Source organism: Denticeps clupeoides, chromosome 1, assembly GCF_900700375.1.
Source record: "Denticeps clupeoides chromosome 1, fDenClu1.1, whole genome shotgun sequence".
Lineage (NCBI taxonomy): Eukaryota > Metazoa > Chordata > Actinopteri > Clupeiformes > Denticipitidae > Denticeps > Denticeps clupeoides.
In genome coordinates this window covers 27805875-27932251 of record NC_041707.1, presented here as the reverse complement: position 1 = coordinate 27932251, position 126377 = coordinate 27805875, and the positions used below count along the sequence as shown (strand labels likewise).

Here is a 126377-nt window from a genome sequence, read left to right as displayed (position 1 = left end):
AAGATAACTACAGTAGGATAATAACTCAAAACCACGTGTGTTCAGTTTGGACCCATCCTAATATATGTCTTTTTTTTTTATTTAAAAAAATACCTCTCAGAGAAATTCACATTCTCAACTTTACCCTGGAGACATCCTTGAGTTTCCTAGGAATAAGTACTTTTCACATTTTGGAATTTATTATGGAGAGAGAGATGGTGTTGCTTACATGGCTCATTTGACTCCAAGGGGTAAGTATTAAATGCAATTGCTGCAATTTAAAATTTGTGTAAAACAGAAATAAAAATATTTTGTTATTTTTACCTTTTGTCATCAGACTCAGATGATCAGTTCCTAATTTTTGGTCGAGCACTGAACTCTGGAGTGAAGTTGGACCCACTAAATGTTGTGGGAAAGAAGTTCAAAGTTTGTAATTATCTTGATGGCCAGCACCCCCCACGAGACTTCTACACATATATTAAACCTGAGATTGATGAAGTAGTAGGTAAAAAAATTACATTTGACATCCTGTTCCACAACAGTGAGCATCAAGCAACTCAATTCCGCTATGGAGTGAAAAGGTCTAAGCAAGTGAGTGGAAGCTTATTGCCTTACAATTTACAATGTTTCAAAATGTATTACTTATATAATATGTATTTATTACTCTTGTGTCTGAGATGTTCAAAGCCTAATGGGTAAAACATGTGTAAAACATTTCAGATTGAAACAGTCTATGAAAAAATTGTTCCTACCTGGAGAAAACCCTTTGAGAAGAAGATTCTCTAGTCAGAAGACTACTAAAGCTCCTGTTTCTATAGAACCATTTATGATCTGTATTTTACTGAAATTTATAATATAGTTATGTAACACAATTCTTAAACAATGGATTTTTAAATACCCATTTTTTTCCCTACGTGTACTTTTATACATTTGCTATTTCTGTGTTTTCATGATAAATAAAGAACTTTTCTGAGAAAAAAAGTTATATAGGTTCACATGAATGAGGATATTAAATAAGTAAAATAAATCAAAATGAACAGTAAAGAAGAACAAAGAAGACGCCAAATGTACCCTCCATGCAATGTTCTCTTGGCATCAATTTCTAATCAGAAATGTTAAACAGCATCACACAAACCCCAGTGAAATAGAATCTAAAGCAATTATAAAATGCAGCAAAAACAAATATAGCATTCAGAGGGTTCCTCGTGTGAACGAGGCCTAACTGTGCTATGAGACTGAATGTCCTTAAGTGATGAGAGCACAGAGGAGTTGTTAAAAAATTGGTGCAACATTGATAGCAGTGGGTCCTGTATTCGATACATTCACAGATGTTCACAGTATTTTGTCTTACTCATTAAACAAAGTCTTTTTACAGCTGCTCTTCTGATTTAAGGCACCAAATGGAACTACATGTGAAAGTTGTAGATAATAGAATTAGGTTTACAGTTGGAGTTAGACTTATTTTGCAATGTTGCATTCCCTCAAAAGCTCAGCAAGTGGAAGAGCTGCTGTATTATTTAGCAACTAGAAGTGCACAGTAGTGCACTGAAAAGTAGTCCTGTTTTGTGAAAATACCGTGATAGGCAAGTATGAGTATTATTTTTTTTTTTTGCTTGAGTCACTACACTGATAAACACACAGATACAACTGAAACATTGTAAACAAACAATAATAAAAATTTGCTTACATCAAAAACAATTTCTTCACTAGTGTCAGAGAAAGAGTCTCTAAAAGTCTTTTCAGTAGAGTCTAAAAGTTTGTACTAGTTTTCATGAGAGTATTTTGGGGGGGCACATTCGCAGATATGATGTTAGAGATGTTGTTAATCCAGAGGTGGCAGAAGCACATGGTGTGGTTGTGGGGAGTCTTTACCATGGCTTGGGGGTAAGGGAAGGGGGCTGGTCTTGGGTAAAAATGGACGCAAGGAACAATAAAAATCCAGTGGTAAAGGAAAGACAGACATCAAAGAATTGTACTGATCATGTTTATTTGACTCCATTAATTATTAATAACAGCAATGTTTTTAAACCAAATTTGATGTAGACTAATTCGATCGGTATCAGTTTGTGGACATCAATGGTGATTCATCTTCACATAGTAAAGTACAGTTTGGTGTTCCACAAGGTTTTGTCCTAGGTCCATTACTATTTTCCTTATACATGTTACCTTTAGGTGATGTCATTCGCAAACACAGTATTATCTTTTATTGCTACGCTGATGACACACACTTGTATCTATCAGCAATGCCAGATGAGAGGCAGCAGCTGAACAGAATAGAGAATTGTCTGAAGGACATTAGACAGTGGATGCTCACCAACTTTCTTCTGTTAAACCCTGATAAGACGGAAGCTCTCGTAATTGGGTCTCAAGCAGCCAGGCAAGTATTGAAGTAAAGGATCTAGGTGTCATCATTGATGCAGGTCTCTCATTCGATTTGCATGAAGATAATGGTCACTAGGATAGCATTCTTTCACCTTCGAAATATTGCAAAAATAAGAAATATAATTTCAATGCACGATGCAGAAAAGTTGGTCCTTTATTACATCAAGGTTAGATTACTGCAACGCACTACTGGATGCTCTAGTACGTCCATTAGTAAACTCCAACTAGTACAGAATGCTGCAGCCAGAGTTCTAACTAGAACTAGGACATTTTACCACATCACCCCAGTCTTACAATCACTGCACTGGTTACCAATCAAATTTAGGACTGACTACAAAATTCTACTTTTGACCTATAAAGCTCTAAATGGTCTCACCCCGCAGTACCTGAGTGAACTCTTGTAAAGTGAAGTGATTGTCACATGAGATACACAGCAGCACAGCACACGGTGCACATAGTGAAATTTGTCCTCTGCATTTAACCCATCACCCTGAGTAAGCAGTTGGCAGCCATGACAGGCGCCCGGGAAGCAGTGCGTTGGGACGGTGCTTTGCTCAGTGGCACCTCAGTGACACCTTGGCGAATCGTGATTCGAACCGGCAACCTTCTGATTACAGGGCCGCTTCCTTAACTGCTAGGCCACCACTGCCCCAATCTTAGTTATTTACAACCCGCCACGCCCCCTTCGATCAACGGGTGCGGGGTCACTACTGGTACCCAAAGTACAGCTGGATGTAAAAATGAGCATAAATGTATTTTTTTTGTTCTGTCACACAAGACATTGAAGAAACAAAGGGTTAATTTCAGGAAAAATGAAAACAACTTCCTGTTTGTGCAAAACATTGTGGTTGGTGAGTTGATGACGTTATTTCCATGAATGCCCGCTACCTTCTATAGGCCACTCTCCTTCTTGTCATTTGCATTTAAAGCTACTCACACTGAAACATTATGATCTCATTATGTCACTGGCTAAAAGTTGCTGTAATTCTGGAACCAAGGCTGAATTTCAGAAAGAGAGACTTTAGATATAGTATTAGGGGACCAGTGAGACCTTTATAAAACCATGTGAGGACCTTTAATCTGACACTGAGCAAACACACAAGAGGTTATCATTTCAGGGGAAGACGTGAGTCCAAGGTTTGACCAGTCAGCCAGGTTATTACATAGGTGACCCCCCATTAACATGCCCTGGTGCAAAGCACCACAACCCTCTGGAGTGCCCTCTGATCAGCTGTCTGACAACTTCCACAATAGCAGTCTTGTTGCTCCCTTCTGAAAAAAAGATGAATGCTGAATAGATCCTCAATCAGCATGGTATTCCCTGTGGATTGTCATACAGCGGTTGAGGTCAATGTCGGGAGGAAGATTGGGGATCATCGGTGAGCTTGAAAATAATGTTGTGACCGTAAGGTTACTTTATGCTCCCACTTTGTCCACCCTAGACACAGGCAACATGCAAAGTACAATTTAAAAAGTACACTTTATTTGTTGTTTAAGTCAGACAAAATGCATAATAGCCCGGAGCTATTTCACATCACTAGTACTGTAGAGTTGAGGCCAGCCTCCCCGATACACACAGCAAATCAGAGCACATGTACAAAAAACACAATTAATCAAAATAGGAGATCACACCAAACACGTTACAAACCACAGGAAAGGACCACAAATTCACATTCTAAGAGGGTTGGGTGGGTGATAAAATCAGTATAGTAACGAACCAGGCTGGTTATCTTAACCCCCATACACACAACATTCCTAAATAGTCAATAAACATACATATATGAAAATATCTTTTCAATAAGAAAACGATCAACGAGTATAAAAACTAGTCAAGTAGGGTGGTAGTAGCCTAGCGGGTAACACACTCGCCTATGAACCAGAAGACCCGGGTTCAAATCCCACTTACTACCATTGTGTCCCTGAGCAAGACACTTAACCCTAAGTTGCTCCAGGGTGACTGTCCCTGTAACTGATTGTAAGTCGCTCTGGATAAGGGCGTCTGGTAAATGCTGTAAATGTATGTAAATGTGTGCCTGGGTGTTTAACTGAATTACTTTAGTCAACCCAAACCCGCGAACCAAATGGTCCCACAAATTTTCAAACCAGAATTGTGCACATGTCGGTCTCCAAGCGTTCCATTCCGCAGCTGCACCGAATCGCGCAGTCCAGAATCCCGCAAACACGCCCAAGTCGCCCTCCGGAATGTTCGGCAACATTTCCGCCCAGTTCCCAGGCCGTATGAATGGAACATAACAGAAGAGTAGGCGCCGTTCGACTGTCCAAACTTCCGGTTCCAGTCTCTCGTCACGTTCTCTCCGTGCCCCCTCACGGCTTAAGGTGGGCCCTATTTATAAGAGATACCAACCTACCCACAACCAATATCCAGTCTCCACCAATTAGTCCCTCAGAGTCATTGAAAATCAGGCTGATGCAACACACCAGTCCCTGGTAGGAACATAGCCGGTTATTATTAGTGTTCATTTAGTCCCGGACCCATTAATGAGCACAAGTCAGTAAAACCACAAACACATCACAGCCATTAACACCGTACTACAAGCCGCTGTACTTGACAATAACATCAACAATCAGTTTAAGTTTCCATTCGTATGGGCCGGGAAGGAAACTGGGTGGAGCTTACAGCCACGCACTCAAGAGGGCAACTTTAGCCTGTTCGTGGGGTCCTGGACTGTGCGACGAAGCTCATCCACTGGGTTGGGATGCTGGGAGACCGAAGTGTACATAACTCAGGCTTGACAATGTGGGTAGCAATTTTGTTTGTGGGTTGGGGTTAGATGTTTTTTGTACTGTTTTTACGATCATTTTTATTATTAAGATATTTATTTATAAATGCCTTACTGTTTATGCAGGACTGCTGTGTGTGTCCTTGGGGTTAAGATAACAAGCCTGTTTGATCAATTATGCTGAATGATGTGATTTTGTGGTGTTTTATTCTGGGCTTTGTGAAGTGTGTTTTGTGTGAATTGTGGATTTGTACATTTATTCTGAACTTTGTCACTATTTGTGTTTGTATTAGGGAGGGTGGTGTCAAATCAAAAAAAAAAAAAAAAAAAAAGTGAAGTGATTGTCACATGTGATACACAGCAGCACAGCACACGGTGCACACAGTGAAATTTGTCCTCTGCATTTATCCCATCACCCTGAGTGAGCAGTGGGCAGCCATGACAGGGGAGCAGTGTGTGGGGATGGTGCTTTGCTCAGTGGCACCTCAGTGACACCTTGGCGGATCGGGATTCGAACCAGCAACCTTCTGTTTACAGGGCCGCTTCCTTAACCGCTAGGCCACCACTGCCAATCAGTAGTCCTGGTGAGGTGTAACAGGTCCAGGCAGTGTTTTATTCTGATGTGCACTTAATATAAATTTTTACTGGTTTGACCTAATTGTGAAAAAATTAATTGTTATTTTACTTCTTTGTGCTTTGCGTGTTGATTGTGTATGCAAGTGCTATGGACAATGTTAACAAGTTCGGATATGAAAGATTGAATTATTATGGGTTTATGATGGTTTATGATTATTGTTTAAATAAATTTTAGTTTGAAATCCAATGTATACATTATTTGTGATTTATAGTTAATTTTGAATGTAAGGATTTATGGGTAAACTAATTTTCGCGAGAAAAGACATGAGATCCCTCACATGGACTGCAGGTGGGCAGATGTCTTCCACGAGGCTATGCTAAAATAAAGGGTTAAGTTAGAGTGAAGCTGCAAGGACTTATCTCTTTTCAGGACAAGCGGCCACCAAGGTACTTGTAAAGAAATGTTCTGTTTATGTTTGTGTCGAAAATCTGTATTGCTAACGTGTTATACTGTTTACTTAAATACAGTTCTCACGGCACAAGTTACAAGAACGTCACGCAATAAAGGCCGATTCAAGAGCCGACCTGTATCTGTGTTGTCTTGAAGAGAGCTACAGTGTATGATGTGGACCAAGTTTGAGAATGAAGTAACCTCAGTCATGATAATTACATGTTTAAATTCAGTCATGATAAATACATTATTATTTTTTTTTACAGTGGACAGTTTATGTTGCACTTACACCCATTATGATGAGGTACTTCGAGAGGTTGGTTATGATACATATAAAGACCCTGCTGCACTTCAGTTCAGCTTTCAACAACATCATTCCTCAGCATCTGATAGAGAAGCTGAGCCTGCTGGTCTGAACATCTCCCTCTGCAACTGGATTTTCTCCCTCTGCAACTGGACTCCTGACTGAGTCCTCAGACTGTCCAGGGGACAGCATTTCCAGCCACAACACTCAGCACTGGAGCTCGTCATGGCTGTGCTGTTCAACCTGTTGAAGTATGTCTGTGCAGCAATGCACAGCTCCAACCACCAGTGTTACTTTTAAAATGTATTCCATTACAGATGTATTTTGTAACATATTCCGTTAAGTTACTCAATGTGATTAACTTATTCTGAATACTTTGGATTACTTAATATATTGCCATGCTTTTAACAACTACATGAATGTAGCAATCACAGATAATAAAAAAGCCCTGTTTTTCCCTAACCATTTCTTTATTTATAAAGCTGAAAAGAGGAAGAAAAACATAAAATATGCCATTGAAAAGTATTTACTGTTATGGTCACCCGAGGTTAAACCGGGTGATGGCATGTCACCTTACACACACTTGGTCCATGTGCATTGTAAGAATATAAAGATCATAGTGTAATAGTGAATTAAATCATATTTATCTACAATTTTAGGGGTAGCATGGATTTTTGGCCGCTGAAACAGAGCGCAAACTTGACAGACTGCACATGTGCAGATCCGCTAGGTAGCACAACTCGATAGGCAGCATGTTTCAACAGAACACCTGTGTTATACGTTGTCCACGCAGCGTGGAATTACCAAAATTAGAGAGGAGAAAGAGAGAGAGGATAGCCTTACATATGAAACAGGAAAAGACCGCAGTGTAATCCATTAATTAAAAAAAGTAACTGTATTCTGATTATCACTCATTTAAACTCTAGCTGTAACTAAATACAGTTACTCATATTTTGTATTCTAAATACGTAATGTTGGTACATGTATTTTGTTACTCCCCAACACTGCCAACCACATAATCACGATCGCCGATGACATGACTGTGGTGGGTCTCATCAGGAAGAACGAGCCTATAGAAACGACTGATGGACTGGTGTAAGGTCAACAATCTGTTTCTGAATGTGGACAAAACAAAGGAGATGATTGTTGACTTCAGAAGAGAACACAGGGACCACTCAAAAACAGTTCCTTTGTGTTCATCTGGTTTAAATGTTATGGTCTTATGATCTGGTTTGAACTTTGCTCTTAATGGTACACTGTAAAAAATGTCCGTAGATCTTACAGTAAAAAACTGTAAAACCATGACAGTAAAAGTCTGTAAATTGTTAAACAGTTTATTATGTTTTTTTTAACGTGATGTCACTGTAATTAAAATAATCAAGGAAAACAGTAATATTTACATTTTTTCTCAGAAAAAAATACATTGCCATACTGTAAAGCACGCTTGCATTGTTTTTTTAACGGGAAATTTCCATCACGTTAATAACAGTCAAACACTCCGATTTTTACATTTATGTCTTGAAAAGAATACGGTTGTTAACTGCAGAATGGTTAAACAATTTTTGCATTTATTTCACATACAACTCAAATGACTCAAAAAATCTCAAATGTACATACATTTGTGCTGAACATGAAGACAATATCAAACATTTAAGAGCCAGTACTTTAATTTTTACATGTATTTCATGTAAAGAATACAGTTTGTCAAAATGTAAAACAGCCTACTTTTGTGTCGATAGCGGACATATACTGTAATAGTGTTCACCAAAATGTACTATTCACGTTGTTTTGGTGTATAAGAGGCATTCACACAGTCAGCTGGAAGATGTCCACTCTACCAGCTAAGCCATAACCACTCTACGGGCAGTTGGACTTGTAATTACGTTGTTTCAGGCCCTAAACTTCTATTTTGTATCAGTGTCAATTAATGGCAGCTTTATCAGCTTCAATCGTGTTAGGTTCACTACTTATCAAAGCAGCTTCAACCTAACAAGAAAGAAGTCCAATTGCCATAACCCAACTTCCAGATAAATCCACTTGGATGAGAATATTCACCGATATGTGTGAAGAGTTTGTGCTGTTTGTGCCACACAGTTGGGCAAATTGCGGTACACAGAACTTGACGCTAAAAAGTAAACAAGGGAGAATCAGTAGCGGTTGTCTTTCCTGTTTGTATGTCTTTGATTACCATAAGGAGATAAATTCAGTTTTTAGATGGACAAACAGAACACAATTATTTCAAAACCGAGTTTTTTCCCCTGCAGTCTGGCTACGCGCCTAAATTCAAACAGGCCAATCAGGGCACTGCATCTGGCTCCGCTAACGTCTGAAATGCTCCAGACAAACTTTGCTTTGGACTACAGAAGCACGCCAGCAGTTTTTTGGTTTCAAGGAGTGGCATTGGACTCAACCACAGCCCGTCTTCATTTACCGTGGTAAGAAAAAAAAAAAAAAGTTTAACTGGGTTTATTCTGTTTATCAAGAGTGTTGTGTTACACACAGTGAAGGTCACAAACGACAATGCTGCCTTTGCTTTAGCTAATAGCATTAAGATTATCCACATTATACTTGGAAAACAGCCTGGTAATGTAAATAATGCATGGTTAGACATGATTTGGAGACGGTTTTATTAATGGTAATCTTTTAGTTAGTGTACTGCCTTTTAATGCTTCGGATAAAGGCTGAATGGATTTCCTCGTTTGACTTCAGGCTCAAACTTTAAGCTAGCTAACCTTGCAGCTTGTTTTGACAATTGCCATAATTTTGGTGTGTTTAAATTTTGAAGATGTATTTTTGTAATATATGTGGATTGTCTGTTCAATCTGTTAAAGCATATGTTTTGCATTGCAAACTGCATCGTAATGAAGCCCGTTGTATTTTTAAATGTGTTGAACCAAGTTGTAAGCAGGTGTTTTCTGGATATCCAGCTTTAAAGTCTCATTTCTATCGCCACCACAGTGGTACCACAACTGTTTCTCAGGATATGACCTAAATGGCATTAAAAAGCACCGTTTCTCTTTGTGAACGCCAGTGTGACGGAACTAAAGCTTTGGTTGCTCACTTAAAGGAACACATAGAAGAGGGACGAACTGTGGTTTGCCCAGTGAGAGGATGCAAAAGTGTGTTCTCTGTAAAATCTTCATTTACCTCCCATATGTCTAGAAAACACAGACATTGTTTGGAAAATGTGATTTGTGCATCAGTCAAAGATACTGAGTCAGATCCCACTACAAGTGGCATCATACAGACGGCTGACAGTGTCTCAGATGCTGACGACACTGTTGTGGATGGGTCTAATTTCACTGACCTGTATCTCAGAAATGTATGTATGTTTTACATTAAACTACAGGGACAGCATCTTCTTCCAGGATCTACCATTCAAACCATTGTTGAAGAAGTGCAGAATATACATGAATTGGGACAAACATATACTTTGAATAGACTAGGCTCACTTTTAAAAGATGTGTCCGTTTCAGATGAAGACATTGTAAAAATCTCTGACACTGTAAAACAATCTGACTTGTTCTCAGCTTGTCACACAGGGGTGATGAGAACAGCTTACTCAAGAACCCAGTGTTTTAAAGATGTGTTCAAATATGTTGAGCCCAAAAAGGTGTTTTTGGGCAGCGACGAGAACAGGACAGAGAGATTTGTCTATTATGTTCCTGTGCTAAATACTTTGAAAAGTATGCTGGAATCTTGTTTTTGGCAAGGTCTCATGTCAGTAAATCCTAACCATATTTCCAAAACAGATGTTCTCAGTGACTGTTGTGATGGTAAGGTGTTTATGTCAAACACAAGTTGTCTTAAGTTGGTTCTATACCAGGATGCATTTGAAGTCGTGAACCCACTTGGTTCTGCTAAAAAGAAGCACAAGGTTTTGCCCGATCAAATCCTGATCATATGCAACTGGTTTTCCTGTGTAGAGAGAAGGATTTCAAGGAATTTGGCCATAACAAAGTTTTTTCAGAACTCCTGGCTGATTTGAGGGTACTAGAGGAGAAGGGGATAACAATAGTAGACAAATCTGTTGTAAAGGGAGCTCTCTACTGCATTGCCGGAGACAACCTGGGCTCTCATTGTATTGGTGGTTTTACAGAAAATTTCAGTTCATCTGAGTACTTATGCAGATACTGTCTGTTAACTCGAACTGAATTTCAGGGTGCTGATCCAGCCATCTGTGGACCTCAGCGGACCCCAGAAACATACAGATCTGCCACTGAACAGCTTGAGACAGAAAACGTGTCAGAAGTACAAGGGATAAAGTTCAGGTCTGTATTTAATTCTTTACGAAACTTTGATGTTTGCATGCCCGGCATGCCCCCATGTCTTGGTCATGACATCTTCGAAGGTGTCCTCTCCCACGATGTTGCTCTTTACCTCAAGTACTTTATCAAGACTAATAAATGGTTCACCTACACAAATTTAAACAGGCGCATCAAGCAGTTTAAATACAAAGGAACAGGTGCTTCCTCTAAGCCTTGTGAGGTCAGTCCAAAAACATTGAAACTTAGTGGTCAAGCTGTTCAAAATTGGAACTTCTTGAGACTTTTACCTCTCATAATTGGAGACAAAGTGCAGAACCCCCAAGATAATGTGTGGCAGTTAACTTTGCAGCTTAAGGACATTGTAGACCTAATTTGTGCTCAGCAAATTTCCAAGGCTCAGGTTACTTATCTGGATGCTCTAATCCAAGAATATTTAGAAAGGTTGTCAACGGCTGCATCACAACCTTCACCTCTGCAATTTGTCTTATGTTTGGCAGTTACTACTGCTTCAACATACACTACCCAGTGGAACTGCGATCAACACTGGAGTTCCTCCAAAGGTAAATTTCTTTTTATCATATTTACAAAACATAGCCTTTTATATGCTGCCTCAGTTTGTTATATTCTTCTCTTCTCTTTTTTTCATCAAGATGTTTCTTTTCCATAAATCCTGAGAGAGGCACAAAGGTTGAGTGCAAGAAGAAAAAACTGTGGTCAGTCAACCCCAGAGTTCTCACTCTCATCTCAGACATTGCAGACCATGAGTGGACCTAGACATACCCACAATGTTTGGCTATGATGTGAAAAGGTATGCTGTGTTTTACATACACTGCAGATGTTTTGTTGTTAAAATTCAGAGTTAAATTTCTGTAAGTCAGTGTAACAGTGACAAGTTTTACTAGATAAAATGTCTGGTATTATTTGTACATGTTCAGCTTTATTGCACGGTTTTGTTCATGAAAGAAATAGATAATACCTAGTTCCGGTTTTACCTATTGATTGTTCCGGTTTCCCTATGGATTTAGAGGTATTGTTTCTTGAGTTTTATTATGTAAGACTTCAAACTTTTGCTCCTCTTTAGTGCTTGTTGTATTTAAATGATGTGAATGATACGCTGTATTTATATTGCTTATATTTTGAAGCTAGAATAAACCAAAAATTCAGTTTTAAAGTTCTCAAAACAAGTTTATTTTGTTGTCTGAGGCAGTTTTGAAGAAATACATATTCAGCTTTAATGCACTTGTTAAGCTTGTTTGAGGAATTTCTTAGATTCAGATTTCTTTTCAGTTATAGAGGAAGTGTTTCTCTTTCTCCCCTTTAGGGGTGATTGCATTTGGATAATGTGGAAAAGCAGCACAAAACACACTTAAATTTCTCTAAGTGATTGTAAAGTGGTTTTGGCAAATAATTTGGTACTTACTGCCCTGGATTTGTACAAATTTGAAGAAAACTTCATAGAATTTCTTTGGTGATTCTTTTCTCCTTGAGTTTTTGTAAAATGTATTAAGTAAAAATTGTAATATTTGATGTTTACAACCTCACAAATATTAAATAAAGCACTTTGTTATAAAAGACTAAGCTGGATATTTTTATGGCATTTGAAAATGTCAGTTAATGCTTTGTGTGTTAAGATTGAAGAATAGAATGAATGACTAAAAACACTAGTCTGGGAAAGGTTCTGTATCACCTGATAACAGCACCAAAAATGTTAAGTTGGCTGAATATTTTATGTATATTTAAAAAGGCTTTAATGCCTGGAATTAAGTTCATAATAAATACTATTAATTGAACAGTAAAAGGCCATCATATTTCATGGTGTAAACCCTTTTTTCCATTTTAATTTGATATTATAATTGGGTAAAACAGTGTCTCTGTAAACAATAAAAAAAAAACTTTTATTGTAACAGTAAAGTATTAAATTTAACAACTTTTAACTGTAAAATCAGCAATACTAACATCCTTTTACTGTTACCAGTAGAAAATGTTTTACCTTATTATTTACAGGGAGGTTTTGCCATATTTAATTTAGCTATTAAAAGTTAAAACTGCAAAACATTTATTTTTGCAGTAACTTCTGGGAAATTTAACAGAATAAATTTTAGAATGTATTTTTTCAGAATGTATTTTAGAATTTAGACCGTCAATTGTGCAGTAATAAAATGTCATGTTTTGTGGCATCAACTTTCTTTTATACAGGATTTTCATGTTCATATTATGGCAAAGTAATGCTTTTTTTAAAAGTTACAACTTTTATTTTTACAGTATAATATTGATTAAAACACTATTTTAAACAGTAAAATTAACAGTAACGGTACTTTTCTACCGTAAAATAAGAAAATATTTCACTGTCATTTTACGGTGAAATTCTGGCAACCACAGCTGCCAGTTTTTTACCGTAAAAACAAAATTTTTTTTTTTACAGTGTACAGTCAGACTGGGAGACTGAGCCGAGATTTTGCCCTGTGTGCTGGCAGAAGGAATTTGGGAAAACCTTGAGCCGAGGTGATGTGAATTATCAGCACAGCCCGGCAAGAGACTGGAGGCCCCTGACATACACACACGCACACACACCCTGCTGTGTAAAATAATGCTCTCTGTTATAATGTAAAGTCATATTATGCCTTGTACAGAGCAAGGTGACCTGATGCTGAATATAATAAATGTGTTTGCAGGAGATTAGGCAGGCATGTTTGTCAATGGAACATTTCTGATTAATTTCTGAAAATGTTTTTTTTAAACTTGATTGTCCACACTCCCTGAGCTGTACAAAAAAACAGTTGGCTACCCAGAGTCCCACTGATCTATCCATGCGCGCTTGTGAGACTTATTATTTAAAACCTTTTTTTTTTCCTCTGCACCATTTGGCTGTGATTGTCCTTCTGTTAAGAAAATAATTTTTACATTTTATTTGCCGTGGACCCCGGCGGACCCCGTATGTGGAGGCAACAGACTGCTGATTGGCCATCCTGCACAACTCAAACATTGCACGAGGACCAGAGGACCTTTGCTGGGATCAAAGAATCTAAATTGAAGGAAAACAGCCAGTGAGTGTTTCCTTTCAGATTGATTTGTCTGGGCAACATGGAAGGGCCGAGTGATAATGCAGACTTGAACACCTGTACAATTAAATAGGGTCTGGAATCCTTCTCCCAAAAGGAGGAAGGTCAGTTGTTTTAGCACTTTTTCCAGCCCAATGGGGATTGGATGACCTTTAAACACAATCATGTCAAGAGTCAACCCAGGTGGTACCAACAGGGTACAACCATGGTGCTGTGTAGGAGATCTGTGCTGGACTGATATGGTCTGACGTACTGAGTTACTGATTGGGTCCTTACAGTTCAACTTTATTGGTTTGGAAGTGCACAGGGCAGAGATCATAATAATACCAGAAAAAAGGGCATTTTCTACAGTCCTGGGTAACGTGTGACGGCGTGAAAAATGTCGTTGAGGGCATGTTCAGTATGCCGATTTTACGGTGTTGGCACACAGACGGCATTTTTTACGTGGTTTACCACTATTGTGCACTGAACCACAATATAGTGAAAAAAAATTGGCCCAAAGAAATTCGAACATAGGGATCCTAAGCCAGAGACAAGCAATGGAACCACAGACTAAAATATATCGACTAAAGTATACAAAGATATTTCTCTTGTTCGACTTTGAACACACTACCTGCACCAGAGTTTTTTTGTATTCTGCCTGTTTTAGGACACATTATTTTCTGTATATTCTTATGACTTTTATACAGTGGTGGAGGAAGTACTGAAGCTTAGTACTTAAGTAAAAGCACAAGTAACCTGCCAAATATGTACTCAAGTAAATGTGCTACATCAACAATCTGTCTTAAGTAAAAGTCCTAAGTACTTACTTTTAAATTTACTTTAAAGTATTTTTTTTAAGTAAAAGTACACACACAATGGTTTGTCTCAACATCTGGGGTGTGCCATTTTGTAACAGCATAGTACATATACTGACTTATGCCTGTACTGATGTCATTGCTTGTACTAATTACAAGCAGTTATACAGTATATGTGTATTGAAAGGTTTGGTGTGCTTATTGTGCGTGCACTCTGCAATACTGTGTGTACCTTAGAATTATGTGGATGACAAGTTATCTACTAGGTATTACCCACTAATATACCATTAAGATAAACCAATCAGGACATGATATATCTTTAAATCATTTATGTACTTGCAAAACTAAAGTTAAAGTGTAGTGATTGTCACATGTGATACACAGCAGCACAGCACACGGTGCACACAGTGAAATTTGTCCTCTGCTTTTAACCCATCACCCTGAGTGAGCAGTGGGCAGCCATGACAGGCACCCAGGGAGCAGTGTGTGGGGACGGTGCTTTGCTCAGTGGCACCTCAGTGGCACCTTGGCAGATCGGGATTCGAACCGGCAACCTTCTGATTACGGGGGCGCTTCTTTAACCACTAGGCCACCACTGCCCCCTATTCAACACTTCTGTTAAGAGCAGTAAAAGGGAAACACAACAGTAACCAAACACCAGTGCTAACAAAGTAACTAGCACAATCAAGTATATTATTAGGCCTATTTACTGTGTTAAACTATGTATATAAACCTTATAATTACAAGAGATTGCATTTAAGTGAATACAAAACCAAATTGGAGGGGGTCCTGAAATATGTGAGAAACCCAGGAAATACAGGAGTGTTGGTCTATTGTGATCACATCTCTAGTCAGAGATGACTACTGATTGTGAAACAGGCGGAAAGCACCACTTCCAGCCAAGCTGGACCAGTGTTGTGCATGAACGCATTCAATGAACGGCGTTCATTGAACGCGTTCCTATTTTTCGTGAACGCTGAACTGAACGAATCAGTTTACAAATTATGAACGTGAACATGAGTGACGTTCACTCTGGTGAGACTGAACGCCGCTCACATTTTAAAGCTTGCTGATTACAGGCTAGCATGGCTGGTGCTTCGAGTCCGAAAAAAACTAAATTAAAGAACAAACGTGAACTAGTTCATTTTTTGAGCTGTGAACTTGGTTCAAAGTTTAAAAAAATTAACTATGAACATGAACTAGTTCTTTTTCAATGTGAACTGGCACAACACTGAGCTGGACATTATGCTATCAAAGACAATAAGTTATCTTCTCTGAGCTAATAAACCAGTTTTATCCTAACACCGTGTTAAAAAAATAATGAAGCTACACTGGTGTGATTTTTTTTACTATTTCTGTGTCAACATACAGAAATCGCTAGATAATAGTATCATAACATGTCATAACATACCCAAAAGCATAGCTTACCGCTATATGTTTTTTTTTCAAATTTGAAGGGGAGTTTTTAAATGCCAACAATTCGTTATGTTGAGGCAGGCATGGGATGCAAAGAAATCGCAAGGCTCTGGGTCCATGTTGAATGTCTCGTCTTCTTGAAATCAAGCTGGTCTACCAGCTCGTGCTGCTAACTGACGCGCGCTCTACCATCATTGGAGCTAATAAAGCCTGATTGGTAGGAAATGGCAAACAACGGCAGAACACAATAGGCTAACTATTTTTCATAAAAGATTTTGAGGAAATTGTGTTCATAAAATGAGGGTTGCTTCCACCTTGTCTGCGCCAATATGTCTCCTCACATAATTATATGAATATTAACTACATATACATTTCTGTAAAGAAGTATTTGGGATTTCTTTTTATGTTTTTGGTTTGTTTAATTTGTAAATATACTGCAGTTACAGGATTTTTTATAGATGGATCATAAATAAATATGTTTTGCACTTATCCTTTTCAGATGAAAAACTTCCTGGAACTATTTGAAGTCACAGTCACGTGACTATCTAGTATTTTGGGCTTCCGTTGGGCTCTTCTGCGTTCACATTACATTTGCACCGTTCGCAAGCTATGCTGAAGCTGTCAGACTGAACAGGTTAGTGAAAAGCCAGTTAAACTTAAATAATCTGCTTGTTTTTAGAAATATCAACAAGTGCTGCTTTTCTCTGTTTCCAGTAACACAGCATGTCAGAATGCAAGCTGAATGCAACATCCATTAAAATGGTTAGAAAAATGTGTTTAGTGTCCCCCAAACAAACACAAAAACTAAATAACTATTTACATTTTCACTTGTTTGTAATGTAGAATTTATTTAGTTTACTTTTCCTGTAGTTATTTAATGGTTCCTAGTATGAGATATGGCAACATTTCTTGAACAGTTCATATGTCTAATGTGTGATCAGGATGTGGTTTGTCTGCTGTGACACTGTGTTCTAAAGGAAGTTGCACACACACAAAAAAAAGGGAAATTAAGCTTCAGCATCTGTTAAGTATTGGTCTTTCACTAACTGATTCAAACCGTTGTCACAATGACTATTTAAATTATTACAATATAGTTATGTTGTAGCCAACATTTACATAATATTTATGTACAATTTTGGTAATTGTTTGTATTTTTGGATAACATATATAAAGGGGATATTGGAATCAGGATTGGAGTAAAAAATGATTAATTATATACAGTGATCATGATTGGTACAGCTTGATTGGACCTGGTTTCAGTAGAAAAGACTTCTGACATTGCACCATGGCCCAGTCCTAATTTGAATAACAACTCAAATTTGTCACATCACATAAAACCAATAGACAAGTACAGTGCATATGAATGAAATTCTTGGGTGCGCAGCAGAATAATAAAGACAATACACATTTGTATATAAATAAATAAACTTTATGGGTGCATGTAGAAACTTACTGACCAACTGACCTTTATATAAAAAAAAGCAAACCAAAACAGAAACAAACAAAAAAACACTCACATGCAGCCTCAACATAACCTAGGGAGAAATTGGACTAATGTCCCAGACCTTTAAAGCATTGTGATCAGGAGGTATGATGCAAGTAATGGGTGTGTCCTGAAATGAGGTGCTAAGTCCATTAGTGCATGTGCTTTGGTGCAGGTGTGGGTGAGGGTGTGGGTGTTCGAGTGCTGCAGCAGCAGTATGCTGCTGGGTATTACAGCTGGCTATCTGTGTAAACAAGCAATTGTACCTAGTAATGTGGCTGGTGAGGGTATTTCTGTTAACAATAATTCCCAGACACTTTGTGTTAATGTATGTTACATATCTCTCTTAGAATTAATTGTATAAACAAATGCTTACTTTTTACATTATTTCATGCTTATCCTGCAAATTAAATGATTTGCTTAGAAATCTATCATCTTGCTGCCACCTGAGACATTTTTTTTTTTCTTTTTTAAGGCTGAATCTGAATGAATTGACCAGCAATCCTCATTATGGAGATGATGAGGGACAAGCTGAAAGTTGGAAGCCCAGCCAAGATCCTTAAAGTGTGTTTTATTAGCAACAGTTCTAACCCGGGGAAGAATTTCAAACTGGTCAAATCTGACAGCAGCTGGACTGTCAGGGTGAGTGGCAATTTCTATTCATACTTCATAACAAATACCCATGAGGTTATAATTTAATGAAGTCAAAGTTATTGCTAGACCTACAGTTGTTTTATGAGGTGCATTGCCAAAATGAAATTTGCCAAATCCTGAACCGCCAAGGTGCCACTGAGAAAGGTACTGTCCCCACACACTGCTTCTTATTTCATGGCTGCTTACTGCTCACTAAGGGTGATTGGTTAAATGCAGAGGACACATTTGCTGCAGTCTTTTACAATGATAGTCAAATCACTTCACTTTAATCCTTTATGTACAGATGAAATACTGAATTATTCTGAAGAACACTATAAAACTACACCTTCATATTATCCCTATAGCATTTAGCAATTCTGTATGTAAACATATAAATAAATAAACATGGGTTACTGACAGGACAAGGTCGGAATTTTGTTCATGATGATAGACTGTGCAGCTTTTCAAGAACACCAAGACTACAATTCAAATAAGATGCAACTAGAAGGCTGAAAAAGCAATCAATTAAGCTGTTAGCCAGCTAAAGATCCAGAATAATTTTGGGGGGTCAAATCAAGCTCAGGTGGCTACTAGCTCCAATTAATCTTTTCCAAAGACACAATAAAACAAGAAAAAACAACTGGTGACATTTGATGGGAATGTGGTCATCCAGTCAAATGGGGGGTTGTGCATAATAAAAATCCTGCTCCACCAATTACGTGTTTACGTTCCCCCATTCAGTTCTCAACTTCAGACAGCTACCGATTGCATATAGCAAAAATAAAGAACCTGTTAATTTAACATAGGTAAATAGTATGTAACATAGAGAAAAGATAAACCTGCAAAAGTAAATAATATACAGAAATTAATACTATTTAAGTGGTGATGAGTTCACACCACTGGCCCTCGTGCACATGATACATCACCCATTATGCAAATAATTTAAAAAATGTATATATTTTAATGCATTTTAGCTAATGGATATTAATTGGAAATTTGTTCAGATTTTATTCCCACACATGTTGACCAGATTTGGGGTATGTAGGTTAAATTGTATTCAGGATACAAAAAACACTGCTTTAAAGGTTATACCAGCTTATACTCATCTTTTGAAATGTCATGGTCAGGAAACTGTTCAACATATAAAAAATTCATTTGTATGAGAATATTAAGATATCCATATTATCTCACTTTCTGTCTGGCTTCTGTCACTTTCTATTGGGTGTGAGTGTATCATAAGTTTGTCTTAATGAGATGCATATGCATATTAGATTTGGTTGCGATAGGTGAAAGTGTGTGTGCACCAGAAAAGGTAATGTGTTAGGTGCATTGTGGCTTCCTTCAGGCCAAAGCATGGGTATTCCATTATAAACTCCTCCCTCTTACAAAAGATTGTCCCTGTAGCAGATCTTTCTGACTGTGCAGGAAATAGTGGATCTTCATGTTCTCTTAACTGCACTCAAAGGGAACACCTATAATGAAACATTAAAATATGAATGGTGAGGTTAGTTTTGTTATACAAATAAGCATACGGTATTGACTAAATAAAAAACTTATCTTTGGATTTACCAAATGCATTTATTTGACTTTGGCCTTAACACTGCTCTCGTTGACAAAAAATAGTTCAACCAGTGGTTCCTGCTTTTTAAATTTATGATTGAGCACCTCTGCATCACTGATGTCTTTGCCCAAATGCACAAGCCTATCGGCTGGAGGTAGTCCAGCTGTCACCAGTCTACAAAGCCACTGGTCAGTTCTCTGTACTCCTTTTTTCAGTCCCTGACAAAAGTCTTGTCGCTTGTGTACAAATTGACCTCAAGTATTTCTAATCAAGATTTTTTTTTAAAGAAATGGCTCATTTTATTCCCAACAGCTTTTGTAATGTTTCAGCGCAAAATGAAACTGTCAAAAAGTATTCTATTATTCAAAGATTGGTAAAGCCCATTGAGCCAATTTTAGCAAAGACATAAGTGTTGGCGCCTTGTCATATGAGCTTCACCTGTGACTAATAATGGATCAATTAGGTCTCTGGTGTGTATAAAAAGAACCCCAGTACACTATACATTCACATCAACTGCAACTAGACCTCTGCAAACAAAAAAAAAGATTCACCCTGAGACTAAAGTGTTGATTATTATTAAGAGGCAGAAGACCAGATCCACTGCTGATGTGGCAGGCACCTTCAAGGTGTCTCAGCGTCAAGTACAGATGATAAAAAAAAAAAAGATTTGAAGAGACTGGAGACGTTTTTGACAAGCCCAGGTCAGGCAGACCCCGCAAGACAACTGGATACATTGTCTTGGATACATTATTGGTTCAAGTTGGTTAGACAAAAACTGCAAATAGCAGTTATGTTAAAATAGTGTCTTGGAACTTTAATGGTTGTGGTAACCCTATGAAAAGGAAAATTTAGCTTTTGTATTTTAAATACTGGCAGGATACATACAAGAAACAAACCTAAGGGATGTTGAGGCACAACATGAGGAGACTGGTTATGGCATAATTCTATTTTCCAGTAAAATGAACGGGAAAAAAAAGACAAAAAAAAAACGTAACTTGTCGTTGATAAAGGAAACCAAGAATTGTAATGGCAGAATGATGTCTTAATAAATAATATTTATGCCCCCAATAGAGAAGATCCTTCCATTTTCTATTAAATTAATAGCATAGTGGGGAATGCGCAAAAGCAAATTGTTCTAGCCGGAGATTTTAACCAGGTATTAGATGGCATACTTGATAAAAGCAGACACACTGGTGTCTGTTAATGTTAATACTCAAGGATAGATCATTCATATGATTTTGAAAGACAAAGGTTTTATTGACTAGTTGCAATTGAGGGAAAGATGAATGTGGCAAAGTACAGTGATATCCAGGACAAAAACTTTCTCCAGAGTGCTTAGGATCTCAAACTGGGCCGTTTACCTTCCAACAAGATAATGATCCTAAGCACACAGCTAAAATAACGAAGGAGTGGCTTCACAATAACTCTGTGACTGTTCTTGAATGGCCCAGCCAGAGCCCTTTCTTAAACCCAAATTAGCATCTCTGGAGCATCGTAAAAATGGATGTCCATCAACATTTACCATCTAACCTGCCAGAACTGGAAAGGATCTGCACGCAGGAACGGCAGAGGATCCCCAAATCCAGGTGTGAAAAACTTGTTGCATCTTTCCCAAAAAGACTCATAGCTGCATTAGATCAAAAGTGTGCTTCTACTAAATACTGAGCAAACAGTCTGAATACTTGTGGAACATGTGGTATTTCAGTTTTCCTTTGTTAATAAATCTGCAAAGATGTCAACAATTGAGTTTTTCTGTCAATATGGGGTGCTGTGTGTACATTTATGAGAAATACACACCATACCCACTGTAAGTCAGACCATGCATCTGTCGAACTCTGTGTACATATACATTCAGACTGATCTAGGAAAGGAAGATTGAGAATGATTGAATGCTTATTTATTAATAGACAAAGATAATTCTTTGAGATTAATATTGGCAGTGTAGATAATCTGGGAATGGCTTGGGAGGCATCAAAAGGGTAATCATCAAATATGTAATCATTGCACAATCTTCAAAAAATAAAAAAGATAATTAAAAGATGACTAGAGGCTAAATTAAACACGGAAATAGAACTGGCTAAACATTATTCTTATTCCTTATTTAACAATAATGAACATTTTAATATGGAATCTGCTCCATTTAGACTTAAAAAACATTTTATGAGTCAGGAAGGTGGGGGAACTTTTGGCCAGGCAGTTAAAAGAACAAAGCTCTGCCCAAAGCTCTGTATTAAGAACGGAAAGCTAATTGGAAACATCCTGCAATTAATTACACTTTAAAAAATTTGAATGGTCAGCCACACATGATAGCACAATTCAATTTTAAATTGATCCCAAATCAATTAGGCATTAAGTCCATTAAGTACAAACCAGATTCCAAAAAAGTTGGGACACTATACAAATCGTGAATAAAAACTGAATGCAATGACGTGGAGGTGCCAACTTCTAATATTTTATTCAGAATAGAACATAGAACATTATTTCTTTCTACTGGACACCCAAGCGAGGTTTTCAACATATATATATATTATTTTTATTTTTTTTGCCCCAGCACAGAAATTAATGTGAGTGTATATAATATTTAATTCTTAAAAAAAAAAAAACATTATATAAATTAAACGTTTGAAGGCACAGAACAAAAGTTTAAACAGAGAAAATGTATAATTTTAAGGGAAAAATATGTTTATTCAGAATTTCATGGTGTCAACAAATCCCCCAAAAGTCGGGACAAGACCATTTTCACCACTGTGTGGCATCTCCCCTTCTTCTTACAACACTCAACAGACGTCTGGGGACCGAGGAGATCAGTTTCTCAAGTTTAGAAATATGAATGCTCTCCCATTCTTGTCTAATACAGGCCTCTAACTGTTCAATCGTCTTGGGCCTTCTTTGTCGCACTGTTGGTGATTGATGCAGAATGTGGTCTGGCATTATCTTGTTGAAAAATGCAGGGTCTTCCCTGAAAGAGATGATGTCTGGATGGGAGATATGTTGTTCTAGAACCTGAATATATTTTTCTGCATTGATGGTGCCTTTCCAGACATGTAAGCTGCCCATGCCACACGCACTCATGCAACCCCATACCATCAGAGATGCAGGCTTCTGAACTTTGATAACAACTTGTTTGATAACAACTTGGGTCCGGATGACATGGCGTCCCAGATTTCCAAAAAGAACTTCGAATCGTGACTCGTCTGACCACAGAACAGTCTTCCATTTTAAATGATCCCTGGCCCAGTGAAAACGCCTGAGCTTGTGGATCAACCAAAACACCTTTCTGATATTGCTCCACTATCTTTCTGCGCAACATTGTGGTAATTGGTGATCCTCTACCCATCATGGCTTCTGAGAGACACTGCCACTCTGAGAAGCTCTTTTAATACCCAATCATGTTGGCAATTGACCTAATTAGTGTTAATTGGTCTTTCAGCTCTTCGTTATGCTCAAATTTACTTTTTCCAGCCTCTTATTACTACTTGTCCCAACTTTTTGGGGATTTGTTGACACCATGAAATTTTTAATGAACATATTTTTCCTTTTTTTTTCTCTCGGATTAAACGTTTGATCTGTCATCTACGTTGTATTACAAATAAAATCTTGCCATTTGCCATCTCTACATCATTGCATTCAGTTTTTATTCACAATTTGTTTAGTGTCCAAACTTTTTTGGAATCCGGTTTGTATGTGAAATGACAGCACTTAATTTTGATCCACTTCTTCACAAACCTGGGAAACTGGGAGAAGTTTAATCTATCTCTCTGGGGTAAGATAAATGTTGTCAAAATGGCGGTGACCTGTCAGGATTGACTGCAGCTGGGCTCATCACCGGTTGCCAATCCTGACCATGTATAAAAGCCAGTGATTTCCACCCCTTCGGGAGGGACGACATTTTTGTGGACTTGGTGCACGAACTTGAGTTTCTGTGCTTTTTCTTAGTTCTGGCCTGTGGGCTCGGACACCCGTTCTGGTTGAGCACTTTCTCCCCAATAAGCCATGGTACGCAGCGCCACGTGATGACGTCACCCCCGGGAAAATCTACGAAATCCAGAAGCGATAACGTCGGCGGGTGAGTGGCCGGAGCGAAGACATTGACATCGACAGCGCAGAGGATGCGACTTCCACAATCTTCACCATGTTGAGCCTGGAACTCTGCGCACTGCTGGCAAGGCTCCCCGTGGACTGGGATGACACGGACGACGACGACGAAAGCACTGGAGACGTGAGTTGGGCTCTTCCCCATTGCGCCAGTCCGCGATCATCGCAAGGTCCATGGGGACCCACGTCACTTCCAGGGGGGTGAGAAGCGACAACGGCAGCGTCCCTCCAGCAAGGGTACTGTCCAGAGTACTGCCCATGGGAGTTGATCGCACCCTGGGTCCAGAATGCCAGCAGGGTGGACTCTCGGAGTCAACCGTGGAAGGACGCGGATGATGTAAGGGACAATGATGTGGATTTTCGTTGGGTGGTCGGGGCCGGGATGGCTCCACCCAGCACCCGCGTCCGAGAATGTCGCGACATCCGTGAAGACCCACGTGACTTCCGAGGGTACGAGGTTGACACTGACTTCGACAAGGATGATGCCGATTGGGTGGTCGGTGCCGGGATGGCTCCGCCCAAGGTCGCAAGGTCCGATCGTCGCAAGGTCCGTGGACCCACGTCACTCCCAGAGGTGCAACAACAGCGAGGAGGAAGACAGCGATGCAGGGGTAAGCTGGTGGAACAAGGCGACAGGTGGTCGCCAGCCAGCAACTGCACTGCCGGAACTGCCTCGCAGGGAAGACGCTTTCCCAGCTCCAGTCGCCGACCCGCCTTCCATCTGCCTGACGTTCCCCAGCAGAATGGCAGCGCAGCACCAGCGCCCCTGCCTGCCGGAGAAGACGTCCACCCCCCTCCACGCCACACACCCACCACCATCTCCAGCGACGTGCCCAACCCTGTGTGGGACAGCCCAATGGTCCCGGGACCCTTCAGTGGGGCAGCAGACACGGATGAGATCACCACCATCAGCATGGGGTTGGGGCGCAGCCCTCTGGCAACAGGGAGAGACAGACAGAAGGAGTTTTCGGGACTTCCTGCAGAGACTGAGGGCGGAATTTGATTGGCCAGACCCTGAGCCAGGGATCGAACTCTGCCCCTCGACCACATCCAGCAACATGCATCCTGACGGTGCATAAAAGCCAGAGATTTCCACCCCTTCGGGAGGGACGACATTTTTGTGGACTTGCACGAACTTGAGTTTCTGTGCTGGATTTTGAGTTCTGGCAATCGCCACACGCCTGCGGGCTCGCTTGAGTTCTCCCGTTTATTTCCCGCTTTTGGCCACCGTGCCATTGTTTATTTGTATTTTTTTATTGTTTATTAATAAAATCCATTCCCAGCATGTCCTGCTTCTGCGCTTCTCTCCCCCGACAGCAAGCGGGCGTGACATGACCTCACAAATTAACTATGTATCTATGATGGACCAACCACCCAACTGACCAGTGGACTTCTCATGTTTGCTGGGCTGCCAGGAAAGAAAACAAAGGGCCCAACATGTTCCTCTGATAACCTGATTGTTTCCATCCGTTTGAAATTCTGTGTCCCATCCAATTCCATGTTCCATTCTTGTTTTTTTTGTTTTGTTTTAGTGTGGTGTGAGTGAGGGCCCAACCCTCAGATAGATTTATTAAGCCCTCCTATTTGTTGACAGAAACTAGATTTTTCTTTCAGACTTTTCATTACTTTTAATTGCATCAAGCTATACATTTAATGTAGTTGTTTATGTAAGGGGCACCATCTACACACATATAGTTTTTACACTACACCGTGCCTCTTCTAAGATCAGGGCTCAAAGGAGGAGTAGAAAAGGTTAGTTTAAACAGAACATTTATTAAACATGAATTAAGAACTCAGAACTCGACCCACCCACAAAACCAAAAGAGTCAAAATGTCCATCAATTCCAAAAAGAAAAGAAAATCAATGTGGTCCACTAAAAAAACAAAAGAAAATTGTAGAACAAAAACTCAAAAGCATCTACCCGGGTAGTATGATTTTTCCCAAAAAATTGTATGCCGTGTTTTCCCGTGCTTATCTGTATCCTGGACGAAGAACGAAGTCCTGGAATGATCTACGTTGCCGACGAGAACTTTCTCTTGCACACGTTCACTTCCACGGCAGTTTTCTACTGCGACCGCCGTCCTCTTCTACAGCGCGGCCTCTCCACTCAAAATGGTCTCAGTCAAAAAATACACAACACGAAACAAATACTGTATTCGGTTTCACTTTACTTTACTTTAAATAAAATAAAAGACTGTTATTTCTTCTTTTCGCTTTCTTTTTCTACAGTTTCTATATCCAGCGTGCTAACACGCTGCCGATCTCGTTCACCTTCTCTCGTTCTCTCCCTCGTCTGTTCTTTCTTCGGCCGCGTCACACTGCCCTGCAGGGCGGGCATCTCAACAAACATGACATTAGGTTTCGATTCCAACAACAAATAGTTAGGATAAAACCAACCTTTTCTCCATGTATACTTTAAGTGGGTTACATTTATTTTCTGTTATAAGGCATATCAAATTCTACTGTTATTCCATGTCAAATCATCATACCTCATCAGACCTCATTGTTACAGGCTGACCAAATATCCATGATCTAGTGTACTTTGTAAAAATTCCTTTAGGCAATCATTCAGTCCATTCTGGAGAGTGAACGGCTGGGCCCCAACATTCTCTATCCAGAATGCTATGGGCTCCTGCTCAAGCACCTGAAATCAGAGGAAGTTCACTGGCTGCACCCAGATCTGACAGTGGAAGAGGTGGAGCAGAGGTATGAAAATCTGCACATGGAGGCCGAGTGGAGGTGAGCCAAAATATTTTGATTAACAAACAAAAGATAAAGATGTTACAATGTGAAAAGAAGGGACCCAAGTGTGGAGAGCAATCTGGGCAATGCTTATACAAACTACTAATCTACATTGTCTACATGCCATGAGGCTTGACAACAAGAAAATGATGCATTTACATTTACATTTACAGCATTTATCAGATGCCCTTATCCAGAGCAACTTACAATCAGTAGTTACAGAGACAGTCTCCCTGGAGCAATTTAGGGTTAAGTGTCTTGCTCAGGGACACAATGGTAGTAAGTGGGATTCAAACCCGGGTCTTCTGGTTCATAGGCAAGTGTGTTTATGGGTTGTGCTTATGGGTTGTAGTGATTAAGCAGTGCAGGTGAGGTGCATTAATTCAGGGTTGTGGTTTGTAATCAATGTGATTCTAAACAAGTGAACGGGTGAGGGTGCTGAGAGATCAAACAAAAATCCCTTTAACGAAACAGTAATTACAGTACACTCATCCACTCACTTTTCATAACTCGCATAGTCCTAGTCAGGCCAGCGGCTGCCAGAGCCCATCGGTGGACACTGGGTTCAGGGCAGGGACATTGCCAGGAAGGGTGCCAGCTCTGTTACACTGTAATGTAAAAACCTTCCTTAAAGGCTCTACTCTTTGTCTGGCATGTCCAAGAGGAAGAGTTGAACATATGCCTGGCATGTCCAAAAGGAGCAAAGGCACGCAATAGAAAGCACAGGACCCTGTGGAACCAGCTTTAGAATCTTCCTCCTCTGCCAGCTGGGAGTGAAGTGCTTGCTAGTTGGCTTGGAACAAGGCCCGCAGCACCAATAGTTCAGTGGCACCTTGCCGCGGAATGGGCAACTGCAGTTAAACGCCACCACTTCTTCTGCGCATTGACCGCCAGCTGCTGGATCATCCAAGAACTGTGACTTCAACTCTCGTCGTTCACTGGACTCACCGTCCTCCACCATCACCACCTCGACCCACTGCCACTCGTCCAAGCAACCTACGGGAAGCAAACAAACAGGGAACCAACCTGGGAACCAACAGAGAAAAAACATCGAGGGAACAAACCAACAGCTTGGACTATACCTGCGGTGCTTTGCTTCAAACAGTCAGCGCATCTTGACAGGTTAAAGGGGGTGGAGCTGGCCCATAACCTGCAGGTCCCTTCTGCCGTGTGATTCCATCCACGTGACCGGGAGCAACACAGAGATGTGGTAACGTGACTCTCATAAATTGGCAAGATGGCCATAGCCAGCTGCTCAGTCATTGAATGGCATTTGTCAACTCAACTCTTGTTCACCTCAGTCAAAGTAAGACTTATCCTGTTTTGTCTCCTCACCTACGAACTTTGCCCTCTCGTCCTGTCCTTTCCCCAATCCTGCCCTAACTCAAACGTCAACATTCATGGGGTGTTGTGCCTCACGCCGACACACGTTTGCAGGTTAAACTGGAACAAACTTACCTGCCTCCTTGCGTCCTATCGCACTGGGGTTCCTCATTTCTTCCAACAAGCGCTCACTTTCTGGTCCCTTTTGGTACCAAATTGGTACCAAACTCTCTACAAATTGAGAGTGAGTGTCCTTGCTTGCATTAAGGTGGACGTAGCTTTAACTGGAGACACATCTGATTGGTGAGCATGATTGTCGTGATTATCTGGCATGGCACCTGTTGTCTCTCATGCCCGGTACGCTGTCGCGAAGAGGTCAGAACTTCATCTTCTGCATGACCACTCAGACGAACCAATATAAACTATGTCTGAACTCACTTTTCCCATGAACACTGGAGTGATGCCGTCTGCCCACGCTCTGTCCATTTGTCTGCACCCCTGCACTTTTTTCAATGCTATAACCACCACAGTCTTCTTCTCCCCACTGCTCCATTGCTGCAGCTGCCTCTCTTCTCCCTGCATCCATAACACCCAAGGGGGGTCACCAACACTCCATTCTCTCGCTCACTGACTATTTCCAGCCAACCCAGCATGTGTGTGAATACATCTTCAAGCAGCAACTCTCACATTTACTGATGGATCAGAGTTTGGGTTGAAAAAATAATTAGTCATTGCGATTTATAAAATCCCATTTATTCAATTTGTAATCATTTAGTCCTACTTTAGAACAATGGATAAAGACAGCAAGCGCTATTGCTACATTCAATCCTACTTGAGCTGCCCCTACACTACAACCATGTTCACCGCTGGCACCCCCATTCCCATGGAGTAAATTGCCAACACAAACATAAATTATATTTTTGTGCTCTGTGAAGGCTTTCGCCTTGCAAGGCAGCATCATTATGTTGCAAAGATGTACCAGAAGAATCACAGTTATTAGACGACTTAACATTTCCAAAAGAGTCATGGTCATAGTATAACGTTTTATTGTTTTTGAATTGCCAAATGGCCAATCTCAGAATTACTCTGAACTGAATGCCACTCTGTGTCTGCTTCCATGTCAATTACATGTTAGTACCCTATCCGTACCACTTGCTCAATCAGTTCCACAATGTTAGAGGCCTAAACCTAACCCTACCCTTACACCCTAACTGGAATCAATGAGGCAAGTGGTATGGATTTGGCAATGACAGGCATACTTTAACTGCTTTACTACATTATTTATGCTAAACTTTAAACAGGAAGATGATATACACTAATCAAAAAAATAAAGGGGAAACAAAAATAAGACATCCTTGATCTGAATTAATAAAATATTCTTGTTAAATTAATTGTTTACATAAATTTGGTGTGATTTTGTTGTCTCACATTCAACTATCAATGGCAATCAAATTTATCAACCCATGGAGATCTGGATTTGTAGTAACACTCAAATCTAAAGTGTAAAAACACACTACAGGCTGATCCAACTTTGATGCATTGGCCTTTTAAATTAGGCTAGTGCTGTGTGTGAATTCACGTCTTTTCTGACCTCCCTGCAATGCCTGAACATGTTCCTGATAAGGTGGCGGATGGTCTCCTGAGGGATCACGTCCCAGAAAGGCAATACAGCATCTGCCAACTCCTGGACAGTCTGTGGTGCAATGTGGTGTCTGATGGAGCGAGACATAATGTTCCCAGATGCGCTCAATTGGATTCAGGTCTGGAAGGGTCAGTCCAGAGCATCAATGCCTTTGTCTTGCGGGAACTGCTAACATACTCCAGCCACATGAGGTCTAGCAGTCCATTTTGCATTAGGAGGAACCCAGGGCCTACCGCACCAGCATATCGTCTCACAAGGGGTCTGAGGATCTCATGTTGGTACCTAATGGCAGTCAGGCTACCTCTGGTGAGCACATGGAGGGCTGTGCACCCCCCCCCCCCCCCAAAGAAATACCACCCCACACTATTACTGACCCCCTGCCAAACCAGTCATGCTGGAGGATGTTGCAGGAAGCAAAACATTCTCCACGGCGTCTTCAGACTCTATCACACATGCTAACTGTGAACCTTTCATCTGTGAAGAGCACAGGGAGCCAGTGACAAATCTTGGCATTCTCTGGCAAATGACAAACATGCTGCACATGCATCAGCCAGAAAGCATAGGACCTGAAAAGAGGTTTATGGTCTGCTGACACACATACACGCACACACACTCTACCTCTACTAGGTTTAGAATATATTATTTGTATTTTAAGTGTTATTCTTGGACTGGCAAATGATATTAATCTGTAATTTAGATTGATATATGCAGTTTTCTTCAATTGTTCAAGTACTTTTCAGTTTACCTTCAGTTTACCAAAGCATACTGGGGATGCCTGGGTCTTGATATATGCCAAACTCTATGAGTTTTGTGCATGTTTGGGCCACCAATAATAATAGGAATCCTTATGAAAACAATAGGACTTTGCAGGGTGCTCGGACCCTAATAATATTTTCACCTTTGGTGTTCAGGTGTTCATAGGTGCTTAGGCCCTAATTTATGTTATTTGTAATTCTGCATAATACTGGTCATATGAATAATCTCAAAAAATCTCTTCTGCACCCCTAGTATGGTGTAGGGTAAGTACCTCTATAGATCTTCCTTAAGCTTTTTGTGACACAGGTGGGGTGGGCTTTATGTTAAATTGAAATTGTAACCTGTAACAGGTAACTATTTGATTTGTATCCTTTTCACTGTTATGCCCTTTTTCCTCTTATAGGGTTTCGTTAAGAGTTTGAAATCTAAAATGCTATTAACCCTGAATTACTCAATGTGGTGTCTCCTGATCACTCAGTTCACAAGGCGGTAGGATGCAGATGCAAAGATTTTTTTGAAAGAAATGAAAATGGGGACATCTCCCCAAAAGGCAGACAGCTAAAACAGTTTGTGCTTGTACAGCTTGTATATAAACAATACACTGATGAAGGAGGAGAAAATTTGAGTACTGCATTTGTGTTAGGGGTGGTTGCAATGAGTGCCATGTCTGTGGCAATGGTGGTAATGAGTAGATTTGATACCATTGTCAACACAAGCTTGGGTGTTTCGGTTGTGGTGTCAGATGCTTCGCCAGTGGCAGGGACTGCCAATCAGGGAGCTCTGATCTGAAGGTAAAGTCCTAGTCTTCCAAAACTATATAAAGGGGAGGACTGCAGATGAGACAACTAATATAATGAATGGAGCAAAAAAGGAAAGATGTCCAAATAGCAGCCACCAGGGCAGGCATGTGACATTTACTTATATGATCTACTAATTGAGTTTTTTGATAGTACTCTGATACTGTGTTTTCATTAACAGGTATGACCTTAGGATCCGGTACATCCCTCACAACTTCATAGAGAAGTTTAAAGAGGACAAAACTACACTGCTCTACTTTTATCAGCAGGTACATGTGAATTAATAATGTACAGAGTGACTTGCAAAATGCTTCAATAACTGGTGTTAGGAAATTATTAAACTAACATTAATAATCTATTTCTAATATATCTAATATATTCTACTCTATAAATTGATCTATTCATTTAATTATTTCTTTCCTTTTAATCCTATATTTAATTATTGCTCTTTTTTGTCTATTGTTATTACATTCAACAGAAAAATATCCACCAATCTCTCCCTCATTATTGAAATTATTGAAGACATTTACATTTTTTGGAGAGAAAAGGGGGGAAAAAAACAACAGCAACCTTGTCATAGATTTCCATGTTTCATTCTTTTAACAATGTAAAGTAAAATTGCTATAAAATTTCAAAGAGAATCCTCTTATACTATACTGATTTTTCCTTTTTCAAACAGTGAATCATATCTCTAATCCAGTGGACCAAAAGATGTTTCCATTTTAATAGCACCAGTCTTGCTATAAGAATATAAATGCTATTGTATTCCGCAAGTAAAGATTGAGGGAAAGATCTTGAAGCCCAAAAATTGCAGTAACACTAGAGGCAACCAATGGAGTTGGCAGTTGCCTGCCAAAAATTAAGTGAGGGACATAACCAAGACATATATCCATGAGTGTTGCTGGTGTTTGTTTTGCATCAATCACAGTCTATATTCACAGTTATATTCAATGTAAATTGAACTAATTTAGCTTTAGACCAGTGTAAATAATGTAATACCTTAAATCAAATGAGAATGAATCCTTTTTAAGGCCCTACTCCACATTTAATCAGACAGCAATATATCTAGTCCATCCACAAATATGTAGTTAGAGTAAGATGTGCTTCATTATGGCACAAAGAAGGTTACTAATTGCAGTGAAATGCTATAACCATAGCATTCACATTTAAACCTCTCAGTTGAGTAGATAATTACTCAAATGAAATAAAACATAAAGAGTTGAGTGCTGTACTGACATACAACATAAGGAACACATCTGCCCAATCCGACTGGGCTATTACAAAAAAAGTATTGGGGTATTTATAGCTGCAGATATGAGGCCATATTCCATTGTGTACAACAAGAGATCTAAACATATGAATGTGCTTCAGCCACGCTATGATATCTCGTTGCACACCACATTCAAGCATGTATGGGTAGGAAAAGTCTACATTTATGGCTGAATTGTCCCAGGCATCTTCTGCTGCCCTAACTACAGATAGGTGGAACTCCAGGCAATGGAAAGCTACGTAACCGTGACCACTCATTACATCACAAGCCCTGCATTCTGCACTAACGAAGCCCTGTAGAAAAATTTCAGAGACATAGTCACCTTGTCTGATGATTATGTTAGAGTGGCAGAGGAGGTCCTCCAGCTGCTCAAACCGCTCAAAACGGTTACAAGTCTGCTGAGCCCTGAAACTGCATCATCTCTGTCCAGGATCCTGCCTCTGAAAACAAAGATCCATGACCCCAATCGAGGAAGACAGCACAATCACAAGAGATGTCATGACTGCCATTAGAGAGGACCCAAGGACGAGATTTTATTGTCTATTAAATATTTAAAAGAATAATTGTTTTAATCAATAAAGTAACTTGCCTTGCAAGGTCAAGATGCAGCACCAACAGGAGCAGACACATCTCTCTCCCTAAAAGAAGTCTGCAATGGTGGAGCTTTTAGGCGAGACCTTTGCACAGAAAGACATTGGCAGCAAGTCTCTTGCTGAAACCATCAACAAGACCCTATCGCCTCTACTTCAGTGCCTAGTGAGGGGGTGTTCTCAACAGCAGTGCACATAGTTACAGCCAAGCGGTCTACACTCTCCCCAGAAAATGTAGACATACTCATCTTTTGGGTTAAAAAAAAAAAGAAGTTGTAAACTCACGTTTGCTTTGCTTTCTTTCTTCTTTTTTTTGTTGATGATGTGGACAAGCTCATTTTTACTTCATTGTCCATGTTCAAAGTAAGAAGCAATGATACAAACATTTTAGTCTCTTTTTTTCAACGAAAACTTATGACTTAAAACTTATGTACTTTAATTTTAGTCAATGAAAAAATTATTTTTGTGTCTTTTTCAGTCAGTATAGTACAAGTACTTAATAGAAGATACACTATTATGGAAGTGGGGACCTAGCAGGCAAGGAAGTACCAGGGCAGTGGAACCGCCAAGGTGCCACTGAGAAGGTGCCACATTCTCAACACACTGTGTGCACTGGGTCCTGTGCTGTGGAGTCACATGTGACAACTAATCTTTTTTTTTTTTAGAACAGACAAGAACGACATTTCTTTTAGTCATATTTATTTTATAATTAAAACAAGGTTATGTCATACATATATTATTGTTGCCTTATAGACTCAAGAATGCTATACATCGATTCCATTGTTTGTCTTGTCTTCTGTCCTGTTTTGAAATATCCAACATATCCACTTACAAGCATCCTACATGATGTTGTCCTGTTTGTCCTGTTCATTGTACAGAAAAGTTTTACTTTTCTTTTATAGAGATCTGTACAGTATAGTCTTAGTCTTTGTTATAGTCTTTGTTAGTATTGTTTAGTTTAGAGTGTATATAAATATATATATTTAGAGTGTATATAAATAAATATTCTTTTATGATTGCACTATGGGGGAGGGGGGGGGGTCTGTGTGAAACATTATTTTCAATACACTGAATCTTCTATGTTGCAGAGTTGAGTGGAGCATATAGACACAAAGTAAATCTTATTCACTTTCCTCCTTAGCAGCTCAAAAAGAGGAAAGTTAATGCTGTGATGTACAGTACAGGCCAAAAGTTTGGACACACCTTCTCATTCAATGTGTGTTTATTTTCATAACCAATTACATTGGTAGATTCTCTTTGAAGGCATCAAAACTGTGAATGAACATATGAGGAGTTAACAAAAAAAGGTGAAATAACTGAAACGCCAACACACACTTTTCTCTCCTTTCTTCTCCTACTTGTTAATTTCTTTTGTCTGGTTGTCTGTGTGGATCCCTGTATCACTATTATGCAACCCCAAATCAGAAAAAGTTGGGACATGGTGGAAAATGTGAATAAAAAAATAAAGCAGTTATTGACAAATTTCCCCTAACTTTTATTTCATTGCAGACAGTATGAACACACGAGATTTCAGTTTTTTTTTGGTCAACATCATTTAGTTTGTAAATTAACATCCATTCTTGCCATTCCAAAAAAAGTTGGGATGGGGGCAGGTCAGGGGTAGTAATGAGGTATAATAACTAAATAATGATGTGATTTGAAACTGGTGATGTTAACAGGTGATTGCAATCATGATTCGTTACCAAATCAACAACAACAACAACAACATTTATTTCTTATATAGCCCAAAATCACATACAGTATGTCTCAATGGGCTTTGACAGGCCCTACAGTTGACACCCCCCACACTTGACCCTTCTGCACACAAGGAAAAACTCCAAAAAAAAAACTCTAGGAGAGAGAAGAAAAAAAGAAAGGAAGAAATCTTGGGATGGAGTGATACAGAGAGGGACCCCCTTCCAGGGTAGAGTGAGCCTGCATATGGTGTCAGTGCAGGGTTGGGGGCTCCTCCTGAGGGGAGGGTATTGAGCTGGGTCCTCCGGTAGCCGGTGAGGAGGGGTGGAGCGCCATAGAGCCCCCGGGTAGGCATGAGGACCCAGCTGGGACAGGCAGGACGAGGGCCTGCTTGTCCCAACGGACGCAGAAGGGGCTAGCCGGATGGTCTGGCAATGCCCCCCCCTTGGCACCAGGGCCATGCAGCGAGAGGGGCCGCCAAGCGGGACCACGCCAGGGAGCCAGCCAGAGGGACCGGGTCCTCCAAGGGGAGGATACAGCAGGGCAGGAGCCCTGTGGTTGCCACCGTCCGCCCCGCCACCTCCACTGATGGTACTGCTGGGGCTCCGAGGACGTATCCCTTGGAGGGGGGGCTCTGTCAGGATTGACGGCAGCTGTGCTCAACACCGGTGGCCAATCCTGAGGGCGCATAAATGCCGGATATTTCCGCCCCTTCCAGGTCTCCGGCATTTTCATGGACGTTAGTGCACGTATCGAATGTGTATTTTCAGTTCTGGCAATCGCCACACGCCTATGGGTTGGTTTTAGTTTTTCTTTATTGTAGTTAAATTGTTTTCGGCCACCGCGCCGCTGTTCATTTGTGTTTATTGTTTGTGTAGTAATAAAAACCCCTTCCCAGCATGTCAGACCTCTGCGCTTCCTTCTCCTGTAAGTCTGTAGTCGTGACAATTACAGAGATGTCACTGTAAGCATTACTTACCCTTGTTTTGCACTATTTGTTTATATCTTGCACAATGTCTTTTTCTAAGCAGTGAGAATTGTTTACACTCTCTCTGTATCTCTCTGTATAATTGTATATGGTGAAATGACAATAAAGTTCACTTTGACAAGTAGAAAAAAGATGAACAGAGGTGTATGTTGTGGTTGTGTTAATGGTTGTGTTAAAAAGTTATTCTAGATGGACCTGGAGAAGGTGACAGTTGTGCTTGTTTACTTTTCATCTATATTTTTATATATCTGAATTCTTCCAGGGGAAACATTTAAAAATTAATTTCTGCTGTCAAATTACAGGTTCGTGCAGACTATATGCAGAACAGTGCTTCCAAAGTTAGTGATGGAATGGCATTGCAACTTGGGTGTCTAGAAATGAGGTAGTCGAACAACTAACTGTTACTCTTAAAGATGTTTTCATTTGACTCTAGGCACATTCATGACTTACAGAGTTTGTGTTTTTACACAACCTTTAAACTTGCAGGAGATTTTACAAAGATGTGAATAGCAATGGGCTTGAGAAGAAATCAAATCTGGAACTGTTAGAGTAAGTATTTGAAAATGAAAAAACATTTTACCATTTGTGTATATTAATATGAGATGCTGTAGGGTGTAATAAGCATATTCTTCAACAGGAAAGATGTGGGTCTGCACTTATTTTTTCCCCAAGAACTTATTGACTCTATGAAGGTAGGTATAGAGAGTTTTAAAATGTACTCATAATCAGTTTATCATTGTTATTATTTGTGCTCTTCACAAATATTATACCACTGTCAATTCTAAAATTAGTATTAGGAGTGCTGTGAATTCATTTTGACAGTTACCCATTTCTATTGATGACAGCCTAAAAATCTCAGAAAGTTGATCCAGCAAACATTCCAGCAGTATGCCACACTGAAAGAACAGGAGTGCATTTTGAAGTTCTTTGAGACCTATGCTATCTTTGCCAGTTGTGATGAAGAGGTCTTCTCCTGTGAGCTAGTGGTAAGACGGGCACTTAATTTTTAGAATGTTTGGTTTTGTAAACCATGTTTGTACAAAATGATATTTTAATACTAATACAATATTGTTTACAGGTAAAAATGGTATTTTTTACTGCAGCACAGTCCTGCTACTATACATTCATGTGATGTTTCCAAATCTTTGTTTCTCAATTTTTTTCTTCTGTGTACATAGCAAGGATGGTGTCTTTCTGTGGACCTTGTTATCAGCTCCAAAGGCATTTGTCAGCGTATTGACAATAAAACATTGGTAAGAGCAGAATATAGACAAATGCTACAAAATCTTACACTTGCTCTTCACATTCAGCACGTGAAAATGTTGTATCTTTAAATTCAAACGATTGTTTTTACGGCAACTTTTATTGGACTTCATTTTTTTGTAAATGACAGGACTGTCGTGAAATGAGGACTAAGGACCCAAGTGCATGCAGAGTCATAAATCAGTTGAAAGTCCAATTTTTAATATATAGTGTATCCAGAAAGTATTCACAGAGTTTTTCTTACATTTGCTGTTACAGCCTTATTCCAAAATGGATTAAATGAAATTTTCCTTCAGAATTATACACACACAACACCCCATAATGACAATCGCTCAATTTAGGTGGCTGGCCAGCTCTAGGAAGAGCCCTGGTAGTTTTTAACTTTTTTTACTTACGGACTATGCTCATTGGGACCCTCAGCAAAAATGCAAAGCAGCAAAATGTTCTGTATCCTTCCCCAGATTTGCCAAATTTGCCAAATAAACATTTTTTTAAATGTTTACTTGCAGTTTTTGCAAATTTATGAAAAACATTTAAAAATGAGTACATATACTCAAGTATTGACAGTCTTTGCCATGAAGCTCAAAATTGAGCTCAGGTGAATTCTGTTCCTCCTGAACATCCTGTAAATGATGTTTCTGTAGCTTACTTGGAGTCCGTTTTGTGGAAAAAACAGTTGGTTGGACATGATTTGGAAAGGCACACACCTGTCTATATAAGGTCCCACAGTTGACAGTTCATGCCACAGAGCAAACCAAGCATGAAGGAATTTTCTGATTGCCACAAGGCAGAAATCTGGGGAAGGATACAGAACATTTTTGCTGCTTTGAGGGTCCCAATGAGCATCATACGTAAGTAAAAAAAAAGTTAAAAACTACCAGGGCTCTTCCTAGAGCTGGCCAGCAACCTAAATTGAGCGATATGGGGAGAAGGGCCTTAGTCAGGGAGATGACCACATTTTTCTGCTGCAGAAACTGGGAGAATAGTCAGGACTGTACCAATGTACAGAGACACAAGTATATGTACAGAAAACCTCAAGTAAACATTTCTTTTATGTTGTCATTACGGAGTGTTGTGTGTAGAATTTTGAGAAAAATAAGGCTGTAACATAACAAACTGAAAAGGTGATACTTTCCAAATTTTAGCTATTCATTTGGGCCTGTCAGTATGACAGACCATTTACTATTGTGCTGGGAACACGTTTTTGGCTCCGTGAGGCTAACCGCTGAAGCTAGAGACCCGAGAATTGAGTCTTACGATCTGACATATGGGACGAGTCGGTGCCACCAACGGGGGTTTGGAAAACCCGGAAAACTGGGAAAAAGGCAAAAAAGGACATGTCTTACATTCAAGGCTGCCACACAAAGGCCGTGAAACACACAGAAACTCTGCACAAGATGACATATTGTTTGTTTTGGTAAGTAGTATGACCCGCCCACAAATCAGGTTCAAAGTGTAAAAAGTACCATTTACTATTGTGCAGAGGAAGAAGTTTTCAGCTCTCTGTGACCAGCCGTAAAAGCTAGAGACACGGGAGTCGAGGCGAGGCCAAATCCGATATATTGGATGTGTTGCTACCCCCAACAGGGGTCAAGAAAACCTGCAAAATAAGGAAAAAAGCAAAAAAGGCCATACAGTACATTTGTGGCTGGCACACTAAGACCTTGAAACGCACAAAAAAAAACGGAAAGGTCAGGCCAAAGGTCGGATTTACGGTCTGTGCGCAATTCCCAAAAAAAGCGTTTTTCGGAACACGTTTATTATCCTAGTCCAAAATTGGACTTTTTTTGGACTTTGTGTCCAGATGGTTTACCTTACGGATCACGCACAATTTTGGAAAAACAAAAAAGTGTCAATGGGCGAAAAAAAAAGTTTATTTAAATGTTTTTTTTAATTCAGACTTTTTTTGCCACTTAATGCGGGTCATACCGAAGAAAGCACACCGGCGTGCTATATATCAAAAATTAGTACTTTATTGTGTGAGGTGTGCTATTACTTTTATAAGCGATCGGGCTGGGCGTGGCCAAGCTATTAATGCTCAAACAGGGTCATTTGCCCATTAGAATGTATTGAATGCTAATTTTAGCATTGGTAGCATTTGTAAAATGGGGCCCCTTTTAAGTGGTACTGCTACTGTGTCATTGCCAGCAAAGGGGGCCCTACAAGGGGTACTGATACAGCAGCAGCGCCAGCACTGTAATTCAATGGAATCTTAAACCAGCTGCTTCATTAGGATGCCTCTCAATCACATTATTAAGACCACCTGGTCCGCTTAATTAGGGAGGCCCTGTCCTTCAGCCACTTTATTAGGGATACACTGTCCTACGGCCACTTTATTAGGGACGCCCTGTCCTTCGGCCATTTCATAAGGGACGCCCTGGCCTTCGGCCACTTTATTAGAGACACCCTGTCCTTTAGCCATTTTTTTAAGGGACGCCCTGTCCTTCGGCCGTTTTTTAAGGGACGCGGGATCCTTCGGCCATTTTTTAAGGGACGCCGGGTCCTTCGGCTCTTTTTTAAGGGACGCCGGGTCCTTCGGCCACTTTATTAGGGACGCCCTGTCCTTCGGCCACTTTATTAGGGACGCCCTGTCCTTCGGCCACTTTATTCGGGACTCCCGGTCCTTCGGCAACTTCATTTGGGACGCCCGGTCCTTCGGCAACTTCATTAGGGATGCCGGGTCCTTCGGCCAATTTATTAGGGACGCCCTGTCCTTTGGCCACTTCATTAAGGACGCCCTGTCTTTCAGCCACTTCATTAGGGACGCCCTGTCCTTCGGCCACATCATTAGGGATGCCCGGTCCTTCGGCCACTTCAATCAGGATGCACTTTCCTTTGGCCACTTCATTAGGGACGCCCTGTCCTTCGGACACTTTATTAGGGATGCCCAGTCCTTTGGCCATTTCATAAGGGACGCCCTGTCCTTCAGCCACTTTATTAGGGATGCCCTGTCCTTTAGCCACTTTATCAGGGACGCCCTGTCCTACAGCCACTTTATTAGGGACGACCTGTCCTACAGCCACTTTATTAGGGACGCCCGGTCCTTCGACAGCTTTAGTAGGGACGCCCGGTCCTTTGGTCACTTTAGTAGGGACGCCCTGTCCTTTGGTAACTTTATTAGGGACGCACTGTCCTTCAGGAACTTTATTAGGGATGTCCGGTCTTTCTGCAAGTTTCATACAGACGCCCTGTCCTTCGGCCACTTTAATAGGGACGCCCTGTCCTTTGGCCACTAACATGCTACGCCTTGAGCTAAAATAATTTTTTCGACATTGTCCAAACGTCACCAAATTTAACAAGACACATCTTGGCCACACCCTGTTAGCACTTTTGATTTAGCATGCTAGCATTAGCATGCTAACATACTAATTTTTTAACATGCTCCACACAAAACCAAATTTAATGTGACTCACCTTGGCCACGCCCTGTTAGCATTTTTTATGTTAGCATGCTAGCATTAACATGCTAACATGCTATCTTTTCAACATGTTTTTTTTTTTTTTAAATATATAATTTCAGGTTTATTCATCGTTATATGGTTTAAAGATTATCTAATTAAAAACTGTCAACTGTACTGTAATAGGTTCATACAATATACACTACCAGTATAAAGTTTGGATTTTGCCTTGTTTGCATTGTTTGTGTATTTATTTATTTTTAAACTTTGTTTATTAGAATTAGAGCATAGGCAATAGCAATATTCTCAAAAGGTTACAAAAGAAAACAGCTCAAACTCTCAAACCTAGACAACCAAACAGAAGAAAAAGGATAATAATAATAAAAAATATATATATATATATATATTGATACATACATACATACACATTCAGATATTACACCCAAAAAAAAAAGAGGGAAGAAAAATGAGAAACACAAAACAAACCAAAGGAAACAAAAAAGCAGCCTACAATCCACCCCCACCATCAACCTATACAAAAATAAATAAATAAGTAAATAAATTTAAAACCACCTCTGCAGAGCTCCACCGAGACGCAGACTGTATCACCCAGGACCAGAAGGGAAATTCTTATTCTTAACCAGATCAAGGAAAGGACCCCATATCTTTTTAAATGTCTTAAGGGAACCCCTAAGTGAAAGTCTTATCCTTTCCAGTTTAACAAAATAAAGAATAACTCGTATCCAGTGAATTTGGCTCGGAGGTTTCGAGGATTTCCAGTTTGTTGTAATTAGTCTTCTTGCCAGTAAGGTAGAGAAGGCCAGCATGTCCCTTTGATGAACAGATAATGAAGAAGGTGAGGGGAAAACCCCAAACAATGCCCCAAGTGGGTTGGGCTCTATTCTTTTCCCCACAAATTCTGACAACATGTCAAATATTTCAGTCCAGTACTGGTGTAAAGAAGGGCAAAGCCAGAACATATGAATAATATTGGCAGGGGACTGCTGACATCGGTCACACAAAGGACTGAAGCCCTCATAGATTTGTGATAACCGCAGCTTAGTGTAATATGAACGGTGTAAGATTTTAAACTGTATGAGGCCAAGTCTAGCGCAAATAGATGATCCATGAACTCGCAGCAAAACCTCCCCCCAAATCTCATCAGGAATTTCCTGTCCCAAATCCTCTTCCCAAAGTGTCTTCAGAGGGGTTAGTGAATTAGTACATATATAAAAAATCTGATTATAAGTATGAGAAACCGAACCTTTCAGAGATGGAGTTGGTTTAAGAAGGTCATCTAAAACAGAATCTGGGGGTAGATTGGGAAATGTGGGAAAGGTATGATGAGCAAAGCTATGCACCTGCAAGTATCTAAAGAAATGATGCTGAGGAAGAGAATATTTATGAAGCAGTTGTGAGAAAGAGGCAAAGACATTGTCTATGTATAGGTCTTTAAAACAGTGAATTCCCTTTTTTTGACCACATAGAGAACAGATCATCAACCAGAGATGGAGGGAACTGGTGATTTGCCGCCAGCGGGGCATAGGTGTAAGAAGTTTGTAACCCAAAGTACCGTTTAAACTGCACCCAAATTCTGAGAGTAGTCCTAACAATCCTATTTTTAGAATAAGGCAAAGTGGAAGACAGAATAGCAGAGTGCACTAAAGCTCTCAGAGATGTAGGTTTGACCGAATTTGCTTCTATTGCCAACCAATTGATTTGAGCATCTGATGGTTCGGACTGAAGCCAGTATTTGAGGATCCTAATATTAGATGCCCAGTAATAAAACCTAAAATGTGGTAAGGCTAACCCACCCAGTTTTCTTGGTCTTTGTAAGTATTGTTTGCGTAGTCTTGGAACTTTCTTGTTCCAGATAAACTCATAGATCACAGAGTCAACTTTCTGAAAAAATGACTGAGGCAGAAATATTGGTATGCATTGAAATAGGTAAGAAAAACGTGGTAAAATATTCATTTTCACCGTATTAACACGTGCAGTCAGGGACAGATTGAGAATGGACCACCGTTCACAATCCTCTCGAACCTTAGACAGCAAGGAAACAAAATTAGCCTTTAAAAGATCTTCAAATTTAGATGTGACACAGACACCAAGATATGTAAAATTATGATGGGCAATTTTGAAGGGTAAGCTATAAAGAGGGTCATTCCTAGCAGCAGTACTAATGGGAAATAATTCACTTTTATTCAAATTTAATTTATAACCAGAAATCTCAGAGAATGATTGAAGAGTAGTAAGAGCAGCAGGGACTGGTAAATTAGAGATATATAACAAAAGGTCATCTGCATAAAGGGACACTCTCACCTTCCGCCCATTCCTAACAATTCCAGTAATCTGAGTGTTAGACCTAAGTGCACTTGAAAGAGGTTCAACTGCAAGCGCAAATAATAAAGGGCTTAAGGGGCAACCCTGTCTAGTCGAACGATAGAGGGGGAAATATTCAGATTGAGTATTATTTGTTCTAACAGATGATTGTGGTGAGGAGTAAAGTATCTTAATCCATGAAATGAAGTTTGTTTTAAAGCCAAACCTTCCCAGTGTATAAAAAAGATAGGGCCATTCCACTCTATCAAAAGCCTTTTCAGCATCAAGTGATATGAGGACCTCCTGAGCTGAGGGATCCGGAGTGTTATAAATTGTATTAAACAGACATCTAAGGTTAGAGAAAGAGTAAATCCTGTTTGGTCTGCAGAGATGATGCTTGGAAGGGTAGATTCCAGTCTTACAGCCAACAATTTTGATAAAAGTTTAAAATCTGCATTCAACAAGCTGATTGGGCGGTAGGATGAGCTGCACATAGGATCTTTGCCCTTTTTTAAAAGCAGTGAGATGGTGGCTCGTGAAAGGGTTTGAGGAAGGCAGCCAGAGTCAAACGATTCATTATACATGTCTAGCAATAATGGAGCCAGTTTATACCAGAACTTTGTATAGAATTCACAAGGAAATCCGTCAGGTCCGGGACATTTTCCACTTTGCTGAGACATCAGTGCCGATCTAAGTTCTGCAATGGTGATTGGCTTCTCTAAATCCTCATCAATGGATGTGTCTATTGAGGGAATATGCAGTTTGTCAAAAAAATTATCAAACTCAGCAGAAGAAGATGTAAGATCAGAGGAGTAAAGAGACACATAGAATTCCTTAAAGGCTTTGTTAATTTCCAGGGGATCAGAGGACCCTCGTACCTGCACACAATAATCAGGGCCGATCCATCTGGGTACGTGTGGGCCCTGTCTCCACACGTCTCCTCTGACACGTCTTGTGTCACCCCCTGCACCGCGCAGGGAGATTGTCCCAGAACCTCCGGCGACTGTTCCAGGCACCCCAGGCTGGTGCCTTCTGGGACTATGCAGCCCCTCTCGCTGCCCAGCCCTGGTGCCAAGGGGGGGGCATTGCCAGACCATCCGGCTAGCCCCTTCTGCGTCCGTTGGGACAAGCAGGCCCTCTTCCTGCCTGTCCCAGCTGGGTCCTCATGCCTATCCGGGGGCTCTATGGCGCTCCACCCCTCTGGAGGCGGACACAGACCCATGCCTGGCCCACCCTCCTCACTGGCTACCGGAGGAGTCCCCAACCCGAACTGCACCCCCCCAAAAAATTCTTTGGGGGAGCACCCCCCCCGGCTGGACTTAGGGGTACCTTGGGGCTTGTCCACCTCGCCTTGGACCAGCACATTCGGGTCAGGAACCTCCTCCCTGGGGTTCGGCTCCGCGGCTGGGTCGCCATCTGGTGGACACAAAGAGGGGAAGTGGGGGCGACATACAGACACATATGCCACGCACACACACACACAGACAGAGACAGACAGAAGAGAGGGTCGTCTGGCTCCCTCTCTGGGCTCTCCGGGACCTCCTCAGGGGGCACAGCCAGGATCTCGGGAGGTGCGACCTTTTCGTCGCCCGCCAGTGCTTGGTCTTCTTGCCACGGATCCTGACTGGTACTGGATGTGGTGGAGGGGCAGAATTCGATCCCTGACTCAGGCTCTGGCCGATCAAACTCCGCCCTCAGTCTCTGCTGGAAGTCCCGAAAACTCCTGTCGGTCTCTCCCTGCTGCCAGAGGGCTGTGCTCCAGCCCCATGCTGATCCAGTCAGACACGTGAGGATGGTGGTGATCTCATCCGTGTCTGCTGCCCCACTGAAGGGTCCTGGGACCATTTGGCTGTCCCACACGGGGCTGGGCACGTCGCTGGAGATGGTGGTGGGCGTGTGGCGTGGGGGGTGGTGGACATCTTCTCCAGCATGCGGAGGCGCTGGTGATGCGCTGCCGTTCAGCTGGGGAACGCCGAGCAGAGGGAAGGCGGGTCGGCGACTGGAGCTGGGAGGGCATCTTCCCTGTGAGGCAGTTCCGGCAGTGCAGTTGCTGGCTGGCGACCTCCTGTCGCGCTGTTCCACCAGCCTACCCCCGCATCGCTGTCCTCCTCCTCACTGTTGTCGCACCTCTGGGACTGACGTGGGTTTCCACGGACCTCGCAACGATCATGGACGGGCACGATGGGCGGAGCCATCCCCCAGCGTCATCCTCGTGTTTTGTCCGTGTCGACCTCATACCCTCGGAAGTCACGTGGATCTTCACGGATGTCGCGACAATCTCGGACGCGCGCGCTGGGTGGAGCCATCCCGGCCCCGACTGCCCAACGAAAATCCACGTCATCGTCGCTTTCGTCATCCGTGTCCTCCCACCTGTGACTCCGAGGGTCGTCCACCCTGCGGACATCCTGGACCCAGGGTGCGATCAACTCCCAGGGACAGTACTCTGGCCATTCGGGCTGGAGCCTGCCCACCTCCTCGCTGGAGGGACGCCGCCGTTGTCGCTTCTCACCCCCCTGGAAGTGACGTGGGTCCCCACGGACCTTGTGACAATCGCAGACTGGCGCGATGGGCGGAGCCCAACTCTCGTCTCCCGTGCTCTCGTCGTCGTCCGTGTCGTCCCAGTCCACGGGGAGCCTTGCCAGCAGAGCGCAGAGTTCTTGGCTTGACATGGCGAAGATCGTGGGGGTCGCATCTTCTGCGCTCGCTGCCCACGTCACTTCCTCGCTGCTGCCGACGCCAATGTCCTCGCTCCGCCCACTCACTCGCCGACGTTGTCGCTTCCGGGTTTCGCGGATTTTCCCGGTGGTGACGCCATCACGCGGCGCCGCGTACCACGGCTTCTCGGGGACAAAACGCTCCACCAGAACGGGCGGCGCGTCTCTCCCCTGGCGTCCACGTTCGCCGCGCCGGGCTGCGTCCTTCTCGGCGTTTCTTCTCCTCTGTTTTTTACCTCTGCGCTTTTGGGTAGGTCTCCGGCATTCTGTCACGACTACGGACTTACGGGGGAAGGAAGCGCAGAGGTTTGACATACTGGGAAGGGGGTTTTATTATAACAAATAATAAAGAAATTACAAACACTGTTATCAACTGAAGTTCACGAAAATGCCGGAGACCCAGAAGGGGCGGAAACTTCCGGCATTTATGGGGCGTCAGGATTTGAGTCAGGTGTGGAGCCCAGCTGCAGGCAATCCTGACACTTTCCCTGAGAATGAAGAGTGGTAGGTTTGATTGATCCAGCCCATCTTAAGTCTGACATGGTCTGAGGGTTTGAGATGTGTTTCTTGTAAAAATATTACATGGGCACCTGCGTGATGAAGATAATGAAAGATCTTACTACGTTTTATAGGATTGTTGAGCCCCCTACAGTTGAGACTAGCATGTTGTTCCCACCTGGGATCGATACAGAATTAGCCCTGGTCATAAATTAGAGTAAAAGAGGAATGTTGTCTCAAAGTAGAACTCTGCAATAAAGTGGGAAGTGAAGTAAGCTGAATGAAAAATAAAATTAAGAAAGCATAATAAAACAAAAAGGAAAAATAAATAACTGAAATAAAAACCAAGACCCCACCCCACCCAACCTAGCAGAAGCCTCTCCCAAAACTGGAGGCGCGCCACCCACCCCATAACACACCATCTTCTTGGCACGTCCGTGGATGGTGCAAGTAACCTACTGCCCATCACTACAAGACGTTCCTAATGAAGAGTGACAAATTGGAAATCCAATAGCCGTGCACAAAAAAAAATAAATTAAGTTAACCCTTAGTAACAAATTGCACTAACCCTCAGTAGGAAAAACAGGATTAGTAAGTGAAACATAAACCTACAACTTGAAAACACCGGCAATATGAATTCGCATTCACAATACCTAAAGGAAGGCACAGTATATCTTAAAAAAGAAGAGAATAAAATAACTACACGCACACAATCTAAATTTCGATATTTCTAAAGGTAGCACCAAGAAAGAAAGATCGACATCATAGCTCTATTAGAGTACATAATCAGATCTTCTTAAAAGAATATAAAGCTCACCTTGTGAGAAAGTTTTAGAACAACACCGGGAACATGAATTCCGCGATGTTACCAGCAACAATGGCACGTTAGCTAATTAGCTAGCTAGAGGGAATCTGGAGCCACCACCTTTTTCACTTTCTTCTCAATAAAGTCCAGCGCCAAAGCGGGATCCTCGAACCTGTGGGTCTGACCGTTGGCCAGTGTAATGCGCAGTGTTCGGGCAGCAGTGGAGCTCCTTCTTCACGTTAGCGAATGTCGCTCTTTTCTTCGCCACCGCCGCTGTGAAGTCCGGGAAAATAGAAATCTTCTTACCCATGTGGAGAAGAGGAGACATTTCTCCGGCTCTTCATAGAATCTGGTTCCGAACCTGGAACAGGTTAACTCTAATAATAAGTGGACGCGGAGGTTCGCCATCTTTGGACCTGGGACGTAAGGTACGGTGAGCACAATCCAGCACAGGTTTCTCATCAAGACCGAGTAGGTCCTGCAGGAACTGCGCCACAAACTCAGTTGGTCGTGGGCCCTCCAGACCCTCGGGAAGTCCCACCAAGCGAATATTATTTAATCTGGAGCGACTTTCCAGGGCTTCACATTTCCTGGACAGGTAATCTACCTGTGCTGTTAGCGTGCTAACGCTAGCCTGCAGCTCGGTTAGCTTACCATCGTGATCGTTCGCCGAACGTTCGAGATTCGCGATTGTCTCTCCTTGTGCAGCTAACCTGCCATCAAAAACTTCCAGAGCCACCGTTATCTCCCTACGGACAGTTTCCGAAATAATAGAATCAAATTTGTCAAGGATGTCGGTTCGCATCTCGTCCATCATTCGTCTCATACCCAGCAATAATCTTTCGTTAGCGTCCGACTGTGAAGTAGCTTCCAGCTCAGGAGAAGACCGATGTTTACTGCGGCCTGCCTTAGATTGCTCGGTTTTTCCACGGTTAGCCATTGTGCCATACACTAAAAATTAAAATAATAGGCGAGCAGCTTTGGCACTAAAGTTTGGTACGAAAAAGAGGGTAAATCAAGTGCACTTAAAAAGTAAAAATTATATAAAATGTCACCCTTCTGAGGAGCCACTGGAAAACACATCTACATCCCCCTGTCTCCGCAGCGCCCCCCCTTCAACATGTTTTTAAACGTCAACAAATTTCACATCACGGCCTGCTCTATCGGATACTTTAATAACACTGCCTGATTTCACTGCTGAGACCAGCTCAGGAGGTTATGCCTACGCTCCTACAAAAACGCTCAGACAGGCCCATCAAAAATTCCTCTGGAATTTTGGTTTCTAGTATTTATTTTATTGTTGTTAATAAAATACAAACAAATCAGTAAAAAGTATACTTTTATGAAACTGATTTTATGTGGATTCCCTTTCTACAGATCACTTGTGATACAAAGTAAACAAAATTCACCTAATACACAGGAATGAAGTCACAAATGTAGTGCAATCCACAAATAAAAAAGAAAACAATTTACACAGAGCATATTTAACATGTAATATATATAAATATTAGATTTAAAACATATTTATGTATAGAGATATATTTGAGAGTTACAGCATGTATATGTGGATTGTCTTCATTGAGTTACAAATATTGAAGTCCAATAAAAACTTTAATATGTGTCTAAATGCACACCTTCCTGTAAAGAAGTGGCAATTAATCTCTACATGACATTATTATGAATGATGAATTCTGGGATTCAGAAAATATACAAAAATACAAAAGGCTAACACTTCAAAATGTGCCAGTATTCTTCTAGAAAGTCCAGGAAACAGTAATACAAATGTTTTGTTTATCATTACCCAAGACTAATTACCCAATTTTTTGGAATGAATCATAATCAGGTTTATTCACGTCATGCTCTCACTCTCCGCCTTGTTCTCTATTTCTTTTGTGCCTGGACTGTGTTTTAAACATTACCATGTCCTGTCTAACCCTGATTAGCTGTAACTGTGTTCATCTGTGTTTTGAGTGTATTTAGGTCTGCCTTTCCTTACTGGTCCTTCTCTGTCCACTGTCAAGCTTACAAGTCTACACTGCTTTTGGTTTTCTTTTTCTTTTATCATGTCATTATGTTGGAATGAAAAATCTAAATACCTTCCTCTTCTGTCTCCAGACTGTTTGTCTTACAACTTTTGAAAAGGTTCACAGAGTGGAGTGCTCTCAGCAAAACAATGGGAAGGGACTGCTTCACATCAACATAGAAGGTGTCAAGCAGGTGAATATCAGCGATATACAAATTACGGGCAACATTGGGCTTTAAAGATAATTGTTTTATTTAGAGACATTACACAATCCTTCCCATAAACTATATAAAGTGGTGTGAAAAGTTGTTTTACCCCTTTTTTGTTAGTCACATTTAAATGTTTCAGATAATCATTAAATATCATGTATAAAATATTAGTCAAATACAACACAGGTAAACAAAATGAGGTTAAGTGAAGGATTTTATTATTAAGGGAGAAGAAAATTCCAAACCTACATGGCCACATGTGACAAAGTGATTGCCACCTAAACCTAATAAGTGTTTAACTGTTTTCAATAGCTTGCAATGAGACTCTGAAGGAGCTTTGGCCTGCTCAGCTTTGCAGAATTGTTTTAGTTCAGCCACATTGGAGGGTTTTTGAGCATGAGCTGCCTTTTTAAGGTCAAGCCACAGAATCTCAGTAGAATCTCTCCAGCCAATCAGAAGTGGACTTGCTGGTTGAAGAACCCAAGTCACAAACACGTACTGATGGCCAGACGTTCTCCTTCAGGATTTTTTAGTAGACAGTAGAATTCTTGGTTCCATTTATCACAGCAAGTCTTCCAGGTCCTGACACAGCAAAACAGCCCAAGACAATCACACTACCATGACACTGGTATGTTGTTCTTTTTCTGAAATGCAGTGTTTCTTTTATGCCAGATGAAATGGGACACACACCTTCCAAAGTTCAACTTTCATCTTGTCAGTCCATAACTTTCATCTTGTCAGTATTTTCCCAAAACATCAAGATGTTTTCTGCCAAAATTGAGACAAACCTTATTTTTGCTCAGCAGTGATTTTCGTTTTGGCATTCTGCCATGTAGGTCATTTTTGCCCAGTCTCTTTCTCTTTCGTCATTTGTGAATAATGGTTCGCCGGAGTCACAAAGCTTTAGAAATGGCTTTATAACCTTTTCCAGACCAATAGATCTCAATTTCAGAATGTTTGTATCTCGGCATGATATATAGCTTTTGAGGATCTCTTGGTCGACATCAGGCAAGTTGTCATGACCACATGCTGACGAAGGAAGGAAGTGCAGAGACGGGACATCTGGGCAAATGGGATTTATTAAAAAACACAAAGAAAATGGCACAAGGGGCAAAACAAAGGCGGCAAAGCAAACCCGCAGGCGTGTGGCGATTGGCAGGAACATAAACACACAGGTAACACAAATGTCCACATTAATGCAGCAGCCCTGTCTGTATGCTGCATTCTGGTTTTATGGAGTCCCGATCCATTAAGCCCAATTGGTGCTACCTGGAATGGTTCAGTACTCCATATGTCCTTGAACCACCGCTGACCATACCACAGGGCTGAGCAGTCAGGCGACGTGCATCCCCTGCCACTGCACGCCCCTGCCACTGCACGTGTGGGGGCTTCACCAGACCCCTCACGGCTCAGCCCTTTTTGCGTCCATTGTAACAAGCAGACCCTCATCCTGCTAGTCCCGGCTGGATTCTCATGCCACCCAGGGGACTCTGTGGCCCTCTGGAGGCAGACCCAGGCTAGCGCCTGGCCTGCCCTGCTCACCTGCTACTGGAGGATCCAACCCTGTCGCTTCCCTGCTCACCCCCACTTCAGGAGGAGCCTCCAACTCACAGTAACCCCCCTCCAAAAGAACTATGGGCCACGCCACCATGCCCTGCCCTTGTATCTGTGGGTTAGGGACCTCCTCCTCGAGGTTCAGAAAAACTGAAAAAAAAAAAGGTTCTGTTGGTGGTTGTGGGGCAGGTTCCGACCACTAGCTCGGGTTCCGGCTGGTCAAACTCCGCCCTGCACAGCTCACGCACACGCCCACACAGGACTCACGCACAATCAGGAACTGCACGGTGGGTGGCGCACACCCTGAGCCATTCATCCAGTCAGCCTCATCTTCATTGACGTCTTCCGCTCTGCTGACCTCATCCTCCTGGCTGTCCCTTCAACCACTCACCCACAGCAAACCACTCTTCGGGGTGTCACCGCAGGGTCAGTCACACACCACAGCACAAGCCCCGCCCACGGATGGCATCTGGTCACGGGAGTCGTATCCTCGTCCCGCCGTGGAACGCCCTGACCCACGGGCAGTCCTCTAGTGCTCCTCGCTGGTACCCACACAAACTGCTACTGGAGGTGCACATTTCCGTCGTCTTTTTCTGCGCATCTGGTTTGGGCTGCTGCATTCTGTCACGACCATGGGCTGACAGGGGAACGCAGAGACGGGACATCTGGGCAAAGGGGATTTATTAAAAGACACAAAGAAAATGGCACAAGGGCCAAAACAAAGGCAACAACACAAGACATACCCGCAGGTGTGTGGCGATTGCTAGGAACATAAACACACAGGTAACGTAAATGTCCTCATTAATGCGCTAGGGTGGTAGTAGCCTAGTAAGTAAAACACTCGCCTATGAACCAGAAGACCCAGGTTCAAATCAAACTTGCTACCATTGTGTCCCTGAGCAAGACACTTAACCCCAAATTTCTCCAGGGGGACTTTCCCTGTAACTACTGATTGTAAGTTGCTCTGGATAAGGGCGTCTGATAAATGCTATAAATGTAAAATGTAATGGAAATGCAGCAGCCCTATCTGCATGCTGCATTCCGGTTTTATGGAGTCCCGATCAGTTAAGCTCAATTGGTGCCACCTGGGATTGATCAGATCTCCATAATCAGGTGCATGGGCACCAGCTGTGATAGCCCCATGGTCCTGGGGCACCACAAAAGTGTCATTTAATTGATTTCTTCATTGAGAACATGTGTAGTAGTAATCAGGCCTGGGCGTGGCTAGAGATATTGAACTCTGTGATGAACCGCTGTTAAGTTTTAATGGGGGGAGTCAATCACTGTCACAAAGGCCCATTTAGGTTTGTATTTTTTCTTTTTTAATAATAAAATCCTTCACTTAAAACACATTGTTGTACTTGAGAAAGTAAGTATGTATGTAGTATTCGTAAGGTACCAAGCATAAGTGAAAATTAAATTGTAATACACTGCACAGCACACAATGCACGCAACGAAATGACATTATGTTTTTATAGTTCCTGTTCTAACTTTGTGGTATTTCAATTGTAGCCTTTGACTGTAAACACAGCCACACTTGCTATGGCAGAAAACATGATGGACCTAATAGATGGATACTATCGACTAGAGAGTGGATCTAAAAATTCTGTCATTGTGAGGGAACAAAGAGGTACTCTATAGCATTTTTTTCATGCCATGTATTTGAAATAATTATTATTGGTCAACAACTATAGGTATGTAAAAGCATTGTACAACTGATAAAATCATCTTTAAAAGCATATACACTGCCTTGTCTCAACATATTGTAAAATATGCTTTAATATAATGGCTTCTTTTAGCATTGATTACAGCATGCTTTGACTGTGCCATTGTTGGGATAAATGTATCCACCCGTGAAATCGCATAGTCATTTGGTAAATTTGGATAGTCAACTGACTTTCTTTGCTGAAGTTGTTGAATCCTACTGTTTCAGCAAGGATTGTTATTCTTTTCATTCTCGCAAACATTAAAATTATTCATTTTTTTGCCCAACATAACATTTCATGCAAAGCATATATGCAAATATGAATTTGACAGCAACAACAGGTGGCACAGCACACAGTGCATACAACAAAACATGTCCTCTGCATTTAACCCATTACCCTTAGTGAGCAGAGGGCAACAGAGGGCAGCCAGGCAGCAGTGTGAGGGTACAGTCTCTTGCTCAAGGGCACCTCAGTGGCACCTTGATGGTTCAGGACTTCAATCCCTACATCCAAAGTTTCAATTATTTAGCTTTCTCAAACCCAAGGTTTCTTTACATACGAGAAAAAATTAGAATGAGAAAAAAGGAATAATAACTTTCACACAGAAGGCAAAAAATGATTAAACAGAAAAGTTCTGAGATGAAAATTGATAGAGAAATAGGAGCAATCGCAGAGAAATAGATTTCCACTGCTGTGGGGCCATAACACTGAACACTGTGGGGCTATAACACTGGGCCATAACGCTGAGTAAGAGAGAAAGGGGCAAGGTTATGTAGGACTTTGAAAATAAGAAGTAGAATCCTGAATTTAATCCTGGATGGGACTGGTAACCAGTCAATATGTGAAAGAATAGGGGTAACATGAGTAGAGTTTTGAATATTCTGTAGTTTCTGTATGAATTTTGCAGGCAGGCCAATGAAGAGACAATTACAGTAATCTATTCAAAACATTATGAAACTATAAACAAGGGCATCATTAAATGACAGAAATGGATGGAGACAGGCAATGTTGTGGACAGAATTACATTTTGCCGAGTAACGTGATGTGTAAACAAGTTAAGTAAGGAATCTAACAGAACACCTACATTCCTGACAACAGAAAGAGGATTGAGAAGTGTACCATCCACAGTAATATAGAAATTAGTCAACCAGCAACACTAGTTTTATTTGCATTAATTCTGAGAATGTTATGCTTCATCCATATTGACCGTTTAACCATTAACATTTTGACCAATTATTACTCTCAATTAAATGGTTTAAATCTATATTTAGTAGTAGTAGTATAAAGTTCGTCTGTCTGTAGTATCTGTAGTATAAACGATTGTCTCAAAGCACAAATCTGGAGAAGGTTACAGAAAAAATTGTTTTTTTGAAGGTCCCAATTAATGGCTGTGTGTTCAGTTTTTTGAGGGTTCAGTAAATTTACACTGTTATTCAAGCTATACAGTATCATTGAGTATCATTGTAACATTTGTATCATTGAGTCATATTTTTCACATTTATGAGATACTGTATGCTACACCTCTGCAGTAATTTCAGAAGTGATTTCTTTATAACATATAGGCCTAGACTCTGTAGCATCTGAGATTCTCAATTTATTTAGAAAAAAATCCAAACCTACATGGCCTTTTGTGACAAGAGATTACCCCTTAAACCTAATAACTGGTAAGGCCACCCTTATTAGCAACAACTAAAACCATTTGTTTGCGCTAACTCTCAATGAGGCTTTTACAGTGCTGTGGAGGAACTTTGGCCTACTCGTATTTACAGAATTGTTAGAGTTCAGCCACATTAGATGTGTTTCGAGGATGAACTACCTTTTTAAGGTCATGCCAAGAATTTCAGTAGGATTCAGTTCAGTACTCACTTTTTTGTTAATATTTTATTTGTAATAATTGTATTATTTATTATTTATATATTTATATATAGTTAATATTTTATCTTTTCTTGGGACCACATTGAAAATATGACCCAGTGATACAAGGTAAAGTACTGTATAGCTTGTATAACAGTGTAAATTTGCTGAACCCTCAAAAAACTAAACACACCGCCATTACTTTATTTATTTTTCCATTAATGTCCAAAATCCCTGGCAACAAAATAAATAATCCCTGTAAAGGAAATTTGTAGCATGACTACACCACCTGAGGGAACATTAATAAATAAAAATAACAAACAAGAAAATAACCCAGAGCCAAGCAAAAGTAATACAATAAGAAAACAAATATTGCCTATTAGTACACTCCTGCTACCTGCAGAACGATGCAAATACAAATACCACAAAAAAGGCTATGTTAGCTGAAAAACCCTGGCTGTCACGACTACGGACTTACGGGGGAAGGAAGCGCAGAGGTCTGACATTCTGGGAAGGGGGTTTTATTATATGATAAACAATAAACACAAATAAACAAACGCGGCTTGGTGGCCGAAAACAATTTAACTTAAATGAAGAACAAAAACTAACCCGCAGGCATGTGGCGATTGTCAGAACTGAAAATACACATTCACATAGTGCACTAACGCCCACGAAAATGCCGTCCCTTCTGAAGGTGCGGAAAAGTCCGGCCTTTATGCGCCGTCAGGATTGGCCACCGGTGATAAGCACAGCTGCAGTCAATCCTGACAGAGCCCCCCCTCCAAGGGCTACTTCCTCGGAGCCCCAGCAGTACCATCAGCGGAGGCGGCGGGGCGGATGGCGGCAACCACAGGGCTTTGGAGGACCCGGTCCCTCGGGCTGGCTCCCCGGTGTGGTCAGGCGTGGCGGCCCCGGACCCTCGGCCTGGCTCTCCGGCGTGGTCCCGCTTGCCGGCCCCGGACCCTCGGCCTGGCTCCCTGGCGTGGTCCCGCATGGCTGCCCCGGACCCTCGTACCTGCACACAATAATTAGGGCCGATCCATCTGGGTACGTGTGGGCCCTGCCTTCACACGTCCCCTCTGACACGTCTTGTGTCACCCCCTGCACCGCGCAGAGAGATTGTCCCGGAGCCTCCGGTGACTGGTCCAGGCACCCCAGGCTGATGCCTTCTCAGCACGTGCAGCGCCTCTCACTGCACGCCCCTGGTGCCAAGGAGGGGGCATTGCCAGACCATCCGGCTAGCTCCTTCTGCGTCCGTTGGGAAAAGCAGGCCCTCTTCCTGCCTGTCCCAGCTGGGTCCTCATGCCTACCAGGGGGCTCTATGGCGCTCCACCCATCTGGAGGCGGACACAGGCCCATGCCTGGCCTGCCCTCCTCACTGGCTACCGGAGGACCCAGCTCCATCGCTTCCCCACCTACCCTCCCCTCAGGAGGAGCCCCCAACCCGAACTGCACCCCCCCAAAAAATTATTTGAGGGAGCACCCCCCCCGGCTGGACTTAGGGGTACCTTGGGGCTTGTCCACCTCGTCTTGGACCAGTGCAGTCAGGTTAGGAACTCCCTCCCCGGGGTTCGGCTCCGCTGCCTGGTCGCCATCTGGTGGACACAAAGAGGGGAAGTGGGGGTGACATACGGACACATATGCCACGCACACACACACAGACAGAGACAAAGAGAAGAGAGGGTCGTCTGGCTCCCTCTCTGGGCTCTCCGGGACCTCCTCAGGGGGCACAGCCAGGATCTCAGGAGGCGCGACCTTCTCGTCGCCCGCCAGTGCTGAGTCTTCTTGCCCCGGATCCTGACTGGCGCTGGATGTGGTGGAGGGGTAGAGTTCAATCCCTGGCGCAGGCTCTGGCCGATCAAACTCCGCCCTCAGTCTCGGCAGGAAGTCCCGAAAACTCCTTCTGTCTGTCTCTCCCTGCTGTGCCCCAGCCCCATGCTGACCCAGACAGACACGCGAGGATGGTGGTGATCTCATCCGTGTCTGCTGCCCCACTGAAGGGTCCCGGGGCCATTGGGCTGTCCCACACGGGGCTGGGCACGTTGCTGGAGATGGTGGTTGGTGTGTGGCGTGGAGGGGGGTGGACGTTTTCTCCAGCAGGCGGGGGCGCTGGTGCTGCGCTGCCATTCTGCTGGGGAACATCCGGGCAGAGGGAAGGCGGGTTGGCGACCGGAGCTGGGAAGGCGTTCTCCCCGCAAGGCAGTCCCGGCAGCGAACTTGCTGGCTGGCAACCTCCCGTCGCCCTCTTCCACCAGCTGTCCCCACACTGCTGGGAGGGACGTGGGTCTCCACGGACCTTGTGATGATCTGGGATGGGCACACTGTCTTCATCACTCTCGTCATCGTCCGTGTCTCCCTCGTCTTCCTCGTACCCCCGGAAGTCACGTGGGTCATCACGCATGTCGCGACGATCTTGGGCGCTCGCAATGGGCGGAGCCATCCCGGCATCGACCGCCCAAAGAAAATCAACGTCATCGCCGCTTTCGTCATCCGTGTCCTCCCACCGGTGACTCCGAGGGTCGTCCACTTTACTTTAATATGAACATCCATTCACCTGCTTATTTGGAAAAAAATAACCTACTCAGGGCAGATCCATACACAGAGCCATTTTGTATAGATTTGTCATGAACTATAGACAACTGCATTATATACAGGTGTCACTACAGAAACTGTGTCTTTCTTGTGTGGTAGCTGTAATGCACCAACAGCCTGCTTACGTAACTTTGGAAAAAGATATATAGACAATGAACTAACTATACAATATATACAGTACAGGCAGAAATTTTGGACATGCCTTCTCATTCAATGTGTTCAACAGATATAATCTTTGCAAGCGCACAAAACGGGACCCAAAAGATGTGAATGTCTCTTCCTACACATAAGTTGCGGTAAACGATTGGTCGGCAAACATGTACTTACAGGCTATGGTGATTCGCTACTTGTAAATTATGTAGGTGATTGGTAAAAAAAACTTTTGTCTGGCCAAATCGCAACTTGGTCATGGGTTGTGCACATGATGTACATGAAGTTCGGCATCACTGGTGATGTTGGCTTTACTTCTTCTACTTCCTATGTGTTCATTTGGATGCCCCTCACACCCTGGACACAGACTTTTTGACATGCTGTTCTCTGGCAGATGATCTAGAAGCTGACCAGTTTCTCTCCTCTCATTTCTTTCTAAAATCTTTGAGCGCTGTGTCTACAATCAGCTATCACTTCATCTGTCACAGAACAACCACAGAACAACCTCCTGGATCCTAACCAGTCTGGCTTCAGAACAGCTCATTCTACTGAGACTGTCCTTCTGGCTGTTTCTGAGAAGATATATGCGGCCAGATTGGCATAATCTGTACTTATTCTCCTTGACCTCTCTGCATTATTTGACACAGTTAACCACAAGACTTTTGTATATCCTGAAGAGGCTTGGAATTCAGGGTTCAGCATGGTAGATGTTTGTTTCCTACCTTGATGAGCAATCTTACCAAGTGACTTAGAAAGGATCAACCTCTACCTCATGCAGACTCTGCACTGGTGTCCCTCAAGGCTCAGTACTCGGTCCTCTCCTTTTCTCCCTCTACACATGATCACTTGATGAGGTCATTGCCTCACATGGATTATTCTGCTATGCCGACGACACACAACTCATTTTCTCTTTTCCTCCCTCAGATCTACATGCTGCTTTCAAAATCTCAGCATGTCTAAATGACATCTCATCTTGGATGGCAGCCCATCACCTTAAACTCAATCCCACCAAAACTGAATAATATTAATTCCAGCAGATTCTTCACCGCATCAGGATCTTGCGATTTACCTGGACAACTCACAGCTCTCTCCTTCTACAACAGCCCGTAAACCTTGGAGTAACAATAGACAACCAACTCTCCTTCTCAACTCACATCAGCAATCTTTCCCACTCCTGTAGATTTCAGACAAATCCATCAATATCAGACAAATCCATCCTTATCTGTCAACACAAGCCACCCAGATACTGGTTCAGTCCTTCGTAATCTCACAACTGGAGTACTGTAACTCCCTTCTGGCTGGTCTACCTCTATGTACAATCCGACCTCTACAACTAATACAAAATACAGCAGCTTGACGGATCTTCAACCTTTCCAAATTCTCCACACCACCCCTCTGCTACGTTCCCTCCACTGGCTGATGCTGGCCTACAAAGCCAAACATGGAGTAGCACCATCCTACCTCACAGCCCTTATTATACCTCGCACTGCAACTCGTATACTCTGAGCCTCCATACTGCTCGACTGGTCCCTACAACTCTGTAGGTAAAAGGAAGACACTCATCTAGAGCCTTCTCCGTCTTGGCCCCTTGGTGGTGGAATTAACTTCCCCTTGAGGTCAGAACAGCTCAGTCCCTGAGCAGTTTTAAATGGCAACTCAAGACCTTCCTATTTAGAGAATATTTAGTTTTACTTGTAACCTTCTTTTTTTCTTACTTATGTATAGAAACTACAACAGAGTGAATAAAATATTGTATTCATATTTGGGAGTTGGGAGTTGGAACCAGAATCGATCACTTCATTGATTGTAACATGAAAGCACGTTGTAAGTCGCTCTGGATAAGGGCATCTGCCAAATGCCTTAAATGTAAATGTTAGCCTGCATACTAGGACCAGCAGACATAGGAACAGCTTCCCCTCGCTATCACCATCATAAACAGCTGTACTGTCACACTGCTAAACACCTACAGCACTGCAACTGCACTTTATGTACACTTGTGATATTATTTCTGTAATATTAGATTTTTCTGCATATACAATTGCAGGTTGTCCAATTCCTGCACAAATAATTGTATTTGTAAGCCGGTTTCCTGGATACATATAGTGGGGCAGGCCTAGGGAAACGGACCCATATTCAGAATGTTGCCAAGGTGCCCCTGAGAAAAACACTGTCCCCACACACTGCTCCCACAGCGCTTTCATGGCTGCCCACTGCTCACCAAGGGTGATGGGTTAAAAGCAGAGGACCCATTTCATTGTACCTGTGCTGTGTTTCACAATGACAATCACTTCACTCCCTGTTTACCTTCTTGTTCGACCCCAATGTTGCCGACCCGATCTTCTGTCCACGACTTCCCGAGCCACCTCTGATGACCCATCTGCCCCCAAGAAAGACCAAGCCTGTCGACCACATCTACGTCAAGCTACCTTCCAGTTCCAGCACTCCAAATTCAAATCAAATTCAAATTTTATTTGTCACATACATAGTCATACACGGTATGATATGCAGTGAAATGCTTTTTGCGACAACTACAGACCACAGTATTGCAAATGTTGCAAGTATACAATGACCCAATATGCAAATATTGCAAACATAAACAACTATTACACTTTTACGACTTTAACATAAAATATGTGTAACTGGTAGGGTGAAGGTGTGCAAATGAGTTAAAGACAATGTTTAAAGAAAAGAGAAAACAGCCATTTAAAAAAAGAGCAATAAAGTAAAAAGCGCAGAGTGATTTTGTGCAAAGGGATTTTGTGCAAAAGAGTCCGGAGTGATTGGAGGTGAAAATGAAAGTGCTGGAGTTCTATGTAGTGTTGTTGTTGAGAGCTCGGACAGCCTGCGGGAAGAAGCTCCTCCTCATTCTCTCTGTGTTGGACTTCAGGGAGCGAAAGCGCTTCCCTGATTGCAGCAGAGAGAAGAGTCCATTGTTGGGGTGGGTGAGGTCCTTCACTATCTTCCTGGCCCTGGTACAGCACCGTTTGCTGTAGAGAGATTGAAGGTCAGGGAGCTTGGTACGGATGATTTGTTCGGCTGATCGAACCACCCTCTGTAGGGCTCGCCTGTCCTTCATGGTGCTGTTCCCGAACCAGGTTGAGATATTTCCCGTCAGGATGCTCTCTATGGTGCAGGAGTAGAAGTTCCTAAGCACCTTGGAGGGCAGTCTGAAGTCTCTCAGGCATCTGAGGTGGTAGAGATGCTGCCGGGCCTTTTTCAAAATGGTGTTGATGTGACAGGACCATGACATAATTTCCCTTCCGAGTGTCCAGGTGGGTGAGTGCTGTATGGAGGAGATGTGAGATGGCGTCATCTGTGGATCGGTTGGGATGGTACGCAAACTGTAGTGGGTCGAGTGTATCTGGTAATGAAGAAATGATGAAGTCTCTGACCAGCCGTTCAAAGATCTTCATCACTACTGAGGTGAGGGCTACAGGGCGGTAGTCGTTGAGGGAGGCAGGATGGGTTTTCTTGAGGACCGGAACAATGATGGACTCCTTGAAGCATGTGGGGATCACCGACTGAGATAGAGAGAGGTTGAATATCTCTGTAAACACAGGTGCTAACTGGTCCGTGCAGGCTCTGAGGATTCTCTTGAAGGCTCCCTGACCTTCAATCTATCTACAGCAAACGGTGCTGTACCAGGGCCAGGAAGATAGTGAAGGCCCTCACCCACCCAAACAATGGACTCTTCTCTCTGCTGCGATCAAGGAAGCGCTTTCGCTCCCTGAAAAAATTCGGCGCTGCGCGTTTGAGGCTGGCATTATTGAAATCTCCTGCCACAATAAGCCTCAGCCTGTTCCTGACGCCGGCTCGTTTCCCCTGGGGCCGCCACTTCGCATCGCGTCCTTTGTTCTTCCTCAGGATTTCACTCAGCCAGCTGGGATCCGGAAAAGCAAAGTCTTCGTATTGTAAGTGCATTGTATACTAATAGAAACAAGAGTGTCTCTACTGTATTTAATGCGTTCCATGGTGGTAGATTTGCCAGTGTAGGGTTGTTGAAAGAAGGTTTAAAACACAAAAACAAACTAAACTTGGTCGGAGCAGTCGCAACGGCAGCCGACCTCACCGGCGGCATCTTGGAAATACCAAGGTCAGTGCTGCTCCATCTGCTATACCGGCCCTCTGAGAAGCCGCTGGCCACATCACACTGCTGGTCGCAGCACCACTCAATGTTCCCTCATCGCTGCTTTGCACTCCCAAGCGGGGTGACTGACAGAATGAGTTTGCCATCAATCAGCACAGCAGATCGACTGACTGGGCTGGACATGGGCTCTGTATGATCACCATGACTCGGGGTGTTGGATTTTCCTGAGGCCGTTCCACATCTATCTACATCTGCATCCCAATCTCTGCTATAACTGGCAGTGGCCTACATTGTCTCCCAGCTCACTGGCCGAGCCCTGGAACGGGCCACGCTGCTACTGGAACACTGGGATCCGATCTGCGACTCTGATCTCCGATCTGCTGATGCCTTCCTGGAGGAGATGCAGCATTTTTTTTCCCAGTTAAAGACTGCCAGCTGAGCAGCGTCTCTATGCCTCCTGGCGGTTTAAACAGGGCAATTAGAGTGTACACTTCCACTGGACCACTGGCATCATCACTGGGTGGGGCTACAACTGCCATCCGCATCAGAAAACCCCGGCTCACTACAGTCGGAATGAGAAATGCCCCAAAGGCCATGCCCTGTTCCCAGCCACGCCAAGTCATGCTCATGCCCAGCCAGGCCAACCCCATGCCCAGCCAACCCATGGCAAGTCAACCCTTAACCATCCAAGCCACACCCAGTAAATCTATGCCTAACCAAGCCACACCCATGCACCTGATCTGTGCTGCCATCCAAGACACCCCCAATGCCTGTCGTACTGGGGGTCCTTGTACAGTACCATGACCTCGCAGCAGTCTTTGACAAGGGCCGTACCCCCTCATTGGACAATCTTGCCATAGACCTACTCTAGACCTACTACTTGGCCCCTGGGGCCACCTCTACTCCCTTTCCCTACCAGAAAAAAAATGGAGGAGTACATTGACGCCTCGTCGGCCAGTTGAATTTCCTACGGCCGCCACACCCTTTTTCTTCATGGGGAAAAAGGATGGTGGCTTATGGCTGTGCATTGACTATTGTAAACTAAACGCTGTGACCAAGAAGAACAGGTACCCCTCCTCAACACTGTGTTTGATCTTTGTTGACCATGGCCGCTTCCGGTTGAGCACCTCCGGCCTGTTCCGCACCCGGGTAACCTTCCCCTGGGATGTCCGCTTAACTGTAAAATTTAAAAAGAAATGTCTGTAAAAGAAATGTCTAAATTTGTAAAAAGAAATGTCTAAAATTGTTCTTTTTGGCAAACCTCTTTTAGTAAGGAGTGGCGTTTTTTTTCTGGCCATTAAGGCCTTAGTGCATTAGCTATTTTGGATGGTTTGCCTATGTCCATTAAGGGAACACTGAAACTTTGCTTTTGTGATCATTGGGTTATTGGTCACCTCTCTGACCAAGGCCTTAAATGTAAATGTTAGCCTGCAGACTAGGACCAGCAGACATAGGAACAGTTTCCCCTTGTATCACCATCATAAACAGCTGCACTGTCACACTGCTAAACACCTACAGCACTGCAACTGCACTTTATGTACACTTGTGATATTATTTCTGTAATATTAGATTTTTCTGCATATACAATTGCAGGTTGTCCCAATTCCTGCACAACACTATTTAACACTACTTTGAACCATTTATTTTATGTATTTACCAAATACATAAGAGCAATATAAAATATTTCACAGGACCATAACAAATATGAACATAATCAGTCTGTAACCTGCTTGAAAGCGAAGTGAAAATTTGTCTTTTATTTAGCCCAAATAATAAATTACCCACAAAGTCATGGCCGCTGCCCCTCTGCCAGGCCACCAGAGGGCGGTGGCCTTTTCCCAGTTTACTCAGTTTGGCCAGGCGCCAGTCTTCCACTTCTGTACCTCTGTCCTTTAAGGACCCTTAATGCTGCCTAAATTGTTTTGTATTTTTTCCGAATTTTGTGCTTTGCCACAATGCGGTCTCAGAAGTCTGTAGACAATTCCTTGGAATTCATAGTTTTGGTTTATGCACTGATATGCACAGTCAACGTTGAGACCTAAAGTTCAATCTTTTTCATTTAACTGAATTTACATTTATGGATGTAGAAGCCTTTCAAGCATGATCAGTGAAAATCAGAAGGTTCTGAGCTACGTTTTGAGTGTCATAGCAAAGGGAGTGAAAACTATTTTGATTAAATGTTTTCATTTTTATAAATGTCTTATCATGGACTGGCATTGTGGGGTTCTCTGGATTCATGTCCAGACCAGAGACAACTGTAGACTGTTTTTCCTTTAATTCCTGAGTGTTTTCACTTGTTGTTTATTGTATAAATATGCCCTGTTTTTATCATGTGTTCCAGTCATTGCATGTGTTATATGTGCTGTTCAGTGTTACCATGCATGATTTGTTTCCATGTTTGTATTAAATCCCCCTTTTATGTTTAATAGTCAAGCGATCGTGTTCTCCATTTCCAAACTGGCACCTGCAACCGTGACGTCTGAAAACACATTGTTCTTATAGACCTTTTGTGTACATTTTATATATCTATGTATTTTACAAGATCAAAATCTTAAAGGGTCCAAACCTCAAATTGTTTTAATTGAAAGGCTGCGACTGTAAGAATAAAGAACGTGCTCACTAACTTAAATCGTACTGTTTGTGGTAGGGAAGGTAAGAGAGATTGGGCCTTCTTTTGGCAAATAATTAAGATATTCAAAAAGCTATGCATGAGATCCAGTGACATTCTCTTACATTTCCATAGGTCTCTTAAATATTTATTTAAACAATTCTGAAAAGGTGTAATTGAATGATAAGAGATTAGATATCAAGTTGAGCCTTATCGCTGACAAGTTGAGCCTTATCAGGGCTCTTAGTTTGTAAACTCAATATTCTATAGAAATCGAACGCGAATTGCTGGTGTCTTCCTCTTGTAAGTCGCTTTGGATAAAAGCGTCTGCTAAATAAAGTAAAGTAAAGTAAAGTAAAGATATGTCTTGAACATAATGTTCATGTAAAATGGGCCAGCTGTTCAGATAAAATTGATAAAATCTTATCTGAAAATGTTAATATCAGAAAATTTAATTATCACATAAAATTGCTTAAATCAGAGTGATTCATAACAGTAAATTAACAGTAACCTATATTTCATAATCACATTTGAGTGCAAAAGTGTAAAATACATTATGCAAATGGAGTGAAAAGTGAAGTGATTGTCATTGTGAAGCACAGTTGCACCTCAGTGGCTTGGGATTTGAATCAGCAACCTTCTGATTCCTTACTGGCTAGGCCACCACCTCCCCAGGCCACCACTCCCCCTTTAAAGAGATATAATATAATTTCCCAGTTGTCCAAATTTAAGATCATACACAATCCCATAAAACAATATTGAATGAAATGAAATCAATTCAACATACCTAACCAATGTTACACACAGCACTGGATAAAAAGACTGGTAGCATAATTCTTAATAACTGCAGCATGTGTGGGAAAGACTGAATGCAGTAACTCCCTGTGGCACGTTACCTTCCTTTTTGTATCCTCGACCTGGATCACTTTGGGGGGTCAAAAGATGACCCACGCAATGGTTAGAGACATTTGATATGGTTTGGGGTTCTGTTTTTTTCAGCCTGATGTGAGCAGCATCTTTTTCCCATAGCAGGTATGAGTTAAACACTGAAATATTCATTATATTTTAAATCTGTTGAGTTAATGAGAGGGAGACCAAACACACTGTTGTTGTCATGATACATCCATATATACTGGACTGCTGTGTTAGGCTGGTTGTGCCAGAAATAGTACATCATCATAAGGAAAACTACTAAGAAAACAGGTCAGCAGCAGACCAAGCAAACATATCCTTAGTTGTCAACTAGTGTTGTAGCAATAATATCATTATATTGATAATAATCAATAATTTGTGATTTGCAAGAGTTTTGACGCTTCAACCTTAATTGGCACATTTTAGTTGAAGGCCCATTTTAGCTGACTTCATCCAATAGTTCTAAGTATGATTTTTTTCTGTAATAAGTTTCTTCAGCAGTGCATAACTTCAATGGATGTCTTCCTCACTTCCTCTTCTGTTCTTTTTCCTTCAGCTGCTCGTGTTAGGGGTCGCCAGAACAGATCAACTGATTAGATTGTCTACAAAATTTAAATGGCAAACATTTTAAACCCAACTATTTAAGTGATTTCTTAACAAAGTCATTTAAAATTGTATTTTGACCACATTCATCAATTTAGATGATGCCTCTCTTCTTTCCTTACAAGCTGAAAGGCTCTTTGTCCATTCGAATCCAGGTGGCCAGGCAGTGTATATTCTGTGCTTTTATTTTATTAAATGCTATTTTAAATGTCTGTTTATAATCTTTTGACTTTGTTCACTAATGAAAGCATCAGAGAAAGAACAAGTTTCTGTGCTTCCAATCCATCCCATGTAAGTTTTTTTAATTGTACTCTCTATAGTTATGTTTAAAATGTATTTGAATTTTGTATATGACACCATTTTTTTTAAACAGGGAGAGCTCCAGGCAACCCCAGAAAGAAAGCATGGGTAGGATGTCAAATGTGGATGTGTGCATGTGGGTTATAAAATAAAAGTGATTTTTCACCCTGCACATTTGCTAAAGTGATTTCTTGTGGTTTCAGGGTGTGACGTTTATGCAGAGATTTCTGATGAAACGCCAACCAACCGTGAGTGCTGAATGCACCCAATGGTAGAGAGTCTGGTATTTAACATAGCCACAAAGAGCTTAAAAAGTTGTAAAAGTTGTAACTATAATGACCAGTTATTCCTGAAGCTGTTCTAAAGCAGTGAAGCTGTGTAGTAGAAGGCTTGGCCACCTGCTGAGAAATTGTTAATTCTCTGTACCAATAAGAGCATGTAGTCTTGTGAGTGTGATTTTTGTGTAGGGCAGTAATTCATTACCTATTCACCCAAGTAATCAGTCTAACATACAACCAGTCTAACATACAACTTTATAGTGAATGTGAAATCTTACAGTTAGCTAATGCAAATTCAAATTTTCTTTGTTAGAGTTAGAAGTCTTGCAGCAGCATTTTGAAATCGTTGGAGTTAACTGAGAGATGATGCTGGGCTTCTAATAAATAAAGCATTACAGTAGTCAATTCTCTAGTCATTTAGACCTAGCCTACATGGGCTATGTGTTTGCTGTCCACTTCTAACATGCACTAGCCTAGTTAATTTACCCTTTTCTTGTTACTTTGCTAAATAATTCATCTGACGTATATTATGAAACAGTCATAAAGCATGCTGTATTAGCTTTAATTAGTTCATACATTCTTGTTCATATCAGATTCAGTTGAAACCAAATAGGCTAAATAATGTAAATGTAGTTCCATATTACATTTATGAATGCAATAAGACTTTTTAAATAGTACACTGTTACCTGTTCTCAAGAGTAGAGCGATTGACAGAGGATAGAGTGAGTGTGGGAGACGCTGAGGTAGAGCATACAGAAGGTGTGGAGGAAACAGCTAAGACAGAGGTTTCAGGGCATGAGGAAGATGTTGAGGAAAATTCCATGTCTTATTTGAGGATATGGTATACATATAGTATAATTCAGTGTTCAATCTCCATTACGTCACTGTAATTCAAAGTATGTTGCGGTTCATCATGTACACAACTTATTGGACAAATTGACACCATTTGCAGGCTCACTCTACCCTGAAAGGGGGTCCCTCTCTGTATCACTCCTTCCCAAGGTTTATTCCTTTCTCTTTTTCCTCTATCTTTTATTTCCTTTTTTTTTTTCTTGTGTTCAGAAGGGTCAAGTGTGGGGGGAGTCAACTGTAGGGCTTGTCAAAGCCCATTGAGATATACTGTGTAATAAATGTTTTTATACAAATGAGTGGCTCGTGCCATTATAGAATTTTTAGTGTCATTAATTTCACCAGTCATAATGTTATTGCTAATCGGTGTATACTGAACATATGTTAAACTTTTGTTAAAATAATTTAAGCTAAATGTAAAAAAAAATATTGTTGTCAGCCTTTAAATATAGCCTCACACGTGACGATATCATCCTTGGCGGGATTCTGGGTGAAGGTTTCTTTGGAATTGTTCATGAAGGCTGTTACAGACCACAGGTAATTATATTAATTGTTTTTTTTAATTACTGTACTTGTGATTTATCATGTATTAGACTTGTTTCCTGGGTTATTTAATTGATGTAATAATTAAAACCGTTTTAAACGATGACATCAGTTTTTCATTTGTTTTATGGGAAGGTTTATAACATAGTGTACAAAATTCATGTTTAATATAAACTAAATTTTTTGTAGACACAAGAATGGATAAGTGTTGCTGTGAAGACTTGTAAAGAGTGTGCCACAGATATCAAGGAGAAGTTTATGACTGAAGCAAGTGAGTGTAAAGGATCTATTGTTTTTTATATTTGGCAGTTTTATTTCATTTACAGCATTTATCAGACACCCTTATCCAGAGCGACTTACAATCAGTAGTTACAGGGACAGTCTCCCTGGAGCAACTTAGGGTTAAGTGTCTTGCTCAGGGACACAATGGTAGTAAGCGGGATTTGAACCCGGGTCTTCTGGTTCATAGACGAGTGTGTTACCCACTAGGCTACTACCACCACTAGACACCACTGCAAAATTAATGAAAAAACAATGCAATGACAGTGTTAATAATTTCAATGAAATGCAAATCAGTTTCTATCTTTTATTTAAAGTTATTTTTTAAATGTTCCTTTTGATGTGCTATTTGTCACTGTTAAAATAATCCTACCATTAAAATGATACTGTTCTGAGACTTTTCACTTCTTTGTCATTGGACAAACTTACAAAATCAGCAAGTAATTATTTCCTCCACTATATGTGCTGATATACTTGTGTCCGTACTGTGCATCATAAACTGTAATGTGTACTCCTTACTGCCAAGAGTCAGTGTTGAGGGTTTTGAAAGAGTGATTTAAAGAGCATGAGATCTATTTTTCACAAATGGATTGGAGTCCAGACTTTAATACCATTTAGAATCTTCGAGATGTTCTGTCCCAAGATCTTGGTGAAAAATGAATGCGACTCTGGATGGAAATAAATTACAGCAACTTATAAAACATTGTAAATGTGTGAGACCTAAATGTGTGCCATAATCAAGGTGGCGCTATGGAATAGTATGTGACTTTTATGGACAGGCAGACTGTCAATTAAACTATAGCATGTCTTGTTTAAAATTTCAGCTATCATGAAAAAGTTGGATCACCCTCACATAGTGAGCCTGATTGGAATAATTGAAGATGACCCAGTCTGGATAGTTATGGAACTTTACCAATATGGAGAGGTGAGCAACTACAACACCTAATTATACCTTGAATAACACTGTCATTAACATGTAACCTTATTTACAACTGTACATCCCTACAATTGTTGCCAGACAGGGCAGATTGAACTGTATAGAAATCAAGAAAAGCTATCAAGAAGCTCATTTCAGATTTACAGTGGGTACTCCCTTATGTTTTTCAGTCTTTGTTATATTGCAGCCATTTGCTAAAATCATTTAAGTTAACTTTTCTTCAACGCACACACAGCACCCCATATTGACAGAAAAACATAGAATTGTTGACATTTTTGCAGATTTATTAACAAAGAAAACTGAAATATCACATGGTCCTAAGTATTCAGACCCTTTGCTGTGACACTCATATATTTAACTCAGGTGATGAATGTTCTACACCTTCATTTGAGTCCAGCTGTGTTTTATTTTACTGATTGGACTTGATTAGGAAAGCCACACACCTGTCTATATTAGACCTTACAGCTCACAATGCACCGCCAGGCACTGCCCATCAACTGTCTAATACAGTCCTAACAGTGAAGTATGGTGGTGGCAGCATCATGATGTTTGGGTGTTTTGCATCCTGGAACAGGATGACTGGTTGCAATTGAGGGAAATATGTACAGGGATATCCTGGATGAAAACCTTCTCCAGAGTGCTCAGGACTTCACACTGGGCCAAATGTTTACCTTCCAACAAGACAATGACCCTAAGCAGTGAAAAACTTGTTGCATCTTTCCCAAAAAGACTCATGGCTGTATTAGATCAAATTGGTGCTTCTAATAAATACTGAGCAAATTATCTGAATAGGACCATGTGATATTTCAGTTTTTGTTTGTTAATAAATATGCAAATATGTCAACAATTCTGTGTTTTTTTGTCAATATTGGGTGCTTGCTGTACATTAATGAGGATATTTTTTAATTAAATGATTTTAGCAAAGGACTGCAATATAAAAAGAGTGAAAATTTTCAGGGGGTCTGAGTTCTTTCCGTACCCACTGTATGTGTTATTAAGTTAGACACAGTTTCACTGGTGGGCCACATGGTGGCATGGCAGTTAGCAATACAGCCTCACACCTTTGATGTTGTGAGTTTTGAATTTCCTCTTGGTTCTCTGGTTGTGTCCCTCTTGCTCACTAGGTGGATTGGCAACTTATTGACAGTGTGAATGTGTGAGTGAAAGCTGTATTTGTGCACCCAGCATCCTGGGATGTGCTTCAGCAGCTGCAACTGTGTGTGTTTTGGCATCTCTTTATACAATTTTCAGCAATCATAAATCCACCAACAATGCTTGCCACTGTATGTTTTTTAATGCAAACAGGTTTGTTTTAAGAGAGACATTAATAGCACATTTTTTTCATGTTGAAAGTTCTATCCAAATAGAGATAATTCAGAAGATATCATTCTGAAATACATAGATTTGTCACATTGATTTGTAAAGCTGTAATGTCATAAATTAAACCTTATAAACACAATACATTTTAATACATATTATTGTTTACCTTTGCTCGTATATAAAATATTATGGAGGAAGACTTTACTTGAGTTTTAGTAAATCTGAGAGAATATCTTGATCTTTCCTGTCTATCAGCTGGGTAACTACCTGATGAAGAACGAGCACAGCCTTGGCAATACTACATTAGCTTTGTTTAGTGTGCAAATCTGCAAGGCACTGGCATATCTTGAAGGCGTTAATATGGTTCACCGGTAAGTATCACTTTTGACTAGACAACAACAATTCCAGTAATTTCTCTTCAATGTGCACTTGAATGATGCTACATTGAGGATGGTAGATTTGAAATGTAGGTTTATTTGAACAGTTAAAGACAGAAAAATAACAAAAAAGTTTAAAATAATGCATTTAAAAATTGTGGTGGGCACTGCTCACTTCCTATCATCGTCTGCTGAAAGAAACTCCCCATGACCCCATAGTGTTAGGTTACCCATGGTTCACCACCCACGAGCCCCACATTGACTGGAGCATGGGCACCATCAAACAGTGGGGATGCCAATGCATCCACCACCAACCCCGACAGGCCACACCCTCGAACCACTCTGGGCCTCACACAAGTAGCAACGGTGAGACTCCGCCACGCCCCTCAACCCATGCCATGCTCCCTGCCTAGGCCCAAAACCCTGGTCTAATACTGCAACCACCATGCCCAGGTTCCAGCAAAACACAGGACTGACCATGCCCACGGCCAGCAATCTGCCCCTATTCAATCCAGCCCCACATTAACCATGCTTCCAGGTGCAACCATAGCCAAACCATGCCAACCGACCAAAACCACACCCCTTGAATACAATTGAATTGACCGAGAAGCTGCCAGAGGCCACGCCTCGATCTCCACACGATGCCACCACCTCCTTACTGGGGGTCCCTGACTGTTACCATGACTTTGCCATGGTCTTTGATAAGGACAAGGCAGCAGAGCTGCCCCCCCCCCATAGCCCCCCCCCATAGGATGGCCGAGTACATTGCGGCATCCCTGGCTAGTGGCGTAATCGGTCCTTCCACCCCAACGACATACTCAGGGACGTATTAGACCAATTCGCGTTTGTCTATCTAGATGACATCCTCATCTACTCAACCAACCTCTTGACCCACATCTCCCACGTCAGAAAAGCAGTCAACAGTCAACTCCGCCAACTCCATAAGGTCTGGTCCCAAGTCCACCGGGTCCTCAACCGAAACGCCGAGTGCATGAATTGACAGGCGGACCAACATCGTCGACCAGACTTCGTGTACCACCGTGGAGACAGGATTTGGGTCTCCACTCGAGACCTGCCCATATCGTCCAGCCCCAGAAATCTAGGACCAGGTGACCCGATGCGTCAACCCAATGGCCGTCCCACGCACTCTGCACATCAGCCCGGTGTTCCATGTTTCCCACGTCCGTAAAGCTCACTCCTTGCCTCCGTAAAGCTCACTTCAAGGCAGCTGTGACCATTGCCACCAAGAAAACATTTTGTAACACACTACGCGATGGAGGACTGAAATCAGGCAGGTTATGAATTACTTTTTTTGGTAAGGGGTCTATGTTGGAGGATTTCAGACAGGGTGGAAAAGAGGCCTGCGACAGTGACAGGTTGAAGATCTTTGTGAAGACCCCTGCTTGCTGCTCTGCACAGTACCTCAGCACACATCCAGGGATGCCATCAGGACCTGCCACGTTCCTAGGGTTGACAGCCTGGAGTGAGTGTTTCACTTAATATTCCCCCTCCCTAAGGGTGGGGGTGATATTGATGTGAGTTGCTGCTGCTTCATTTGTAACAGCTACCTCTACTCCACCTTAAAGCCAGCAAAGGAGTGGTTCGGCTCCTCTGCCATTGAAGCATCACTTGTAGACCTTTAGTTGGGGATGTTCTTTTTGAGGGTACAGTGCAGTTACAGTGACTCTATTATTTATTTTATTTTAGAGATATAGCTGTGAGGAATATATTGGTTGCAAAACCTGACTGTGTGAAGTTGGGAGACTTTGGCTTGTCCAGATACATAGAAGAAGAGGAGTACTACCAAGGTAAGTTCATATGGGTACAACATTTTGGATTCATTTTAATTGTGCTTTGTTATATACTACTCTTTAGATTTGTTGTCCATTTGCAGCATCTGTTAGTCGATTACCTATTAAATGGATGGCTCCTGAATCCATAAATTTTAGACGATTTACCTCAGCAAGTGATGTCTGGATGTTTGGTAAGTACTGTGTTTTATGTTTGGGGAGCTCTGGCTTTGTTAAGAGGCAAAAGAAGGCACAGGGGAAGTGAAATGAGCTGTTTCTGTAATGCCCAATTGTTAAATATAGTAGATATAGTACATAGACACACAAGCGGAACATTGAGAAAGCTGCTTCTCAATATTACAATGTGTCAAAAGAATGTGAACACTAGCATGACTCCTACATAGTTGGAGTGGGCGAAGCACCTCTGGAAGCAGGGGAGGTGGGCTGAGCCCATTTATATATTTTTTTTATTTTATTGTTCTTTATTAACAAATATATACCGTACAATACAATACACTCGTAGAGGATAAAAATCATTAATACAAAGCATAGAACAGTCATTACAAAGAAAAAGGAGGGGCAAAAATAATAAACTACAAAGTCATAAAAAATAGAACTAAAGAAAAAAACAAAATCAAAGGCACACAGCAATTACAGATCAGAACAATAAAAACTGAGAGATAACGTACAGCCTTACAGATTTACAGGATTTCAGTTTTGCAAAATTATGTACGGTTTAAAATCATAAATAAACCATGGTTTACTGTTTCTCCACTTGCAACAGTGTATATTATATTTACCTAAAAAGAATGACAATATTTATCAGGTCAGAGACAGATGGATGTAACTTATCCATGTAAAACATATTATGAAAAGAATCAAACCGTGAATCAACTGATAATTTTGGCCTTGAGTGATAAACAACAATGCAGACCGCAGTTTTGCAGAATAAAACAAATTATTTAAAGCTGAGTCATAAAAAGAACACAGGTCCACCTAAAATTTAAAACATCTGTTTTTATTATTAATTAATATTATTTTCTTGATTTTCAGGGAAATAACATACCACTTAGCAAATTTGGGACTGGCCTTTTTCATGAGTGTTTGATCATGAACCATGATATGTTTTTGGTTATTTATCAGATTTAAAGTTAGAATTAACATCCTTATTGTCATACTTACTATCATTTAAACTGACTAACTTTTGAATATAGCCTGATGTTATAAATGAACTGCTTGACCAAACTGTTCTTGGATGGTTGGGAGAAGGATGTTTTGGTACCGTTCCTTAAATGTTCTGTGAGTGAGTGAGCCCACTCTCTTGGATGAGAAGCAGACACACATGAATGATCTCAGGATGCTTTACTGTTGGCACGAGACAGGACTGACGGTAGTGCTCACCTTTTCTTCTCTCGACAATCATTTTTCCAGATGCCCCAAACAATCTGAAAGTAGCTTCATCAGAGACTTGACTTAAGCCCAGTCCTCAGCAGTCCAATCCCTGTACTTTTTGCAGAAGATCAATCTGTCCTTGATGTTTTTCTTGGAGAGATGTGGCTTCTTTGCTGCCCTTCTTGCCACCAGGCCATCCTCGAAAATTATTTTCCTCACTGTGTGTGCAGATGCACTCACACCTGCCTGCTGCCATTCTTGCTGAACTTTCCTGGGAACCCTGAAGGCTTCTACACAACACTTGAACCTCTCTCCTTGAAGTTGTTGATGATCTGTCAAATGATTGATTTAGGTGCAGTCTTAGTAGCAGCAATAGCCTTCCCTGTTAATCCCTTTTTATGCAACGCAATGATGACTGCACATGTTTCCTTGCAGGTATCCATGGTTTAAAGAGAAAGAACAATGATTTCAAGAATCACCCTCATTTAAAACTCAATCCCCATTACAGAATGATTATGTTCATTTTCATGGCAAAAACAGAAGAAGCAAACTTTGTGATAAACAGTATATGTGTCATTCTCAAAACTTTTGGCCACGACTGTAGATTTGAAGTGTGGAATGGTAAAAGTTCACATTTTTTAATATTGACATATAATCCAGAAGCCTGAGAGAATGATGAAACAACATTTAGGCCAATGATTATATCATCCACAAACTGGCTTAGTTTGAATTCTTTACCAATAATGCTAATGCCCTGACAATTGGGGGTCGTTTTGGATGGTTAGCAACAGCAATTGAGTTGTCAGTATAAACAGCTTTGGGGAAATTGGACAAAACTGCTTAATACCTCTATTAAGTGAAAGTGAAGTGATTGTCATTGTGAAACACTGTAGCACAGGACACTGTGAGCACACTGTGCATTGTGCACTCTGCTTTTTAATCAAGCAAATTAAGAGTCAATCGAATGTGATAATGTTTATTTCTTCTCTTTATGAAAGCCAAATGACATTCATCCATTAAATTAGTCATTACACAAAAGAGTTATAGGTCTCCAATTCTCCAATAGAAGTTTATTTTTGGGGGGGGTTTGCAATTAAAGCAATGTTTAATAGTAGGAGAAAGATTAAATAGCATTACTCCAATATCTTCCACAAAAAGGAGTAAAATGCCAAATATTAGCCCATCCTGGTGATTTACCCTTGATTGCATTGTCGAACTCCTCAATCCTGAACTTGCTAAAGTGAAGTGTATTGATTGTCACATGTGATACACCGCAGCACAGCACATGGTGCACACAGTGAAATTTGTCCTCTGCATTTAACCCATCACCCTGAGTAAGCAGTGGGCAGGATCGGGATTTGAACCGGCAACCTTCTGATTACGGGGGCGCTTCCGTAACCGCTAGGCCACCACTGCCCCCTCTCTGTTAGGTCCTTCAAATTATTTTGAACATTTGAAAAAACCTTTTGAGTTCCTCAGAAAAGTAATACTCTTATCCTCAGAATACTTTGACTCAAAAAGATCACTGTAGAACCTTATTGACTTTGTTTACTTTCTTGATCCTCAGTTGTAACCCCATGAATTGTGTGGTGGATGATTTGATGAAGATTCAATCAATAAATTCAAGTAACAGAAAACTTTTGGTAGACCATCGTTTATTGCATACACAACAAGACAACAGCCAGCCAGTCGACGGAACTGCCCCGCAACATATCAGGGCTTCATTCTTAAACAAATTTCTTATCTTTCGTCACATCATAAAAACATCAAGAAGACCCAAAATCTGTGGCAATTGTATGTTTGCTGAATCTTCCCTCCTGTGTCAATATTGTGTATAAGTGTTCATGTTATCTATGCTTTTCTGCATGTCTGGTTACATAAAATGCATTAGATTTATGTTGTCAAAGTTCATGATCACACCCCGGATCACACCCCGTATGGAGTCCGCTAAGGGAGGCCTCAAGGTCTTGACTCCTCTATGTGTGTGCATGTGTGTGTGTGTGTGTGTGGTGTGTGTGTGTGTGTGTGCGCGCTTAGGTATACAATGATGATCTATTTAATAATAATTTCTATAACAATTTCTATAACAATAATTTCAGTTTACGTATAAGTGTTCCAAATATAATATGTGTATATGTATAGTGCTTACAGTGTTATACAGTCCCTGACAAGACTTGTCACTTACCTATTTTGTAGAAACACCTGCTATTAAACTGACATTTAATTTATCAATTAGTGTTAGAAATAGCTCATATGAAAAGCTAAAACCCTACCAAATGTTTAATGTATTGAAATTAATTAGTTTCACAGATTTATAATTTAATCAAGACAGAAAGGTCCAATTTTGGCAAGACAAAAGTTTTGTCGTCTATACAAAATTTACTGCCAATACAAAAAATGTCACGCAAATTAAGTAGTGGTGCTGTGAGATCCAAATGTAATAGCTTGTATGACTTCCATGAGCTTGAAGGACTGCATCCATGCGGTTTGGCTAGGATTCATACAATTTATTAATGAAGTCATCAGGAATAACAAAGAAAGCAGTCTTGCATGCCTCCAAGAGTTCATGAGTATTCTTTGGTTTCATCTTCCATGCTTCCTCTTTCATCCTACCCCACACATGCTCAATGATGTTCATGTTTGGTGACTGGGCTGGCCAATCCTGATCTTCTTCGCCTTGAGGAACTTTGATGTGGAAATGGTATTTGGTTGAAAAGTATGTGATTGAGCACCATCCTGCTGCAGAATTTGGCCTCTTTTATGGTTGCGAATATAAAAGGTAGCTAAGATTTCTTGGTATTTCAGATGCTTGATGTTGCCTTCCACCATGCAGATCTTTCGCACACCCCCATACTGGATGTAACTCCAGACCATGATTTTTCCGCCACCAAACTTCACTGTTTTCCGGATCCATGCGGGCTTCAGTAGGTCTCCTGCAATAAAGTAGACATGGAGAAAAGGATGATTTTATCCTAACTACTTGTTGTTGGAGTTATACACTAATGTCATGATTGTTGAGATGCCTGCCCAGCAGGGTGCCATGTGGAAGGTGAGAAGAACAGATGGAAGAGAACGAGAGAAGGTTAACGAGATCAACAGCATGTTAGCACGCTGGATACAGAAACTTTAGAAAAGAAAGCAAAAAGAAGAAATAAGTTGCTTATTTTATTTAAAGTAAAGTGAAAATGAATATAGTATTTGTTTCGGGTTGGTTTTTTGACTGAGACCATTTTGAGTGGAGAGGCAGCGCCGTAGGAGCAGACTGTGGCCGCAGGAGAACACGGCTGTGGCAGGGAACATGTGGAAGAGAAAGTTCTCGTTGGCAATGTGGATCTTTCCGTGACTTCATTCTTCGTTGCAGGATACAGATAAGCACAGGAGATCACACCATACATTTTCATGGAAAAATCATACTACCCAACAGTGGATGGTGAGGACAGCTGAGAAAATCATTGGGTTTTCTCTTTCCTTCCTAACAGACATTTACCACACACACTGCATCCGGAAAGCCACCAGCATTGTGAAGATCTCTACACACCCCTCACATGTACTCTTCACCCTTCTGCCATCTGGAAAATGGTACCGAAGCATTCAGGCCCTCACTACACAAAAAACCCCACTAGACTGGCCGGAATGACTTGATCGCAGATTGGAAAACATCACTGTGACTATTGACTGCAAATTGGATAACATCACAGAGATTATAACGGCTTTATAGAGGATTTTGGATTGTGGAGACCAGAGTGGACATTAGAAGAAGTGTGCAATTACAGCTTTTTGCCTGCAAATCTAAATAACCCTATCCTATCTGCTTTTGACTCCCCCGTAACTAGCACTGACCTCAGCCAAGCTGCTGCTGAATTGACAACTACACTGGAAGAACAAGGCTCTCTTGCATTCCTCTCCTCCAATCCCATACACATGTGCACATATGCACTCACTGCACCCTCACCCCATCCCATGCCTTAACCGTTTCATACCCTCAGCATGAACAGGTTACCTACACCTCTATGGTTGCAGGACTCCTCCACATTTCCCTCCCCTGTCGCAAGTCACGACTTTTTGTGTTATAAGGTGTAGTGACTATGTGTTTATGTTGCTGAGGTGTTTGTTTCCCGTTCCTACAATGTACTCTCTACTGGAGTACAGTCTCGGGGTGGCTTTATTATTCTCCTCTTCTCTCTTCATGTAATTTCTTTTTTTCCTATATCCCCTGCCTTCCTGTCTACCCCCATAATGTGATTTTTGTGTATATGTTTGGATAGGTTGATGGCTATCTTTTTGTTCGCTGGCACTTGTGACATGGTGTTTTGCAACACCAATAAAGTTTTTTTTTTTTTTTACCTTCACCTTACCTTTTGCCACAGCATAGCACTTGGACATTGCGTATCTTCCTCCAAAATACTTGTACTTTGTCACAGAGAGTTGGTTCATAGGTTCTTTTTGGTTCTCCAGGATTAAACACTTTCCAGTTCATCCCCCAAAGGAAACTGTCCCATCCCCACAATCTGGCCTGGGCATCCAGGCAGAGGGCAAAGGAAAAGAGCCCACCTGGATCCCTGTGTTGCTCACACACACAGACAGACTAAACTTCTCATGCATAAACATCAAACAGAGAGTAGAAATTACCTCTGCAGATACATTATGTCCATCAGTACTCTGGTCATGCGAATGAGTTGCCTGTTCGAATCCAAAACTGCCAAGGTACCACTGAGGTGCCACTGAGCAAGTAGCATCCCCACACACTGCTCCCCGGGCGCCTTTCATGGTTGCCCTCTGCTCACCAAGGGTGATGGGTTAAAAGCAGAGGACACATTTTGTTGTGCTGTGTTGTGTTGACAATCACTTCACTTTCACTTAAACAGAGATGATTTCTATTAGATGTTTCAGCTAAATCTTTCTGTGTTCCCATTCGCCACACCAAGACGGCCCATCGCCTTCCTTAAATGAGCTAGGAAGTTTTCTCCCGGAGCTTGTGGCTACACATATAAAACCAACAGGAAAGCCAACTTGTAAATATACAGACATTGCTTTTGTGGGTGAGTGAAACAAATGAAAGTATGTCTCTTCCACAGTTTGTCACAACCAAGGAGCATCTTGGGATACAAAACACAAATGTGTTTTTCTCTTAATAAACATTTCTCAGAATGCACACAAACTATAGTTAACACAAAATTTACATAAATACACTAACAGTTTTAATGAGAGCAGAACATTCTGTTTTGACATTCTGTTTCTCTATTTCATCCATTAGAATAGAGAGCTTAGCTGATGTAGTCATACAGCAAATTTCCGTCATTCCCTCCATGTCTTAAAGATTTTTGTCTGAGTTCTGTAGATATTACCAATCACAAGAGTGGTCCAGATGCAGGATACAAAGATCATTCTTGGATCAATAAGTATTCAGACTTAAGCCCATCAAGCTCATTTAAGATGAAGTTGACAGAAGATTTAAAACAAAGTATGTGAACCCATTAGAATTTAAGGGTTTTCTGCATTGTCATAAAATGTGATTCAATTGTCATCTAAGTCAAAGGTATAAATATGATGTGCCTAAAGTAATAATTATATTTAAAAAGATTATGATATTTCACGTTTTTATTGAGAACAACCATAAACAAATCACATTGCTAGTGGAAAAAGTATGTGAACACTTAATTACCTCATATTGGGGGTATTAAATTTCCTTACACCTGGAGGCATGTTAATAAGATTAGTTTAGAAGTGTAGACCAGACTGCCTGAAGTTTGTGAAAGGGCAAATACCACAGCGATATTCACAAAAAGGACTGATGAGACTAAGGTTGAACTATTTGGGAAGAACGCACATATGGCGTAAAAAGGGCACTGCATATCATCATCAGTTTTCTGCATCAGGACCTGGTCAGCTTGCAATAATGAATTCCCAAGTGTATCAAATGACTTCCCAATTGTATAAAAAATCTGCAGAACAATGTCACGACATTAGCGCAGGCCAGGTGTAGTTGTTTTTAATTTAAATATTTAGAAAAAGTGAACTAGGGAAGCAGGGAATGGAGAAACAAAAGAAAGCCAGACAACTTTGATTGGTTGATTAATTGAGTCAGTGCAGACACATAAACACTGGACTGAGGAGGTTAAAAAAATAGAAAACAGGAAACAGGGAAACACACTTAGAAACATGATTAACACTAATACAGAGGAGCCAGACACTGACTTGGACAAAGACCTAATGGGGTGTCAAAGACATCCCTTTGTGGATAAACGAATTGGTGAGGTGAAAAGTAACAATACAGAAAAGCTTCATGTACACCCAAATGCATTTGTGAGCCCCTTCTGTAAAACCAGCTAAAAACACTTTCATTTTATAGTGCCATGTTATCTCCTCGTCCATGCGGGCATGACGAGGCGGGTGCACAGAGAGCAGGACGAAGAGTGACGAGGAGATGAGGAATGAAGGACGCTATCACCTGACATCACGAAACAGGGGTTTAATTGGTGAAGCACAAGACAGGGGAGACATCCGAGACGTTGACAGTGGTGAACACGGACCATAACGTTAAAGACCTGGCAGCGAACAGAAACGAACAGGGCAGCTTTATACAATTAACACAGGTGAAAACGATTAGGGAACATTTCACATGACAATGAAACTCCCATTTCGGTCCGGATCGTGACAGAATCCCCCCTCTTAGCAGTCCATGAAGGAGGGAGGAATGAAGTCCAAACACAGAGTCTGAATGGTTCGAGTGGACAAGAGGAATCGAGTGGAATCGATTCGAGGAGAGAAAAGATGAGATGAACAGGGAGGAATGATAAATGAATGAATGACTGGTCCGGTATTCCAGATGGACGAGCGGCGGTTCTCCAGCGCAGACGGCTTCGGGCCAGTTTGGTACCGGCACCTTGTCCGCCGCTCCCTGTCAGTCTCCGGCATGCCCTGCTGAATGACCGCTCCTCACCTTCAACGCCGCCAGACACGAGACTGAGAGGCAGGGGTCGGGACCCTGCTGAACAAGAAGCCATGGAAGGCCAGGGACAAGGAAGCTGGCGGCGTCCTCCTGGCGAGTCGCGGCTCCTCCGATCTCAGCGGGGCTGCATCAGGTGGCGTCCAAATGTGGGTCAGGTCTTTCTGTCACGTCCATGCGGGCATGACGAGGCGGGTGCACAGAGAGCAGGACAAAGAGTGACGAGGAGACGAGGAATGAAGGATGCTATTAAAGGAGTTTGGTCTTTTACCGAACTACTGAGGTGCCTGACACGGGACGTGGCCTGGCTGACGCGCTTGATGTAACAATGCTATACTCTGTTGGTTCTGTTATATGCTACACAATTAAATGAACCTCGATGTCTAATACAAAAATGTCCATTTATTCCAAAGAACTTTGCAGATATCACCACTTAGCAGTTGGAGTTGGAGGTACAGCAAACAGTCCTGTAAAAGCTGCCGTAGCATTTGTGCAAGCGGTCAAAAAACCCTTTGCCCTTCCGGGTCAAACACCTACCAACAATATAGTTTGTGCTACCTTTATACCTGAATACCTGCATGCGCCACCCTGTATTCCACCTAGGATATTACAACCATTAACCTTGCAACATTTGGCGGCTACAGACGCTATCCCCTGACATCACGAAACAGGGGTTTAATTGGTGAAGCACAAGACAGGGGAGACATCCGAGATGTTGACAGTGGTGAACACGGAACATAACGTTAAAGACCTCACAGCAAACAGAAACGAACAGGGCAGCTTTATACAATGAACACAGGTGAAAACAATTAGGGAACATTTCACTAATGTTCCCGGACCGAAGTAACCCCATTTTGGACCAGATCGTGACAGAAACAGAATGTGCTCTTCTTGTGCAGTCTTCTCTCCTCCAAATGTGGCGGCAAAAAACACAATGCAAAGTATTTTGTTGAAGCAAATATTGAGCATAAAAACAATACAAGATTAATCAAAATAATAAGAGGATTTCATAAGAGAATTAATCAACATCATTAATCAAGATCAAAAGGCATGAAGTGAATGGTTTTGATCCAACAATTACCTAATGGGGGAATGCAGACTAGGTTACAGAACACAGATTGGGAGAAGACATGCTGACTGAAAGTATAACAAAGACTAGGAATAGTCTAAAAACAACAACAACATTTATTTCTTATATAGCCCAAAATCACATACAGTATGTCTCAATGGGCTTTGACAGGCCCTACAGTTGACACCCCCCACACTTGACCCTTCTGCACACAAGGAAAAACTCTACACAAAAAAAACTCTAGGAGAGAGAAAAAAAGAAAGGAAGAAACCTTGGGAAGGAGTGATACTAATGTGTTTATTTTTTTTTCTATGCAATAAGACAGACATTGAACTGCTGAATTTCAGTTTTAAAAACTGAAAATGGAGTAAAAATGGATTCCTAAAACTTTGGACCATTGGTGTATATATAATCGCAGTGCAATTAATAACAATGTTTAATGCAATTTGTACAGGTGTGACACAAATAAGACATTCATGCTAGCCAGAGACAGTTCCTACTTAAATATGGAGGTGGACAGGGAAAGAGCATTAGAGCTGATTCAGATAATATTTACATTATTATTTGTATCTGCATCTGTACAGCTGTGTGTATGTGGGAGATAATGACTTGGGGCCAGCAACCATTTTCCTGGCTGGACAACAAAGATGTGATCAACCAACTGGAAAAGGGTGTCCGCCTGCCCAAACCAGAGGGCTGTCCCTCAGCCTCGTTCTCCATCATGACTCACTGCTGGGCCTATGACCCTTGTGAGAGGCCACTGTTCACAGAGCTTGTCTACAAACTCAGGTACAAGTCAAGTTGCATCTGAAAGTTTGTTCAGATCTATAGTATGGTCAGTAGCAAATTCAGCCCCAATGAAGCCATGTGGGGCCAGAGTATATTCATTAGCCGAATTTGCCACGAATTTACAGTTTATGTTCCGTCTTGTTAGTGATGTTCATAGAATGGAACAGGAGCAAGAGTTACAGTTACAGAGGCAGAGACCATACACTACTGACCCACCACCAAAGGTACATATGCATTCCATTCTCATACATAAAAGGTTAAAATCTAGAGGGTGGGTCCAGCCCATCGAGCTCCATGAAATAAACTAATAGCTGGCAAAACCTGATTCAAATGTGAAAAAATCTAGCTTTGACTGGGAAACTAATGCACACAATGAAAATAAAGTTCTGTTGGATCTACAAAAAAGTGAATAACTTTTCCCACAATTTATGTTACCTTATTCCAAAAAACAATTTATTGTTTGACAAATGTATTACATTCTTTGACATGAAGCTCAAAATTGAGCTCAGATACATCCTGTTTTCCCCTGATCATGTTAAGATGTTTCTGCACCATAATTGGAGTCCACCTGTGGAAAAAACAGGTGATTGGACATGATATGGAAATGCACATACCTGACTATATGAAACGGAAGCCACTCCTTATTAAAAGGCACATGTTAGCCTGCCTGGAGTTTGCCAAAAGGCGCCTGAAAGACTTGAAACCATTTGTGAACTATGTTTGCAGCCTGGCAGGGCATCTTGCTTAAAGATGACAGTGCCATCAGGGAATAGCATTTCCATGATGAAAAAGAATGGTCACGTGCATATAGTTTTTGACTTTAGACAGTGGACACTAACAGAACCAGCATTTTGAGCAACAGTAGCTCTTCTGTCATATCATTTTTGATCACGTTTGGAATATTCCACAAGAGCTGTGGCTTAGAAGATCCATTTATCCATTATATCCTTTACAATTAGGTCCTTGTCAACTTCACACCACAATCAACACAACAATCCAATATAATTGTTGAACTGAACCCCCACCTACCCATAGAATTACAAATATTTCAGATCTATTCACAAATGCCTAATGCATACAGTGGTATAAAAATATAGAAAACCTTTCATCACATATCCCCATGACAGCCATCTAGGTTGAAGACTCAAGGATATGTTTGTAACACCCTGACGCCAGGCCTGCACATACAGGTAGAGAGAGTTGATTTTTGTTATGCCATTTTTTAAAAATAAAAACAGTGTGTTTTTTCCCTTAATTTAGTTTTGATTTATTGAACTAGTGTTTATAACTAATCGACTGCTTGCAATCCTACAGTCCATTATGGGACTCTCCTGAGCGCTGCAACACAGTTTACACAACACAGTTTATATGAACTTGTTATATGAACCTCATCTCCATGGTCCCATACTGCAGCAGTCCACATGATTTCTGTGTTGTCATATTACTGCTGCTACTACAGAAAATATTAACTTATCTTGTTTGTGGCAGGAATTTGGAATAGATCAAGCCAGCAAGGATGACACCAACCGGTTATGGGAGGCTGAGAAGCAACACATTCAGGAACTGTTACAGCAGCAGAAACTGCAGATGGTGGAAGACTGTGCATGGCTAGAAAGGGAAAGGAGAATGCAGGTGAGTGGACTGACACTTTTTTTAATGGAATATCAAATGCATTATTTAAGCATGGTGGAAGGGCCAGTATATACAGTGTGTGTGTATATATATATATACACACACACACACACACACACACACACACACACATATATATATATATATATATATATATATATTCCAAGATTACAGTGAGATTAATCTAGATTAAGAAAATGTATCTATGCCCACCTCTAATATTTATTGTGGGCATAGATAAATTTTCTTAATCTAGATTAATCTCACTGTAATCCTGGAATTAATGTAGATTAATCTAGATTCTAGATTAATCTAGATTAAAATGGCTCATTTGAATTCTGCCGAAGGCATTCAGGAATATGTGTGCTACCCAAATAATGACTAAAAGTAAGTCTTTCTCAAGTCAGGTGGCGCATTAGACCAGGGGCTCATCTCCTGTTTCCAAAATGCATCACAAACCGCTTGAGAAAGCTGTTCTACTATGATAATTGGTGATGAAAATAAATGATGTTCAATAAGATGTACTTGTGTTTACCAACTGTTTATTCAGTTAAATAGCTGCATCCATGTTATGCGATGTGTGACGCAATGTTCTGACGCTACCTTGCTTTTTTTTTTTTATGCTTTATTTGTGATTTTCAATTTTTCAACAACAAAGAAATAACAGCTGTTGACCAATATACACCCCCCACCCTCAGACCCACCCATCAAACAGCAAGAAGAGAAATAAATAAATAATAACAATAAACAACAACAAAAACAAACAAAAAAAAACAACTAAACAAAAAACAAAACAAAATAATAATAATAAAAAAATAAAAAAGGGGGAAGGGAAGGGAAGCTGTTTCCTCTCAGTGTTATAGTAATTTACTTTGTATATGCATTAAGAAATAACATGTCTATGCTGGACTTAAACTGGATGATTTAACATAATCAATAAATGGTGACCATATCTCCTTGGACTTTTTCTGACGATTAGCTTGATTGCATCGCAGTTTTTCCAACTGCAACATGGAGAGCATTTCCTTAATCCAACTATTGACAGAGGGAGGCTTGTCTGATTTCCACAGCAGAAGAACAAGTCTTCTGGCCATTAATGAGGCGAAAGCTACCACCTTGGCTTGAGATTTCGTAAGAATTATATCTGGAGGGGGGATCCCAAAAATAGAAATGTATGGTGTAGGTTCAATCGTTCTATTACATAAAGATGACAAGGCTATGCAAATATTTTCCCAGAAGTTGGACAATGACTGGCAGTTCCAGAACATGTGGCCTAAAGTAGCTGGCCCTTGGTGACATCGTAGGCACTCCGAGCTGGTATTAGGAAACATTTTTGCTAGTTTATCTAATGAGTAGTGTAGGCAATGTAGTACTTTAAACTGGATCAAACATTGTCTAATACATACCGAGGAGGTATGAATAGCTTCTAGGCACTGTTGCCAGCTCTCACCCGTAACTACAATGTTAAGATCCTGTTCCCATGCCACTTTAGTTTTCTCCCATGAGGGTGAATAAATGTTCTGGATCAGAGTATATAATTTTGATATATTGCCTCTCATAAAGGAGTTCAGAGCAAGAATTTCATCTGCAGGTGAATTAGCCAGTGAATGTGAAGATCTAAAGTGTTTGCTCACAAAACTTCTAATCTGTAGAAATCTAGAGAAATGAGATTTGGGAATATTGTAACTTTTTTGCAATGTTTCGAATGTCATAAGCGTTCCTTCAGCGAAGAGGTCTTTGATAAAGATCAAGCCATTGTTGTGCCAGGTTTGAAATGCTGCATCCGTTTGGGACGGTAAGAAAAGATGGTTATTCAAAAGGGGAGAAAATAAGCTTAGTTGCTTTATACGAAAATGTTTCCTAAACTGGAGCCAAATCTTAAGTGAGTGTTTTACTACAGAATTAAGGAGGCATGAGTATGGCTGCATAGGCGTAGGAGCGCTCATTACTGCACTTTGTACTGCACATATCACTTTACGTATAGCACATATCACTTTATGTATATATATATATAACTTAACTTATTTGAACTGTATCCTGCACTTGCTGCTTATTGCACTTCTGGTTAGACCTAAACTACATTTCGTTGCCCTGTACTTGTACATGTGTAATGACAATAAAGTTGAATCTAATCTAATCTAATCTAAGGAAATAGGACAAAGCCCTGAATCACCTCACAATTCCATGACTGCCCAAGCAGGGCCAGGATTATCACGCCACGCAAAGATCCAGTATATTAATTTACTTATGTTTGCTGCCCAATAGTGAATGAAGTTTGGAAAACCCATACCACCTGCTGCCTTAGGCATTTCAAGGAAAATATTCCTCATCCGCGGGACAGATTTATTCCACACAAATGAAGAAATCAAAGAACCTAACTCCTTGAAGACAGACTTGGGTAGGAAAATAGGAATCATTTGGAATAAATACAGAAAGCGTGGTAGGACTACCATCTTAATGGTATTCACTCTTCCAGCCAAAGAAATGGGCAATGAAGACCATCGTGAGAAATCGTTTTTTGTACGCTCAAGTAGAATTTTAAAATTGCGTGCATAAAGGTCCATATAAGAACGGGGGACATTAAATCCCAAATAAGTAAATTCCACAACCTGCTTAAATGGAAAAGAACTAAGATCCAGTGACATTGCCAACTGATTAACCTGCAAAATGGTGCTTTTAGAAAAATTCAGTTTATAGCCTGAAATTAAACTATATGACCGTAATAGTTCCATGAGGACTGGTATAGATTCTAAAGATTCTAAAGACATCAATGGTGTTTCGTCTTCACATAGTAAAGTAGAGTTTGGTGTTCCACAAGGTTCTGTCCTAGGTCCGTTACTTTTTTCTCTATACATGTTACCTTTAGGCGACGTCATCCGCAAACACGGTATTAGCTTTCATTGCTACGCTGATGACACACAGCTGTATCTGTCAGCAATGCCAGATCAGAGGCAGCAGCTGAACAAAATAGAGAATTGTCTGAAGGACATTAGACAGTGGATGCTCACCAACTTTCTCCTGTTAAACCCTGACAAGACAGAAGCGCTTGTACTTGGGCCTCAAGCAGCCAGGCATAAACTGGCTGACTACACAATAACCCTGGATAGCCTTTCTATCTCACCAAGTATTGAAGTGAAGGATCTAGGTGTCATCATTGATGCAGGTCTCTCATTCAGTTCGCACGTAGATAATGTCACTAGAATAGCATTCTTTCACCTTAGAAATATTGCGAAAATAAGAAATTTCAATGCATGATGCAGAAAAGTTGGTCCATGCATTTATTACATCAAGGTTAGATTACTGCAATGCATTATTGTCTGGATGCTCTAGTAGGTGCATGAGTAAACTCCAGCTAGTACAGAATGCTACAGCCAGAGTTCTAACCAGAACCAGGAAATTTGACCACATCACCCCAGTCTTACAATCACTGCACTGGTTACCCATCAATCCTACTTTTAACCTATAAAGCTCTAAATGGTCTCGCCCCACAGTACCTGAGTGAACTTTTGGTTCTTTACGAACCGCCACGCCCCCTTCGATCAATGGGTGCGGGGTCACTACTGGTACCAAAGGTGCAGAAGGTCACAGCTGGGAGCAGATCCTTCTCCTATAGAGCTCCGCAGTTGTGGAACAGCTGTCCGGGATTCAGACACAGTCTCAGTGTTTAAATCCAATCTCAAAACCTATCTGTTTTCTCTGGCTTTTTGCTAAAGTCCTAGACCCTCATTTCACTTGATTTTGACGCAGTGTCAATTATAAAGTCCAGTTTATCACAGAGTCCCCCTGTTAGACACAGACAAAGTTAAATTCACCAGTTAGGCTGTCCTAGTTAGGGTACCGGGCCACTGTAGCACCAATATACCACTATAACCACATATTTCAGTATCGGTCGTACAGTGCAACCGTCTGCTGCTGCTTCTGTTTGTTTTTCTCCGAGACACGGAATCAAGCGCCCAGACTACTGGCAGACCCCAGTGATCAGACCAGCAAATAAATCCTGGTTCCTGACAACTGCTTTACAAGGACAAAACATGAAACAAACCAGAGGGTCACCACAGCCACCACCACCGTTACAACTACAGCTTCAGGGATCTTCAAATGGACCAGTAACATCATTATGGACACGTAATCTAGACCATGACACTGAATACATCCTGGACTTCTCCAACCCTACAACCGTAGGACTTATCATTATATCATATCTAACCCTGCACTGACACCATTTGCCGGCTCACTCTACCCTGGAAGGGGGTCCTTCTCTGTATCACTCCTTCCCAAGGTTTCTTCCTCTCTTTTTTATTCTCTCTCTCCTAGAGTTTTTTTTGTGTGGAGTTTTTCCTTGTGTGCAGAAGGGTCAAGTGTGGGGGGTGTCAACTGTAGGGCCTGTCAAAGCCCATTGAGACATACTGTATGTGATTTTGGGCTATTTAAGGAATAAATGTTGTTGTTGGTTAGACAAATATATTAGAAGGTCATCTGCATAAAGTGACACTTTATGAGTTTTATTGAACCTGGTTACACCTGTAATCCTCTCCTCTTTTCTAAGGGCAATCGCCAAAGGCTCTATAGCTAAGTCAAAAAGGAAAGGTGACAGACAACAACCCTGTCTTGTACCACGATGCAAAGGGAAATAATCTGATATTACAGAGTTAGTTCGTACAGAGGCCAGTGGTGAATTATACATTATTTTAACCCATGATATAAATGTCGGACCAAAACCAAATCTTTCCAAGACCTCAAATAAATAGTCCGGTCAAACTCCTTTTCGGCATCTAAAGAGATAACAATTTCAGGCTGGAGAGTAGAGTGTGATGAATATAATATATTGAACAAACGGTGCATATTAAAGAATGATTGCCTGCCTGGTATAAAACCTGTTTGGTCCAAGTCAATTATTTTAGGTAGCACTGAATCCAGGCGGCAGGACAGGACCTTTGAAAGAATTTTATAATCGCATGGAAGGAGACTTATTGGCCAGCATGAACCACATTTACGTGGGTCCTTATCTTTTTTTAGTAAGACCACTATGACTGCCTGGGTCATTGTACAGGGCAGTTTCTTTTGGAAGAGAATTTCCTCGAAAAGTTTATTTAAAAGAGGGGTCAGCTTGGCTGAAAAAACTTTATAAAACTCAATTGGGAATCCATCTGGGCCGGGAGATTTACTATTTTGCATGGAATTTATAGCTTGTGTTATATCTTCGCAAGATATTCCAAGGTCTAACCGTGACCGGTCTTCACAGGTAATCTTAGGAATTTCTAACTGATCAAGAAATGTATGTATTTCAGATGGACTGACATGGACCTGAGAAGTGTATAGTTTTGTATAATATTCCTTGAATTGTTCATTTATGGTTGTTGGCTGGTTTGATACAGTGCCATGCGTCGTATGGATCTCAGATATTGTGTGGCTAGCCTGAATTTGCTTAATCTGATGAGATAATAACCTGCCGACTTTATCACTGTGTTCATAATATGTGCATCTAGTCTTCAAAAGCAGCCTTTTAGTCTCAGCAATAGAAAGATTGTTAAATTCTGCTTGCAAAAGCAGCCTGTCCTTGTACAACTCTGGATTAGAGGAACCAGCACATTTTTTGGACAGGTCCATTAGCTAGCGATTATGCATTTTCCTCACATGGGCTGTATATGAAATGATTTGTCCCCTAAGAAATGCTTTAAGAGCCTCCCAAATAGTGATGAAGGACATACCAGGCGTGAGATTGACATCAAGAAAAAAGTCAATTTGCTCCGAAATATGGTCTCGAAATGATTTATGAGAAAGCAGTAATGGGTCGAGGCGCCACATTCGACGAGTTGCGATGTTGCTAGGAAAGCACATATCGAGTTGCACAGGGGAGTGATCCGAGATCACGATAGGGTGGTATTGACTATTTGTGACGCAAGAGAGAAACCTACTATCAATCAAAAAAAAAAAAAAAAAAGTCTTGAGTATGAATGATAGACAGGTGAGAAAAATTAATATTGCTGGGAAGTGGGGTTAGTATACCTCCAAGGGTCAAACAATTTGTAGGATTTCATAAATGACAAAACAGCTGATGCAGACTTGGACACAATCTTGGACAGTGTGGGATTCGATCTGTCTAGATTTGGCTGCAGGACCAGGTTGAAGTCCCTCCGCAGAATTAAGTGATATGTGTCTGGGTGTGGGAGCTTAGCAAAAAAGGTGCAAAAGAACTGTGGGTCGTCCCAGATGGGGCCATAGACATTTGCTAAAACTACATTAAATCCACACAGCTTCCCTATAACTATGACAAACCTGCCTTTGGTATCTGATATTACAGACTCATTTACAAACGGAACCCCCTTTCTTATCAATATCGCTGCGCATCTTGATCTGTCCCCAAATTCAGAGTGGAACATGTGATCTACCCAGCCTCTCTTTAATTTTGAGTGTTCATTAACTCGAAGATGAGTCTCCTGTAGAAATATAATCTATGGGGCCAGGGCTTTCAGATGGGAAAAAATTCTGCAATGTTTTATAGGGTGGTGCAACCCTTTAATATTCCAGCTTACAAAACGCAGTGAGCCCGGCCCTGACCTGTTAAGACCAGCCATATCGTAGATAGCCTAAGCAGTCCCACACACTGAGAAGGAGAAGGGGAGGGAGAAAAAGAAAGTAAATAAATAAAAAAATAATGATAAAAAAAATAAAGGAATTCTGAGCAAACTTCAAACTCCAAAACCTATGCTGGACCCCCATAAAGCAGGGGACCTCATCAACACTCCTAGTGAGCAATAAACATAGCACAACAGTGCTCAGGGTGAACTACCACGCTCTAATAAGCACCGCCGAGCAGTGACAGCAAAACAAAAAGATTATGGCAATTATGGTAACGTCATCAATAACAATAAACAGTAATAACTGAGCACACAAATAAATCAACTGAAATTGAACATGTACTGAAACTGTGATATTTTAACCAGAATTTTGTCAGTCATGAATCAGACCAGTTTTATAGAAAATTTTATAGACCAGTTTTATAGAAAACCTAAATAGGGAATACTGTACTTCCTATATGTACAAGATAAATAACTTACAGGATCAGCTGAATTTCTTATTCAAAAGTCATTCACCACCTGGATGTCCCTCAAGGTGTCGAGAGGTGAAGGCTCGGGCCTCCTCTGGAGAGGAGAACGTTTTCTTGGTATTCAGATGAGTGATTCTGAGTCGAGCAGGATACAGGATGCCGAACTTCACCCCCTCCATCCCGCGGAGCTGCTGTCTGATGTCATTAAATGCAGCCCGAGCCTTAGCTACTTTAGCCGTGAAGTCTGGGAAGACAGAGATGGACATGTCTTTTATATTTATACGATGCTTCTCTTTGGCAAGACGCAGGATATTTTCACAGTCCTGGTAGTAGTGGAAGTGGGCAACGATGACGCGGGGTGGATTCCCCTGCCTGGGCCCCGGAAGAAAAGATCGGTGCACCCTGTCCAGCAGTGGTGCTTCTTTCAACTCAAAAGCCTGCTTAAGTAGTGACGAGACGAAAGTTGTGGAGCACATCTGAGCCTCAGGAACTCCTATTATTCTGACGTTGTTCCTTCGCGATCTGGCCTCCGCGTCGTCGCACTTATTCTGCAACATTTCAGTCAGTGTTGTAAGGCGACTTACTTCTTTCTGCAGATGTGTAATATCGTCAGTGCATGTCGAGAGGCTTTCTTCCACGTTGTTCACTTTAACGCTGAGTCCGGACAGCTCAGTAGTAACAGTCTCCCTGTACTCCTTCAGCTCGGACCGGACCACTCTTATGTCCGATTTAATAGAAGCCAGCTCACTCTCCAACACCGGCCGGACCTCGGTTTTAAGGCATTGACCAGATCCACTCGCAGGGCGGACAGAAGCTCAGCTTTAAAAGACTCGACGTTGATCGCTAACGCGGCTGCGCCCGTTCCAGAATCTTCCGCGCGGCCCTGAACAGGCGAGCCCGAGGTCAGAGGTGTCGCCGCAGGCCTCGCAGTCTGAAGAGTAGTTTGCTTTCCTCTGGTCGATTTACCAGCCATTTCTCTGGATTATATGTGTGTAGATTCCTTTCTGACCAAAGCAAAACCGACGGTTCACCAGTGAAAAATGCCTAAAATTATACAATTTAAATCCCACTTGGCGGAGCTCCACACTAATGCGTCTACTCCATAACACGCTCAGCAGCGCCCCCTCGCGACCTTGCTTTTTGTACAGAATACACTTTGCACAGAAAATCTCTTGGGTGTCAGCTCATCATTTGTGGTTCAAGAAACAAAATCAAAAAGTTCAACAATGCAGAAGAAGAACCGCTACACTATGATGATTTTCACCTTGATATTTTAGCGCGGATGTATACCTAGCCGAATTGCACTGTAGGGGGCGAGAACGAGTCTTCGATCTGTGAAATTACCACATCACACGTGACGTGGTAACATGGATGCAGCTATTTAACTGAATAAACAGTTGGTAAACACAAGTACATGTTATTGAACATCATTTATTTTCATCACCAATTATCATAGTAGAACAGCTTTCTCAAGCAGTTTGTGATGCATTTTGGAAACAGCCCCTGGTCTAATGCGCCACCTGGCTTGAGAAACCCGTTCTCAAAGACTTACTTTTAGTCATTATTTGGGTAGCACACATATTCTGAATGCCTTTGGCAGAATTCAAATGAGCCATTTTAATCTAGATTAAAAGTTCAGTGTGTTGTCATTTTGTTTAGAGATTCCTTTTGTCACAAGCCCCATTGTACTGAGCTTTTTCACATGGTTTTATTGATTGTGTTATTGATGAAGATGCAGTTAGAGTAAAACTATAGTACCTACATGTTCATGGCCCATTAGAACATGGTGAGATTTTGCTATTTGCTACAGATGTAGTCTCCTTCTTCAAGTCACAAGATTAGTCTTAAACTGTTAGTTCTGTGTGGTAGGTACACCTAAAATCTGATGGGTCAATCAATAGCACATAGATTAAACAAAAGGCCTTTTATATCTATTTGTACTAACATTTCATGTTTACTGTTTTGGTCTTTTCACCTGTAGATCACAGAAAAAGACAATGGATGTGGTAAGACTTTAGATTAGACTTGTATTCTTCTGAGAAACTCTTTATTCCCTAAAAATCCAAAGTCATCAAAATAATGATCCACCATTGATAACTTATCTCTGGATCTCTCTTGATCAAGACAATGTATACTATTCTTAAATCTTCTAAAAAGATTTTGCTACCATTGTTCTAAATGCATTTCCAAACTTGTGTTTTCTGTGTTTTCTAGCTGGTGGCACCCAGGTAGTCAACCCAACCGATGCCCAGATCTACAATGGTAATCCCATGAGGCCCACCTGTGCTTGCCAACATAAGTAGATAATGGGACCAATCTCAGCCTTGTTTTGGCTATATATACTGAACAACACTTTTTTTTTTTTTTGCCTAATGATCTGAACTCAAAGATGTGAAATATTTTCTACATACACAAAATATTATTCTCAAATATTGTATACAAATCTGTCACATTACGGCAAGATGGCGCCGGTGAGGTCGGCTGCCGTCGCGACTGCTCCGACCAAGTTTAGTTTGTTTTTGTTTTTTAAACCCTCTTTTAACAACCCTACACCGGCAAATCTACCACCATGCAACGCATTAAATACAGTAGTGACACTCTTGTTTCTATTAGTATACAATGCACTTACAATACGAAGACTTTGACTGCTTTTCCGGATCCGAGCTGGCCGAGTGAAATCCTGAGGAAGAACAAAGGACGCGACGTGAAGCGGCGGCCCCGGGGGAAACGAGCCGGCGTCAGGAACAGGCTGAGGGCCCGTGCACACAGCACACCTCTGCCTAGCATCCTGCTCGCCAACGTCCAGTCACTGGAGAACAAGCTCGATGACCTCAGGGCCAGGGTAAAGTTCCAGAGAGACTGCAACTTCCTCTGCTTCAACGAGACATGGCTGAACCCAGCGGTGCCGGACCACGCCATCCAGCCGACCGAGTTCTTCTCGGTCCACTGCATGGACAGGACACGCGACTCGGGGAAGACACGGGGAGGTGGAGTGTGTTTGATGGTAAATAGCAACTGGTGCAATTCCATTGTCCCCCTCACACATTCGTGCTCGCCGAATCTGGAACTATTGTCCATCAAGTGTCGTCCCTTTTACCTTCCTCGGGAGTTTACATCGGTCATCATCAGTGCCGCTTACATTCCGCCGAAAGCGGACATGGACACTGCCTTATGCGAACTGCAGGAGGCACGTCACACAGCACCAAACACAGCACCGGGACGCAGCGCCGAATTTTCATCAGCACAGCACAGGGGCGAAAGGACACTTAACCATTGCTACACGACAATAAAGGACGGATACAGGGCACAATCTTGTCCACCATTTAGAAAATCCGACCACGCCGCCATCTTCCTCATGCCTAAATACAAACAAAGGCTTAAACAGGAAGTTCCGGTTCAGAGGGAGGTGGCACGCTGGACGGACCAATCAGTGGCCGCTCTTCAGGACGCACTGGATGACGCAGCCTGGGGCATGTTCCAGAGTAGTTCCGGAAACATCAGTGAGTTTGCGGAAGCAGTTGTGAGTTTCATTGGGAAACTAACGGACGACACCGTTCAGAAAACGATCATCAGAACGTTTCCCAACCAGAAGCCGTGGGTGGATAAAACACCAACATCCGGTACGATGAATGCAGATGTGTCTCTGGCAGACGAGCTAAATACATTCTATGCTCACTTCGAGGCTGCAGCTAAAGGCGCTAGCGATGCTACGACTAGCGGCTCCAACAGTTGCAGACAGGAGGACACTGCCAGCACCGAGAACGCGTTCGTCATCACCGAGCATGATGTGAGGAGAGCCTTCAAGAGAGTGAACACCAGGAAGGCAGCAGGACCAGATCATTTCTTCATTACCAGATACACTCGACCCACTACAGTTTGTGTATCGTCCCAACCGGTCCACAGATGATGCCATATCACATCTCCTCCATACAGCACTCACCCACCTGGACACTCAGAAGGGAAATTATGTTAAAATGCCTTTCATTGACTACAGTTCAGCATTTAACACAATAATCCCTTCCACACTCACCACCAAGCTGGAGCACCTGGGACTCAGCTCATCTCTCTGTCAGTGGATCTCCAACTTCCTTACCGGGAGACCACAGGCAGTAAGGATGGGTGGACATGTCTCAACCTCCATCACCCTCAGCACTGGAGCCCCCCAGGGCTGCGTTTTGAGCCCCCTGCTGTACTCCCTGTACACATACGACTGTACAGCCACTACTAACTCCACCACCATCATCAAGTTTGCTGACGACACTGTCGTGGTGGGCCTGATCTCTGACAACAACGAGACGGCCTTCTTGGAGGAGGTTGGAAATCTGGTGAACTGGTGCCAGAGGAGCAATCTCCACCTGAACATCAGCAAGACAAAGGAGTTAATAGTGGACTTCAGTACAAAGCAGGAGAGGACCTACCAGACCCCTGTCATCAACAGGAGCCCAGTGGAGAGAGTGGACAGCTTCTGTTACCTCGGTGTTAACATCACGCAGGACCTGTCATGGTCCTGTCACATCAACACCGTGGTGAAAAAGGCCCGGCAGCGTCTTTACCACCTCAGACGCCTGAGAGACTTCAGACTGCCCTCCAAGGTGCTCAGGAACTTCTACTCCTGCACCATAGAGTGCATCCTGACGGGAAATATCTCAACCTGGTTCGGGAACAGCACCATGAAGGACAGGCGAGCACTACAGAGGGTGGTTCGATCAGCCGAACGAATCATCCATACCAAGCTCCCTGACCTTCAATCTATCTACAGCAAACGGTGCTGCACCAGGGCCAGGAAGATAGTGAAGGACCTCACCCACCCCAACAATGGCCTCTTCTCTCTGCTGCGATCAGGGAAGCTTATCTGCATGCTCGTCGTCCTCATTGAGATCTGTACCTGACTCCAGTTAATCATCGTAATGGCATGTTGGAGAGGCGTTCTGTTCACAAATGAGTCCTGGTGTTTATTGTTTACAGCAGATGGCAGATCTGTGAGGAAAATATTGGCCACACCAGTTACTGACTTGTTTGCTGACAATATTTGAGATTAATGTTTTTTTGTATATGTAGAAAATGTTTCAGATCTTTGAGTTCAACTCATGAAAAATAGGAGCAAAAATCAAAAGTGTTGTGTTTATATTGTTGTTCAGTGTATATAGAGAGCATACAGAACATTACCCTACCTAAGGCTACCTTGAAAATTAGCAATTATTTAATTTAGCATTTTTAATTGATTGACAGTCCTAATACGTTGGTTTTTATCTTTGTAAACTTCCTATTTCTTTCAGAAGTTAAGAATTAACATAATGACCTTTTAGGATCTCGGATGTGGGGAGGGCTAGCGGCTGACGCTGGATAGGCTGGTGGTATATACATGGTTTGGAAGCAGGCGTCGCTGTATGTGGGTGCTTGGTGTGGGCTGCAACTCCTTTTCTGGATCAGTGGAGACTCGGGGGAAGCAGGGCTCTCTGCGTACTGGTACAAAAAGGAGGCAGGATGTAATCATGGTCAGACGGCTGGACAGTATGTCTCAATGGGCTTTGACAGTCCAGGATTAGTCCACAGTGTATGTCCATTGAGATGATACTGGTCTATTTGAAGATCCCTCTAGGTTCATTAGCTTTGTTGCCTGGTGGCTGTGACGGCCCTCTGCTACATTTCATGCTAATATGTCTTGGCAGCAGCTCAATGTCAGGTACCAGAGTTCAGATCAAGAGAGAACGATTAAACTCAGGAGTCTAGGACAGAGTGGCTTTGGTAGATTGGCTGGATGAGCAGCATTTCATTCCTCATCTTCATATTCTCCATATAATAATGTGCTACTGGCATTTTTTGGACTGTTACACTGGTTTTGACCCTGTTTGTCCCCGGTTCCCAATCTTGCTCACACCCAGTAGCGTGGGGCAGTGGTAGCCTAGCGGTAATGAAACAAGACCTGTTATCAAAAGGTTCCAGGTTTGAATCCTGAACCGCCAAGGTGCCACTGAGCAAAGCACTGTCCCCACACACTGCTTTTCATGGCTGCACACTGCTCAATAAGGATGATAGGTTTAAAGCAGAGGACACATTTCATTGTGTCACCATTTGCTGTGCTGTGTTCACTGGAGCTGTGTTTCACAATGACAAATCACTTCACTTTCAACCCCCTGACCAAGCTTCCTAGTTACACGGTAACAAGAACCTGGTACTTACTTTTTTGTGGAAACCAAGACAAAATGTCTCTTTCAATGTTAAAGGTTGCTGACCACTGATCTAGGACAGACTAGATGAGATGATCGTCAAAGTGTGTGACGTTAATTATTGACAACATTGTTTTTGATAATCAACACAGTTCAGAATTAATTTTCGGAAACAGTACTACCAATGTCCACCATAGCATCAAGGGTTACCCCATTTAATTTCACTCTCTGCTTTAACTGTCTGCTTTAACTTTTACTTTCGTTTTCTACATTTAACCCTGTGGTTAATGTCATACCAAGTTCTGGAAACATAACATAACATAATTTGGGTTTTCTTAAAGGACAGACAGATGCATTGTGGCCTGGCTGTTGACATAAGAAACAATGTCTCAAGCAAAGTCTTCTGAGGGTATGCTGGAGGTTACATGGGGGGGGGGTTACAGGCAGAGCCTGTGCTCTTCAATGGTTTTGATGCCACTGGTTCAGGTTGCTGGATACCTCCTAGGGTTTGGAATGACAGTAAAATTGACATTGTGAAGCACATCACAGCATGCGGTGCATACAGTGAAATGTTTCCTCTGCCATCACCCTTGGTGAGCAGTGGACAGTGATGAAAAGCACCCAGGGAGCAGTGTTTGGGGGAACTGTGGCACCTTGACGGCTCAGGATTTTAACTGGCAACCTTCTGATTATGGGTCTGTTTCCTTACTCACTAGGCCACCATTGCCCAAAGAACCCCACCAATGGTGTTGTTGGAGGGAGATCCAACCGCATGCTTTCCATATTGAGAAGGCTGGAGAATGTCAGCTGTGAGAGAGGGGACTCCAGCTGAGGATGCATTGCCATGAAAAAAATCCTGCCGTCCTTTCTTTATGGCTTCATCCCTTCTTACCTGAGCCTCATGACGAGCCTCATCCCTCATATTCTGTGTTATGAGAAACTCTTGTACCAGTTCTGTTAGTGACATGGAAGGTAGATTGGATTGTGCCTGGGAAGAAGGACCTGATGCTTCTTTTGACTTGTTCGGCCTCACTCCCTGTTTCACATATTTGTCCAAGTCCAAGGCTGATGCTTTTGATAGGTATTGTGCAGCACTCCCTCTTTGGGCTGCTTGAATAATTCTCCTTCGGCCAGCCATCCCACTTCTGACACCATATGTTGTAAGACGTTGTAAGCTCGTTGTAAGTCGCTCTGGTTAAGGGTGTCTGCCAAATGCCCATGACCCAGGACTGTGATACGAGACCCCCCATGCACATAAGGGAATTGGGACTTACCAGGGCACCCGTGGCTACACGACATGACACGCAGACACGGACACGCAGTCTAATACTCGGGATAAGGTGAGCGTGTTGGGGGGAGGAGAGCCAGCACGGACGTGACAATGTCACTACCAGCCAAAAACTGTCCGTCAACCTGACCATGCACATACACAAACATCACATAGGGGATAGACAAGTCATGAAGATAGGGGAAATGAGAAGAACTTATGGGGAGAGACAAGGAGAATAAAAACAGCCCCCAGACTGTACTCCTGTAGGGAGTACATTGTAGGAACTGAAAAAAACCTCAGCCATACAAGGACATGGTCACCACACAACATAAAAAGTCATGACTTGCAACAGGGGAGGAAAATTAAGAGGTGGGGCTAGTCATTGACAAACAGATTTCAAAAATCTTAAATTGGATTATCAAAAATTAAGGCTTTTAAATCATTACAATTATCAATATCATTAAAAAATGACTAGTTATCCTTAAATCCAGAATTGAAAGGTCTGGATTTAAGTTGAAAAATACTGCAGACACCAAAAAATCTAATGAAATGGTTACTGCGCGCTATGCACTTATGGGTTTACTAAGCGCAGTGCGCACACAAGAATAATATAGACTATGATCTAATCTAGTGAGAGCCCCCCTACTGTTAGTGCTAGCTACAGGCTTTAATCATCCATTAAACTGGGGTCTTTCTCCCATTCATTTCAATAACTCAGATGATGTTATGTATGTTTACTCATCATTGTTTACTTTGTGCATCACCTCGTTACATCATTCCATTGATTGGCTGAAAAGCTGAGACGAATGTGCATAAACTGACAGATGAAAACAGACATCTGTTCTTTGCTGACTTGAAATTTGCATGGTTGAAATCTTTGGTGACAACGAACAGTCCGTCAGGGCGTACATTCTGTAGATCGCTAATAGCTCTGTACAGCATGCAGAACGTCTCCTTTGTGGCAAAACACAGTAAGCCCGTCCATCTGAATGCTAGCGTCCGGAAATTCTGTTGCTGAGCCATGTCTCAGAAAAAACAAAGACTCAGCAGTTTCTATATTCCCGCTGGGTAGTCCGCTGTAGTTTGATGTAGTCCAGTTTTTTGTCCAGGGAACAGCTGTTGTTTAATAGGACGGATGGGAGAGCCGGTTGGCTGGGATTAGCCCTTAGCCTAGCATGGATCCCTGCCCATTTCCTGCGCTTCCGTTTTGTCGCGCTCATCTCGCGGCTGCATTTCACTCATGTGCTTTCCGCAGCAGCCAGAGCACGTGCATTTGTTCTTGTAATTCCTGTAGGTCAGATTGACTAAGCTGGAAGCGTTTTTCCTGATTGTAGACATGGACACCAATGTCCATGTGTCTTTTTCGGTGCGCTGAAAAACAGACAAGTACAAAAAAGAATAATGTGGATCCGGAGAGGCTGCTGCGTGCACTGCCATCTTACCGGATCTCTCATCTACATTCTTCTCACATCTCCTCTAACCTCTTTTCCTCTCACCTGCTCACTTTTGTGAGAATACAAGTGAAGTTATAAATTAAATTAATATTCTACTTCTATTCACGTTTTCATAAAATCTATGTCTAATGTATTGCACATTTAAAGCATATTGTGATCAGTGAAAATGGTTACTTTGTTTTTCTCTCACCTTTCTCTTCTACACAAACAATATCACCTTTCCTATCATAAAGCACAATTTGAAGGTGCTCATCAGAAACCACCAAGGCTTTCCACCCAGGTAATTACACCCAAAGTCCCTAATGACTGCCCAGCCATAGCAGTTTAGCTTAAAGTGACTCTTTTGTCTATTTTGTTTGTTATTTTTCTTAATGACAGTTGTACATGTTGCTACAAAAAGTTCATTGTAGTGTAATTATAGTGTACAGTGCCACAAAAAGCATTCACACCACTTCACTTTTTCCACATTTTGTTATGTTATTCTGAAATAATCTTGAGCAGAGTTTAGGTTAGTGTAGTTTGTACACTAACAGGTCCATAATTGCAACATGAGAACATGATATTAGACATAGTCATATTTTTGTCAAAAGTACTTTGTATTTACATATGTACACAATATTCACAAAACACCAGCACCATGACACCACCACCCGAAAACCCATAGTGTCCAAAGCAGTCCAAAATCCAAAATGTCCAAAAAAAATTATTCAAAGGAAAAACAAGCAAAAACAATATCCAGAAAAAAACCTAATGTGCTAACCAACAGCAGAGGTACAAACCTCCTCTGGGACAAATCTCTCACCTGCTTTTGACTAGCGGTCCTCCGGCGTAAAGGGGTGTCATCAGGTGTCTTTCCCACCGCAGCAGCCCCTCACTTACACCCGCACTTCCATGTTGAGGACTATCAGGACTAATACAAAACCACAACAGAAACAAAGAACACACAAACAAATTGAAATAAATAAAGAAAAGAGAAGAGAGGGCAAAAAAACCCTGCCTCATGGCAGGTAAATGGCATCATCTTAATAAAAATCGAATATACAAACAGAATGATATAACAAAAACTCTGGTTTGCATGCAGGCTCCTCTGACTGGTGCCCAGTGCTTGCGGCGTTTGCCACCTGTTTACATAGCTCTGCTTGCTATTCTTTCTGGGGTAATATGGCTGATTACACAATTCACCCCTGAGTGCCCCCAAGAGGCTGACTGGTGACACTCCAAGTACAGATTACACACCAGTATACACCATTACACTTGTGAAAAACATGTGCCATTACAATATAAATCCAAAATATAACATTTTGGCCTGAACTCAAAGCACAATTTCTGGAGGAAAACAGGCACTGCTCATCGCCTGGCTAACACCACATTTACTGTGAAGAATTGTGGTGGCAGTATCATGATGTGGAAAGGTTTTTCTGTGGCAGGAACTGGGTGATTATTCTGCACAGAGGGTAACATGAAATCAGCCAAATAAAGTGAGATTCTTTAAAATAATTTGCTCCATAGTTCTCTGGAACTCAAATTAGGGCAATGATACATTTTTTCAACACAGTAATGAATGACACGAAACACAGCCAAAATAATAATGGAGTGTCTTCAGGAGCAGTCTGTAGAATGTCCTTGAGTTGTCCAGCCAGAGTCAATCAAATATCTCTGAAAAGACCTAAAGATGAATGTCCACCATCACTGGCCATTCAACCTGAATTTGATCTGATTTGGATCTGTAGGAACAAATGGGAGAAAAACTCAAACTTTATGAAGACTTGAGGCTGTGGTTGCAGTCAACTGTGCTTTAACAAAACATTAAGCCATGGGTGTGAGTGCTTATGCAATGTTGTTTTTGCATTCTCTTTGTGATGTACTGTGTTTAGACCTTTGAGGAACAACTATAGATCTATTTCAGAATGAGTAATGTAACAAAATGTGGAAAAAGTGAAGGGGTGTGAATACTTTCTGGTGGCACTCTATTTAGAGAACAACTTTAATATGCTGTAAAGTGCTCACAGGCTGTATTAGAATTAAACTGTAATAGTCATATTTTTACAATATTTTCTTTCACAAAGTTTAGCATCTAGGTAATACAATGTTCAGACAATTATCTTATTTCAATGCACCATCCAACAGCCTGATGCCACTGCAGAACTGGACAGGACAGGGGACAAAGTGTACAACAGCGTAATGAAAATGGTAAAGATAGTGGTACAGCTGAAGAATGATGTGAACACACTGCCCCCTTCGGAGTATGTAAGAACAGTGAAGGTAAGAGAATGTAACTATGATTGCGAATATACTATGATTGGGAATGTTAAATAATTTTACAAATTCCCAAAGGTTGCCCAGAGGTGTCTACAAAAACTCTAAAATAATTTGAATATGGGCAGTAAGTAAAATTCTTTAAAAAAATTAACTTTTTGGTCAGTTTGTCATGTTACTTGTCCTTATCTTATCATATTAAGATTTTATGTGATTGTCCACCGCATGCTTTTGTACCTTTTCTCTGAGACACTTTAATAAGATCCTGTACAACCAGCTGTCTTCAAAAGTCACTCAATTAGTAAATTAATTGTGTGTAACTTAATCTGAGTATAAATATATCTGTTCAGTGAAGGGCTTGGAGGTTTGTTAGAAAACATCAGTGAACCAGGAAAGACGCTTAAAGTAGCTTAAAAGCAAGGTTAATTTATAAAAATATCACAAAATCACCGCAACAATCTTTATACAGTCCATCATCTGAAAATAAAGATTATGGCACAACTGCAAAGCTACTCAGACATGGCTATCCACCTAAACTGATAAGACAGTCAATCAGAGCATTAATCAAAGAAGTAGTCATGAGACCCATGTCAATTAAACTTCCCAATGGGATGCAGAAATATTACAGTTGATAAGACATTGTTGTGTCATAGTTAAATAAAAGTTTGGTTTGTTGGAACATTATGTTTGTTGGGAGTCTTGATTTTGAAAAACTCACTCAGATACTGCAGGGTGAGACTATTTATTGCTTTATATGTCAACAGTAGGATTTTGTAGTCAATCTAGCTGGAGTTAATTCATGCACCTACTAGAACATCCAGACAGTAATGTGTTTCAGTAATCTATTCTTACATTTACATTTAGAGCATTTATCAGACGCCCTTATCCAGAGCGACATTCAATCAGTAGTGAGAGGGACAGTCCCCCCTGGAGCAACTTAGGGTTATGTGTCTTGCTCAGGGACACAATGGTAGGAAGTGGGATTTGAACCTGGGTCTTCTGGTTCATAGGCGAGTGTGTTACCCACTAGGCTACTACCACCCTCCTACCACCCTTCTTAATGTAATTAAAAAATAATTTCTTATCTTTTCAATATTTCTAAGGGAAACGAATGCTATTTTAGTGATATAATCTACATGTGAATCGAATGAGAGACCTGCGTCAATAAGGACACTTTACTTCTGCACTTGGTGAGATAGAAAGGCTATCCAGAGTTATGATGTAGTCAGACAGCTTACGTCTGGTTGCATGAGGCCCAAGTACAAGAGCGTGTCTTATCAGGATTAGTCAAATTTGTGAGCATCCACTGTCTAATGTCCTTCAGACAGTTCTCTATTATGCTCAGATTCTGCCTCGCATCTGGCATGGCTGAGACATACTGTGTGTTGTCGGCATAGCAGTAAAGTTAGTACCATGTTTACGAATGACGTGGCCTTAAGGTAACATGTAGCACCCTCACGGAATGACGGAGGCACAAGATAGAGTCAAAAATGGGGTTTATTCTGGTCTTAACAACCCGTGAGAACTGCTCACAAAGAAAACAAAGAAAAACCTTGCATTAACACAAGTTCTTGCAAATTTCCTCATACATATGAAACAATGCATTAATCACAAATAAAATATTTAAGTCAACAAACCTCGTGAGCTGACATCCATGAGAGGCTAAATAATTTCTTATAGCTGTAGTTCCTCTCAACATTAATTTGCTTATTTCCTCTGTCCTCTAACCTTTTATTTCTCCTTTCTTCAGTGGCGCCAATCTGCAGCAACATGTGTGCAGATGGCATGGGTGCATATATGAAAAGAAGGTCGGCTGGAACCTTAACCCATAATAATTGTTCTGTCTTTAATTCACCACTAGATGGCAGAAAAAACAGTAAACAGGATTGACCATTCAAAGAACATTAAATGCAAATGACTGGTACACTCCCACCAATCACATGTGATTAGAAAAACCATTATTGCTAAGTAACTAATGAACAGGTTATGAATTAAAGGTTTTAAGTTATTGACTTGGAACGGAGTGAGGATGAGACCTGTCTTTTGCTTCTAACAAGATAACAGTCTTCTGAATGGGTCTCTCCAGGTAGACCAGCTTGGCGATACGTCTACCTTGTCTGTCCATCGTTTGATCACTCATCAATAGTTTTACCCTTCTCACTCTTCCATCCTTCCCGGGATACACTTCAACGATTTTAGCCAACTTCCACCGATTGCGTGGTGTCCCTTCTTCCTTCAGGAGTACAACATCGTTAACCTCAGCATTTCGATGCTCCTTAGTCCACTTTTGTCTGCTTTGTAGATTCAACAAATATTCCTTTTTCCATCTTGTCCAGAAGGTATTGGCAAGGAATTGAACACGACGCCACCTCTTACGAAGATAAAGATCTTCCTTAACAAACCTTCCTGGAGGTGGGGAGATGATTGTGGACTTCATAGTTAGTATGTGGTTTGGTGTTAAAGGTTCTGGGCTCGATGGATCACACAGTTGGTCAGTTGTCAATGGCCAGCTATTAATGATTGACATGACTTCATACAGGAATGTCCTTAAAGAGGAGCTGTCGAGTTGTTTGGCTGATTCGTCCAAGATTGATGTGAGTACACTTCTAATGGTGCGAATTTGTCTTTCCCAGACACCACCCATGTGACTTGATGCTGGGGGATTCATGAGAAACTCGCAGTTCAACTTGTCAAGTTTAGCTTGATCCATCTCCTTGAGCGCTTCCTGAAACTCATTTCTGGTGCCGACAAAGTTTGTGCCCTGATCACACCTTATCTGTCGGACCTCACCTCTAATGGCTATGAAGGCATGTAGCGAGTTTATGAGGGAATCTGTAGATAGATCATCCAGCATCTCGATGTGTATTGCTCTGGAACACATGCATGTGATTAACAAGCCATAGCGCTTCAACTCCTTGCGACCTTCCTTGATGTAAAAAGGACCAAAACAGTCCATCCCAGAGTAGGTAAATGGTGGTGTAGTTTCCATCCGTTCTTCTGGAAGGTCTGACATCTTCTGCTGCTCTGTACACCTTCTGAGTCTTCTACACTTTGTACATTTGTAGATGTAAGATGAAACAAACTTACTGCATCCAACAATCCAGAATCCATTAGCACGTAGCGCATTCATTGTGATCCCTCGTCCTTGATGGTAAACTTTCTCATGATAATGTTTGACGAGTAGAGTCGACACGGGACTTCCTCGGTAGGATTGCAGGATGCTTGACTTCCGGATGCAGAGCAGAGTGTGTTAAACGCCCACCTACTTGAAGAATGTCTTGGTCATCAAGAACTGGACATAATTTATGCAGCTTGTTGACCTTGTCTTTGGTGTGTAGGGTCTCATGATGTTGTAGGGTCTTTATTTCCTGTGTGAAGGCTTTTTCCTGAGGCATCCTTATTACAGTCCACTCTGCTTCCTTTCTCTCTTGCAAGTTGCTTACTACGCATGATCTTCTCCTGTTATCCCTTGCTTCTTTCACATAGCGCTTAAGTCTAGCAACCGCCCTGATCATTCTAGACCAGTCAGAGAACCTTTGTAGGCGATCCAACAGTGACCTTTGTTCTTCTGCTTGTATTTTGTTGACCTGAATCTTCTTGACCTCTGGGTCACTGCTTGATTACTCTCCCACCTTGATTTCACCACCGGTTACAAATTTCTGCCAGAGAAGATCTGGACCTCTGAACCATTTTGAGGCTATAAGTTGCTGTGCTGTGAGACCTCTTGACGCGTGGTCTGCCGGGTTGTCTTCAGAAGCTACGTAGCTCCATTGCGTTGTTTCTGTACTTTGTTTGATGCGTTCCACTCGGTTTGCAACAAACACATGAAATCTCCTAGCTTCATTGCGGATGTATCCAAGTACCACCTTGGAGTCAGTCCAGTATCTTTCCTCTGAGATTTCCATTTCCAATTCCTTTTTTAGCATTTCACCTGTGCGAACGGCAACAACAGCTGCTGACAGCTCAAGTCAAGGTATGGTTGTGATCTTGGATGGTGGGACTCTGGCTCTTCCCATCACCAGGGAGCAGTGGACTTCACCAGAGGCGCTTACTACTCTCAAGTACGTACACATGCCATATCCGGATACACTGGCATCAGATGCAGTTCGTATCTTTGCACCTTGAAGTTTGGAGGAACATAGCATCTCCGAATCTTTACATCTGCAAGGTGTCTCAAGTTATATAGCCAAAACTCCCACTGAGGTCGAAGGTCATCAGGTAATGCTTCATCCCAGCTGAGTTTATCTCGACACATCTGTTGCAATATCTGTTTTCCAAGCAAAATGAAAGGTGAGACAAATCCAAGCGGATCAAACACAGAGGCAACTGTGGACAGCACTCCCCTTCGGGTAAGTGGGTTCTCCTTAACAACCACTCGAAACTGGAAGTGATCGGATGCCACACACCACTGTACGCCAAGTGCTCTTTCCATGTGCAACTCACCGAGTGCCATATCAGGCTCTTTGGCACCTGCTGCGCATTCTTCCTTTGGAAGCGAAGCTAGGATTTGGGTGCCATTGGAAATGAACTTGTGCAGCCGAAGTTTGCCCATGCTGCAGAGTTTACGTGCTTCGTCGATGAGCTGTATTGCTTGGTGTTCGGTGTCGACACTTGCCAGTCCATCATCAACATAAAAGTTGTTTTTGATCTTCATTGAAACTTCCTTCTCCTTCAGCTGCGAGGTGCTTAAGACCATAGTTGGCACATCCTGGAGAGGATGCTGCACCAAATAGGTGTACCTTCATTCTATATACAGTGAATGGAGTTTCAAGGTCACCATCCTTCCACCACAGGACCCTTAAGTAGTCTTGGTCTTGAGCATGAACATAAAACTGGTGGAACATGCGTTCGATATCACACATGAAGGCTATTGGACCTCTTCGAAAATGGCACAGGACTCCAAGCAGAGTGTTTGTTAGCTCTGGACCAGTCAGGAGATGGTCATTTAGTGACGTGCCACGGAACTTGGCAGAGGCATCGAAGACGACGCGAATCTTTCCAGGTTTCTGTGGATGATACACCCCATGGTGTGGGATGTACCAAACAGGAGTCCTATCAATGTCTTGCTCTGGGACTCTTTCGGCTTCTCCATGAGCTATTATCTCTTCCATGAACTTATTGTAGTCCATGTAGTACTGTTTGTTCTTCTTGAATTTCTTCTCTAAACACCTCAGCCGATGAATAGCACATGCCTTGTTATCTGGAAGGTTAGGCCTTTCACTCTTGAATGGGAGTGGCATCTCATAATGACCATCTTCCTTATGCCTAATGCCCTTTTTCATCTTTGTTAGAAATCTTTGATCTTCCTGAGAGACCTTCACACCTTCTGAAGTCCTTTCCACAAAGTCAGACTCCAACATTTTTAAAACATCATTAGGAGAGAACACTTCCTTCATCTGAGTTCTGTAGACGTAGTGTACCTTGTTTGTGATGTCTGAAGAGCTCTGAATGTCGGGCACAACTTCCTTTACTATGACTTGGTGACTCACTCCAAAGGCATCTCCATAATCCAGGCATGGATTGCCATAACCCACAATACTCCATCCCAAATCAGTTCTTTGTGCGAATGGCTGGTTTTCTTTTCCACACAACTTGGCGGGGAACAAGTGCTTGAGGGCAGTTGTAGCCAATTAGCAGGCCAACATCACAGCTTTGTAGAGGGGCGATCTGATCTGCAATGTGTTCGAGATGAGGCCATACCTTGGCTGTTTTAGGTGTTGGAATGTGATCTCGAGTCGCAGGAATAAAGTCTCTTCCATATGTTGCTGGTAGGGAAATCGTCTTATTTGAGTAGAACCCTCGTACTTGTAGACCTGACAGCTTGCGACAGGAGACGACCGTGTTTCTTGAAGACATGGTGGTAAGCCTTAGTTGAACTAACTTGCCTTTGGTGTGCAGAGCGCAGGCGGTTTCTTCCAGAATAAAGGTAGTATCGCTCTGTGTATCTAGGAGTGCATACACGAGCACTTCATGTTCAGGCTCGCTTTCAGATGACACCCATACTGGAATTATTGAGGAGGTGTGAGTATTATCAATGTTTTGTGTGATTCTGTTAGAAGTTGCTTCGCTTGCGTGTGTGATGTCATCTACTGAAGTACCTGGGTTTCTTTGTCTTGTCCAATCACTGTTCTTGAGCTGAATTTTCTTCGTTCTCTCTTCCTTAGTGCGGTTATCATGAAGGCATGTTGGATGTCTTTTATTGCATGTATCACAGGTTTCTCTGCTTTCACAATCCTTGGAACGATGGCCAAACTTCAGACATCCAAAACATAACCTTTTCTCTTTAGTGAACCTTAATCTTTCACCGATGCTCTCATTTATGAATTTCCTACACTTAAGTAGATTGTGACCTGACTTCTCACAGTACACACAGTTAGTACTAGTAGTTCTTTCAATTGAGTTTGTCGCCAGGACCTTTGCTCCGTGGCTTCTGTTCTTGGTTTCTACTCTTGATGTCCTTGCCCTTTCAGATTCAGTTGGTTTCAGAGCAAAGAGAGATGTTATGGGGTTACAATTTGTAACTTACAAGCGATTTTGGCTTCACGTGAAACAAACTCTACAATTTGGCTGAAGCTTGGAAACATGTGGCTCTCCTCTTGCACTTCCATAACCTTTCTGTTCCACCTTGCTGTGAGCCAATCTGGAAGTTTTGCAAGCATCCTTTGGTTTTCAATGCATTCATTTAGCACTTCAAGCCCTTTCATCTGCGACATGGCTGTTTTGCAGCTGCAAAGGAAATCTGCAAACTCTTGAAGTTCAATTTTAGGCCATGCATCGAGTTTGTCTCTGTAGCATTTGGATATGAGGAAGGGATTACCATACCTCTCATCCAGAACCTTCCATGCAGCATAATATGCTGACTCTGTGCCAAGTGGAAAGTAGCCTTCTATGGCCTTCTTTGCTCCTCCACTGACATACTTTCTCAGGTAATAGGTCTTCTCTTCAGCTGGTATATTTTTTCTGTCAATCAGAATCTGAAACGAAATCTTCCAATCATTGTATCTAATTGGATCGCCACTGAATATAGTTGGCTCTGGTGCTGGAAAACGACTTGCGTTGAGAGATTCTGCAAGAGCCTTGACGAGGTCATTTGTGTTGACTTGTTGTACATCTTGTTGTCTGATGTATGAGTTGCAAGTTTCAGGCTCAACTTCATCCCTTTTATCAGAGTTGTGATGAAGTAGGTCATATATTTCTTCATCTGAACATTCACCATGTTCATACACCTGCTGTCGAGCCTTTGCTTCATTTAGTCTTTTTATTGTTTCAAGTCACTCTACTTCTCTTCGCTTTGCTTCCAGAGCCTTTTGTTTCTGTGCTATTTCTGCTTCTTCTCTTTATATTTCCTTCATGTGAATTTCCTTTTCAAGTAGAATTTGCAGAGCAGCCTCACTAGCTGCAACTTCAGCAGCTGCTTCTTGTCTTTTAGCTGAGTGCCTGCTAGATTGTCTGGAGAGCACCTTTGAACAAGAAGAAAGCATTGTGTAATTTGATCTAACACTTGTTCTGTCTGAGACTACTGACTTAGCAAATGACTCAGTCTTCGTCCACTGTTCTTCATCCCTTTGACCCTTTGCCTTGCTTAGGCTTTTTACCGCACCTTCAGTGATTGTCTTTGTCACAGCTTCACACGTATCCATCTTCCGTCTTGTTTCATTACCTGGAGAGTCAATACGTCTTAGCTCAACATAAGCAGCACTCACCTCCTTGAAAGCCTTCATAACTTGAAAGCCTTCATAATGTTTTCTTGTAGCAGATTGTTTGGACATTCATCGTTTATAGCTCCTTTGGCATCCTTAGAGACAGCTTTCCACTTCTCATAGCGCACACTGAAACGATATGCAGCCTTCTTTGCATGCTCATCGTGCAGTTCTTGGCCCTTTTCCGTTAGCGTCCGGACTCTGGCTCCTTCCTGCTTTCTGTGAGGTAGTAGAGATGCCATCAGCTGTGGCTTCAGCTCCCTGGAGTTGCTCATCTGCAGGAAGTTGTTCTTCTTTGCTTCCCATGTTGGTCTTTGAATTAGTCTCAAACTCTGCCATTTTGTGTTTATTAATATTACTTTACATTTAATGCAAATTTAACTCTGTAAAGTAGGAAGAAGGATCTAAACTTAAAGCCCTGACTACTAGTCACCTTAACCAAAACAATAATATTGTGTATGAGTATCACTAACGCTCACGGTAAACACAATATGTGGCTTATCACAAACATCAACAATGAAACATTATAAACATCAGTCACTTAACAGCAGCAGAAAGGTCCATAAATGTGAAAAATATTCCAGTCCTTATTTCATTTTATGAATTAACAGGCTTATTAATTCCTCCCTTTTTATGAAAACTATTCTTTTAAGTCCCTTGACTGATGCAACACCAATTTTGGAGGGCACCTTGATTTGCAGTCTTGAAGCTGTACAAAACCGTGTCAGATGATTCTGCTGCCGCTACTCTTTCAGATGACGACGCGGCTGCTGCTTGTTGTGGGCACCGTCTTCTCCTCCCCCGTGCAGAGCAGGAGTTCTCACTGTAGCACCCTCACGGAATGACGGAGGCAAGACGGGGTTTATTCTGGTCTTAACAACCCGTGAGAACTGCTCACAAAGAAAACAAAGAAAAACCTTGCATTAACACAAGTTCTTGCAAATTTCCTCATACATATGAAACAATGCATTAATCACAAATAAAATATTTAAGTCAACAAACCTCGTGAGCTGACATCCATGAGAGGCTAAATAACTTCTTATAGCTGTAGTTCCTCTCAACATTACTTTGCTTATTTCCTCTGGCCTTTAACCTTTTATTTCTCCTTTCTTCAGTGGCGCCAATCTGCAGCAACGCGGGTGCATATATGAAAAGAGGGTCGGCTGGAACCTTAACCCATAATAATTGTTCCGTCTTTAATTCACCACTAGATGGCGGAAAAAACTGTAAACAGGATTTACCATTCAAAGAACATTAAATGCAAATGACTGTTACATAACATATATAAAGAAAATCACAAAGGAACCTTGATGGGTTTAAAGCAGAGGATACATTTCGTTGTGTGCACTGTGTGCTGTGCTGTGTATTACAATGACTTCACTTTCACGTCATCATGCCCAGAGCATAACTGTGCTTATCCAAGACCAACCCAGGGGCATATTCAGGGACCCCTCGCTGAAGAAAAGAAATGGAGGGTTTAGTTTTTACTGCAGCCTTGGAGGCCACTACAACTCCAACTACCTAACAGCCACTAGAAAATGCCCCCACTTGCCAGAGACCCAGAGCCCCCTGAAACACCTTTCAGCTCCGCCTCCCACTGTATTTTGTCAGTGACTCACCTGGTTCAAACCTCTTCCTGTCACCATGGATGTTCTGTCATTGATTCGGGGGGTGGGTGGCCATGAACCTTTCAAATCAGGATCGGCATGTGCATGTCATTTGATGTGATCCCCCAGGGCTGTCATGGGCTTAGACAGCAGACCCTTGAGTTCCAGGCATGTCCACTTCCTCACTGCACTGCTACAGCTTGATCTTCAAAACACTTTCGATTTAGACTGTGTCTGCCTGTTCTAATCTAATCTAAGAAATCCACTAATTCTGCACTGATGTATGGAGGTGGCTATTTATTGATTACACCTGTGCTTAGAGTGAGGTTACATATGCACTGATTATGAAGGAATAAGTTGCCCTCAGTCAGGATTTGGCCCAGAAGTTGATTGACAACATGACAGGGCGAATTGCAGAGGTCTTGGAAAAAAATAGCATAAACTTGATGTAATTGAACTATACTTCAATATAACTGACAAAAAGATCTAAAAATACTGAGGCAGCAAATTTTGTGAAAACAAGTGTCATTCTCAAAACTTTTGGCCATGATTGTACATCAAGTAAATTTTTTGTGAACACTCGCACTTGGATCCTCCATCCCCTTATGCATGACAGTACTAAAAGAAGTGAGCAGATAGGAACTGCCCCATTGATTCTGTAATGAAAAAATTACTGAAGAAACATACATAAGCTTCTCTGCATGTCGGAATCTCCTTAACGCCCCCAATACTGATAGGTTTGAGAAAGAAACACTGGATACAAAATATGTTTAAATAAAATGTCAAAGCAAATATAAATTACAGTAGTAACAAACAAGCATCCCTGGTGGTCTATTGGTTAGGATTTGGGACTTTCGCCGCAGTGGCACAAGTTGGATTGTGGACGTTTCCCATTTATTTTGTGGGGCAGTTTTGGGTTAAAAGCAGAGGACATATTTCGTTGTGTGCACCATGTGCTGTGCTGCAGTGTATCACAATGACAATCACTTCAGGTTCACTTCAAACAATCAACAACATATCCAAGCACTTGCAGGCGGGATGTATCTTGTAGTACAGGATAGAAGAAACATGCATGGGAGAGATGCATGGGAGCGGTTCACACCCGTAGCCGGGTTCTGCGGCAGAGGGTGCAGCACGAGAGTAGATATCTGTCATTACCATAGCGTATGCATACTGGAACGTGGCTGGCTGGAAAGTCGTTGAGCAGCTTACCCAATTACCTGTTGGTCACCTATTAAAACCACCCAGATCTCCAAATAGTCACTAACCATATTGAGACTGTGCAAGAAAATAATGAAACTAATTGAACTTAAATGTGTTAAGTGTTATTTTAAAGTAAAAGTAAATAAGTGAACCTTGTCCCATCCTTTCTTATGAATGACTGAATCGTTTGGGGGCTCCTTTGATACTAAATTATGACAAGCGCCTGTTTCCAATTAATCTGTTCACCTGTGGAATGTGAAGTGAAGTAATTGTCACATGTGATACACAGCAGCACAGCACAGCACACAATTTGTCCTCTGCATTTAACCCATCACCCTGAGTGAGCAGTGGGCAGCCATGACAGGCGCTCGGGGAGCAGTGTGTGGAGCAAAAGCAGTGGTGCTTTTGCTCAGTGGCACCTCAGTGGCACCTCGGTGGATCAGGATTCGAACCGGCAGGATTCGAACCGCTTCCTTAACTGCTAGGCCACCACTGGCTCAAAGAGTAAAGTAGCAGAGGATGGTTTCAATCCATCGACCTCTGGGTTATGGGCACAGCACATTTCCACTTCGCCACTCTGCTGCTCATCACTCTAGATGGGACTCGAACCCACAATCCCTGGCTTAGGAGGCCAGTGCCTGTTTTAGGCATTAGAATGTTCAAAACAGATGTTTTTTGAGCAACTTGACCAGTCTTTTGCTGCCCTTGTCCTAGCTTTTTTTGTGTATTGCAGGTATCAAATTTAAAATCACTGAAGATTTGCAAAAAAAAAAAAGTTTATCAATTTGAATATTAGATGTTTTCTCTGGCTTTTTGTTAAAGTCCTAGACACTCATTTCACTTCACTTTGACACAGTGTCAATTATAAAGTCCAGTTTATCACAGAGTCCCCCTGTTAGACACAGACAAAGTTAAATTCACCTTAGTTAGGCTGTCCTAGTTAGGGTACCGGGCCACTGTAGCACCAATATACCACTATTGCCACATATTTCAGTATCGGTCGTACAGTGCCACCGTCTGCCGCTGCTTCTGTTTGTTTTCTCTGAGACACGGAATCAAGCACCCAGACTACTGGCAGACCCCAGTGAAGAGACCAGCAAATAAATACTGGTTCCTGACAACTGCTAAGCGAGGACATAGCATGAAACGATCCAGAGGGTCACCACAGCCACCACCACCATTACAACTACAGCTTCAGGGATCTTCAAGTGGACCAGTAGCATCATTATGGACACGTAATCTAGACCATGACACTGGACTACATTCTGGACTTCTCCAACCCTACAACTGTAGGACTTATTATTTTATTGTACAAATCATCACCAGCCCTGCACTGACACCATTTGCAGGCTCACTCTATCCTGGAAGGGGGTCCCTCTCTGTATCACTCCTTCCCAAGGTTTCTTCCTTTCTTTTTTTGTCTCTCCTAGAGTTTTTTTTCTGTGGAGTTTTTCCTTGTGTGCAGAAGGGTCAAGTGTGAGGGGTGTCAACTGTAGGACCTGTCAAAGCCCATTGAGACATACTGACAAGGCACTTAATTATGAAAAATAAATACACCTCATTGTAATGTGATAAAAGATCGAAAGATAAAGGGACACCGAAAAATGGTGTGAATGATATACAATCAATCAAAGAATTTGGGTTAAAAAAAAAAGTCATACAAAAAATATATACCCCAAAAATACAAAGTACGCACTTTTTTGTTAAATGCATAAAATTCTTGTTACAAATACAGTGGATACGGAATGTATTCAGACCCACTTAAAATTTTCACTATTTGTTATGTTGCAGCCATTTGCTAAATTAACTAAAATTGTTTTTTTTTCCTTTCCTCAATGCACACACAGCACCACATATTGACAGAAACACAGAATTATTGACATTTTTGCAGATTTATTAACAAAGAACTGAAATATCATATGGTGCTGTCTATTTCTTTTGATCGTCCTTGAGATGGTTCTACCCCTTTATTTGAGTCCAGCTGTGTTTGATTATACTGATTAGACTTGATTAAGAAAGCCACAGACCTGTCCATATATGGCCTTATAGCTCACAGTGCATGTCAGAGCAAAGTTTTTAGCAAATGGTATTACCTACTTTAATAACATTGCTGTCACACCTTCATGGAAATTGTAAAGATTTAATGAAGACATCCCTTCTTGAATCTTTATCAAGCAAGCAAGAGGTGTCACCAGGGTGCCAAAATGCCAGCAAATGGACTGAAGTACAATTACTGGAAAGTCTTGTTGGGGGTGGATGACCACTATCTTCCTGTATCTGTTTGGACAAGGCAGAAACATCAAAGGACAATCTGAATGGTCTCTGGGAACCTTTTTGGAGTCAAATGCCGAGTATAAAATACTTTTTCTTCCCGCCTCCCATCACTCTACCGGGGGACCACTCAGAGCATTCTCTGCTGCTACATCACTGTCTGGTACGGGAACTGCACTGTTACTGAGCAGAAGGCCCTGCAGCGGATAGTGAAGACAGCATAGCACCTCATCGGGGTTCCACTTCCACCCATAACCCAGCTCTACGAGAAACACCTCATCCGTCAAGTTCAGACCATAATGAAGGACTCACACCACCCTTTACATGCCTGGTTCTCCCTTCAACTGGTAGGAGGTAGAACCTACTGTCAGAGGGTTTCGCAGCATCAGAACTGTAACTGCCAGACACTGCAAGATCCTCTTCCTTGAAGCAGTCCAAGCTCTCAATGGTCTCAATGCACTGCCATTAACTCAACAACAATACACTTCCAGCCTTATTCACCTGATAACATCCTGCACATCTCAATTCATTTTACCAATTCATTTCATAAAATGAAATTACTCAATTCATTTTCATCTCTGCAAATTTCTGCTCATTGTGCAAATGTTTGTCTTGTCTTGTGTGTCCTGTTATATCCAACATATCTACTTACAAGCATCCTACATGATGTTGTCCAGTTATGTCCTGTTTGTCCTGTTCTTTGTACAGAAATGTTTTACTTTTTTATTACAGAGATACTGTACAGTATTTAAGTTTTAGTTGTAATTTTAGTTAGTATAGTTTAGTGTGTATATAAATGTTTTTCTTTCTTTTATGATTGCACTATGGGGGGGTCTGTGTGAAACATTATTTCAATACATGGTATACTGCAGCGGATACTGACAACCAATCTTGAATATTTATATGTAACTGCAATAGTAATCTACTTGTGTTATTAATTTTAGAAACTTCATTCTTGTAACTTCTATTGAGCCATGCCTCTGTATGTCCAGGTGCCATTAGATGAGTTTAAATACAGTATTTTTGACAGAGGTGGTGACATGTCTTCCAAATTCTCCAGATCACAATCCAATCAAGCATCTTTGGGATGTGTAGGAAAAACACATTAAAACTTAATACCTTCAGAGGTCTATTTGAGTCCACGGCTTATTAGCTCAGGGCTGTTTTGGTAGAAAAAGTGGAATCTACATAATATTAGCACTTAAAAGTCCTGTATGATCAGTGTATAAATCACATAAGTATTAAGTCTGTTTGTCTGTCAGTCAAGTGTCTCTGTTAAGGGAAACTTGTTTCTGCATTCTTACATTGGATTGGTACATATCTTCCATGTTGTTAAATACAAATGAGTATTGTGTGGGGGTGTTTTTCTCCCCAGTCGGTGGGTCTGACTTTGCGTAACCTGGTGAGCAGTGTGGATGAAATTCTTCCAATCCTAAATGAGGCCAACAAAACAGAGGTAATGCAATTTTACATCTGACTGAATTGAACTGCTGAGCAACCAGCCTATATACACTACTCACAATAAGATAGGGATAGGGATATTTACATTAGTGCTTTTCCTATTTGCTCTGAATTTTAATGAAATAAGTAAAAATTTCCTTTAATATTACTGATATTCTATGAGAAGAAACACAATATTCATTAGTTTAATATTTATTAACCCATAAATTTAGACAATTACAGGTATTGCCCCAAATAACAAAAATTGACAATGCTAGTAACGGTTGTTTCCACCATTTGCCGCAATGACACCCTGATCGCGACATCTCATGCTCCTCACTAGCCTCATGATGCTGTTCTGAGGGAATGCGTTCCACTCTTCCACAAGTGCTACACGCAGTTTTGCCAGCTCATATGGGGGTGGGGTACGATCATTCAGTCTCTGCTTCAAATAGTCCCAGACATGCTCTGTGGGGTTCAGGTCAGAGGACATTGATGGCCATACCATATGAGGCACTCCAACTTCCTGAAGTCGAGCTGTGACACAATGTGGTAGAGCATTATCATCCATGAACAGGAAGTTGCTGGTGGAATGGTGATGCCTGCCCAGACTGTTGCACCAAAGCAAACCCTGGGGACCATGCTGACATCAGCATATCGTTCACCTCGCCTTTTCCAGCAACGTTGACAACCATCATTTCTGTGCAAGGTGACCCAACACACAAAACGGTAGACCACTGCTGCATTGTCCAGGTCACATAATCTTGTGCCCACTGCAAACGTTCACGGTGGTGTCTTGGTGTCAGTGGAGTCACCTGCAACGTTTGTCTGGCATTCAAGCTAGAGTTGGTTGCAAGTGGTTTGTTGGAAACCCAAGTACCCCTCGCATCTCATAAATGGGCCTGCAGCTGTGTGGCAGTTGCATAACGATGTCTTATAGGTACTGGTTATCATTGTGGTCTGTCCTGGGTCTGTCATGAACTCTGGCAGTAGTTCTGTGTCTTTAAGCAAGTCTGATGATGACACTTTGAAACACACCAAGTTCATGAGCAACATCTGATTGCCTGCCACCGACCTGAAGGCGTCATGTCCAGGTGACACTTCTCGTCCATTAAGTTAAGTTGTGTGTTCATGGCTGTTTGAATAATGAACTTTGAATGACTTACTGACAATACCAGTTTAAATTGATGCCACATTGAGAAAAGTTGTCTATTGGTATTGGCCCCGATATAAGGCACACCTGTACACAATGAGACCATTACATGGAAAACACAAAATGAGGTGTGTCTTTGACCCCAATACAATAGCCTCCCTATTGCAAAAATGTCTGAAGTGAAATAAACAGCGTATGTATGACATCCACTCGCTCAAAAATAATCCCTAATTTGTTGTGAGTAGTGTATATTGAGGAATACAAGTAATATGCTGTTGACCATTATGTTTTGCAGAACATCTCAGTTTTCTCCTTTTCTTTGTCAGATTGAAGGCACTGAAAAGCTGCTGAATAAAGACCTAGCAGAGCTGATCAGTAAGATGCATCTGGCACAGCAGAATGATGTCACTTCATTGAAAGATGAATGTAAAAAACAGATGCTAGCCGCTGCACACACCCTTGCCATGGATGCAAAAAACCTGCTGGATACTGTGGATCAGGCACGTGTACAGGCCAACTTGGCCTGAGTGGTGAAAATGACATTCAATTGCAAGTGTGGCCTGTCATAATCTTGGGACAAAATGTATAAAATTTCTGGTCAATTGATTTTTATACTCATTGACCTTAAAGCAGGGTACAATGTAATCAATCCAGCTATTTTTCTCTCCAGTCGACTTCCTTTACATGTTAAACCCAAGGGCACTCTGGACCCCTGCTTGAAAGTTATATGCTGAAAAAAAAGAGGTGTAAGAAAGAAAAAAATAAAAATAAAAAAAAAAAATATATATATATATGTGTGTGTGTGTGTGTGTGTGTCTGCAAATGAAAGCTTTCTTGTGCAAACCTTATTTGAGCATATGAATAAATATCCCTTTGAAATCATACAGTAGCAGCCCAGGCCCAGCATATACAGTATTTGCCGAATATATTGGGACATCTACATTTACACACATATGAATGTTAATCCATAGGATTTCATATGGAGCTGGCCCACCCTTTGCAGCTTCAGATCTTTTGGGAAGGCTTTTAATAAGGTTTATGGGAATTTTTTTAACATTCTTCCAGAAGATCATTTGTGATGTCTGCCTTGCACAGAGACCACACCTCAAGCCGACAGTGCTGTTTTTGAACTAATCTAAAGACTACATAAATTTTTGTACATATTAACTGGAGAAATTAGCAGATTTCTGTGCACTGTGCTTCTTTGCATGTGCTGACCCCGCTGAAAGATTTTATGTGGAGTATTTTATGTGGCTGAGTTGCTGTTTCTAATTTCTTCCACTAACATTAACAGTTGAACATGGAACATTAGTAGTGAGGAAATTTCTTCATCTTTGAGCTCTTTGGTCACTGATTAACTACATAACTTAAATTGAATAAGGAATGGCAACTTCCTAAAGTGTGACAATAAATCCTTGCACCCAAATCATGACCATATCTCTCTATTCTTTCAGAGCATTCACTGGCTCATAACACCAACAATTTTAGTTTTTTTCCTTCACCTACAGATCTCACCAATCAGCTCCATCACAGCATGCCTTCCCACAGCGTATGGTTTTCTGATACAAATGTTATATATAAAGGACCAAGAACTGTAGATGGTGGCCTCCTCTCTTTGGAATTCCCTCCCCAAAAACATTTGAGACTGCACTTAGCTGACTGTGTTAAAATTTCAAACTTACCTGATTCATGTTTTGTCTTTGTGCCTTATATTGATCATCTTTTATTTGAAGTACCATATTCCCTACATTTATAAATAAAATGAAATAAAAAGATTATGATTATTATTGTGTTTTATTATTATTGTGTTTTTTGTGTTCATCTGATTATTGTGTCCTTACTTTACTTACTCCGGGGTGGGAGCCTGGCCTGGGTTGGGGCCCGTGAGCGAGCGACTGGTGGCCGGGCTTTTGCCCATGGGGCCCGGCCAGGCCCAGACCGAACTGGATACAAGGGCTCATCCAACTGTGGACCCACCACCCGCAGGAGGAACATGAAGGGTCTGGTGCAATGTGGATCAGGTGGCAGACCGAGGCGGGAGCTTTGGCAGTCCGATCCCCAGACAAAGAAACTGGCTATTGGGACATGGAATGTCACCTCTCTGGCGGGGAAGGAGATGGAGCTTGTGGAAGAGGTTGAGTGGTACCGGCTAGATATAGTCGGACTCAGTCTTCACCTCAACACATAGCATTGTCTCTGGAACCCAAGTCCTTGAAAGAGGTTGGACACTCTACTTTGCTGGAGTTGCTCCAGGTGAGAGACGTAGGGCTGGGGTTGGCTTTTTCTTAGCCCTCAGCCTGTTTGTTGGGGTTTACCCCAGGGAACGAGAGGGTAGCTTCCCTGTGCCTTCGGGTCAGGGAAAGGGTTCTGACTGTTGTTTGCGCTTATGCGCTGAATAACAGCTCAGAGTACCCACCCTTTTTTTGAGTCCTTGGGATGAGTGCTAGATAATGCTCCGACTGGGGACTCCATTGTCCTGCTGGGCGACTTCAACACTCACGTGGGCAATGACAGCATGACCTGGAGGGGCGTGATTGAGAGGAATGGCCTGCCACATCTAAGCTTGAATGGTGTTTCGTTATTGGCCATAACGAACACCATGTTCGATCATAAGGATGCCCATTGGTACACTTGGTACCAGGGCAGCCTAGGTTGCAGGTTGATGATTGACTTTTTAGTCGTTTTTAGAACGAGAGGAGTGGAGCTGTCAACTGATCATCACCTGGTTGTGAGTTGGATCAGATGGGAGGGGAAGGTGCCACGAAGGCCTGGCAGACCCAAACGTATAGTGAGGGTCTGCTGGGAACACCTGTCAAGATGGTTTTTAATTCCCACCTTCGGCAGAGCTTTGACCACATCCTGAGAGCATAGGGGGACATTGAGTCCGAATGGACCTTGTTCCACTCTGTGGTCGCAAGGTGGCCAGTGCCTGTCGTGGCGGTAACCCCCCTACCCACTGGTGGACACCAGAAGAAGGAAGCCTATGGGGCATGGCTTCCAGAGGCAGTAGACAGGTACCGGACAGCCAAGCAGCAGTAGCAGTAGCAGAGATAGGTGAGGCTATGGAGGAAGACTACCGATCAGCTCCAAAGAGGTTCTGGCAAACCATCATATGCCTCAGGAGAGGAAGGCAGAAGCTCACTCACACTTTTTACAGTGGGGATGGGGAGCTGCTGATGTTGACTGCTTAATATCAGGGGCAGGAGTTGCTGAAGTAGTCAAACAGCTACACAGCAGCGAAGCCCCAGGGTGGATGAGATCCCTCCTGGGTATCTCATGGATATGGATGTTGTAGGGCTGTCATGGTTGACACGTCACTGGAACATTGCTTGGAAATCAGGGACAGTTCCAGTGGAGTGGCAGACTAGGGTGGAGGTCCCCGTTTTTAAGAAGAAGGTACTGGAGAGGAGGGTCCAGTTGATAGTTGAATCTAGAATTCAAGGGAGGAGCAATGTGCTTTTCGTCCTGGCTGTGGAACTGTGGACCAGCTCTTTAACCTTGCTGGGGTGATGGAGGGGGTATGGGAGTTTGCCCAAACAATCCACGTGTTTTGTGGATTTGGAGAAGGCTTATGACTGTGTTCCCAGGGGCACCCTATGGGGGGGAGCTCCAGGAGTATGGGGTGGATGGCCTTTTGTTAGGGGTCATTCAGTCCCTGTACCAGTTTGGTCTGCATAGCCTGCAGTAAGTCAGACCTGTTCCCGGTGACGGTTGGACTCCGCCAGGACTGCCTTTTGTCACCGGTTCTGTTCATAACCTGTATGGACAGAATTTCTAGGTGCAGCCATAGTGTGGTGGGTGTCGAGATTGGTGGCAGGAGAATCTCGTCTCTGCTTTTTGTGGATGATGTGGTCCTCCTAGCTTCATCAGGCTCTGACTTTCAGCTCTTGCTGGGTAGGTTCGCAGCCGAGTCTGAAGCGGTTGGGATGAGGATCAGCACCTCCAAATTTGAGACTATGGTCCTTAACTGGAAAAGGGTGGCTTGCCAACCTTGAGCCAGTAAGCAAGGCTCTCAATTTATCGGTGTAGAGGGAAGAATGTGTAGGTATGGACACTCCATGTGTTTCACCTTTGGTCATGGAACAGTCAGAAAACAACTGTATCTCACTTTAAACCTTGGTGATGTACAAGGCTAAGATGTTTTCCAAACAAGTGTGTTATGCTGGACACAAGAAAGAACCTGGTGTCCTTGTCCAGGCACCTATGACGAAGCTGATTCTGCTTTCCTACCCTTCGTTACCCACAGTGGTATAAATATGCTTGTGAACTTACTAACAGTGCACGGTTAATTAAACTTGGCTAAATCAATTCAGTTGACTTTCTTTATTGCAGCTCCCCAGATGGGAAAATTCCCAACACAATTGCCATCACAAACGGGATCTGTGTGAATTCGCCAGGACCTGACCTGAGGGGCTGATCACCCTGGCTCACCAAGATCCATCTCCAAAACCTTGTTATAGAGTTTCAGAGTGACTGGGATTGCGGTCAGTGTCCTTGGCGCCAGGTAAAATATTCGACCTCTGAAACATTTAATTAAAACTGTAGAATGTAGAAGATTAATAAATCCAAAACCAAATTGATAAGTGAAATTGCATATTTGCTGTATTCTGTAGTCAATTGAATTGATCCAAGTAAAGGGGTGTCAATTTTCTTATTTGTTAACAGAATACTGTTCCCATGAATCAAGACCACTAAGTGTGACCTTTTTTAACAAGATCATAAATTATTCATCTTATTCAGGCAAGAGCAAAAAAAAAATGTAAAATGAGAGAACTGTGAGCCATTAGTGTGAGATTCAATTAAAGATTTGTTATTTGTGAGCTTTCTTAGCAAGAGCAGTTGTTTTCATTAGGCTGTGAATTCCCCGGGCAAGATCGAGCAAAGCTGTATGCATAAAAATATATATTTAGAAAATAAATTTAAAAAACCTTGTGAGCTTGAGGGAATGAGACTCAAACTCAGGGACACAATGGTAGTAAGTGGGATATGAACCCGGGTCTTCTGGTTCACAGGAAAGTGTGTTACCCACTAGGCTACTACCACCCTGTAGTAAAAGCCTGTGAGCAAGCCTGTGAGGAAGAGGTGCGAATAGCTGGGGTCGAGCCTGAGGTCTTTGAGAAATTGTTGGAGTTTACACCAGAACTGTGGATGCCACAGTGGACAATGTGCAGGAGCTGATGGTGACTACAGACATGCTGCAGCTGAATGAAGTTGTGTCCATCTGTGGTGAGTTTCTACGTGGATCCCTCCAACTGCATGGGCATATATCAGTTCCTGGAACAATTCGGCTGCCTAGACCTGCTTGAATTCACAGAACACTACGTCCATGTTCACTTTCTCGAGGTGTGAGCAGCAGAGAAGTTTTCCAGCCTGACTTAAGATCAGCTGGTGAAGTAGCTGCATGGTGAGGAGCTGGGGAACAACAGGAACTACAGGAACAACAGAAATCTCTCCTCCCAAGACTCCTTCAACCGCCACTTACCGCCACTTACGAGTTGAATGCCTCATCATCATCTGGACAATCAGGACCCTCAACTGCAACCCTCCCCATGGACCAAGTGGCCCTGTGTATGTGTACAGACCATGGACAACTGAAGATTTTCTGAAGTCTTCTAAGCACCTCCCAAATGCCGATCGAGGGGGTGAAGCCCTGTCCAGAGCTGTGAATGATTTCATCAGAGAATTCACACCGACATCCACCAAAATGGCTTGAGACCTGCTAAAGCATATGACCCCTGTGCAGTATGGTCAGTTACGTGATCATTTCACCGCTGATCAAAATTATGTTGATGCTGTGCAGGAGGATGTTATTTACAGACTCTGGGCAAATGCTTCAGTGCGGCTTGCTGACGTTCTGCACCATGCCCAGGCCAGACAGGTTGAAGACCCAACTCACTCTTTTGCAGCATGCTGCTGCCACCCCCACTCCACATCGTGGCACGACTCGCCAACAGAGCAAGAAACAGTGTGATCTGTGCTTCAGCTGTGGCCAAAGTGGACATTGGGTGAGAGAATGCCCCGACAAATATAGGAGAAGAGGATTTTGTTGTTCTTGGTGGCGAGAGACGTGGACACAGAGGAGGACCACCATAGACATCCCCAATTGGACTGATAAGGTGAAACGGGCTGGAGCTCCAGACGAAGGCGCGGCCGCAGTCCTGGATGAAGTTTCAAATAAGGTCATGCACACCTACACTGACCTACACTGACACTCACGCTGAAATGAAGAGGCACACACATTCCACACTCCACACATTCCAAGCACATTTTTCTTTTCTCATTGTAGATTGTAGTGCAAAAAAAAAGGAGTATTATTATTGTCTCTGGTTTGCATTTCAGTTGCCTCCAAATACTCCAAATACATTTCTAGGTCACATTATTAGCGAAAAAGACAAGGACCTGTCATCTAAACACCTCACAGCCATTACTATAAAACAGTTGTTGTCATTTATTGGCTTTTGTTCCCACTGTAGAATGTTTGTTCCAAATTTCTCTGAGTTCAGCAAGCCTTAACTGCCCTCACTCATTCTAAATCAATGTCATCTCAGGTACTGTAGAACCCTGATGCAGAGAAGGTCCTCTTAGCTTTAAACAGGCTCTGCAATCCCCACCCACATTAGGCTTGACCGAGCACTCCAAACCTTTTTATCCAAACTGTTGATGAGAATGTAACTACATGACCTCTGTTCTCCTACAACCACATGGTGATTCACTCCATCCTGTAGCTTATTTTTCATGCATTCTTTTATTTATTTGTTTTTTTTTTTTTTTAAAGGGGGGGCAACTTGCCTTATTTTAAGTAAAGATTAATCGTTTGTGTAAAGGAATTATATTTGTTTTACTGCTGTTGATGATTTGTATAGAGAGTAGTGGTGATGGGCAGTGATGCTACTTATTCCTGATTGGCAGGATGCTGCGTGGAGGAAAGTACTAGAAGGAAACTGTGTAGAAGGAAACTGTGAAGGTCTGGCAGGTAGGACCAGGTGCTGGATGAAAATCTGGACCTGGGAGGTGATGTAGAATCTGGGAGGGTATGCGCGTGTGAGTTACTATTGGAGTCACTGTTGGATGTACCAAATGTACAAAACGAAAAGTTACTGTTATGAGCATGACAGAGGATGTGTTTCTACATGGGTTTTTGATGCAATTTGGATTTTATCAGCAACTGTCAATTTCATGGTTTCACTGCATGGCAGTATTCATAAATACTCTGAAATTATAAAAAAAATATATAAAAAATTACTTTCACTACAGGGACCTGTTAGACATTGCAAGATATTGTAAGGTCTTCTCAATGTTGCAGGCAAGAAACTCGCTTGTAACATTGCTAAATCAATTTAGTTGACTTTCTTTATTGCAGTTCCCCAGATGGGAAAATTCCCACCACACCAGTCTGTCTACATCCCAATCCTCACCTATGGTCATGAGCTTTGGGTAATGACCAAAAGAACAAGATTGTGGGGGTGGCCGGTTGAGCCTTAGAGATAGGGTGAGGATCTCGGACATTCGGGAGGGACTCAGAGTAGAACAGCTGCTCCTCCACATCAAAAGGAGCCAGTTGAGGTGGTTCAGGCATATGGTCAGGATGCCTCCTGGACGCCTCCCTGAGGAGGTGCTTCGGGCATGTCCTGCTGGCAGGAGGCCCCGGGTCGACCCAGGACAAGCTGGAGAAATTATATCTCCAGTCTTGTCTGGGTACACCTTGGGGTCCTGCCAGAGGAGCTGTTGGAAGTGGCTGGGGAGAGGGCTGTCCCTTTTTGGGATGCTGCCCCCACGACCCGAACCCGGATAAGCGGAGGAAGACGAGGATGAGGAACATTGGTGACGTGGCAGTACGAATGCATAACGGGGTGACACGTTTCCTATATAATTAGCATTCTGATAGCTGTCCGATGCTCAGTCGTCTCGGCTCATCTTCAACTCACCTAAACCAAGTAAGCCAGATCCCCTCTCCTGCCTTCTTCTAATTGTGCGTAATCTCACAATTTGGTTACACATCTCTTCTGACATTCACTCTTTCATCTTGTCACCTCACTTCAGCGTGACAACTATTTCATAAAGTTTATTCTTTTAACATATCAAAAATTCTGAAGAGTTCCTGAGGAAAATAATTGGAATTTGGAAGTTATATATTTATTCATTAAAATGGTGTTAGTGAGGACTTACAGCTGGTAGAAATAAATGTGTGGCATTTCATGTAATGAACACTAAACTTTATTAATCTGTATCTATAATATCAGTATTTAGTGACGTTCATATTATAACACTGTACACACAAGATGCGGCAAAACTCATTGAAACAAATCCACATCACCACCTGCCATTTTGTAGACAGAAGGTTACCCTAGTGGTGTTCTGACTCCTAATCATTCCTAACTAGGTAAACTAGGTGAATGTTTTAAAAAATAACAATAATAATAATAAAGGTTCCCTTCCAGTGTTCCCCCTGTTGCTTGTTGTTTATTACTGGTCTTTGGTTTGGCTTGTACTGGTTCACTTGCCTGCTCTGAAAATAAAAGCATACACCCACTGTCCCAACATGTCAAGGAGGATATTTTAAACAAATTATTGAAAGATGGCAGACGCATTGCACAACCCAAACAGAATAACCACGCTCTCATAATGACTGGTGGGTGTGAAAAAGTCTGTATTCCATTCATCACCCTTTCTGATGCAGATCAAGTTGTACGCAGAATGCAGGTCCAATGCAAACCACAACAACAAAAGAAGAATCACAACAACAAATTGAGAATCACAACGACAAAAGAAGAATCACAACGACAAATTGAGAATCACAATTACATTAAGAAACCGGAAAGGGTAGGTACCAGTCAGCAACAGGAGACATCGCTGATTGGACGACAGTCTTTCGTCTTTGGAACCGGACGTTCCTCTGCCTGTAGCGCATTTCGTTTGAACGGCGGAATGTTTTGTTCAGACTAGTGCTGCACGATTAATCTAATCGCAATCGTAATCGCGATGTCAGTCTGTGCGATTACATGAACACAAAAAGATGCGATTTAAATGATTAGTACATGGATTGGATCGGCAACATATCCGATCCATTCTCTCATCCTCAAAGTTTGCGAGCTGACTGAAGTCTCACTTCAGTCGGATGTGACGTGATTGGTCACATGACTTTCGATTCGGAGACATATGGTTAGACGCCGCATGACGCGCTGCATCGTACGTCAACGTCGCCGCCATATTGCGAGAGGCTCTGCGTGAAGCATATACATGTCTATGGAGAGAAGTGCATAAAAATGCCTCATTCTTGTGCTGCTTGGGGCTGTACAAACCGCTGTACGCTCCAAACCAGATCCCGGGGGATTACATTTCATAGGTTGGACAATTCTTTTGAATATATTTGGCCATTATAAAATCCCGTTTTATAAGTCTTAACCTTAGCTGAGCTAGCGAAGCTATGCATTCCTGTGTTCAAGTCAGCCTCCAAACAGCGT

General features: G+C 42.0%; 1 protein-coding gene across 2 annotated transcripts; it reads left to right on the top strand.

The window, feature by feature from the left end:
* The first annotated feature begins 16516 nt into the window (after positions 1–16516).
* LOC114790587 (protein-tyrosine kinase 2-beta-like) lies at positions 16517–118691 on the top strand. Of its 2 annotated transcripts, XM_028980775.1 has the most exons (30): positions 16517–16607; positions 17932–18098; positions 26307–26485; positions 31188–31275; positions 35852–35931; positions 36036–36098; positions 36187–36241; positions 36395–36535; positions 36728–36802; positions 48664–48765; positions 51847–51964; positions 65095–65137; positions 65220–65254; positions 65350–65394; positions 66713–66810; positions 67006–67087; positions 67920–68020; positions 69608–69723; positions 71437–71537; positions 71624–71713; positions 81511–81715; positions 81861–81939; positions 82843–82905; positions 83204–83347; positions 92377–92401; positions 92610–92657; positions 99520–99566; positions 101414–101548; positions 115699–115779; positions 117243–118691. In XM_028980775.1, exons 2-30 carry the CDS (start codon positions 17967–17969, stop codon positions 117441–117443), a joined length of 2772 nt encoding a protein of 923 aa, XP_028836608.1. In that variant the 5' UTR covers positions 16517–16607; positions 17932–17966; the 3' UTR covers positions 117444–118691. The 2 variants fall into 2 exon arrangements, 1 of the variants encoding a protein (XP_028836608.1); XR_003749843.1 differs by lacking the exons at positions 99520–99566; positions 101414–101548 and having other exon boundaries at positions 117243–117343.
* Positions 118692–126377: the final 7686 nt, after the last annotated feature.

Bases quoted from the DNA above. Each gene is read 5' to 3' on its own strand.
- LOC114790587 (XM_028980775.1), top strand. From the start codon at position 17,967: ATGGAGATGATGAGGGACAAGCTGAAAGTTGGAAGCCCAGCCAAGATC. The intron at 31,276-35,851 runs GTACATGTGAAT...GTCAAATTACAG, and splicing joins TGCTCTACTTTTATCAGCAG to GTTCGTGCAGACTATATGCA. The intron at 83,348-92,376 runs GTGAGTGGACTG...TTTCACCTGTAG, and splicing joins AAAGGGAAAGGAGAATGCAG to ATCACAGAAAAAGACAATGG.